This window comes from Elaeis guineensis, chromosome 1 (genome assembly GCF_000442705.2).
Source record: "Elaeis guineensis isolate ETL-2024a chromosome 1, EG11, whole genome shotgun sequence".
NCBI lineage: Eukaryota > Viridiplantae > Streptophyta > Magnoliopsida > Arecales > Arecaceae > Elaeis > Elaeis guineensis.
In genome coordinates this window covers 109,933,994-110,063,559 of record NC_025993.2, presented here as the reverse complement: position 1 = coordinate 110,063,559, position 129,566 = coordinate 109,933,994, and the positions used below count along the sequence as shown (strand labels likewise).

At 40.2% G+C, this 129,566-nt stretch overlaps 6 protein-coding genes and 1 pseudogene across 7 annotated transcripts in view; 3 read left to right on the top strand and 4 right to left on the bottom strand.

Moving 5' to 3' along the window:
* Nucleotides 1-12,949: 12,949 nt before the first annotated feature.
* LOC105038489 (uncharacterized) lies at nt 12,950-14,496 on the top strand. The gene is made up of 2 exons (XM_010914301.4): nt 12,950-13,223; nt 13,480-14,496. The coding sequence occupies exons 1-2, from the start codon at nt 13,067-13,069 to the stop codon at nt 14,289-14,291; spliced, it is 969 nt and encodes a 322-aa protein (XP_010912603.1). The 5' UTR covers nt 12,950-13,066; the 3' UTR covers nt 14,292-14,496.
* Nucleotides 14,497-19,627: 5,131 nt separating this feature from the next.
* LOC105038488 (carboxyvinyl-carboxyphosphonate phosphorylmutase, chloroplastic) lies at nt 19,628-24,993 on the top strand. Its single transcript, XM_010914300.2, has 7 exons — nt 19,628-19,993; nt 20,139-20,212; nt 22,279-22,361; nt 22,448-22,472; nt 22,629-22,648; nt 22,970-23,125; nt 24,425-24,993. The coding sequence occupies exons 1-7, from the start codon at nt 19,695-19,697 to the stop codon at nt 24,782-24,784; spliced, it is 1,017 nt and encodes a 338-aa protein (XP_010912602.1). The 5' UTR covers nt 19,628-19,694; the 3' UTR covers nt 24,785-24,993.
* Nucleotides 24,994-29,658: 4,665 nt separating this feature from the next.
* Nucleotides 29,659-33,548, bottom strand: LOC105038684 (probable polygalacturonase). Its single transcript, XM_010914564.3, has 5 exons — nt 33,108-33,548; nt 32,558-32,678; nt 31,050-31,224; nt 30,887-30,957; nt 29,659-30,467 (listed from the first exon to the last, which is right to left on the bottom strand). Exons 1-5 carry the CDS (start codon nt 33,540-33,542, stop codon nt 29,833-29,835), a joined length of 1,437 nt encoding a protein of 478 aa, XP_010912866.1. The 5' UTR covers nt 33,543-33,548; the 3' UTR covers nt 29,659-29,832.
* A 1,013-nt stretch (nt 33,549-34,561) lies between these two features.
* Nucleotides 34,562-70,272, bottom strand: LOC105038487 (probable indole-3-pyruvate monooxygenase YUCCA10). The gene is made up of 4 exons (XM_010914298.3): nt 69,612-70,272; nt 35,232-35,465; nt 34,951-35,073; nt 34,562-34,851 (listed from the first exon to the last, which is right to left on the bottom strand). Exons 1-4 carry the CDS (start codon nt 70,218-70,220, stop codon nt 34,675-34,677), a joined length of 1,143 nt encoding a protein of 380 aa, XP_010912600.1. The 5' UTR covers nt 70,221-70,272; the 3' UTR covers nt 34,562-34,674.
* Nucleotides 70,273-104,074: 33,802 nt separating this feature from the next.
* LOC105038683 (probable indole-3-pyruvate monooxygenase YUCCA10) lies at nt 104,075-105,758 on the bottom strand (annotated as a pseudogene).
* An 8,029-nt stretch (nt 105,759-113,787) lies between these two features.
* LOC105038682 (U-box domain-containing protein 26-like) lies at nt 113,788-115,002 on the bottom strand. The gene has a single exon (XM_010914562.4). The coding sequence runs from the start codon at nt 115,000-115,002 to the stop codon at nt 113,797-113,799; it is 1,206 nt and encodes a 401-aa protein (XP_010912864.1). The 3' UTR covers nt 113,788-113,796.
* Nucleotides 115,003-117,195: 2,193 nt separating this feature from the next.
* Nucleotides 117,196-129,566, top strand: part of LOC105038485 (chaperone protein dnaJ 10) — a 14,813-nt gene continuing 2,442 nt past the window's right edge. Inside the window, exons 1-8 of one of the 2 annotated variants that reach the window (XM_010914291.4) lie at nt 117,198-117,679; nt 118,032-118,091; nt 118,297-118,379; nt 119,945-120,098; nt 122,711-122,840; nt 123,347-123,505; nt 123,600-123,778; nt 124,819-124,899. In XM_010914291.4, the coding sequence (XP_010912593.1) occupies nt 117,590-117,679; nt 118,032-118,091; nt 118,297-118,379; nt 119,945-120,098; nt 122,711-122,840; nt 123,347-123,505; nt 123,600-123,778; nt 124,819-124,899 (936 nt within the window). In that variant the 5' untranslated portion in view covers nt 117,198-117,589. Of the gene's footprint in view, nt 117,680-118,031; nt 118,092-118,296; nt 118,380-119,944; nt 120,099-122,710; nt 122,841-123,346; nt 123,506-123,599; nt 123,779-124,818; nt 124,900-129,566 lie in introns of both variants that reach the window. The other variant, XM_010914297.4, reaches the window with a different exon arrangement.

Here is a 129,566-nt window from a genome sequence, read left to right as displayed (position 1 = left end):
ACAGAATGTAAGATACTCTGTGGAAATATATGCTTCCGCAATTGATCCTTTTGAACATGCCCTATTTCGCATGTATTGTTTCAACTTATACAAGAATCTGTATATATAAAATGATAAAAATAAATATAAAACACACGTGATTAGAATTGTAATATTATAAATTAAGTAAAAAAATTAATTTTTTATAATATTATTACTGCTCAATAGGATACATCCATCGGTACTGGACTGGTTTAGCAAGCAAGCCTCCCTTGGAAGGTAAACCACCAAGTATATCATAATGTCGAAAAATGATGGTGAAAATTTTTTTCGAGCTTACATAGAATTAGGGTGATGTTAGATTGAAGCTTCTCAAGTACATCAACTTGGAGTTTTCGACTACATAATTCTCGAAAAAAAATATCCAATTCAATAAGTGTATTCTGTACCTTTAGGATGGAGAAGCCATGTATTACAACGGATATAAGATGTTGCATCATAACATGAGAGTCATGACTCTTCATACCCGAGATACTGCCGTCTTTCAAGTTCACATGGCTTGAAATATTGGAGGCAAAACCATCAAAAAATTTTACGATTTTAAACCACTCACAAAAATTTCTTTTCTCATCTCCATGTAATGTATAACTTGTAGTTGGCATTAAGTATTTCCCACCATCATGGGGCACTAAGTGCAACTCATGTCGTAATCCCATTCTTTCTAGGTCTAGTCGAGAATTCAGATTATCATTTATTTTTCTCTTGATGTTAAGAAGTGTCCCAATAACATTATCACAAATATTTTTTTCAATATGCGTGATATCCAAATTATGACGATGTAGGAGATGTAACTAATAAGGTAATTCAAAAAATATGCACTGTTTCATTCAGTTCAACTCTGATTCATTATGCTTTTGCTTGCGACTCCCAGAAAATTTGCTAAATTTGACACTGCCAATAGTCTTTAGTTGTGCCAATATGTCATCTCCGCTCATCACGCATAGGTGGCCCATGCATCTTTGACTTTCCATTGAAGCATGGATTCTGACGAATTCTCCAAGAATGATTAGATGGTAAAAATCGATGATGACACATATAGATAATTTTTCTTCCATGCTTCAGTCTAACAAAGCAGCTATCATCATTGCAAATTGGATATGCCAAATATCCTTTTATGCTCCATCCAGATAGGTTGCCATATGTTGAAAAATCATTAATTATCCACATTATCATCGCATACAATCAAATTTTTTTTTTACCGACTGAATCATATGTTACAATACCAATCTCTCAAAGTTCTCTCAATTCATCGATTAAGGGTCGCAGATAAATATCTATCTCATTACCAGGAACTGTCGGTCTAGGAATAAGCAATGATAAAAGTATAAATGGCTCTTTTATGTATTTTTATGGTACAATATTATATGGCATTAGCATAACCAACCACATACTATAAGCATTACTTATGGTCCTAAATGGATTGAAACCATCAGATGCTAGACCAAGACGAATGTTGTGTGGGTGACTAGTATTGAGGATATTGTTTGTCAAATTTTTTCCAAACTATAGATTCAGTTGGATGACTAATAATGTTATCCTTAAAAATTCTCATCTCATGATGCCATCTCATTACCTTGGCGGTTCTCGATGACTAATAAAGTCTTGATGTTAATGAAAAGTATCTCAAAATCTTGTGAGGCCGCTTCTTATCTCTTTCGGAATCTTCAGCATACCTTGACTCACCATATTCCGGACAACAATCCATGTGTTGATATTCTTTATAAAACAATGCACAATCATTCTTGCATGCATGTATCCATGTATAACCCAGTTTAAGTTCACGTATATATATTTTTTGCCTCTGAATATAATTTTGGAATGTTTTCACCATCCGAAAATGCCTACTTGATTAAGTTCAATATAAAGTCAAAGAACTTTTGACTCCAACCAAATATGGTTGTACCGTGGAGAAGCTTTATCAAGTACTCAAGTTTTGAGAACTTCTTACAATTTGGATACAATGGCTCCTTGGCATCTCTCATGAGTTTTTCAAAATATCCATCATTTGTATTATCCATACTGTCAGGAGAGTTGTTATAATGTGCCCCTTTATATTAATTATTTAACATCTTATTGATGCTAATTGATTCAGACTGTTGACCTATATGTTAGTCTCTTATGTTAGTAGCTCTACATTCCTCATGCAAATCCCAAATAGTATACTTTGAATCCATGCCCTAATTCAATAAGTGCTCCAATGTTGTATCTATAGGCTGGAAGTAATTATTGTGACATTTTTGATAAGGATATTGAGATCATCAACTTTTTCTCATACAAATATTATAAAATTCCTAATACCTTGTCGGTATTCAGGTAAGATGATAAAGCGAGCATTCATCTAACTCTTGTCGATATTTTCCATCTATCCATGAGAAATGTTTATCATTAAAGTATGTATTATAAAAAAAAATTTAAAAATATATGATCCTATCCATTTCAAAAATGCAATACTAACTCCACCAACTCCTTCCTAATAGGTGTGGTCCTATCCCTTTTAAAAATGCATCACTTTTATTGTTGCCATAGCTTTGTTCTTTGTTCCATATCCGGAAAAAAATATCTTCCTATAGTTCTCCAAGTATACAATATAGATGGATCATATTTTAACCACATCTAATATGTATCCGGAGAACAAATAAGATAACTGCGATGAAATTTTTCACAATAGAACATAGAATGCCATGACAATAATAAAAAATTGATATATTTCTGAACTGCTCAAGTCGGGACATTCAAGAGCCATCAGAGTCCATTTTGGAGACTCTGGACCGACTCTTGAATGAAAATTTAAGGTTACATCAATACATACATTAAATCACAATCGGATCCCAGACTGGATCTCGATCCGGATCCCAAACCTATGGTTCTATGCAATACAAATTTTATAAAAGTAAATACTTAATTAATCAGTTAAATTAATAAGTAATTATAAAATATAAAATCATCAATAACAATAGCTCATATGCATTAAAAATTTACTAGAGAATTTGGCTAATCACCATAAAATACAGGGACTAAATAAGCAAAAGTATTAAATTATAACAAATAAAAATAATGTGCATTAAACAATAGGGACTAAACATAACCTAATGAAGCAAATCGGATTCAGTTTTTGGGTTTGAAACCCAAAACCCATTAATACTTCTCCTTCCACCTCCTACGGCGCCCATTTGGGTCTAAAAATGGGCCAGGCCTCATGGGCCAGCCCATTTGGCCCATGGGTCATGCCAGACCAGCCCATTCACCCCGTGGGCCGACCCCTCCTATTAGTGCCCCACTCACATTTTCAAAATTATTTTTTAAAAATAATATTTTATCATTATTTTAAAAATCTAACTATTTTATTACAAAAAATAATTTATTTTTAAATAATTTATTTTATTTTATTTATTATTATTTTTAATACTTATTATTATTTTTAATATTTTTATTAATAAATAATTAAATTTTAAAAAATAATTTTTAAAAATTAATTATTTTATTTTTTTCCTCCTCACTCCCTCGTATGTCACAACCCCCCCAACCCCAGTTGTCTGCCCTCAGCCCCGACGGCCGTCCCCTCCCCCTGGGCCCTGGTGGTCTGCCCCCGGCCTTCGCGTGACTAGCCCCCCCTCTCCTCCCCCCAGGCCCTGGTGGTCGTATGCAGGAACACAAAACCCCTCCCCCCTCGATCCTCCGCCCTCGACCCCGGTGACCATCCCCTTCCCCTTGAGCCCCGACGGTCTGCCCCTAGCCTCCATGCGACTAGCCCCCTCCCCTCCCTCCCGGGCTTCGACGGTCGTCTGCGGGAACACAAAACCACCCTCCCCGATCCTCTGCCCCCGACCTCGACAGCCGTCCCCTCCCCCTCGGGGCCCCGACGGTCGGCTCCCCTCCCACCGAGACCCGGTGGCCGTCTGTGGGAGCACAAAATCACCCCTCGATCCTCCACCCTCGGCCCCGATGGTCGTCCCCTCCCCTTGCCAACACCCGACCTCCGCTCCTCCCCTGCGGAGCCAAAAAAAAATCTTTAACAGTCGGCGACAGTGGTGTCGACTAATGCCGGTGATGATCGACGGCAGAGAGTGAGGGAGAGAGAGAGGGAAATGGGGACGGGAGTGGTGGTTTGATGGAGAAATAGGGTTTGGGAGAGGGCGGGGGTGGGAGATGAAAACGCATGGAGGGAATGAGTTCGGCAGGATTTTTTTTTATTTGGAACTATTTATCGATGCAAAATTTACATCGAAAATCATACCTAATTACTTATGTAAATTTTAATGTCGGCAAATAGGATATTTGCCTATGCTAAATTTGCATCGACAAATATTTTACTAAAATTAAAAAATTAATAAAAAATAAAATCTTTTGTCGATGCTAATTTAGCGTAGAAAATTATCCTAATTATCTACATAAGATATAAGCGTAGGCAATTATATTATTGCTTATGCAAATTTTACATTGAAATTTTTTTTTATTTAATTTTTTATTTTTTATAAATAATTTACCGTTATCTAAATAGTCGGTATAATTTTAGAATTTAAAGTCTATCTTCACTATTTATTATTTAAATAATTATTGTTAGAGTATCATCACAAAAGATTGCCTCGATCCGATAGCCCTAGCTATCTCGATCAATAAAATTCAATTTCGATGGTCCCGAATGATTGTATGATGATTTGATAGATAGAGATTGCCGATGGATTTGAAAATTTGAAATGATGGTTTTGACGATATTTGTAGCATACTATCAAAATTTTATTTCAATCGGACATCATATTCATGGTCAATTTAGTATGAAATGATTTCGATCGTTACATGAAAAATAAGTGATCAAAAAGTCGAACGGCGTCTGATTAAGGTGAGTTTTTAGATAAATGATCTTTGCTACTACTTTCATCATTTATACAGTGGTGATCATAAAATTCAAAGCATGCATATATGAACCATCCACATTAACCAGTTCTTACAAAAACATAAGTATAATTACTTAAGGACCCTAAGAATGAATATCAAGAGGTATATAGTTTTGGATTGTTCATATACGTGCAGTTTGAATTTTACGGTCACCATCATATAAATGATCAAAGTAGTAGCAAAGATCATTTATTTAAAAAATTATCTTATAGTCGGATGTCATTTGGTCTTTTGATAACTTATTTTTTATTTAACAATCGAAATTATTTCGTGTTAAATTGATCATGATAATGATGTTCGATTGAAGTAAAATTTTGATAGCATGTTACAAATATTATTGAGATCATCGTTGCTAGTCTTTGGATCCATTGGTGGTTTGTATCTATTAGATCATCGTATGATCATTTGTGACCATCGAAATTAAATTTTATTGATTGACATAGCTAGGACTATCGGATCAAGGTAGACTTTTGTGATGATACTCTAACGATAATTATTTAGATAATGAATGGTGAAGATGGACTTTAAATTTTAAAATTATACTGATAAAATATTTATGAAAAAATTAATTAAAAAAATATTTATCGTTGTAAGATTGAAGCATGGGAAATTAGCGTTATTGCCAACGCAACTTTTGCGTTGGCAAATTATTTTTAATTTTAATTATTTTTTTTATTTTTGTAAAATATTTTTTGATGTAAAATTTGCATAGGCAATAAGGCCTAATTTCTTACGCTTCTGTCTTGCGTAAGTAATTAGATTAATTGCCGATGCTAACTTTGCATTGGTAAATAATTTTATTTTTATTAATTTTTTTATTTTTATAAAATATTTATTGATGTAAAATTAACATCAAAAATTAGTTTAATTACCTACATAGGAGTGAAGCGTAGGTAATTAGGCCTTATTGCTTCCGTAAATTTTGTATCGGAAAATATCTTACTTTTTAATTAATTTTTTATTTTAAAAGAAATATTTATCAATGCAACATTTGCATAGGCAATAAGGTCTAATTGCCTACACTACCCTCCTGCGTAGGTATTAGAAAAATTGACGATGCTAATTTAATGTTGACAAATAATTTTACTTTTTATTAATTCTTTTATTTTTGTAAATCATTTTTCGATGCTAATTTTGTGTCAGTAATTAATCTAATTATCTATACAAGTGTAAAACATAGGCAATTAGGACTTATTGTCTACGTAACATTTGCGTGGGCAAATATTTTTCTTTTTAATTAATTTTTTTTATTTTGAAAAAAAAATCTGACATAAAATTTGCCTAGGCAATAAGTCCTAATTGCTTACATTTTCCTCTTGTGCAGGTAATTAGAGTAATTGCCGACATAAAATTTTACATCGGTAAATGATTTTATTTTTTATTAATTTTTTTTATAAAATATTTATCGATGCTAATTTTACATCGGTAATTATTTAATTACCTATGCAAGAGGAAAGCGTAGGCAATTAGGACTTATTACCTATGTAAAATTTGCATAGGCAAATATTTTTTTAAATTAACTTTTTTATTTTGAAAAAATATTTGCTGACGTAAAATTTGCGTAGGCAATAAGTCATAATTGCCTACACTTTCATCTTGTATAGGTAATTAAGAATAATTGCCGATGCAAAATTGTTCGTCGGTAAACGATTTTATTTTGTTAAATTTTTTAGTTTCATCAAATATTTGCCGATGCTAATTGTGCGTCGATAATTATTCTAATTACTAACACACGAGGAAAGCATAGGCAATTTGGACTTATTGCCTACATAAAATTTGCATAGGTAATTTTTTTAATTAATTTTTTATTTTAAAAAAATATTTACCGAAGCAAAATTTGCGTAGGCAATAAGGTCTTATTGCCTACGCTTTCTTTTTGTATGGATAATTAGATTAATTTTTGATGCTAATTTTGCATCGGTAAAATATTTTTTCAAAATAAAAAATTAATACCACCTATTATTGATGCTTTGGTTTCAATGCCGACATTATATTTTCATCGATATTTTTTTTTTGCAACATAGTTTAATAAACATAACTAATTAGTTCATTTTTTTCTATGTCTATTATTTTACATAGCTAATTGTGCTCTTTATCTATGTGAAAATTTGCATAGGTAAATCATGCGTCGGCAAAAGCCCTATTTTTTATAGTGAAGGTTCTAGTTGTAAAATAAAGGAAAACTAAAAAAATGACAGGAGGATCTAGAGATATGGTCAAATAGAATTTTTTGGAAATATGGTTTAAATAAGCGGTATTAACATAAAATTTGTAGAAAATTGCAAAAAATGTTATGAGATTTTATGTAGTGAAAAGGGATGATATTGCTGAAAATATGGTTAAATAGGATGTTTTTAAAATTTTGGTTTAATACATTTTTTGGAAATATGGCCAAATAAGGTTTTAGTGTAAAATAATTTAATATCTAAACTAATAGAAAGTTGGGGAAGAAAGGGAGGATTTTTTGGGAGGTATTTTTCCATGGAGGGTTTAAAATATAAAAATAGCGGAAACTGAAAAAGGAGGAGAGGATTTTTTTATTTTTTTATTTAAATGGCGGGGAGGATGTTTTATGGAGATTTGGTTATATGGTACTTTTTGGAAATATTGGTCAATAGGGGATTTAAAATGTAAACAAATTAAAATGTAAATTGAAAGTTGGGGAAAAGTGGAGGATTTTTTCAAAGAGATGTTTAAATAGAGGGTTATTCATGTACAAATAGTAGAGAATTGAAATATGAGCTTCATATACTCTCTTCCAACTGAGCTATCCGCTAAACTACTTTAATACGCACACCCACACACGTTATATCTCATGTACGTTGCAGCACAAATGGCTTAGACTCATGCAAGTATTTATGCTGAAGACTTGAAACAAATAAAAGGATCTCACCCATGGAGTGCAACTTATTCCCTATATATATATATATATATATATATATATATATATATTTGCTGATAGCTGACTGTGAAGCACCTGAGGATAAGCTACCGAGCTTTGCATTGCAACCCAATTAGTTCAGATATTCATAGCAAAAAATGAGTATTTGCTCCTGTGACAAAGTGATTATCCAACTGATCTCACTTAATTTCAGCGAACGTAACGTAGCAGGAATGGCACATGGATTTTTTTTTTTTGAAGAGAAACGGGGAGGAAGTAAGATACTTCCCCCTCGTATGAATTAGATTGAAATATATAGAGGTTTACATGGATTTTAATAGTCCTATTGCTATCATTAATTCTTATGCAACATTTATTATTCATTCATATATATTGTTGCTTTGTGTATGCCTATATCAAGAACATGTAAGCTTTGAAATGGACGTTTGAAACTTTAGCATGGACCTCCTTGGTTTCTTGTCCTCCCCAAAAACTAAGGGTAGCTAAAACGTCACCATCTCAGGGTCACAAGCTAAGGTTTTGAAGCAAAATTTCAACAAGGACATCTTGATCTTTAGCATATAAGATCAGCATTGTTGTTGTGATTATATTGAATTACTCTAAAGAGATATAACTCTCTCTTGTCCTCCATATTTTCTGACCTATTTTTTTATGGTTAGCTTGTGATCATAAACATGAAGTTGAAGAAGGAAAAGGAAATGGTCTCCATAGAGCCTTATGAAGTAGCAAAACACGCCATGGCAACCGAAGCCGCCACCCAGAGAGAGCTCTTTTACCATATTTTAGATATATATTGGTTGTTACTTGAGGACCCATTACCTATCATGCACCAATTCCCTCTAATATTTATTCCATTTAAGTTTGTTTTAAGTCAGGTGGATGGTTTAATTCAAAGAAAGAATTAAAAAAAAAAAAAATCCTGCGATGCACAAACCTCTAGTTGGATTGGTTCTACTAGTCAAGCTTCCATTAGATACAATCATCACAGAGAGAGAGAGAGAGAGAGAGAGAGAGAGAGAGAGAGAGAGAGAGATGTTCCATTAGGTACTGGTCAAGATCTTAACACCATTGAAGTGATGGTTAGCATCCAAATATTTAATACAGGCCGGTTTATAACCACCCAAAGGTACCATCTAATAAATGAAAGGTTGCAAGCAATTTGATACGCTAGGGGTTCTAAACACATATATCAGCAGCAACAGATAGAAATACTACAAGGTGCAAATATGAAGTATGGTTTCATGTGGGGGTGATTCATCTTTGGATGGCTGTTGAGGGTCTTGCCTAAAATTTTCTTTTGGTCATATGGCTTGGAAATCAGAAGGGAAAGAAGGGTTACTTAAAATGGTTTCTTGTTGTTTTCAATGTGTTTTTGATGTCAAAAACAAGTCCAGTTGGGAAAAGATGGTTTAGCTTGAAATAGTGATAGAAGGAGATGATGGGTTGTTGCATTGTGTGCTTAGGTGTTAACTTCATGTTGGCCTTCGGTTGAAGTATTCACAACGGAAATACCCTTATAGTAGGAGGCCATGGATGCCTCCCCAAGAAACCAAAAGCCACCATGCATTTACTTCTTGATAGCTACTTCAAACCTCTTGTAATTCATGTCCCAATATCAGAGAGAGAGAGAGAGAGATGAATGAGTTCAAACTGGTGTTTTTAGGGAAAGTATGACGTACAGAGTGGTCTCCTGTCCTTATGGCATTGGTTTCCAGGAGTAATTAAGTTGATGTGATGGTACTCTTCAACCATTCTGCTTATAGCTGAATCCTTGGATGAATCAATGTTTATCTCTTATGATTTATACATGGGCTATCCTGATGGAGGAGTCCCTCTAGGCACATAATTGTTTTTCAGATATTAGAACTGAGTCCTAGGTTCCCCTATGGTGCGTGTTTTGCAATGCAAAGAGCGATACAATTAACCTTGGATTGCTGCCACATCATTCGATCATGGAGATAAACAGTTATCAAGCAGCATGCAGTGGATGGCACCCAAAATATACCGTGTATGGCACATAATACCCATCTTGTTTGATAGCTGTCCATCTCCATAATCGAATGATGTAGCAGACCAGTCATGCATGGAGGGCTATACCATTCTCTATGATGGGAATTGTCCACCGCAGATGATCCAAACTTGTAGAACTAAAGCCCTTACAGAGGATCAGCAAAAGGTTCACCAAAAAAAAAGAAAAGAAGGTCTACTTAAGGATATGAAACCTACACCCTGTGGTATTTGATACGTGCCCAACTATCCAATGCAAGTAGGTGACCCTACTCTCTCTCCAGTTGTTAACCAATGCCTCTATGTAACATAAGACTTACGAAAACATGCATACACCACCAAAATAATAACAAATTGATGAGGAGAAGTAACACACTTCATCGCTTCTTTTTTTTCTCCAGCAGTCATTTTCAAGCCAAAGCAAGCACACGTATTTAGCGAACACAAGAACCTGCATGCAAGGATATGTATACATAGTTAATTAACCATCCATGAGGCATGTCTTATGAAATTAAGCGTACATTTCATGCATGCTTTAAATTTGTTCTGATGCATAATTTAATAGCCTCTAGCTGCAATTCCCTGTGGCTGGTAAACTTTGATGGTAGACATGGTGCATCTCTCCCTTCAGTAGGAGAGAGAAAAAGTTTTTCAAGAAATACCATCTTTATCATGCCTGATCATTTCTATTCAACTTTTGTATATATCAAGAATGGTCAGTCTCACATGTGCTGCACGTGCCAGACACTATTACATAGAAGTTGGTAAACACCCATTTCTTGGTTTTCCATGAAGCTAAGTTGTTGTATACTAACTATATCTGAAGCTGTCGCTTTTGATGAAGAGAGGGAATGTGGTTGAGTATGGTGTACTTTAATGGGGCTGACAATTTTCTTGTTATTCCTTCCTCTTGTGGTCATTGGTTGATGTCCCTTTTAATTCTAGCAAAATCTTGGATCACTTGGGGGACTAAAGAGGGCCCACTTGTCTTATTTCCACATCATTCACACATGCTGGGACCATCCTGCCCTGCTCCATCTTGGCAAATTTTGAAGGAATTTGTTTGGTACATCCCACCAGGGGTTTGTCCAACTGCTCCAGTTTTTTTTGTTAACCAAAATATTTTACCAAGTACAACCTTGCAACATACTTTATTCATGTTTTTTAAGGTTTTATGAGCCTTTATTGAAACACATAACATTTGCTTTGACTATGTTATCATTTCGTGATTCTTATTTCTATAAGAAAAGCTTACAAATTTATAATATATATCCATCGGTAATTATAAAGATGATTATGAACAAGATTAGGTATCACAGTCTCATTTAATTAATACTGGCCGTTGCCATGGAATATCATATTGCATAGGTGATGACCATATTAATCGTAGTAGATAACCGATGTTGTTGGATAGCGTAGATTTCGCACAGAGCCCGCATGCTGACTGGTGAAACTACTTTGACTAAAAATAATTCAAATGGATTATTCTAAGTTGGTGGCAATCACATTCATCAAGAAACCATCTGCAGTAATTGAATTGGCATCAACATCAAAAGATCAATTATTGGGCTCTATGGTTTTTATCAGACAGTGAAGTTGGGTTAATTCCATTGCTTGTGTGGAGGCACATAAATGTGAAAGAGATGTGAAGGAGAACAGTCCAATTTTGTACAGTGAGAATCCTCCATCAACAGAAAAATATGACCTCCTAAAAGTCGTCTATCAATAACATTGGACTGGCCATCTACATGAAGGTGAAGAAAAGGAGATAGGCCACCCATTTCTCTGTTGATGCCATACTTACACGCCATAAGTTTCATCAATTTCACAAAAGGTTAGAAAAAGAGATGAAGTAGAAGGCTGATGTCATTGATAAATTACATTTGTATACTTTCAGACATTTTTGGAACATTAGATGATGATTTGTGCATAAAATTATAGCCATTTAAAATATGAAATGCAGTAGCGAGTTAAGGGCACAAACTCTTATTGCTTGTTATTAATTTGGAAGTTTAAGCAATTATCATTTTGCACTCTCCAAGAATGATGTTGTGAGCAAGATGATGATAATTAAATCAATAAATTAGACCCTGCAACACTAATTATTATGACATAACTGAGTCCAAATGATATGTACATAAGATATCCATAATCCCAATCATTCCTTCACCCAACTATTTCTTTAGCTCCTCTTAGTCCTCTTCAAGTGCCAACCCTCCTAAACATTTCCCTGCAGTCACATTCATGCATGTTCTCTGTGCTTTCCAACTTGTACTTGGGATTAACAATGGCATGGTAATGTATTCAAGTCCAATTGTTTCATAAGATAAAATCATCTAGCTATTCAAATTTGTCTTCAGCATATAGTCTTTCTAAAATGAGATTTGCACTGCAATTTTTCAGTTCCCAGAGGTTGTGAACCATGTGGATGCATTAAAAACATCCCTCTACACAACAGTTCATGCACCAAGCTTGGGGTTTTAAGGTTTTAATGTACCTACCTCCTTCTAAATTTAGCAATTCTAATGGGGGCAGTCCAGCTGTCTGCTAAACCATTTGCCACTATGAGGAAAAGTAGTTTAGTAGGTTTAGAAAATAGAAAGAGCACTACAAACTGAACATGTGGCTTGTAATATTTTTTTTTAATGGTCAAGTTTTTATAACCTTGCTAATTACTAGATCCACCAAATACATACTTTATCAGAACACCACAAGCTATCCATTTTTCAATTTATATCAAGCAATCTAACCACAATTCCGCACTCATGGATGATCAAGATCGCTCACTAGCTCGTACCTTAGACATTGCTAATGCATGCACTCTAAACTCCAAATTAAGTTCAAACAATCATAGATTTTTTATGTGTCTCCATATAGAGAGAGAGAGAGAGTCCTGTAAGGAATATTGTTAAGGAAGTTGAGAACATTATTAAGTTACAAGGATAGGTGCAATTGATAGGGATGGTTATATGTGCCAATGGCCAAACACGCCAAGTTGTAAGGGCGCTACATGGGCACATATAATAATGTTATCCCTCGCTGTCGTGTTAAACTAACAAAAACGACTTCCCATCCAAACCCTAAACCAACCCAACTCTCTCATTTCTTCTATTTATCCTCCCCATTCCTTCTTTTCCACCCCTTATCCTCTTCGCATCCTACTGCCTCTGATCATCTCCAATTGAGGAAACTTGAACAGCAGCAAATTAAGGACCTTCGATAGTGATGGGATCATCCTCAGCAGCCACCGGATCCGATGACACAAAGGTTTGCCCTCGCGGCCACTGGAGACCTGGTGAAGATGAAAAGTTGAGGCAGCTTGTCGAGCAGTACGGTCCTCAGAACTGGAACTCCATTGCTGAGAAGCTGCAAGGAAGATCAGGTGTGTATCAGCTCCTCACCCTTAATAGTCTTCTTTGATATCAATATATTCATCTTCACAAGAGAAGAGGATATGCTACCACATCTCTGTTACTTTTCTTCTCAAAATAATAATCTCTGTTATCTTATAAACTGGTCTCCAAATTCAAGTTTGTGAAGCCATGCATCACAAGTTCTTGATCATTCTCTCTCTTATTTTCTTTTTCTTATTTTCTTTTCTAAGATATGAGTTCTTATATATAGCTCACTCTTTGCAGGAAAGAGCTGTAGGTTGAGGTGGTTTAACCAACTAGACCCAAGAATTAACAAGAGACCATTCACAGAGGAAGAAGAAGAGAGGCTCCTCGCAGCTCATCACATTCATGGAAACAAGTGGGCGTTGATAGCCCGACTTTTCCCCGGTAGGACTGATAATGCTGTGAAGAACCATTGGCATGTGGTCATGGCTCGACGGCACAGAGAGCGATCGAGGCTCTTCGGCAAGAGAAGTAGTCATGATCGAATCCTCCATAGCTCCGACAGCACTGCGAATGGCATTTTTACTTCATGCTCAGCGCCTCAAGAGGGAAGTAATTACTCAAAACACATCCAATTTGATGCTTGTAGACTCTTCGAGTTTGGAAGCTCCACCACCGATAAGTTCCCTGCGTCACCTTCATCATTTTCTTGGGCCTTCTCTGGATCAACCATCTCATCATCACCTCAAATATTTGGTGCTAAGAGACGGGGCTTCTATAGGTCTAAATATAATTATAATGTTCTTGGGAGATCCCATTTCCATGACCTGTCCCTTCGCTCTTCTTATCATCCTTACAGGAGTTTCAATGCATTGTGTGGCGTCGCAGACCACACCCGGGTGGTTCCTCAATCTATCAGGTTCTCCGCCACAAGCGATGGTTGTGGAAGTGAGGTAATGAGTGCAACTGAAATAATTAGACTTGGGGATTCTTCAGCTAGAGCAATGAATCATAGAGCCGATCATAACCAGCAAGATGATGGTGACAGGTCCTTGAAGAAAGGCAAGGATGTTCCCTTTATCGATTTCTTGGGTGTTGGGATCTCCTCTTGAATTCGTAAATTATCGCATGCAGATCTGTACACTTGGAGTTAGGTTAGATATCTAAATTAAGAGAGATAACCATGCATGCTGGCAATGGTTTTTGTTTGCACTGTTGGTATCATGAAAGTTTCATGGTTCTATCACGAGCTTGTATTTATTCTGAACTGTCAAAACTTCCAGTTCATTAATTTATCGACGCTTTTGATCTCATTAATTTGATTTTGTCCTTATTTCGGTGGCTTAAAATATATATGTTATTGAAGTATTCGGTCTATGATTTTGTCCTTATTTCGGTGGCTTAAAATATATATGTTATTGAAGTATTCGGTCGACAATAGAGTTAAATCCCCTTATTGAAGTAATTGGACATATTCCATCATATAACATGGACCTAGTTCACAAAATTTGATACATATTTGGGAAACATAATTGCAGCATTTGAGTCTTAATTTGTCAAAACAAGCATGGGTAATACTTTTAGTTTTAGTTATAAAGATACCTTTGAAAGCATGCAAAGGTACGTACCTACTTTTATTACTTTTTCTTTTTGTTTCACCTGTCTGAAGGTAGCAGAGAACATTAGTTCTTGATAAAATGAAGTTCTCACAAGATGACATTTCCCTTAGATATATCATTAGCGTAGCTGATGAAGAAAGTGCGTGTGTAAGTTGATCCAGACCCACTCCTCAAAAAAAGTTGATCCAGACTTCTTCCAGCCTCCTTTCTTGAATGTTGATGTTGTAACTTTGTTCAAAATCAATGAAAGAATAGGTCAAGATAGGGTTCTATACAAGTAAACGTGTGGAGGGTGAAATTAAGGTATGCCTTCTTTTGGTTTCTTGTCCCGGATGTTCTTCATTCAAATTAACCATCACACCTATATCTTTTTATTGTTAAGTTGACCATATCTTTTTTTCTTTAGAAAACCATCCAGAAGGGATTCGAGTTTGGCTAGACTCCTACTTGTTCATTGATCAAAGGAAAATGTTACAAAAAATGCCACTACTACCTGTTCACAGATTCCAAGGAAAACTTTTTCTCCGATGCTTTGTCCACAGAATAACTGAAGGTCTTCCTCTCATACCCAAGAAGTCTTTACAGAAATAAATGAAGGAACAAATGGCTTGCAGTTTCTTGGGCAAAAGATTTGTCTAATGATGTTGCCAAGCCCAACTAGCTAGAATTATTCGGCAATTATTGGTTACAGTAATGGTTGTGATCATAAAAAATGTCATGTCATTAAATTAATTAATTTTAAAAGGTTTATACAATAAAAAAAGCTTTATATAGAAGAATCCTCGCATAAGATGATGGTTCACGTACTTTTCATTGTTGTGTTAAGCAAATACGTCTTACGCAATGATTATTATTGTGCTTATATACTACATCAAATCAAGAATATTGTCTAAACTTGTGCCATAAAAGAAAAAAAAGGTCCCACCAAGAAAAGAAAAAATACTGACTGCATATTTCTGAAGGAGAAGAACAAGAAATCCTTGCCGCTTCAGGTCACAGCACGAGATTCTGCTTCCAAACTGAACATCAGCGGGAACTTTTGTGCAGCAAAAGGAAAAAAAAATGAAGTTATATCAGCATATCACTACGTATTGGAGTAAAGCAATCATGTTTTGATTCTTTGTAGCTAACTTCTCTCTTCATCTTAATCTAATCCTCTTAAAATCTTGCTCGGATGCAATTCAGTCTAATGGTTAGGTTTATTTGTTTTTTTTTTTGGTACATGGTTATGTTTCTTTGTTGATAAAATCTTTATAATATAGAAGTTGGATGCACAATGAAGGACATATAGAGAAAGAAAGTCAGATTTCACTTAGAAATGGTTTAGGCTAATTGTAGGTGTAACTTGACAACATCTGCCAAGAAGGTGTGCTTCTTACACCAGAACTAACGACCTTTGTAACCTCACTGATGGCGCTAGATGTTACATTGGACCTTGTGCAAATTTATATTCGAAAACTCCTCGGTTAGGGACTAATCAAGAGTAGAGTGAAGAATTAGTCATGATTGATGAGGTAGAAAACTCCACATCCACGTGAACAACACGTCTATTGTAAGAAAATCATTTAGGGTTGTTTGGTTAGACGGAGTTGGGATCTGAAATGAAGTAAGTGGCTCTCATTCCAACCGTTTGGTTGGAGGGAGTCCTATTCTGATTTTGATTTTAAGGTAGAATAGAAATAGTCCAATCCCCATAAAATCCATTCTCGACTCTTCCATTGAAATTCAAATCTCCATACCAATTCCGATTACACCCACGAACCAAACACTTTAGAGAATATGACCATTTTGATTTTGATTTCGATTCCGATTCTGGTTGCAAACCAAATGCCTCTTTATTAATGACTTCTTCATGATAAATGGTATATTATAGTAGATGAAGAACATGTCACTTTTCTTACCAAAAAAAAAAAAAAGAACAAGTCAAATGATGTTTGGATGCATGAGATTATAATATGGAATTTTAATATCTACATGTCTTCCTCACCCCCACACCGCAGCCGCACCCCCCATAAAAAAAAAAAAAAAAAAAACATTTCTAAGTAAAATGCCTACTTATCTAGGGATGTATCCATGCATGCAATTGTTATTTGATAGACGATTAGTTATCCCCAGCACACCAGTAATTCGACAAACTCGACTATTTAATTCAAGAATAGCGATGTAAAGGATCTGCCTGCTGGATGAGTTTTAAAATGTCAATCTGTTACAATTGAAATCTGTCATGGATCAGATTGGTCAGAATTGGATGACGACTGCAGATCGACAGTGGCAAGACCTGCAAGATAAGTCTTCGATCGGAGTAGGCTCCTGTGGAAACCCTCCAACACTCAAATCAGATTTCTGCAATAGAAGAAAAAGAGTGAGCACTTTTTTTAGAGAGAGAGGACGTACCCTTGAGATCTCTAGATTATCTCTTTTTATAGGCGAGGTTGGAGCCGTGAGAAGGGGAAAGGCCATCCAAGACCTTTTTCCCCCTATTATGTTCTTGAAAGTCACGCCAGATCCTCTGACTTTCTGAAATTTAGTAGGTCATGTTGTCATCCCATTTGGTAGATGGCCAGCCATCTTTATCAAAAGCTTAGGATTACAACTAAGGTCATTCTACTCATGGCCACTCACATATCTTAATGAGATGACATGATTGGGCTACAAAAAGATCTTGCGGTCATCATGATAAGCTACTAATTTTAATGATTTGATTTGACGATCGTACGAAAGCTTCGGATGAATAACACCGGATGTAATGACTGAACTAAAGAGTAGGAGGAATGGGCCTTGAGGGCCGATTATACGTCACCGAGCAACAAAGCTAACACGAGTATCCAAATCGGAGCTAACGGCTGAAGTAGGAGGTCAACAGCATGAACAAGGTTCAACGACCTGAGGGCGATAATGTTGGCGAAGAGTCGGTGGATCCATAAGTAGATCAACAGCCAACGAAAGGACCAGGGTCGATAGAAAGCTCATAGACTGAAGTGGATAGTCAGCTTATTCAGGATTCACTCGTATCTTCGAAACTGGCACTAAAGTTATATCCATAACAATTAGCTATCAAAGCATTGTTTGCATTACACAATTCTTTCATTTCCACATTGGACAAATTTAGTGTTTAGCTTTCACCATCCAAGAACTCACATAAAGTGACGTTTCACCGTATCCAAGTGAATCAACAAATGGAGTGGTTTGATTCATAAGGATCATTTGTTATTTATGTTGATATTATCTGTAGGATGAGCAAATTAAATTCAACAATTAGTTAAGCATAACAAGATGACTATTAGACATCACCAAGATACATAGCAAAATAAATAAAATTATATGAGATACATGTTTGCACATATGTGAACATTATTTTTTTTTTCCTCATCTTGATATAAAATAGATGGTTTATGCTGCCTATCCAATCATCATATAGTCTTATGAGAATTAGACCCACCTTATTTCTTATTTAGAAAAAGAAAATAAAAAAAATTATTCAGATCAAAGAAGACATTTTTACATTGCAAACATGTAGCCTACCTCCAAATAGTCTATAATTTTTTTATCCATCTTTCGCCAAACTCCCATCTAATGGCCAGGATATGATCTCACAAGTCTATGTTCCTCTGTAGATGAGCAGAACTAAAACTATCTTTTTTTTTTCTTTCTTTTTATTGATAAAAATCAAAATTATTAAATCCAACCTGGGTCTCGATCCGATCAAGGCATCGGATCAATGGGTCAGCGGTCTAACCATTGGATCAATGGTTGAACCGACGGGCCAATGCACAAATAAAGGAGGAGGAGGTAGAGGGGGTGGAGTGGAGGTGGAGGCGGAGATCCCATACAGAAAAGGAGGCGGAGAGAGGAGGGAGCCGAGTGGAGGAGGAGGCGGATGTGTTGGCCTGATCTCCAGCTACCTCCAGTCCTGCAACCTGTGCAGCCTCACCCACTACTGTCGTAGCCTCTGCACTGCTGTCGCCGCCTCTGAGAAGGCCTGGCTCTCCCAGTGTCGCCGCCTCAGCCCACCACTTGACCTCCTCCCCCAGTGGCACTCCAGCCGTCTGACGCCCACTCCTACAACGCCCTCTGTCGCTTCCTCTCTGGTGTCTCCCCCCTACTCGGTATCTAGGTCCACCAGAACCTCAAGCTCGGCAACATTGTCTACATCCTCTAGGGCTTCCTCTCCATCACCGCCTGCCGCGTTATCCCCCAAGAGCTTGGCCCTCTCAGCCTCAATGCTGGCCCCTTCCTCTAGATCCCTGTTTTCGAGATCCTTATCGATTTCGATGGTGCCCCCTCACTCCTATTCCTCTATGATCGCGATCTTGCCAACGACTCTCTCTTCTCCGACACCGTTTGCTCCCTTGATCCCACTGCCAACATCTTCCTCCTCGAGATAGACACTTGCCCATCCACTAACCCATCTCCACCTTCCAAATCCCATCTTTTGTTCTACTCATGAAGTTTCTCTGCCACTTTCGAGTCCAAAAATCCCATCTCAACGAAGATCTTATGTCGGTCAGACATCACCATCGCCTTGCATTTCTCATCGTCTCTGGCGCCGTCACCAATCGGGTTATACCCAGAGCTCAATCGGATTACACCGGGTCAAATGGTTTGCAGTCCAATCGATCGATTCACATGGATTTATCTCGGATTTTAAAGATCCAATTAAATAACCAGCCGGATCTCATGGCGGGGTCATCGAATTTTCGTTCCAACTGGCCGGATCAGGTCTGGTTAATAACATTGGTAAAAACAAAAATTATCTTTTTTTTTAATAATAAGCGAATTCTTTAAATCTTAATTAACCCAATAGCTATAAAGAAAATCTTAATTAACCCCAGAAAACTAAAGCCCCCATCACTTCCCCACTCCTCTGTCCGCTCACTGCGCAGTCCACACTCGGAAATGTCGGCGACGGCGTTGGCGATCGCGATGAGGCTGCCCTACTCTGCTGCCACCGCCGCTCCCGCCGGCAAGGCGCATTGCCCGCCGGTGTCGCTCCGGCGGAGGACTGCCGTCGTGAAGGCGGCGGGGAGGACGCGCATCCACCGGCTGATCGAGGAGGAAGGGACGGTGCTCATGCCGGGCTGCTACGACGCCCTCTCGGCGGCCATCATCCAGAAATCGGGCTTCAGCGCCGGCTTCATCTCCGGTTACGCCGTCTCCGCTTCCCTCCTCGGCAAGCCGGACTTCGGCCTCCTCACGTCTCTCCCTCTTTCTCTCCTCCGTTCTCTCTTTCCTTATTGTTTTTTCTTTTTTGAAAAAAGTGAATTCTTGATCATTTTTCTTGATTATTTTATTGTTTTTTCAAGAGAAAAAGGTTTCTTTTTTTGCTTTCTGGTGATTCAGGGCGCCGGAGATGGCGGAGACGGCACGATTCGTGTGCGCGGCGGCGCCGCTCATCCCCATTATCGTCGATGCCGGTTCGATAACTTCGATCACTTCCACTAGGGTTTTTGCTCTCTAAATGGCATTTTCGTAATTTAGTAGGAAAAAAAAAATTGGCTATGTCTTATTTTTGAGTGGGAGCACGGATGGTAGAAGATTTTAGTGAATATGCAAAATATCAAGAAAGAGTTCTTTGTCTGATTACTCCAATTGATAAAAAATATGGAAAGGACCTTTATTTCCAAACCCCTCCCTTTCTTACTGTTTTCTTTTTTTTACCTTACTTTAAATTTAAAGGTAGAACCAGTTCAAGATATTGTTTCATTAAGAAAATATCGAATATAAACTTAAATATATTCTTAATAGTTCTTGTTCAGGCTGGAGCTGGATGAAACCTTTGTTCAGTTAAAGCATTTTACTAGGAAATCAATTAACCTGTCAAATTAACAATTCGATAATTCATGTCAGATGACCTTATGTAATTGTGACATTACCCTTTTTGGTCAAAGTTATGTCACAACTTCAGTAAAAATTATGTCAAAAAATGACTTCAAAAATGCTATATCATGTAAGAAATTGTATAAAAGAATCCTCCAATACAGGTGTGCCTTAAGTTTTGTTCATTGCCTAAGAAGGAAAAGAAAAATCATGGACTAATGACTGCATCTTGTGGGTTGAGCCTGTCAGTTGTATCTTGTTGCTTAGGAAATTGTTTTTTGGATTTTTGTCCAAAGCAAAAAAGAAAATTTATTGAAACGACATATCTATTGATTAAAATATGAGCTATGATGAAAATCATAGTTTTTGGTGATCACATCTTACACCTTAATATTTTTCACTCATTTTAGCCATTTTAAGTTCTATTTTAACTGTCAGATGTTCCTGTATGATCAAGTGTGTGCTCTTAAGTGTTTTAATTTGACGAACCACTGGTTAAGTGCAAAAGAAAGACATTTATACAAAAATAGCTATGCCATAAGAGGATCTGCTGAAATGCCATGCTTCCTACTGTTTATTAATGACATTGAATAATGATAATGAGATAGTCTGCAACCTTTAGCAAAGTTACCTCTCAGATAATGTTTGTTAAAAAAAATTAAGATTGGAAAATAACTTGTTTGTTGGTTCTCAACTTTTTAAGGACTAAGAAACTCATCATTAATAACATCTGGTTTCCATGAAGGAATTAGACAAAAGAAACTCAAATATTTTTACAGAAGTTTTGCTTCTTGCTTGTGACAATCAGAATCATGGTTCAAATGTTAGTTCATTTGAAAATATGAAAAGGTTTGTGTTTTAGAGGAAGTGCGGATGGTTCTATTTGTTCTTTGGTTATGAAGGTCCTTTAAGAAGAATGGCATTCTATTATCATTTGCAGGATCCAGTTTGTTCCTGACCTAAATTCATTTCCACAAATAGCCCAAATTTTTTTTTTAGTGATCCTCATCAAATGAATTGTTAGTCTCATAGCTCAGATTTATTGGAACCACGATTCCAACCTCCAATAAGAACAAATATATAATTAATATACAAAATCAATTTAATTTTGGAAGGACTACCAATTAGGGAGTTGTCAAACTTTCTACCTGTTACTTGTTGTAAGGTTGTAGCTTATCATGCATTATGATTCCAACTTTCAAAACATTTTATATTTTTAACCTACAAAGTTTTTGTATAGATCGCACATGAGACCCAGGCTGGTTATTCATTCTTTTGGTTTCAATGTGCAAGTTAATAATAGACCAGGGTTCAATGTAACTTAAAATCAATATGAACCAAATGGAGCTACTGAATTTGGTTCAAGTCAACCTTTATCAGAAGCCAGAATTTTATAGTCCAAAATATTTGGTATAATTATGAACTTATGGGGTAGCTTTTGATTGTTTGCATCTGTAACTATAGTTTCCTTAGACATATTTCTGCAGAAATTTTTCACTGTTTCCAATCTTTTCTATCTTGAATTTTTATTTCTAGAACAAGCATTGCCACTCTCTAGCTACTAAACATTGTCTCCTTTAAATCAATTTCACTGCTTATTTGACTGCGTTGTTACATCTTGTAAGGTGCATCTTAGATATTTTCATTGTTAAAAATATTCTAGATACGGGAGGTGGCAATGCTCTCAATGTTCAAAGGACCGTTAAAGATTTAATTGCCGCTGGTGCTGCTGGTTGCTTTCTTGAGGTATGAACAACCATTATACTGAAAATCATAGGCTTACTATGTCGCACCTTTTTGTATTGGTTCTCAAATTTTCACATTTGTTCCAGGATCAACGATGGCCAAAGAAATGTGGTGAGAGAACTATCCTCTCTTCCTCTTCTCCTTTTGTTTTGTTCTACATTATTGTCTAATATCTGCAGCATATTGTCTTTGTTCAGTTCTATTTTGCCATTATTCTTGCGATGATTCTAACAATTGTTATTGTTCATCTGGTATGTGGGTGACAAGGGCACATGCGTGGCAAACAGGTAATTTATGGTGGATGATATTAAATTCTTGTATCCCTTCAACTTCTCTTAGATGTACAAACAAAATCCTATTTGTATATCAAAGACTAGTTCTGAAATCTGTACAAAAAAGAAAAAAAAAGAAAAAAAAAGAAAGAGTCACTGAGGTTTATCTATGCATGCATGCAAAGTTTTACTTGGTAGAAATTACATGCATTCCATTTCCTCTACGCAGGCAAATTTTATGTGTGCTTGTGCATTAAGTGAATATTATATCTAAAAATGTTTTCTGCTTTCACAATTGACCCTTAAATATAGTTATTTGTCAATTCTTAATTGTAGGTGATATCAGCAGAGGACCATGCAGCAAAAATAGCATCCGCAAGAGATGTTATTGGTGATAGTGACTTTTTTCTTGTTGCTCGAACTGATGCTCGTGCAACCTCTGCTAAGTCGGGTTTGTCTGATTCTATTTCACGGGCTAACCTCTATATGGAGGTATTCTATTAAAAATACTAACTATCTGCATCTTTATTAGCAGTTTATTTGGAATTTTTGTCAATACCCAAATTGCTACCTAAATTTGTACTCTTGTATTGGCATATGCTTTTACCAATCTATATAATATTTATTTTTTCCTTTAAAGAATGCATGCCTGTCTGCATAATGAGCTAGGAAAAATATCATGATATGAGAGATAAAGCTGGAAGAGTTGGAACGAGTGTTGACAACTGTACACTAAAAAAGTATCTCTAACATTCTTATTCCTGTCGATATATTTTTTTAACAATTGTGTGATAATGTTTTGGACATTGACAGAGAGTACAAATTCAATATTCTTTGACAAACCAAACTTCTCTAATGATTCAGCTATTCTCAAGCAATGTCTATCTATATAAACATCTCCATGAAGTAATTTCTTAAATTCAACTTAATGTTTCCAAGTACAATCTGCAGTTTTCTGTTCCAACCATTTTTCTGTTGTGCATGTTTCTGCTCCTACTTGCTATGCTTTGATATTCTTATTATTTATCCAATTAAAAATGGACTTATACTGAGATAACTTATGCTTAATATGCCCTCTTTAATATTACCTTGGGAAATGCAAATGAAGGACTATTCTGAGTTCTATTAGATTTATAGTTTGTGTCACTTTGTTCCCTGCTAACAGAATCTGTGTTCTCCTCAAGAAATGAAGTTTATGATTGTGTATCTTTTAATCTTTTATGATTGCTTTCATTTGTGTACGAAAGGGACTATTCTTTAACCTTTAATATTCCAGTTATCGTATTTCCAACTGATTTTCCTTATAATACTTTAATGAGATTGTCAAAAGGGTTTTTATATAGCCTTACATTCATTTTACAACTTTTAAATTCGTAGTATTTCTGCAGCACTCAGATGATAGAAATACCTTCCCATGGTGTTATTGTAACTCACGGGGTAGTTTAACAATCTCCAACCTTCTTTGAGTTACAAAATATTTTAATGAACTTTGTAAGGAACTGAAGCTGGTAAGCCCTCAAATAAGGCGCTGTATAAATTCTGCTAGTGTCAACCTTGTGACACAAAGTATGAGCCATCAAGATTTGATGACTTACTACCACTGTTTCTTATAATTATATTAAGATGCGGTTGCGTTGATCTCTTATTTTTTTTAATGCAACATGTATATAATTAAGTTTATTTCATTTAGGTTAAGCTCAAGAGCCTGAGTGCTCCCAGATGTGGATGGACTGATTCTATACTGCAGAGAAACTTTTGATGACTTAGAAGTGGTATTTTTACCTTATGCAGGCAGGAGCAGATGCCTGCTTTGTGGAGGCACCGAGGGATGATGATGAACTCAGGGAAATTGGCAGGAGGACAAAAGGTTACAGGGTCTGCAACATGCTTGAAGGTGGAGTTACACCCTTGCACACGCCACAGGAGCTCAAAGCAATTGGTTTCCATCTCATTGTGCATCCTCTTACAGCTCTTTATGCATCTGCACGCTCATTGATTGACATTCTCAAGGTTTTGAAGGAGGCAGGAACCACCAGAGATCAGCTCCACAAGCTTTCTACATTTGAGGAGTTCAACAAGTTGATTGGATTGGAATCCTGGTTTGAACTTGAATCTCGATATTCTAAAGTCAAAAGTTCTGTTGAAGTCTGAAGAACTGTAAAAATGTCCGGAATTTTTGTGGAACATCAACGCTTCATGTTCCGTTCATTAGATTTTCATCTAAAAGTTTTAGTGGTTACCATCTCCAATCCACTGATCAAATTTTTGAAAAGAAGTTTGTTCTTAGTTTTGCTATTACTAAAGCACATGCGGAGTTTATTCATATCCTTGAAGCTAAATTTATATGGAACTCTTTGCTATCTCTTAGAATTCTGGTATTATTTTAGATGATGCTATAGAACTTTTTTGGGGAATATATCAGCCAGCCATGGAGGTCATCCTAATACAAGGGTTCAGAAATAAATCCGAGATTTGTGCAGTAGTGCATTAGTTCTGTTTTATTTATTTATTTATTTATCATTAGTTGTGACGAGCTTTCTGTGGTTTCTCTATCACAAGCTGATGAATTTGAGTAATGGCACATAGAAACCCCTGTACAATTGACTTGGGAACCAGAAATATGATGATGAGTTCCAGATCAAGTATCATCAAGCATGGTTGCATGACAAAAATCCTGTGGATGGGTGTGATTTATTCAGGTTGTTTGCTTTTTCTCTTTACATTTACTAAAAGATTTGGTGATTTTTAAAATTACGTGGCCATGGATGTGGGCTTGGGAACTGTTTGGCAGATTCTTATTAAGCTAAGAAATATTTAAAGTTGGTGTTTTGAGATTTAAAAAAAAAAAAAAAATTGTGCTGTGAAGATGGCCCTTGCGCAAGGATAAGGTTGCTCCATTATTGTCATCCAGATGTCATGAGTTCAAAACATTGTAAGAGTCTCTCTGTTCATGAGGTTAAGGCTGTGTACGTCTGACCTTTCTTATATTCTGCTGTTGTAGGGTCTTGTGCACTAGGATCTTTTTTAAAAAGAAAAATTATGTTGTAATAACTGTGAACTAGGATTATACTTTAGCCCGCTCTGTTTCGAAGGATATGCCACCTTTTTATTCTTCTTTGTGAGTCAGATGAGAGATTCAAAGCTGTGAATCAGTCTGACAAGTTCTGGGTACCCCACCACCCTTCCAACCACCACTCCACTCGCTTGAGATTGTGGGACCAAAGGGTGAGAGGAGCTGCCAACAAGCTTGAGGCAATCTCACCATATCCATGCTCCAACCATGATCCCTTCATTCATGCCCTCCATCAAATCCTCCCTCACACCTGATCACTCCCACAAACAAAAAGTCCCCCAGCACCCCTGCCTTCTCTCACCACCATTGTTTCTCAGCCCCTTCAAAGCCAAGAATACCCGCATCTCCTCTTCAGCTGGTGCAATAAGGGGGTTTTCTTGTCCTTCTAATTAGAAGAAGTGGTAGCCACGAACTCCAGTGTCTTGGCATGTAACCATAAGCTCTCAGGAGCACCAGAATCCAGCTTGAAGCTCATACCCATATCATCGACCACGTCCACTTCGTCTTCTAGACCAAAACTGCCAATGATCAGAGCCCAGCAAGTTTGGGCAGCAGAACCAAAGGAAGAGGAACTGGGGGAAGAAGGGCTGCGCTTCTTGGCCTGGATGCCGCTCTCTTAACAACAGCAGCCACCACCTCGTCAGCCAATGCCGGTATCATCAAGGAGTATCTGCAGAAAAGCAAAGCCAACAAGGTACATTTTGCTGCTGCTGCTGCTTACATATTGTTTTTCTTTCAATTTTAAGATTAGAGAGAGGATAAAATACATGCAGATAATGATTAGTTATATTGGTTCTATATCTTTTCAGAAATCCATAATGGATCGTTAAAGTTTAATAGATGATTTAATATAGTATTAGTAAGAAATAACCAAACAAGTTTGTCAATTAATTCTTCTTTGATCTTATTAGGTAAAGATAAGGTTATACGTTTAGATGAAATGGAATATAGATGATCAATACATGGGTAGCCAATTTCTGATCAAGGTTATTGGTTCAAAACAAAATGCTAATCCACTAAATGGATCTTAGGCATAGCAAAGCGATCGGATCAGTAGTACAAATTTATAAATATAATATTTAATCTTAAGTATCTAATAAACTTTCAGCAGAACAAAATTGACTTTACAATTTTTTTTAAGGAGAAATATTGGTTTTAGAGATATTACATTAAATATTCATTAGTAAGATTTTCTTTTCTTGAAACTTTTCATTTCAACATATACAATGCATGCCTTGTATGTTTATGCATGTGTGTGTGTGTGTGCATGTGAAGAAATTTTTGCATGAGGCAATGCAAAACAACTGAGAAAATTTATGAAGCACTTACATGATCATAGGATTTTTTATGAAGACAATGCTAGTATGCTGACAGAATTTGCCAGAGTATTCTACTGTTACTGCTAAAAATTTTTACTTGGTACTACAACATTTGGATATTCTATGTTGTTATGAAGGCTTTGATCATGCTGAAGTGAACCTATAATGAACTTGACTGAAATTTTTTTTCCTTTCAAGATTATAAGCAATTAGAGAGTCTCCTGTACTGTTGCTTCCAAATAAGTAGAGTTAACCTCACACAATGAAGCCAACCAAAACCATGAGCTGGTTTAACTTGGACAATCCAATCTGAAAATTGCCAACTCTAGAGATGAAAGCTTCTTGATTCAAGATGTTTTTTCCTTAATTTCCTAAACTTTACATCTTTATGATACATGTTGTTTTATAAGGTTAGGTAGTATTCTTACTGATATTGCAATATCAATTCACCTGCATATCACTAAGATTCTAATGGAAATTTGTGCAGGCACTTAATGACAAAAAGAGGTGGCTACAAGTGGTGCAAACTTTGCTCGAGCATACACGTGCCAGTTCCCTGAGAACTTCATTGGGTGCCAAGATTTGGCTAAAGACAAGTTTTGCAATACTGCCAAAATTATCAACTGTTTACTATAATTAAATCATAATGTGTGCCAGCAAATGCATGTGGCATATTTTGGTAGTATGTGTTTTGAATACCATAACCATAATTATTAACCTTTGTTGCCTCATCACTCATTTATGTAAAGCACCAAATGTCACGAACATATGATTTCTCGCATTTGATCTCTTAAATTTGATATCTCATTTCCATATTCTCCAATTAAATGAAAGTTTTTAGTAATTGTTGCCTGAGTCTTGAATTGGTGTGTCTCTTAGGTTTGTTCCAAATACACTCATTTCTAATTCTTGCTTATTTTGGGGATTGCAGTCTTCTGTTCTCCATAAGCTAGATTTAATTCGTGTAAACATTTTTTATTTCCTCAAACAATGACCAATTCTAGTTCCGGTCAAAGTTGTAATTCCTCTTGAGTCTCTTAGGCATATGTAGTGATTAAAGACAATGTAGTGAAAATGCTAAAATTATTGGAGTATCTCTTATTCACCAATGTTGACTATAGAGAAATAGCTGCTACATCTACTGAGAAATTCTTGTATTTAGCACATGGTGTTTGATTGCATTATCAGGTTTACATTTGAAATTTTCTGCTCTTTTCCCAGTTTACCAATCGATTATGTCCTATTTAGCATGCCTGGAGCTATTTGAGATTGCTGTTCATGTATTTTCTTGTGCTTGGATCCTGTTCCGTGCACTCATATTATTAGTCTTGTTGTGGGAATGCAGAAAGTGCCATTCGTCACTGATGACTTGGAGATAGAGTGTGAAGGCAAGGACAAGTACAAGTGTGGATCCAATGTCTTCTGGAAATGGAGAAGATAGAAATGACACTCGTCTTCCTTCGTTCAACTATTCTGAACAAAACTTTTATTTCCATCAAACTTTATGCACCCCCACTTTTTTGTATTATAGTGCTTTTTTTTTTTTTTTTTTTTTTGAGAATCAAATTTGAAGTACATGGCCAGAGTTGCATAAGCTGTCCTTGTAATTAGCAAGCTAATTGAAACATCTCGATGTCTTGCATCTGTCATTACATAGACAATCACCAAAATGAGAAACAAAGTTTTCGAAACATGAACCAAGAAATCATGTCTGATAGTATACTTAATAGCAATATATCTTTTAGTATGCGTCATAGAGTTATTCCAAGCCAAATACAGGTCCAAGTCATCAGATCTTTGGATGTTCCAAGCTCCAATATCCTTTTTAAGATTGCAGCTTTGGACAACAGACACCTGACCAATTTTCAGTATCTAAGAGAAAGCATGTAATATGTTCAGGGTGACCATTCCTGTCCCTTGGCTAAGAAAGGAGTATATAAAACAATAAGAGAAGCAAAAACTTTCTCAAAAGAAAAAGGGAAATTAAAAGAAAAAAAAAAAAGCAAAAACATGACGCAAACGGTGGGAAAGGTATGTTGCCTGATATATACATTTGACCTTGTTTTGATTGGGGACTAATACTATACATATTCAGAGAGAGTAGAATCCAGTCGACCACATTTCAAGTCGGATGTATGTATGTATGTATGTTATCAAAAATGTATCTGGGTCAAATGGACAAAATAAAAAGTATACTATTTCAGAAAAAACAGCAGAGCATATAGGGAATTGAATGTATACTTAAAATGAAAAAATAATGAAATTGAGAAGAGGCTGCTCGGTAGTAGAGCAAGCAGACAAGATACCTAGAAAAAAGTCTCTTTTTTACCTTATATTGCCATAATGTCCACGGTAACAAAGTTTCATTGAATGAAAAAACTGCATAGATCAAGGTTTGCTATCCCGATTCCGGATCCCGTACTAGTGAAATCTCACTGTAGTGTCGGTATGCAGTATGATACAGTATGGTTGTATCGGTATGGGGTGGTTCGACATATTGGTACAGTACTGATATGATATGGTACATCCCATACCATTAGGTATGGGGCGGTATTATGGTGAACACTGGCATAGACTTTATGAGCTTCTTTGCTATTGAAAATTGACAAGCATTCTTTTCCTCCCAGAAAATATATAAAAAATAACCTCTTTGTTTTGCTCTGAAAATTTTCTTTGTACATTAGAATTTCTGTGTGTCCGACTTGACCTATCAAAGAAAAAGAAAAGTACAAAAAATGATAAAATTCACGCTATTACTCTTCTAAAAGCTGATGAGAGGATCGTCACATTCATAGGCAATTTGAAACCTAGGTATGCTTGCACCAAGATGTAGATCCGTTGCTCCTAAGCTGGAAGCATGGGATTGGGGACACATTGTAGGCTTCTCCAGCAACAAATTCACAGCGCCATTTAGCCCCAGGCCTTAAACCAACCAAACTAACATTTCTCAAGCAGACACCTTCAAACTTTGCACCCCCAATGCCCTCTAAAACTGGTGCTTTCTCAATGTTGAGACCAAAGACATTGCTAATGTAAACACCAGTGATACTAGGAAGTGCCTTTCTGTCCCAGCCCTCATCGGGGTGGTCATTAGAACCTCTGCTGAATCTTATAGGTATTTTAACCCTCTCCATTTTCACATTAGTTATTGTAATGTTGCTAACATATCCTCCTCTGCCTACATCCGTCTTCACTCGAACTGCAGCAGCAGAATCCCAGACATGCAGATCTTCCACCACCACATTGGATATCCCACCAGACATTTCACTTCCAATTCCGACACCTGAGCAGGTTGGAGTGGTGCCTGAAACCCTTCGAATGATGATGTTTGAGCTAGGACGAGCCATGGAAATACCATACTGATCCCATCCACTCTTTACAGCAACTAGATCATCCCCACTCTCGATGTAACAGTCTTCGATACACACATTTGTACTCGAGTCTGAAATATGTGCTAGAAGAATTAGCAATTGGATTCGGTAGAAACTTTGAACTAAATGTCAAGATTATTTTTATGTTTAAATGCTTTTAACTGATAAAGCATATAGCCAGAGAAAGGAAAATATCATGGACATTGAAAATTCTGCTAAAAGCATCACTTTCTATTTCAACATTTTGATGGATTTGAGCTCATAACTTGCCTTCTTATATATCCAAAGACAATTCCGAAGTTATTATGTTTCTATAATTATGGAAAGAGTAAAATGTTGTATGCAAAACGTTGAGGAAATATAGTTGCAAAACAATAATTTCAGACTGAAACAACAATTCCAGACTATGTGGTGAAAGATCATTCTTAGAAATTGTTGAAATTTTGTTTAAATGGACTGAGTAAGATTAATACAGAATAAATTAACATACCTGGATCGATCCCATCAGTGTTTGGAGAATGAAGAGGTGCCAAAACTGTTAAATTTTTTATGACCACATCACTGAGGGGAGATAAAAGCTGTCTGTTGGTTTACAGGATAATGGAGAAGTAATCTGAAGGAATCATGAAAGTTCAAGCTTAGGAAGATTTTACCTGCAGTAAACTGGATGAATTGTCCAAAAAGGAGAATTGAGGAAGGTGAGGTTGGAGATTAAAATGTTGTTTGAATTAACCAATTCAAGGAGATGGCCCCTAGTGCGTTCCAGAGTTCTACTCCACCACATATCCCACCACATCCTCCCTTGCCCATCGATGCTCCCATTCTGTCCTGTAACCCAAGGGTAGCTTTCAGTATTTATAAGAATAAAGAACATCCACAAGGAACTAAAAGACAAAAAAAAAAAAAAAAAAAAAAAAAGGAAAAAGAAAAAATACAAGGAGGACCCTGTGAAAGAAAGATTTTACATACTACATCAATATATTTCAAATAGAAAAAGGAGAAACAAATGGATATAAATGAATGTACTCATCTAGGATTCCTTATATGAAGATCAGATTTTTTGGTGATGATATATGATGAAATCATCCAAAGAAGGATAGGCTAATTAGTATCCTCAAAACCTTCGAATTATTTTTGAAGTAATCAAGTGTTCAACATTGTGTCAAGCTCCTAATTTTAGCAAAAGTACTGGACATGAAGATATCAGAGGTTTTTGTTCAGCAAAGTGTATAGGAATGATGGTGGCAATTTGTCAGAATTCATGACACCAGGTAATTGGCTTATGGGTTAAAGTTCGGGACACATATGAGGGAGAAAAGGAACCATAATTGTTTGTCTGTCTCGAAGAAAGCTCTTTTATCTTGAAAAATATAAGTTCTGTAGATCACTAGTAAAGTTAGCTGGGAATATTGACTGTTGAGTCTCTTCTATGTTATTATCTTCAGCTTGTACTGGCTATTAGATGTGCACTATTAATGTCTTTGCAAAAGTAGTAGTAATTCACTGTTATGACGTACCAATGCATCCCGTTTGTTTAGCACATTTGAAGGCTGTGATTAACTAGACAAGGTGAGAGAAGCCAAGTTGAGAATGGGGACCATTGAAATGAATCATGTGGAAGGGGGAATGGGCTATATATACCAATTCAGAGCATGCACGTCCACTAACTATTTTGAGACCCTTATCTTATTCGACAAAGCACTATGCCCTTGGGAGCTCCAACATGGCCTTCACATATCCTCCATCAGCACAAACTTTTTATTTTATTCTCACATATTCTGTATTAGTTTTCAAATTTTCCTTCTTTGGTATCCAAACTAAACTCATCTACAAGTAGAATCATTTCATGTGCCTTGTACTATGTGATTCAATCCTCAGTAGATTTATGTCATCATGCAAGAAGAGGCCAGCCATCTTACTACATCTCTGATGTAAATAAGCTTAACTGCGACGCTCCAATTTGATCCAATTATCTGAAGTTGGTATTGTTGATGGTGCCTCAATACTTTGCTGAGTGAGTGTTCAGTCCAACCAATCTATTTTGCCTTGGAAAGGAGATAATCACTCATGGTAAACCATGGTGAAGTATTGGAAGTGGGTCAAATCAAATCACAGCTTCATACCAGAAAGGAAAATTCGTACAAGGCAGAAGAAGGTGTACCGGTAATAACAACATCGGTGAGTCCATCCCCATGAATCAGGCTGATATGGCGCCCTCCAAATCTCTCTCTCCCACGTCCATATGATGGCAAGGCCTCTATAACAGGCCACTCCTTGGGATCCTACACAGATCAACAGTCCAAGTTCCATTTCCTTATATCAAGGATATAGATAAAAGAAAAAGGAAAAGTATAGATGAGAATTGCTTCATAAAATGATATAGATTATTACGAATTTAGAAAAGCAAGGCTCCCAGATTATCTCAATCTTTTGCAATAAATTTTCTTAAAATTAGTATATTTTGTGCTGTATCATCTTTTATTGTTTCTAATCCAAAGATATAATTCAGAAAACTGACAGTTTCTCATTAGCAATAACATCAAAGCGTTTGAGAGAGAGAGAGATCCTCCACTAACATAGAATTACAAGTAATAATCAAAAAACCTTTCATTGCCTACAACTGTAACCCCCTGTTCTCCTAATCAAGACCTCTAGCATTATACCACTAGTCCAACTATAAAAAAATCAAGAGCTACTTTATCATTGAATACCTGTGACCCCAAGATAACTGCCCCCTTCTCCAAAAACAAAGTGAAGTTGCTGGTGAGATTAAAGCTTCCAGTAACCCATCTCCCCTTTGGAACATTGAGTTGAGACCCACCCTTGTCTCCAAACTTCTCAAGATGATCAATAGCCCTCCGAAACGCCTCGGTGTTCGAAGTCTTGCCATCTCCCACCCCACCAAATCTTTCTATAGAAAACACCACCCTTCTTGGCCGGCCGGGCTGATAGAAGCTGGAGCAGCTTCTCACCGGCCCGGCGCCGGCATCATCAAGGGCCGGCGGGGGTATCGCCGATACCACCGCCACCCTGGAAGATGTGGTCTGGAGCCATGAAAGGCCCAAAAGGGCCACGGCTCCGAGGAGGATAGCCAATGAAGGCCTCCTCCTCAGACAAACAAGCCATGGTTTCTGTGGGAGTTCCATGTCTCATTATTTCCACGTTAGTCACCCGGCCTTTGCGATAACAATAGCAACACCAAACGGGGTTATGGTAGTCCGGCGGGGTACGTTTAGTGCTCTATGGTTGGCAATAAGTTTGAGTGTTTTCGAGCCCAATCCAAAGGAGCGGTGGGAGGTAATAGCATGTGACTAACGTGTTCCGAGTGGTATGATAGTGTGGCCGGGCGAGCAACGCGTGATCCGTTAAGTTCGATGGCACTTTGCAAGCATGGAAACTTTCGCCGCTACTCACGGGTTCTACTAGCAGCAAAAATAATTGCCGCTCAGTACCTGCTGGCCTAGGAGCCATCCTACGATGGAAGCTCCTCAAGATTCGTGTCCACATGCCACATCATACAGTTCCCATCATGCAACAACATGTGCTCATGAAAGAAGGAGCATCTCTCCCTGTCAAATCTTACCTATATCAATTTCATATTTTAGACTTTGAATTTAATTCCATTAGAATCTCAATTATAAAAGCTTGAATTGTACCAACCTTTAGTCTACACCTTTCACAAATGCAAAATCATGAAACAATTTAATCAACTTGGACATTTGATGACCATATGGAGACCTATTTTTAGGGTAAAAGGAACACATTTTGAAGAGCAATGCAAACTAAACCACCCATACTTTGCCCATATCATTATGTTTGAAAAATGGCCTATCCCAAGGCATGATGCATCCCAAACTTGCAAAATATGCTCTCTTTGTTCTTAGCATCATATGGTATTCAATCTTTACCTTTAAAAGCCTGATCTTTCCCTCCCCTAAGTACCCACAATTCCACACATCCTATCCCCACTCCCCATTCCCCTAATTCCACACAATTCCAGTCAGTTTTCAGTGGATCAGGTCTGGCTGACTGCTGCCAAGCCCGACCCTCCCCATTTGCATCCCTGTCCTACGATACCAACTTTTGATCTACACCAGGCGGTCATATAATTTAATCAACATCCAACATACCATCACCATCTCAAAAATATTGAAGCAGACATCTCTGATAAGCAATACAAACAAAACCATCCATATTTTGCAATATTACATAATGTTTGATAAGTCTCTGATCTTCCAATATTTATTACAATCAAATTAACAAAACAGTATGATCAGCTTACATAGCTCGCTTCGCTTTTAGGATCATATGGATGTCGTTTGCTATACATTGAGCATCACTTGAAATGCCTGCAAGTCCCATTCTTGATAGCCCGACACAATAAACACCGTTCTTCCCTTTCCAGTGGTGGGGAAATTTTTGTTTCGGGAATCCTTGCTCGTTTAAAAGGTCATCCTCATCCAATAAAAATAAAAAAGAGAGTCAAACATCAAAAGGGAGACTGGTATGATATTTTTTTTTTCTTCAACCAAAATAAATAAATAAATTTACTACCTGGAGCCAACAGTTTGCTGAACTTCTATATCCAGTAGCAAAAACAATAGCATCAAAATATTGTGATTTTCCATCCGCGAATACAATTTCATTACCCTTGATACTTGTAAGTGCTGGTAGGACCTGTTACCACCCACACATAATACTAATAGTATAAGAAAGTATATAATACAAAACATATACATCAGACTTACTCCATAATATCTCGTTGTTTCGAAAATTGTTTTCAGAATATAATATGATATGAAAATTGTTTGGAAATTTCAGATGGTCACAAATACCTGAATCTCTCCAGCTTTGATTTTGCCAACTGTTCCAACATCTATGACAGGAGACCTACCTTCTGTAGCCTTAAGGAAAAATGGGCCCTTCTTGGGCCTAACAATGCCGTACTTGGACAGATCGCCAAATCTAAATTTAACAAGTAGGAGAACAAGGGCATCGACCAGGAACAGCGGAAGATACTTCAGCAGTATCATTCCCAAATATATCATTTCTTTTGTAACAACATGGAACTGCAAAATTTTGATCACATAATCACCATCCCATTCCTGATCTACAATTTGATGAGTATATTAATATATAGAAATGTAAAGAAGCAGAAATAACATTGCTGCTTAATAAGAAATCAAATGCTAATTTTTAATATAAGTTTGCTTCTTTTGCATTATATCTTGATGCGTAGTTTACATGGCATAACACCAAAAGTTTAATTCTTTTCTGTTTTATAGCTTTTATAGCTAAAGATATACAAGACCAACACAAACCCATATTAATGATCATGATTGTCTTTTGTATGCTCCAACTTACATGCCAGAGAATAAGAGGTAAAAATTCTGGAAATGTTCCAATACCTGTGGGGCTAGAGACTCAAAAAATAGAACCGGCTTATCGTGAGGACAAACCTTCACTCTTCCAATGAAAATTTTACCTATTGGGGATTACCACCCATGCTCCATTCCAAATATTAGTTCCTTAATAATTATCACACTAGAATCCCAAATTGGAAGGCATCTAATTCTACAAGACAAAAAGATCCATATTTATGTTTTAACCTAAACTATGAAATTCAAATCAAGGCATCTAATTCTACAAGACAAAAAGATCCATATTTATGTTTTAACCTAAACTATGAAATTCAAATCAAGCTCAGCTTACGGTGAGCCATCTACGAATAAGCTAAGGTAGCTCTAATTATTAGTATCAAAGTTCGTCATCTCGGTATCCCGTATCGATGAAATCCCACTATAGTGTTGGTATGGGGTACGGTATGATACGGTATATTTGTATCGGTATGGGATGGTTCAATGTATCAGTATGGTATGGTACGTCCCATACCATCCGATAGAAGATGGTACGGCGAACCTTGATTAGTATATTATGCATGAGATTGAAAGTTGTCAAGAATGGATGGTTGTTTATAAGATAGGGAATTTTGTTTACAACCACCACAGAATCCCAGCTACAGCATCAGTATTTATTTGGCCCTGGTATCAAAATGCTAGATTCTTACCCACTGCCATTGCTTCGTATGAAACACTAGCAAAAGAAAAGTACAAAGTCATGATCAATGCAGAATATTACCTGCAGCATGCTGCTATTAAAAGGTACACATAGGTTCTCAACACCAGCAGTTAGTATAAAATGAAAGTCTTTATTGTTGTGGCAATGGCTCTGTAAGGCAATTCAAGTCCAATATTAGACTTCAATCCGTAAATTTCTGAGAATCAATTTGGATATGCTAGAAACATGGTAATCTATAATTTTTTATTCAAAAAAAAAAGCTTCAAATAGTTGATGTGCCACGACAGTTGTGAATCATTGGTAGGACTAATGTAAATGACACGAATTACTATAACCAGGAGGTGTTTGGTTGGGAAGAGTGGGGGTCTGAAATCGGAATCGAAATGGATGATTTTCATTCCAACCATTTGGTTGGAAAGAGTCACATTCTGATTCCGATTCTAGGATGGAATGGGAATGGCTCAATCTATATAGAACTTAATCCCTACTCTCTTCTATGAATTCAAATTTCTATTCCAATTCCGATTCTGATTCCGATTCCGATCACGAACCAAATATTTTGGAGGAGTTGGCCATTCCGATTCCGATTCCAAGCCATTTCGATTCTCATTCCCATTCCGATTTCGATTACAAACCAAACACCTCCCCAATGCTTGATTGTGAATGTTCCACATAGCATTCGTTAGAATAGCCAAAACTTTCAAGCAGATCGATGGTTCACCATTATGACTAAGTTTTCTGACACTTTCTTTAAAGGTTAGAAAAGGAAAACACCTATAATATTTGGCAAGCTTTCAATTAAAAACCTTCATTGTCTCCCGCAAAATGCTTTTGAAAGCAAAATGAAGATTACTTGGAAAATCATACTTTCTACTAATAGTATGCTAAATGATGCCATCAAAGACCAATATTTTGCCCAGTCAAGCACTGGTGTCTGTCTCAGTTGTTGATGGTAATGAGCTCTTCCCGTTTCCATCTCCTTCCCCCTAATCTTCTGATTTCCATCTCCAATTAAGAGAAAGCTACAACTAGGTACACATGCCCTACCCTCCATTGCCAATGACCATGGGGTAAGACATTGTCAAAATGCCCATTGAGAAACCACCCACTGCCTGTTCTCATGGTTCACATCTCCATCCCATTCATCTCCACCACCATTAAAGAACCCATGCCCTCATCCTGATGCAGCTCATGTTCAAATCATTCATTATTTATTGCTAGTGTTGTTGTGCACAAACCACTACCTCAATTTTCCGCACTAGTCCCCTCTCAATGAATCCAAATCCTTTCTGGGCAACCACATGTTGAAGAGGATGTAAGGAGTACATGGTTTTATTATAGGAATGAAGGATTTTTAAACAAGACGCAACTGAGATTAACTGCCTTGCGCTTAGTTCTAAATATAATTGCTCTCTCTCGTAGGAACAAGATGGACACTAGGAATATAGGAGGAAGGAGGTGGAGATCAAGAGCTGTCAATTCCCATCATCAGCTATGAGAGTTGTGCAGTCAAGATCGTCTTCAGAATTTGTTTACTTAGTGCTGAACACCAGAGCCAAACTCGATTTTGCCAGCACAACATTCACAGCAAATGTCACTCTAAGGAAATTTCATAATTGTACAATTTTTAGCAATTTTGTACAAGCAAAATAGTAAGGTAGTTTAAATAGTTCTTTTCCCTTACAAATAGTTTAAACAGTAAGGTGGTTTAAAAAGTTCTTTTCCCTTGCAAATTGGGACAACAGGAAAAGAAAATGCCCATAATGTTGATATCTACAATCCTCAGAACATCTTTAGATCAGTAGCAACAAGTTCCGATTAATGGGATTTAAGTTTTCTAACAATTTGTATCTCCTACTCATAGAGCTAATTTAGTATAAGTGACTCAACAAGCTGATTTTCTTTTCTTTTTTTGGGTAAAAGAGGCTAATAGATAATGGGCATGATGCCAAGTGGTAATGAAGATAAGTCCCAAGGGATTAAAGGTAGGTTTCTATTCACCTATATTAATAGCAATTGAATCACTCTTGAGGCAGACGCTACTTGCATTAAGGCTATGGATGCTCACCATTGTTGCGGCCAATCCCCCCATCGTTCGATCGTCGGTGTCGCGCATCTGCAAGAAAAGTCCTCACAGACCGGAGATACCTCCGACGGAGACCCTCCGACAGTCAAGTTAGAGAGGAGACTAGGCAACAGTCAGGGGCTCAGCGGGGGGAGAGAGAGAGAGCTCAAGAGCCTAGAGATGCTTCAGAGAGCTTGAGAAAGCTTGTTCAAAACTTACCAAGACTGTTGCCTTACCCCGTTTTATAGTAGAATGCGGTATGGTCCCGTCATTAATGGTGCAGATAACTGGAGAGTTGTCAAATCGCTGGAGGCTGTCAAATCACCGTGGGTTGTCAAGTCATTGGGATTAATTCATGTTCTTGACAGGACAATGCCCCAAGATGGTCATACCGCATGTCCTTGACAGGACAACTGCCCATAGCGGTTGTACGGTGTTTGGGTGGGCTGGCCGACTATATGTCGATATTCGACTACCGGGACATCGGGTGATGATTCGGAGACACCGTCAGCTGATCTGGTGCCTTGCGGAAGTCGGACGTTGGCTGCCACCCCCGATAGTGAGTCGATGATTTGGACTCGGCCGCTCGGTCGGTCGGAAACAGTATGAGTCTGTTCGGCCGACATACTTTCGGTCGGATATTGTCGGCAGCCATTGTCGGCAGTCATTGTCGGAGTCGTTGTCGGAGTCATCTGTCGGTCCGATCGGTAGAGTCGGACGTCGGTCGGACCAGTCCGAGGGTAAGTCGGCATATAGGGGTCGGTCGGTATATCCCAACAGTTGCCCCCCCACTCCTGAGTCGGATGTCGTGTTGGCTAGTGTTTCCACGTGGGCGACGGCTTCGGGCGAAAGGAGTGGTTTTCCATCACGTCATGCTCCGACTCTGACGACCGTACCAACGAACGATCCGATGTCGGATGTCCCATTGGGAACACGAACCATTGTTTCCTTGAGAATGCAAACTGCCGTCTCCTTGGGAACATGAACCGCCGTCGGTTAATGAATTCCAAGATGCGATTTTTTCGCCACATGTCAGGGGGTATTGGGCCGGAACCATTCACGTGGATGGAGGTGACGTGGCTCGATCTGGGGGCAGGTACGTCGAACCATCGGACCGAGGAAGGGCCCAGGCGCTGCCACATGTCGGCATCCGAAAAACCTTCGTTCGGCGCACTTTCATCTCGACCGTTGAAGGGCCTTATATATATGCGGTCACTTACATCCAAAACTTCACTTTTTACTGCAAATCTGATCCTAGCGCTGAGGCCCTGTCGAGTTGTCCTCCAATTTCAGGTAGTTGTTTCCGTCCTCTTCCTTTGAAAGCTCTTCTCGAAGTTTTTTCCGTTCCCGTCTCCTTGCATCTTTTCTCCTTTGCCATTTTTTTTTTGTTCTCCTTTCTGGGGCTAGCGTTATGGCTAGAACCTTTCCTCGAGAAAGTCAGTCGGGGAACCCGACTGACGATTCTCGGTCGACCCCAGAGGTGGAGGCTTCTTCACTTTTGGGGCAGAACGTCGAACGGCTCAAGGAGCAGTACGGTATCCCGGAGCAGTTCGAACTTTTTACCCTTGGGGCTGAGGGTCGGGTTAACAACCTACCTCTGGGCCAGGTGGCCTTTTATGTCGAGGACCTTCGGGCAGGTCTTTGCTTTCCAATTTCAGAGTTTGTTCAGAACGTCTTGGATTATTACGGGCTTTGTCCGGTGCAACTGGCATCGAACTCAGTCTGGTTGATAATTAGTTTTGCTTTGTTGTGTCGGTATTTGCCGATCTTTCTCCGTATTTCTCTCTTCCATGCATTCTTCATCCTCCGACCCCACCCGAAAGCCTGAGGGTGGTGGTTCTTCAATCTTTGGAAGGGTCTTTCGTTCATTACCGATCTTCCATCATCGATCCACAGGTGGAAGAACCAATTTTTCTTTGCTTCTTCTTCGCTACCTTGGGGGTTCCCTTCCCGCTGGGGCGACCCTCGGACTCAGCCGAACGAAAATAGTCGGGTGGAGGCTGGAGATCGAGAGGACTTTCACCGACTGAAGGATGTGTCGGTGCTGAAGCAGAGGGAGCTCGTCACCGAGCAAGCTCTGTACGACGCCGGCCTGAGTTCGGTTCTCCATTTAGGTACAGTTCGGTCTGTCGGTCATTTTTTTTGTCTTTTTCATCCATCTTTGGACTTATGCTAATCTTTCGCTGAAATTGCAGGCATGCCGTCGAGAGTGAGACTGACAGATGCCGACATTCGGCAACATACGGTGAGGAAGAGACCGGTGCCCGGGGCCGAACCTTCACGGCCTCCCAAGAGGCCTCATATCATCATCGACCGATATTGCAACGGTGGCAGCACAGCCCGACACCGAACGTGCATCAGGCTATGAGCCGATCATCGTCTTGTCGGCGCCAGCGGTGCCACTCGAGGTGCCGTACAAGGGAGGGGCGGTTGAGGGGGCTGCCGAATGAGTGTCGGCTCCCCGACCCACGGAAGAGGTTCGGGCCAAAGCACGTGAGCCTGAACGACCTGCGGCGGTCCCCGTCGCACCCTCGGGAGGGACCCAGTCAAGCTCGAGCTTCCTATCTCTCTCCGACCTCTGGGCCTGGGCGACCGACCGAGGGAAGGCACTGATGGCGCCGGCAGATGACACAAGGTCGGGGGGCTGCGTCGCATCGTCAGACATTCAAGTTCTCGAAGGAGCGTCGGCCCTGGCCAACCACAATTTGGCTAGGAGGTTGTGTCAGGCAACCATTCTCCCGGCTGACCGAGAGCTTTTGAGGAGTCGGTCGGTGTCCGACATGCTTTCTTTCTTTTATCCGACCATGATTTAGGTGAGCTCTTCTTCTTCTTCTTTATTATTATTTTCGTCATTTCATTTTTTTGATGACCGACCTTCTTCTTGCAGCTGATCTACAATATGTCCGAGCTAGAGGTCGGGTACCGGAGGTTCGACGACGTCCGGGCGGCCTGGAAGAATCGAGCCGAAACCATCGAAGCGGAGAAGACAATGCTGGTGGACCAGCTGAAGTTGTCGGTCGACCGTGAGGCTAGGCTCGAGGAGAAGATCTTCCGACTCACCAACGGCCTAACCGTCTCGGAGGTCGAATTTCAGTCGGCTCACGAGCAGATCCAGTGCAAGACCCACTCCATTCATCGACTGCAGTGTGAGTGGGATGACTGTGTCAGGGAGCTCGAGGTCGAGCGCGAACAGCTTCGGATTAGCCTGGAGAACTTGGCTAAGGCCGAGGAGAACTTGTCCTCCACCTAAGCTGACGCCGACATAGCGAAGGCGGAGGCGGAGTCGGCCAAGGAGGTGCTGAGCTGGGCGGTGGAGGACTTTCATGGCTTGGACGAGTACCGAGAGGAGCTTCTCGAGAGCGGCTTCGTCTCCTATCGAGTGGGGTATGAGGACGTCTGGGATGCGATTCAGAGTCTACACCCGGAGCTCGACCTGAGCAGCGTCATCCCTCCAGGGTCGGAAGACCAAGCCGCAGAGGAGGAGGTTGACCCACTACGGATGAAACGAGTTGCCGAAGGTGAGGCGGCTCCAACCTCCGATCCCTCTCCGACCCGAACGGGCATGCCGGTTGCTCCCGAACTCTCTTCGGTGCAAAAAGTCGACTCCGACGAATAGTCAGAGTATCTGCTCTGTTATCTCTGTATTCTTTTATTTCTGTTTCGTCTTTGATATTTGTAATCGGACTTCGTCCCAATTTTGTAATCGAATTTCGACCCAATTTTGTAAGCCACTTCGACTCAACAAAATCAAAGACTTTTCACACTTTTTTCCGTGTGCAGTTCAATGTGTTTGATTTGTCGAGCCATCTTTGAGAGTATAGGTCGTAGCTTCGACATATCTCGTTAGGACGTTCGGTAGGATTTAGCGTAGCCGATCAAAGTAGTCGGTAGCATGCGTCGTGCTAAGGGCAGCGCAAGCCCTGATCACAGGCCGGCATCCCGACCGTCATACAGATAGCGTAGGATCCGATGGTCGAGAGCCGTACCGATTGTAGGTTGAGTGTCCGCTGCCTGGACCTTGGTCGGGCGCGTACGTTAGGCCGAGTGTCGGCCAATCACCAAACGTAGCTCGTTGACATGATCATTCCGTAGAGTCTGATAGTCGAGTAGTGTCCGACGTATTCGGATAGGATAACGATGACAAGTCGAGTATCCGTTGTCTGGCCCTTGATCGAGTGTGCATGTTGGGATGTATGATAAATGGTGGCAAGCCGAATATCCTTCAACTGGTCGTGACCAAGTCGATGTATCACAAGTCGAATACCCGTTATCCAGACCTTGGTCGGGTGGGTACGTCACGGTGCATGATAGACGGTGGCAAGCCGAATATCCTTCGACCGGTCGTGACCAAGTCGGCATATCGCAAGTCGAATACCCGTTGCCCAAACCTTGGTCGGGCGGGTATATCGCGGTGCATGATAAACGGTGGCAAGCCGAATATCCTTCGACCGATCGTGACCAAGTCGGCATGTCGCAAATGCGACTGCAGTCGTCTTGGCATTTTACCCTTCTTAGTCGAAGCTAAGTCGGTAAGTTAGCCAGCCACGTTGCTCAAGAGTCGACTGTAGAAGGAGTGCAGTTTCAAGTTAGAGAGATTTCATTGCCAGCACTAGCCTTCCGTTAGTGTAGACAGAATGGTTCTCGTAAGTGTCATGTGTTGTTGGCGATCGAGACATAGATTCGACGATCGAGACGTAGATTTGACGATCGAGTCGTAGACTCGGTGTAGAGTCGGCGATCAAGTCATAGATTCGACGATCGAGTCGTAGACTTGGCGTAGAGTCGGCAATCGAGTTGTAGATTCGGCGATCGAGTCATAGATTCGACGATCGAGTCATAGATTTGACGATCGAGATGTAGATTTGGCGATCGAGACGTAGATTTGATGATCAAGATGTAGATTCGATGTAGAGTCGGCGTAGATTCCCAACGAGATATTGGGCCCAAGTCGGGACGTCGAGGCTCGTACTTCTGGCGAGGGCCGACCCTCGGTGGAGAGCCAAACTTTGTAGACTCTGGAGTTTTGAAATTGAGTTGTATTCCGAGCAAGGGCATACAGAATTCATTGATAATACAATTTCAGGTTGTCAGCATTCCAAGTCCGGAGAATGGCCATCCCTTCCAGGGTTTCAAGTCGGTAGGCGCCCGGCCTGCAGGTGTCTGCTATCTTGTAGGGTCCTTCCTAGTTTGGGGATAGTTTTTCTTGATCCTGAGGCTTCGAGACTTTCGTCTTCCTTAAAACCAGGTCTCCGGGTCTGAAAGACTTTGGCCTAACTTTAGCGTTGTAGTATCGGGCCACTCTTTGTCAGTAGGAAGCCATGCAGAGTTGAGCCTCGCGTCGGAGCTCGGGTAGGAGGTTCAAGTCAGCTCTTCGACACTCAGAGTTGTCTGGTTCACAGTATTGCTCAACTCTAATCGATGGTAGCCCGATCTCCAGTGGGATCATTGCCTTCGTCCCAAAGGCTAAATTGAAAGGAGATTCTCCGGTCGGGACTCGGGGTGTCGTTCGGTATGCCCACAGGATCGAGTGCAACTCTTCAACCCAGAGACCTCTGGCTTCATTCAGTCGAGTCTTCAACCCATGCAGAATGATCCGGTTGGTTACTTCGACTTTTCCATTGGATTGTGGATGCCCGATCGAGGTCAGCTTGTGCGTGATATGAAATCTCGCATAGAACTCTCTGAAATCATTATTGTCGAACTGTCGTCCATTGTCGGTGATGATGGTGTGCAGTAGTCCGAACCTAGAGATGATGGACTTCTAGACAAAGTCTTCCATCTTACGCTTGATGATTTGCGCCAGAGGTTCGGCCTCCACCCACTTGGTGAAGTAGTCGATTGCGACAACTATAAACTTTCTTTGGCCAGACGTCGGAGGGAAAGGGCCAAGTATGTCGATCCCCCATTGGGTGAAGGACCATGGGGCGACAATGGAAGTCAGTTGGTTGGTGGGTCGGTATTGTAAGTTGGCGTACTTCTAACACGGCTCACACCTCCGAACCAAGTCAGCCGCATCTTTCTTCATAATGGGCCAGTAGTAATCTTGCCATAGGACTTTGTAGGCCAAAGATTTGCCCCCCAGGTGACTCCCATAGATCCCTTCATGTACCTCTCTGAGTACGTAGTCCACATCCGTCGGTCCCAGGCACCGTAACAAGGGAAGAGAGAACGATCTTTTGTAGAGTCGCCCGTCCATCATTACATACTGGGAGGCTGTCCACCGGAGTCGCTTGGCTTCTGCGGGATTTTTGGGGCTGGTTCCGTCAGTCAGATACTGAACGATCGAGTCCATCCAGCTTGGCTCAGTCGTCAGTTGTAGTACCTCCTCAGCCCTGTCGATGCTCGATTGCTTGAGACTCTCCACGAGTGTCCGATCCAGAGTGCCGTAGGCAGATGTCGCAAGCCTGGAGAGTGCATCGGTCCGAGCATTCTTCGATCTGAGAATGTGAGAGATCTTGAAATACTTGAGGTGTGTCACGAGATCTCTCACCTTTTAAAAATATTTTCCCATGGTCGGATCCCGCACTTCGAATTCGCTTTTGACTTGCCCCACAATCAGCTGGGAGTCAGAGAAGACTCTGAGGCTGTCGATCCTGAGCTCCTTCACCACTCTCAAGCTGGCGAGAAGCGCTCCATACTCGGCTTGATTATTGAAAGCTTTGAAGTTGAATCGGAGAGCGTACTCGGTAACCACTCCCTCCGAGTTGGTGAGCAGGAACCCGGTCTCGCTTCCTTAGGCATTGGAAGCTCCATCTATGTGTAACACCCAGGTTGACCCGGGGTCATACTCAGAGGTCGCAGCTTCTTTGGAGCTCCCGTCTTCCGATATTTGGTCGGCTATCGGGCATTCTGCAATAAAGTCGGCCAGGACTTGGGCTTTCAAAGTAGGTCACGGTCGGTACTGGATGTCGAACTCGCTCAGCTTCACCGCCCACTTCGCCAGTCATCCTGATGTGTCGGGGCGATGGAGGATCGCCCTCAGGGGCTGGTCGGTGAGGACCATGATGGCATGTGCTTGAAAATACGAACGGAGTCATTGCGCTGATATGACCAAGGCAAATATCATCTTCTCCGCCCTTGAATACCAAGTTTCGGCCTCATGGAGTACTTTGCTGGTATAATATATGGGTTGGTGGGTTCGGCTCTTGTTCTCCCGGATGAGTACCGAACTAACCACCTCTGGGGCGGTAGCCAAATAAAGGTATAATATTTCTCCGACCTCTGGCTTTACAAGTAGGGGTGGAAAAGTCAGGTACTTCTTCAAATCTTCGAAGGCTTGCCGGCACTCATTCGGCCAAGAGAAGTCCTTCGTCTGCCTCAGGGTTTTGAAGAACGGGAGGCACCTCTCAGCCGATCGAGAGATGAATCGACTGAGCATGATGATCTTTCCATTGAGCTGCTGCACCTCTTTTTTGGTGTTCGGGTGCCGCATGTCAATGATCGCCTTTATCTTCTCAGGGTTGGCCTCGATTCTGCGTTGAGAAATGAAGAACCCGAGGAACTTCTCCGAAGCTACCTCGAAGGTGCACTTAGTTGGATTTAGCTTCATCCGATGTCGTCGAAGAGTGTGAAAGATTTCTTCCAAGTCTTGGATATGATCTGAAGCCTGTGCGCTCTTCACCAGCATGTCGTCCACGTACACCTCCATATTGCACCCGATTTGATCTTTGAAGATCTTATTGACGAGGCATTGGTAGGTGGCTCCGGCATTCTTCAGACCGAAGGGCATCACTCTGTAGCAGTAAAGGCCCTTGGCGGTCATGAAGGCCGTATGCTCTTCGTCCTCGGGCGCCATCCGGATTTGGTTATATCCGGTGAAGGCATCCATGAAGCTGAGCAGTCGATGATCGGACGTCGCATCCATCAGTTGGTTGATCTTCGGCAGTGGAAAGCTGTCCTTCGGGCAGGCCCGATTCAAGTCGGTGTAGTCAATACAGATCCTCTACTTTCCATTAGCTTTCTTCACCATGACGACATTTGTGAGCCAGTCGGGATATGTGGTTTCTCTAATGAAGCCCGCCTCGAGTAGCTTGTCTACTTCCTCGTCGATGGCCTTTTGTCTTTCAGGGGTGAAAGACCGTTTCTTCTATCTCACCGACTTCGCGCCAAGGGCGATGTTGAGTCGGTGAGTCATTGTTTTCAGAGGTATGCCGGATATATCCGCTGTCGATCAAGCGAATATGTCGGCATTAGCTTTCAACAGCTCTATCAGCTGTCGTCGCTCTGGGTCGGACAACTGTGACCCGACCCAGACGACCGGTTCAGGATTCTTTGTCATCGGGATGGAAATCAGTTGTTCGGCCGGTTCACCCCGCTCCTTCTCTTCCCATTGGTCCAGCTTGTCGATCGTCAGGGAGTCCTTCGATTCATTGCTTTGAGTAGGGATTTGGAAGCATCGCCAGGCGAGCTGTTGATCCCCGTGTATTTTTTCAGCTCCATTTTTAGTCGGGAACCAGACCAGCAAGTGGTATGTCGAGACTATCGCTCTGAGGACATTTAGTTCGGGTCTTCCAAGTATGGCGTTGTAGGCCGAAGGTACTTGGACGACCGTGAATGTCATGTGGACAGTGCTTTGTCGTGGTTCGACCCCAGCTGTCATGAAAAGAGTACTTTCTCCTTCCACCGCGATGGCTTCTCTGGTGAAACCCACTAGGGGCGTAGAGACTCTCCTGAGTCGGTCGGTCGGCAGTCACATTCGGAAGAAGGCCGAGTAAAATAAAATATTAGTCGAGCTTCCATTATCAATAAAAATCTTTTTTACATCATAGTTTGCTATTATCGTCGAGACAACAACAGCGTCATCATAGGAAGTTTGGATTCCCCGAGCATCCTAATCTGTAAAGATGATTACATCGTCCTGGCGCGGTCTCTTCGTTGACTCTCCTTCAGCAGTCGTTCCTCGATCCAGTCATCTGGAGATCATGTTGATGACTCCAATGATAGGCTGATTATTCGCTGCCTCTTCAGTCGGTTGGGGTCGTCGGTCGGAAAGGGGCCGAGCCGATGGGTCCCTTCGGTACTTTTCGAGATAGCCTCATCGTATGAGGGTCTCTATTTCATCCTTGAGTTGGATGCATTGCTCGATGTTGTGACTGTGGCCCCGATGGAATTGACAGTATTTTCTCTGATCGAGGTCCTTTGCCTTCAGAGGCGGGGGCCATCGCAGGTATTCTGCTCCTTCAATCTCCATCAGGATCTGCACACGAGGAGCGGAGAGAGGGGTGTAGGAGTCATACCTGTGATGCGTCAGTCTCGGACTCCGACGTCGGGGCGATCTCGAACTCCGACGTCGGGGCGATCTCGAACTCCGTCGTCGGGGCGAGACCCATTTATCAATCGGGGGCCCACTGGGTTCGGCAGGAGCTCGATTTTTCTTTCACTTCTCCTTCTGGCCCGCACCCTCAGTCAGGCACCGATCGGAAGCTCCTCCGTCCGTGCGCATGTATTTGTACGCACGCTCCAGCAATTCGGCATACGTCCGGGGGAGGATCTTGTCCAAGAAATATGTGAACCGGGACCCCCTTAGCCCCCTCTTCATGGCCGAGATAGCCATGTCTTCATTGAGGTCCCGGATCTCAAGCGTGGCCGCATTGAATCGGGCCACAAAGTGTCGAAGCATCTCATTTTCTCCCTATTTGAGGGAGAAAAGACTGTCCGAGGTTCGTGACGGTTTTCGGCTGGTGCTGAAATGCGCCACAAAAGAATGCTCGAGCTGTCCGAAGAAGTGGATACTCCCTGAGCGGAGGTCAGAGTATCAGGCTCTGACACTTTACGAAGCATGACGGGGAAGCTGATGCAAAGAAGGATATCGGTTGCCCCTTGAATTGTCATGAGAGCCTTGTAGCTCTCCATATGGTCAACTGGGTTGGTGGAGCCATCGTATGGCTCCACATGAGGCATCTTGAACCGACTAGGGATCGATTTTTCGAGGATAAATCGGGAGAGAGATTGGGTGGTCCAGAAGTCGACGTCGTTCGAAGACTTCTGACCATCCGTCTGGAGTTGGGCAAGCTGATGGTCGATTTGTTCGAACTTATGTTCGTAGTCATCCAACCGTCGGTGTTGTGAAACCTCAGGGGTCGAACCTCCCGACGAATTTGAGAGTGAGGCAGACGGTGTCTGCGGCCGCTTCTCCTTCCTCGCCTGCTCCAGCTGGGAAGGAGAAGGATGCCGAGATCGATGGGTGTCGCACCATGGCCGCCTCACTCTTTCTTGGTGGGAGTGCTGAGATGGCTGCTCTTGAGGAGGAGACGGAAGTTGACGCGGGCGCCGGCGGCTGCTTCTGGACGGCATAGGGTGCGCCGTCGGTTGTTCTGCCGGTGGTTGCAGCAACTGAGTCGGTTGCTGTTGGAGGTTTTTGACCGTGTCCGTCAGAACGGTCATTTGCCGCACGATCGTCGCGATCTGTGCCTCCGTAGTCACCACCGGATGCAGAGAGCTGGGTTCCACCATGGAAGGCAAAGGAGGGGCCTCTTCCCGACGGGAAGAGTGCCTTGCCGATCCGGTAGCTCTTGATCGCTGAGCCCTGATTTTCATCATCTCAAGAAGTTTTTCAAGCTCTATGGAGCTTGCTGGCTTACCTCTATCGAATATCCCTACTTGACGCGCCAAATCTGTTGCGGCCAATCCCCCCGTCGTCCAATCGTCGGTGTCGCGCACCTGCAAGAAAAGTCCTCACAGATCGAAGATGTCTCCGATGGAGATCCTCCGACGGTCAAGTCAGAGAGGAGACTAGGCAACAGTGAAAAATCAGAGGCTCAGTGGGGAGAGAGAGAGAGAGAGAGAGCTCAAGAGCCTAGAGGCGCTTCAGAGAGCTAGAGAAAGCTTGTTCAAAACTTACCAAGACTGTTGCCTTACCCCGTTTTATAGTAGAATGCGGTATGGTCCCATCATTAATGGCGCAGACAACTAGGGAGTTGTCAAATCGTCGGGGGCTGTCAAATCACCATAGGTTGTCAAGTCACTGGGATTAATCCATGTCCTTGGCAGGACAATACCCCAGGACGGCCATACCGCATGTCCTTGACAGGACAATTGCCCATAGCGGTTGTACGGCGTTTGGGTGGGCTGGCCGACTATATGTCGGTATTCGACTGTCGAGACGTCGGATGATGACCCGGAGATACCGTCGGCTGATCTGGTGCCTTGCGAAAGTCGGACGTCAGCTGCCACCCCCGACAGTGAGTCAGTGATTTGGACTCGGCCGATCGAAAATAGTATGGGTCTGTTCGGCCGACATACCTTCGGTCGGATATTGTCGGCAGCCATTGTCGGCAGTCATTATCGGAGTCGTCGTTGGAGTCGTCCGTCGGTCCGGTCGGTAGAGTCGGGTGTCGGTCGGACCGGTCCGAGGGTAAGTCGGCGTACAGGGGTCGGTCGGTATATCCCAACAACCATAATTTATTCCCAAGCATCGTGACTTCATTAAGGTTGGTGGTTTAGGGCTTGGGGGAGGACCAGCCTTTTCTTTATAGGGTCGAAAATTGGCCTAGGCCAGCTTGAGGCCCACTAAGCCACACCGACTTTGGGTTGGGCTCTGGCCCGGCCAAAGGAAACTTTAAGTCAAGCTTGGTTTGGAACACTAGGCCTGATTCAATTTAGGGCCGGGTTTGGGTATAGTATTAGCCTGGCCGGACTCATGGCCTAGCTAGACTCATGGTGTAACTCCAAGCACAGTCTTCACCTCAAAAATCTCTATGCAACCCCCCTTCTCCATTCGATCTCAATGCCCACCTCTCATCTACTCTCTTCTTAGTTCCACCTTTTTCTCATTTCCTTCATCCAAAATGATTGGGAGGTCTACATGTCTCTATACATCCATTGCCTCCTCAAATTTGACCTCCAATTTTGTAAGCCTCCATCTCTCTCCCTCCATCTGAACCCCTCCCATCACTCTTTCCACAAGAAACTCCTCTCTCTCTCTCTCTCTCTCTCTCTCTCTCACACACACACACACACACACACACACACATTCTCAACCCCCCCCCCCCCCCCCAACAATCTCTTTTCTCCTCTCGTCAATGGGGAATGGAGCCTCACCAGTCATGTCGGTACCCCATGCCAAGCTGCATACCTCTCTTCCCCTCTTCCTCCTAAATTGAGTTGGACTTGTTTAGGCATCAAGTTGGGCAAGGGGTTTGGCCTTAAGCTTGATCCTGAAAAAAAGTCAAGCCTAGGTTTGGCTCGAAGCCCAATTTTCTTTTTCAAGCCCAGGCCCAAGTAGCCCAAAAGCCTGACCCAGCATGGCCTAGTTCCAACCGTCGTTAGATGGAACTAGCTACAATGCCAACATTTCGGAAAATATCGCCCATCCCAACACAATTAACTATAATGTCAGCAGCACCATACAATTTAATCTAGAGAGATTTATTGGGGGCATATAATGGGAGTATAAAATGTAACACAAGTAGGCAATAAGCTCTATAATGATGCTAGAACATGGATATTTTTATGGATGACATTAAACTCCTTATGATGCGCCTTTGAAGCAGGATGTGCAAAAGACAAGCTCCAAGCATCAGACTAGTCAAGTTTCCTCCCAACTCATGTGCATTGCCATAGTCCTTGTGTTTTCCCCTCATAGCCATGCATGCGGAAGATAGGTGTCAAGTGCCCTCCTAACTTGCATGCATCGTCATGACACAATTGACAACTCTGAGTTGGATATTATCTTTTGCCTGCACAAGATCCCAAGGGAAAAGTATAGCTAAATTTATCCTATCAGTAAATTCATATGTGACTATAAACCAAACTAAAACAAAATACCCTTTTCTTGATAGGTGTCTTTTGTTACACATAGATCCAACTATCATTATAGAAAATTTGATATGTCTACATCAGATCTTTTACTTTTGTTATAATGTCTTACTATATTTGATTCATTATTTGTTGCTCCACTTTGTCCTCATATCATATCATATCGCTTTCATCCAAAGTTTGCTGTTCGATACCTAATTGGATGGTGCAGGGTATACAGTATCATACCGATTAGGCAATGGTACATGCTACAAGAAGCATATCTGATACTCAGTTGGCACCTGTATAGGATTTGTTACCGAGACGGTGAACTTTGCATTTCATCATAAAGGTCAAATAGTTGCAATGAGTCAATCCAACAAACCATCCCATGCTTGAGTGATCTTTTATATCAAGTGGCCCATCTGGAGCTCCATCGTCTCCTTGTTTTCGCATTTGGGGATGCATCCACATTATCAATGTTAACTTTGGCCCATATCTTCTAAACTCAAAATCCATGATTCAGGTCACAATATTTCAACCTTAGACCTCCCCTATGAGGAGAGACTTGCCAATTGATTAGAGCATCACCTTTTTCATGTGATATTGTAATCTTAACCATGTCATTACTAAGCATATCTATATCTAGATACAAGAGTGAAATCCATAAAAGTGGTTGTTGTACATTTGGCTTAAATCCTGGATGCATCCTATTTTTGAATTTGATAAGCATATATAAGATGGGAATATAAATATAATAAATAATGTGTTCAATGATGAAACAAATAAAAATACAAAGTTGAATTTGCATAAAAATTATAATCTAGAATCTTACCATTCTTGACTTTTAGCTAAAGCAATGATTGGGGCTGCATGTGTCCAACTAGGATAATAGACTCGAAATCCAATTTGATCTAACTAACAAACATGACATTCTGGATTTGATTAGGTTGCACTTTATGAATATGAAGTGTTTATAGACCAAGCTCAGGTCAATCCTATCTTGACCCAATAATGAACCAACTCATCTTAATTAATCTAAAGTATTAAATTTCTATGTTTGAACTGCTTCATTTCATGTGCTTCCTAATTGCCTTCAATGTCATGCTTTGCCTTGTATAATAGATCAACAAACATTGTAGTCATGAGCTTAGATTGGGTGAAACTTTATACTTCTAGTCAGTTACACAAGAATCAATGCATGTAAGGTCATGCTTTAGGGTGAATTATAACATAAGTCAAGCCAAACCAACCCTCATTTAACCCAACCGCTTTTCTAGTTTCATTCACCGCATATTCTTAAGTACCAAGGTATGCACAATCAAACTCGAATTTTGTGCCGGCCAACCAGCAGTATGATTCGAAATGCCACCGTATTGGACCATACTGAATCTGAACCAATGCAGCAAAGAAAGCTAGGGAGAGGAAGAACTAGAGTGGAAAAGAGAGAGAGAGATAGGGTGGGGAGGGAGGGAGAGAAGGGCTGACGGAGATGCTCGTAATGGCCACTAGAGGATTGTGGAGGCCTTTGGATGATCGAACTATGAAAAGAGAGAGGACAAGAGAGAGACATGGGGGGAGGGAGGGAGACAAATAGGAGGGGGAGGCCGCAAGGAGGCCAGTGGTGGCCGCTGGAGGGCCATGGAGGCTCCTAGAAGGCCGAAACCGATGCCCCCCCCATCACCCCTATTTTAAACCAGCGGAAATCCTAAGGGGTGGGGGGATTGTGGCCTTCCAGAGGCCTCTACAGCCCTCTGGCGACCACCACCACCTTCTTTGTCATCTCCACCTCCCTCCCCCCTCTCTCTCTAGTTATTTTCATCTATTTAGACTTGGGCAGAGCTCTGGAGGTCTCGATAGTCCTCTGACAACCTCGATAGATTACTAGCAAATGGCGATCTTTTTGTCTCCTTTCCTCTCCTTTATCTCTCTCTCTTCCTCTCTCTCCTTCTCCCTTCCTCTGTTTTTATCGGTGTTCCGAATTGAATACTTGAACTACATCAATAGACCGTTTGTATAGTTTGGCATGTCCTAAATCATTCAATTTGGGATGGCTCAATGAACCTTGCTAAGGACCTTCTCTTTTGGCTAAGGTCAAAGGTAATAAATTTTGCTTAGTAGTGGTGCTCCTTGTACATTTTGCAAAGGTTGTGAATAGTCTAAGTTAGGCTTGAAGATCTATCCAAAAAAAGAAAAATTCGAGATGCGGCATCGTTTTTAGGCCCTGAAGCCCAACTAGGTCGAAACTCATGAAAAACCAAAAATGTTCATGCAAGGCCTGGGCTTGAACATGCATCTAAAAATGAATTGGCATTGATTTAGGCTCAATTAGCCTAAAAGTTTATCCAGTCTGCTGGGGCTCAAGCCTGGGATCTTTGGGCTTCATTTCATTTAAACCAGGATCAAGCCTAGGCCCAGTAAACCCTACCTAGACCACCAGCACCCCACCTTTTCCTTTATCAGTAGACTGGGAGAATATACTGGCAAAATATACCAAATCGCACATCCTTCCTTCCTCTCTAGATTGATTATTTGGATTGTACAATATAATAAGATACTACACATATGATATTGTATTTGGATCCTCATAAAAGATATCATAATTGGATTCAGCGATAGCAAATCTAACCAAATCAGATGTTGGGTTAATTACATTCAATCCAATTAAGCTCATGATAGACCCAAGGCTGAAAACCTTGACCATTATAAACATAGGGATCTAATTGACTAACCACCAAGAACATGTCTAATGGAGAAACAGACAAACTGGTGGCAGAGGATGATTTTCTACAAATCCGACCTTAATACCTACAAATCCTTAAGAACCCTAAAATCAAATACATTGTTCTCCAAGCAAAGAATCATCATGCCACAAATATATAACTAAACAAAACCTAATCTTTTAACATAATAAATCCAAAAATTCGAAATTATCCGAATCAATCCATCATAGATTTTCTTTAAGGGAATGTTTGGTTGGAGGAAGTGGGGGTCTGGAATCGAAGTCGGAATGGGTGACTCCCATTCCAACTGTTTGGTTAGGAGGAGTCCCATTCTGATTTCGATTCCAGGATGGAATGGGAATGGCTCAATCTATATAGAACTCAATCTCTACTCTCCTCTATTGATTCAAATTTTCATTCCAATTTCGTTTCTGATTTCGATTCTGATTCTGATCATGAACCAAAATACTTCGGGTGATTTGGCTATTTCGATTCCGATTCCAAGCCATTTCGATTTTCATTCCCATTCTGATTTCGGTTGCAAACCAAACATCCCTTAAAAGAATTAACACAAATTGATGACCCAAATAACAATAAAAATTGAATCCAAGAAATGAAATCCACGTACCTATTGAAACCAAGATCTAGCGTCCCATCGGAAGATAGAAGAGATGGCATGGGATTCCAACGACAACGTAGATGCCATGCCCACCCCATTGTCATAAAAATGGAAATGAAGGCATCCAACACAGGGATCGAGTGGGAGATCGAGAGAAAGCATTTAGATCAGACTCAGAGATGACGAGACCGAGCTCGTTGGGGGAGGAGAAGGAGAGAATGGGAGGGAAAGGAGAGACGTGGAGATGACGGAGGTCAGGAGAACGAAGGGTCAAATTTATGGTGCATAAGGTTTGGTTTCTTTTATTTTTTTTCCAGTAAGTCTTTGATTTTTTTTCTTTTTTTAATAAAATGGGCCATTCATCTCCTTCTAACATGAATACATGCAAAATAATCAAAAAATAAAATATCTTTAAGGATGTTAGAGATCTCATATAAGTCAGTCCAAGGATACGATCTAGAGTGCTTTATAACAAATGTAGCTATTGAGTTAGTTGCAGTATTCGTCTCTCAAAAAATATGTCTTATGATAAGATCTGCACATTTTGACAATATAGCTGCTATATCATACAATAAGGGATGATTAGCATCCCCTCGCATATACCTCTGAAGCCAAGACATTATAATGGCTAAGTTATCCTTAATGGATAGATGATCGGCATGAAGAATCCAATACGCATAAGTGATCCCAGCCCACATGGCCTGAAGCTCCATAGAAGGAATGGACCAGTGGTGCAATTAAGATTTTCACCTTCGGAGTTCAATATATAAATTAAAATAAATAAATAAATAAATAAAAATAAACTTAATAACATTACATTAATTGAAAGTGAGAGAGAAAGAAAACAAGAAAAAAAGAGGAAAAAAGTGAGAGAAAGAATTCAAATCTAGGATATGGGGATGGAAGGTGGGGGTTCAAACCACTAAGCTAACTAAGATTTTATATTTTATGGAGGTTCAATATATATATATATATATATATATATATATATATATATAATTTTTTAAATAATATTTACATACTCCTAAGGGTATAATGGGTATTGCACCAAAATTTGGGGGTTCAATTAAACCCCCAATACAAAAGATGGCTCCACTCCTGGAATGGACGGATCAAAGAGATGACTACCTCCAACCGCTACAAGTCTGGAGGCATAGTTACGGATAATGAAGCCAGCTCCACCACTCCTATCTCTGATATTGCCATTGAAGTTGACTTTAAAAAACCTCAAAGAAGGAGACTCCCAGATGATGAACACTCCGTGGGCCGCTATATGAGTAGGTTGGGAGTTCCAGATCTCTAAGGGTCTCGAGGTTATATCAATCACTTCAACTGCCAAAACTAAGGTTCTCTTTAGAATAAATCTTACCAGACATCTCCTAGCCTCAAACACCAGGGTATTCTTGATAAGCCAAATTTGCTGAGCAATATAGGCTACCTGAATGCCAATCAGCCTCAACGCTTTAGTGCCAGCATTTTGCCTCAACTACTTCAGGAACTTCTGGACTAAAATCCTCTCTTGAGAAAAGAATCTGTGCAACTCGGCCAAGTGCAACACCTACACTGCCCTCGGACAATAGAAAAGAATGTGCTCAATGGTTTCTTCCTCTTTACAATAGATTAGGCAGACAATTTGAATATCCATGCCTCTCACCCTCAAGATAGATTTGATCAGAAGCCTCCTCCATGCAACCTTCCAAAGGAAGAGGCTCATACATGGCTGCACTCTGATCCTCTAGATTCACCCAATATCTAGCTGCCTCGATGGCTCCCTCCAGAACTGGTGATAAAGTCCATCGTTATCGCTCTCGGCAAATATGAAGACCTCCAAACTCTGACATTCGCATTGACATGGGCCAGAATCACTATGGACTGCACATGCTCGTCAAGGTCTTCCCAAACAGCTAGGTCATAGTCTCAGAGTCTCAGCCCCTACCATCCTAGGCAAGCAAATCACACACTCTCATAGAGTCTCCAACCTCCATATTGATGAAGGTCGACCAGCCGCACAATAGCATCTCAGCCACCCGTGGTGTTAGATTAGTATGATTTCATGTATGTATTTTAGAAATTTTTAGATTTAATTATAGTGAAATAAAAAAAATTAGATGAAAACTATCTTAATCTAAACATGCATCAGATCTAATCTGTAAATCACCTATCATAGATCTATGAACATGAAATATTTAGTCTGAAAAATCTGATTATTAGAAACATAAACATAAACAGGAGATCCGATCTCCATACTTTTACGTAGATCGATGATCTTCGTAGCTGATGATCGTGGTATACTTCGAGATTTTTGATTAACCACACACGCATCCAACCTCTACGGATATCTACATGAGGCCCTCGAATCCGATCAGAGGTCTGCATCTTCATTGGGGTGCTAGCTCTCTTGCAGAAGATGTTTCTTGACGGTTGAAGATTTTTTTCTTTTCTCTAAGACTCTCTTGGAGAAGAAAAAGAATAGAAAGATGAAGAATAAGAAGATTCTCTTCTTTTCTTCCTAAAATTCAAACGTAAGATCTTTCCACTAGAGATCTAGAAGACCAAGAAAGAACTCTTCTTTCTTTCATACCTAAGAAGAACATTTCTTTTTTTTCTTCCACATGCAAGAGAAATTTTTTCTCTTCTTTTCATGCCTCCAAAGAGGAACTCTTCCTCTCTTAAACCCATGCCTAAAATCTGATCTCTTATCAGATTTTTCATGTTGAAAACTCCTCCTTAACCCACACCCAAAAGGACCCTCTTTTATAGGCACTGGATTAGGGTATGAAGGAGGTGTTTGGGGGGTGTCCAAATCTTAGGTGCCTCCCTATTTTCTCAGCATGTAAAAGGATTTTTCTCATGCCCGAGATCTCAGATTTTTCATGCTAAAAATCTGAACTATCCCATGCCCAAAACTTTCTCAAAAGTGGCATCCATAAGGGACATGGAGAGGGTTTGAAGATGAATTCAAACTCTTTTGAACTCATCCTTATCCAATAGATGGAGGGCGCAACTAGGGGGCATGGAGAGTGTTTCTTGTATGAGATTTCTCATGCAAACATCAAGGGGGGCACGCGTGAGGAGAGGTGGCATGGAGGTGTTTAGGCGCTAAGGGAGAGAGAGAGTCCCAATCCATTTGGGCTCTCTCTTGGTGCTCCATTAAATCCTAATCTAATTAGGAGTTGGTTGCATCAAATTAGAGGAGGATTCTTAATCCAAATAGGAATTCAAATCCTAATGGTTAAATCTTAATTCAATTAAGAATTAGGCCAAATCCAAATCTTAGTTAAATAAGGAATTGATCTTCCTTGAGATTGGATTATCTCATAATCCAATTAGGTTAGACTAATCAAATCCAAATCATATCAAATTGAATCAAATTTAATTAGACTTGATCCTAGCCCTATTGCTCAATCAAATTGAGCCAATTAGCAATCCAATTGCTAATTAATTCTCCTATGATTTACTAACACTTAGTAAGTTTGACAATTACAATAATTGTATTGAATCAATCATCAATCATATTAATAATTAGATTCCTCTGTAATTCATAATTATAGATCAATCATTTGATCGGACAAAGATCTCTTTTGTGTGAGACTCCATAGGTTCTATTCTGTTTGATAGTGAGATATACGTATTTCTATCATAATATCATCGAAACTTCTTTCGATGGATTGGAACGATTCCAACTCTACCCATCAAAGATCATCGATCATCAAGATGATGCTTGACGAGTCTCACGATCCACCAATGACACCTAGCAGTATGTAGTAGCAATCTAGTAAAATAAAATATTGAACCTCTAAGTGTAGTTATCGTATGATTTAGTCCTTCTTTTGTGAGTCCTGACAAGGTGAAGATTATAAATAATTCATCAAACCTCATCGCTTGTCATATGTAATATTTCATCAATTTGAGTTCATAAATAAAATCCTATGAAAAATTTTTTCCATCATTCACTCTGTCATAGCCATAGTCTTCTAAACTCAGTCTCATGAATAACATAAGACTACTCCTTATCGTTCAAGGTCAATAAATTTCATCTAAGTATACACCCTACTCTTACAACAAACTTACTATAGCTAACACATACCTCAAGGCTCCATATGGCTAGAAGATCGAGTTATGGTATAGTCAAACTACAATAGTCTCATTATGAGCGATCGAGGTACCATAAGTCTAAGGACTACTCACACCACTACAACATCGAGTATGTCATTGACGAGTGGATAGACATCCATATGACTACTCATATTGGTCAAACTTGGTATCATTATTCTCTAATAATCACTTGAACTTTTGCTTCAGTATTCCTACACTGTAGACTTGAGATTCGTCTATCTAAAAAAAAATAATCCGCACATCAATTTTATCGAATCAATCAGCATCATCATGATGATCCATTGATCGGAAGTATTTAAGAATTAATCACAAATGACACATGCCTCAAATTCTCAACTCTTGAGAATATACATCATCATCCTATTAATTCTTTGAATGATTCATGAACACATGACTCTAAATGAATGAAAAATTAACTTTATTTATTTTATTCAATTATAAAATTATGCCACTAGAAAGGCTACATGTATCGGCCAACTTGACTTTTAGGACATACATCTAACAATCTTTCATTTGTACAAAAGTCAATTGGCCATCATCCTAAGCCTCATCTTCTCAAGATAAGCTTTAGTCTCCTACTGGCTCAACAACTTAGTCAGCGGGTCTACCATGTTCTCTATAGAGTCTTTTTTCTGCATCTTGATGAACTTTTTTCGAGATATTTATGAATCTGATAGAATTGTCGCTCTATATGCTTAGACTTCTGGTGAGATCTTGGTTCCTTAGTCGGAACTATGGTACCGATGACATTACAGTAGGATTATGTGATATCTCATGTCATCTCTCTGAACTGCACAACTAACTGCATAAATCAGATAGCTACCTTAGCACCCTTAGAAATGGTGATAAACTCTACCTCTATGATAGAATTTGTAATAATTGGAACTCTTCTAACATACCGCACCACTATAACATAGAAATACACATATTGATGTAGACCTTCTATCATCAATCTGTATTTTCTTAAATCCTAAAATCTTCTCTTTCAAAGATCAAGAACATATCATTAGTCCTTCTCAAGCACTTAAGAATATATTTCACAGCTATTCAGAGCTCTTTGTCTGGATTCGATTGATATTTTGCTCATAACACTCACAGCAAGAAATATATCGATCGAGTACCTAGCATAACATACATGAGGCTTTCTATAGCAGAAGTATAAGAAATCTAAGCTCATGCGCTCAATCTCCTCAAATGTGTAAGGGCACATCATCTTGGAGAGATGACTTCATGCCTAAAGGATATAATTTCTCTTTTAGAGTTCTTCATGCTGAACTCCTTCAGTACTTCTCTATGTATATTTTCTGTGAGCGACGAAGTACCTTCTTAAATTTATCTCTATAGATCTTTATTCTCAGAATATGGAATACTTCTTCTAGATCTTTTATGAAAAATTTCTTTGACAACCAAATTTTAACTGAGGTCATCATGGGAACAACATTCTCAATTAGAAGGATGATATCTACGTACAATACGAAGAATATCAAGTACTCCTACTGAGCTACTTAAAGACTCATGGTTCTTCTTCGTTCTTGATGAAATCAAACATTTTGATCACATCGTGGTAACGATGATACCACCTCATAATAGTTTTTAGGAATCATCTCCATGTTTCGTATCTCTCATAAGGAATATTTTTTTTACATCTTTTGTAAGCATACTCTTATATCTTTCAAAAAGATAGGAGATTCAACTAGATCTATGAGGTGGATGAGGTACACCATCTGCTGGCTCAATAGATTCTATAGGCTCTATGACTCGTTGTTGCTTTTAAGAGACTTTCTCTTCGAGCTATAATTGCTTCTTACTGTTTTCATCATGGATAAATTATTTTTCAGAAAGATAATATGTCAAATCATAATCACATTATGATCTTTTGGAAGGCAAAATTAGTAACCCAAAACTCTTTTGGATATCCTACAAGCTCTCGTAGACCTAACCTCTATCTTATCCACCTATTGTCGCTTGACATGGGCTGAACATCTTCAAATTTTGAGATGATCAAGACTTAATTTCTTACCATATCATATCTTATATAGTGTGGTAAGAATAAATTTAGAGGAAACCTAATTCACTATCTAATTAGTGGTAAGCTAAGCATGTCCCCTAAATGAATAATGAAAAGATCAGTGAAGCTCATTATGAATCGAACCATATCCAATAGGATTCAACTTCTCCATTTTGAAAATCTCATTAAGTTAAGGCATTTTAGGTAGAGTCCATTATGAGACTATGTCATTTTTTTTGAGATAATTAAAAATTTTTTTAGGTATTATTCTCTTTGATCTGATTGAAATACTTTTGAAATTTTTTTGGTTTGCTTCTCTACTTCATATCTGAATTCTTTGAATATTTCAAATGCTTCAGATATGTGTATCTCATACATATATCTATACCGTGGATGATCAACGATAAGAATAATTAAGTAGAGATAACCTCTTATGGCTACCACATCAAATGAGCCACACACATCAGTATGTATCAGGATAAATATCTCAGTGGTCCTTTCTCTATGTCCTACAAAGGATAGCTTGATCATATTTTTTTGAAGATAAGACTTACAGACTGGATATGACTCAATAGTCATCGAGCCCAAAGACCCATCTGTCTCCAGTCTATTAATCCTTTCTTTTTCTTCATGACCTAGCCCAAGGTTTCACATGTACTTGAGGATTATCTCATCAATGGATCTCTCAGATTCAACGGCACTCACTACTGCTCGAATATATTCACATCAGCATGTAAATGAGAGAGACTATTAATCATAAAGCTACATCCAACCATTTTATTTTCAAAATAAATGGTATTGTAGTCTTTATGAAATCAAATTTGTACTAGCAATAAGAACATTATAACAGTCCCTAAACCTACACGATAATCGCAGAGGATAGGTGTCCATGATGATAGCAGCAACTCTTGCTCTGTTGTCTACCTGAAGGATCATATCATCTTTTCTAAGCCTTCTACTTTCCTCAAGACTCTATATAGAAGTGTACAAATATGTATTAGAATAAGAGTCTCTGACTCAACTTGAAGTAAAAGAAATCGTAAGGTTAGTTTCTTTCAAGAGCAGATCTGATATACCTTCTAAAAGTGTGTCACTTTCATTTTTCTTTTAGGATTTTCATGTATTCAGGACAGTTTCTTCACTCCACAGTGAGAACCGTGCCTCTTGAACTCTTCAAAGTTCTTAAGTGGTCACCAACATATCTAATAACTTGGTCAGTGTGCAATCAATTTTGTTTATATGGTAATTTACTATAAACTACTCACATGAACCAGTAAGAGATTGTCGAATCAAATCCGTATGGTCATATCGAGCTTCTCAAGCTCCTCCAGATTTTTGATCATCGTCAAACGATGATCGTAGACCGACTGCCCTTGATTCATCTTAGCATTGAAGAGTCTCTCAAACACTTCATAGTGCACGTATCAGCTCATCTCACCGTACAACTCTTATAGGTAAGTTAACATGGCCTTAGCAGTCTACATGTACTCATTCTGGTATTGCAACTCATTTGACTTAGACGCTAATATGTTGCACCTGATCTTGTTATAATCATCCATCCAACTTTCCAACACTTCTCATTGGTCAGCGGTTGGATGGTTTGGTAACACTAGAGTTTTTTAATTTTTGACATAGCTCAGCTTCTGGAACTCAAAATGACTTTCAAGTTCTTGAGCCAGTCCTTATAATTGGATTTGATTATTTGATTATTTTTTAAAATAAAATAGGATTCGAAGAAGAGAAATCCTAATAGAGAAAAGAAGATTCTAGTTAGATTTTTATAATTAATTAATTTAATTTATTTTAGGAGTTTTATTTTAAAAACAAACTGCCTCACATTATTTTTACGAATCCCTACACTCCTCCGACAGGAAAACAAGAACCTCTTCGTGAGTTAGAGTTTCTAGCAGGTACTACGGTTCCACCTATTAGCATGCTACCTCACCTGATAGTTATTGATAAATGTATCAACCAATAGGTGGACAACTCTTATCCAATTTTCTCAAGCAAATTATAGTTGACCTGGTCTTTAGATCCTGAAACCTCATTTGACAGTTATTGATCTCATTCCTTAATTAAGTCAGACCTACTATTGAGCGTGAGTGAAGCCGTCATTGGAACCCTTACCTGATAGTTATTGGGTCCAACTCCATCTCCACCCCACAGCATCTCATGCCATTAGAATTGTTGCTTCTCCCCTGATGCAACTGAACCATTGTATCCAGTCAAGAACAGTCAACATTGGAGAGGGCACGACAGTCTACAATGGTGGAAGATCCTATGATTTAATATTAACAAAGAGATTTATTTAGATCTCTTTTAATTTACATCTCATGCAAATCTTTAAGTTGATTAGGGCATGGGTTCAGCTCAAATCATCAGGCACCCAAGTTCAAAACTGATCACAGTTGGTCAGATAAGAAAGAGATTGATGGGAGGCTTCCTGTTGCTAGTGGCAACAATCCTAATTAAATAACCATCACTCAAATTACTTGTCTGAGATACCAATTGATCCTAACCAATTTTTAATTGGGCTAGCCTAAATGATCGAAGCTCGAGCCACTGAGCCAAGATCAGATTATGGGTCAATGATTTATGACACAAGCAGCTTAATCGATTCGATCCTATAACTATTATTTTGATCTTGAGCTGACTTGACCTAATTGCAATCAACTTCTTGATTCAATTTGATCAATTGCCCTTCCCGATTGAGCCCATCATGTGCCAATTAAAAACCATAGGACTGTAATCAGATTACAAATCCAATCTAGTCTACCCATGAATCCAAATCATAGAATTTTCATATCTTGAAATAAAATTTTAGATCTGAATGAAACATCACAAATCATCTTTAGATTTGAAACTAATTTCAGATCTGAAGCAAACACGATTTATTTCAGATCTGAAATAATTTTGAATTTAAAATAACAATATAATCATATCATATATGATACAGAAATTTCAGATCTTTCAAGTTTTAATTATTAACATTATTTTAAGATAATCATGCAGTATAATTGATTTATGTCAGAATAACTTTATGTCAGAATAATGACTTAAAAATTAATCTACTTCAGATCTGATTTCTGCAAATCAGATTTTAGATCTAAATCATTTATATGTTCATATAAGAATTTGGCACTCTAATATCACTATTAGATTAGCATGGTTCATGTATGTATTTTAAAAATTTTTAGATTTAATTATAGTAAAATAAAATAAATTTAGATTAAAACTATTTTAATCTAGGCATGCATCAAATCTAATTTGTAAACCACCTATCTTGGATCTATGAACATGAAACATTCAGTTTCAAACATCTGATTATTAGAAACATAAACATAAATAGGAGATCCGATCTCCATACTTTTGCGTGGATCGATGATCTTTATAGCTGATGATTGTGGTATACTCTGAGATTCTCGATTAGCCGCACACGTATCCGACCTTTTGAGTATCCACACGAGGTCTTTGAATCCGATTGAAGGTCTGCATCTTCAGCGAGATGCTAGCTCTCTTGCAAAAGATGCCTCTTAACGGTTAAGGATCTTTCTTCTTTTCTTTAAGACTCTCTTGGAAAAGAAAAAGAATAGGAGGATAAAGAACAAGAAGACTCTCTTCTTTTCTTCTTAGAATCTAAGTGTAAGATCTCTATGCTAGAGATTTAGAAGATCAAGAAAAAACTCTTCTTTCTTTCATGCCTAAGAAGAACCTTTCTTCTGTTTCTTCCATGCATAAGAAAAAAAAAATTTTCTTTTTTTTCATGCCTCCAAAGAGGAACTCTTCCTCTCTTAAACCCATGCCTAAAATCCAATCTCTTATTAGATTTTTCACGTTGAAAACTCCTCCTTAACCCATGCCCAAAAAGATCCTCTTTTATAGGCATTGGATTAGGATTTGAAGGAGGTGTTTGGGGGGCATCCCACTCTTGGATGCCTCCCTATTTTCTTGGCATGTAAGAGGATTTTTTTCATGCCCCAGATCTCAGATTTTTCATGCTAGAAATCTGAACTATCCCACGTCCAAAACTTTCTCAAAGGTGGCATCCATAAGGGATAAGGTTAAATCTTATCTCATAAGGTTTGAAGATGAATTCAAACTCTTGTGAACTCATCCTTATCCAATAGATGGAGGGCACAACTAGGGGGTGTGGAGAGGGTTTCTTGCATGAGATTTCTCATGCAAACATCAAGGGGGGCACGCATGGGGAGAGGTGGCATGGAGGTGTTTAGGCACCAAATGAGAGAGAGTCTCAATCCATTTGGACTCTCTCTTAGTGCTCCATTAAATCCTAATCTAATTAGGAGTTGGTTGCACCCGATTAAAAGAGGATTTTTAGTCCAAATAAGAATCTAAATCCTCTTGGTTAAATCTTAATTCAATTAAAAATTAGGTCAAATCCAAAATCTTAATTAAATAAAAAATTGATCTCCCTTACGATTGGGTTATCTCATAATCTAATTGGACTTAATCTAATCAAATCCAAATCATGTCAAATTGAATCTAATTTAATTAGACTTGATTCTAATTCCATTGTTCAATCAAATTGAGCCAATTAATAATTTAATTGATAATTAATCCTCTTATAACTTACTAACACTTAGTAAGTTTGATAATTGCTGTAATTGTATTAGATCAATCATCCATCATATTGACAATTAAATTATTTTGTGATTCATAATCATGGATCAATTATCTGATTGGATAAAGATCTCTTTTGTGTGTGATCCCATAGATTCTATTCTATCTGATAGTGAGATATATGTGATCCTTATCACAATATCATCGAAACTTCTTTCGATAGATTGGAACGATTCTAACTCTATCCATCATAGATAACATAGAACTACTCCTTATCTATCAAGATCGATAGATCCCATCTAGATGCGCACACTCTTATAACGAATCTATTGCAGTCAATATACACTTCAAGACTTCGTATGGCTAGGAGATCGAGTTATGATGTAGTCAAACTACAGCATCTCCATTGTGAGTGGTGAGACACCGCAGGTCTAAGAACTTCTCACACCACTGCAATACTGAGTATATCCCTGACGAGTGGATAGACATCTATATGACTACTCGTATTGATCACGTTCGGTACTATTATTTTCTAACAATCACCTACACTCTCATTTCAGTATCCCTATACTATACACTCGAGACTCATCTATCTGGAGAAAAATGATCCATGCATCAATCTTATCGGATCAATCACTATCCTCGTGATGATCCATTGATCGGAAGTATTTAGGAATTAATCATCAATGACATATGCTTCAAATTTTCAACTCTTGAGAATATGCATCATCATCCTATTAATTTCTTGAATGATTCATGGACACATGACTCTACATGAGTAAAAAATTAATCCTATTTATTTTATTCAATTACAAAACTATGTCATTAAAAAGATTACATGTATTGACCAACTTAATTTTTAGGTTATACATCTAACACATGGATCCAGCAGGATATTCATAAATTGCCCATCACCCACAAGCCATCTAGTCTATGAGTTAACTACAGAGGCCCGTGCATAAATCTCTTTCTATAAGAAGAAACTTCTCCCATTCGTTTAGATCTCCACTCCAGCCTCCCACGAGCCATACTTGGGCCTCATCACATGCTCCACCAACTATCAAGGTCAAGCAGGAAACATACTACATGTCGAGCAATAAGGACCTCCCTTCTAGTGGCTAGGGGTTAGATCCCTAATCTACTATCTGCTAACGACTGGCATATAATGTCTCAAGCCAACAAATACACACTGCCACCTCCAAGCCTAGGGCTCCACAAAAATCTTCGAAAATGCTACTCGATCCTTCCCACCAGAAACTTTAGGAGGATAGTATTGGACAAAACATAAACAGGAATAGCACTCAGGATTATCTCACCAGGATAATCCCACCCATCATAGAGAGAGCTCAAGCCTATTATCCCTCCAGCTGTTCCTGAATCGACTGCTCCATTCCATCGCACTCAGTCCTCCTGAGCTGATGACTTGCCATGGGAAAACCCAAGATAGTGCCAAATCTTGTTGTGCTCTGCCACTTCAAGGACACCCTTGATCATATACCGAAGCTAGATTAGTGTCTTTGGATTGAAATTGACTGCCAATTTGTAGAGGTCCACCTTTTGGCCTGAAGAAAGATAGTACTCCTCCAGGACTCTCCCGAGGCTAATAATATTTCGGACCCAAGCCCGACCCAACAACAAACAATCATCTATAAAAAGTAAGTGCAAGATCAGTTGGGCCCCAAGAGCCGATAGATAAGAATCTAAGTCCGAACTCTGGGACATAGCATGAAGGGCTTGCAAAAGAGCATCAGCATAAATAATAAAAGGATATGCAGATAAAAGACAATCTTGCTGCAACCCCATCATCGAAAAGTAGTCCGATGGTGTCCCGTTGATCAAGATGGCAAAAGATAGGATTGCAGATACATGCCATGATCCAGCCCAATAGGGATGGAAACCAAACTCCTCTAGTGCCCGCTCCAGGAACCGCCAACTCATGCGATCGTAAGCTCACTCCATATCTAGCTTGATTGTCATGAGGCTATGGTGAAAGGAGGCCCGATGAAGATTATGCATAAACTTTTGGATAATAAGGATATTGTCAAAAATGCTTTGACCTCCAACAAAAGCCCTCTGCTTAGGCAAATCAACTGAGGGAGAATCGGCTTCATCTTGCCAATCATCAACTTGGCACAAATCTTGTATAAGATAGTGCACAGGCTGATAAGTCTGAAATATCTTGGCTCCTACGCATCCTACCTTTTTGGTAAGAGAGTGATAAAAGTCTACTTCCAGTCAACTGACATATGATCTATAGAAAAAACTCCTACATAGTAGCCACCACCTCTGACTGGATGATAGGCCAATATTTCCTAAAGAATAGCTGGGAAAAGCCATTAGGCCTGAGGGCTTTGTCCTCCACCATCGATCACAGCACCCCACGCACCTCATCTGCTATCACTACACTAGTCAGTGCCCTGCTCTCCTACTCCAAAACAACCTTACTAGGGGAGAACTGAAAGGCGCCATCAGTGCATAGGCTCCTGTCTAACCTCCTCCTCCTTGATCTTTCACTAGCCATTAGCCCCTCTGATTGCTTGGGGATCGGGTTCCTATATCTCCAAATGATGGTGGCTTGATGAAAAAATCTAATATTCTGATCCCCTTCTCTAATCTACTGTACCTTAGATTTTTGCCTCCACAGCATCTCCTGTTGCCTCAGGAGTGAGAGGTGCTCCGAGAGTCTGCACTGGAGATCGGCCAACTCATGATCAGCAAGCCCACCATCCCGATCCTCACGCTCCTAGAGCTCTGAGATAGCGGCCTCCACAGTCTCAAGTCTCCAAAATATGTCACCCACCTCGATCTTGTTCCACTACAACAGTCGCCACCTTATCCACTCAAGCCTCCTCGATATGTTATATCTAGCATCCCCCCTCACCGGCAATCTCCAACCTCCCTCACAATATCTCACGAACGGGGGTAAAAAAGTTAGAACTTCTCAAACTAGAACAAGCTCCAGAAAAAGGAGTCAAAAATAAACAAAGATCAGGCAGTGGTGCAAAGCAATCCTAGATAAGTGGCAAACCAGATGGTTCAGATATCTCTAGATCCAAAAGACCATCGTTAGAAATTTGTTAAGCCTCTCCGAGGCCCTTACTCTCCCCAGTTGGTTGTTGCACCAGTTGAAAGTATGTCCGACAAAGTCCAAATCGCTGGATTGAATGAAATCTCTAAATTCTCGAGACCCAGTATCATCCACAAAAGGCCTACCATCCTGCTTTTCATGTGGCCCCATGATACAATTGAAGTTCCCTTGTATTATTGTAGAGATGTCCTAATCAATCATGCATGATATCTCCTGCCAAACAGCCCTCCTCTCTCTGTAGTCAATGCTAGCATACACATCGAACATAAGCCAAATAGCTCCATTCATTTCAAAAATAACAATTGCAACTTACTTGGTACATCTATAAAAAATATCCACCATAGCAACATCCGTTCTTCATACAACAATGATCCCCTTGGATAAATCTTAAGATTCCATAGCATAGAACTGCTAGTTTGTCCGGAAGCGGTGGTGAGAATAGACTAAGCTTGGGCCATAGAGTCTAGTTTCAATAAGAATACACAGGAGGAGCCAGATAAGAACCTTCGCTCAACCACATAGGAGGCCATCTAGTTAGCGGCACATAGGATTCATGTTTCAATTACAACTTCTAGCCATGTAAATAGACATAAAATTGAAGGACTAGGGCATCAAACTTTATATGTGCCTATCTTTCCTTTGGAATTAGGTATAAGTTTAGTAAAGATATAAATTAGTCAAAAGTGACCTAGATCAGCCATGCCAAACCAAATTTATGTTAAAATTTTTACCCTAGGTCATGATCCTCAGGTCCAGTCTAACATTGAACTTGACCTACTCAGTTTTGATTTAGGTTTTCAATACTTCAAAAAGAAGTATTCCACAAGTGTGCAACTTCATTCTAAGATGTCTTATAATGATGTTTGTGGTGTACGATAATTAGACCGATTAACACTCCAAAGCACAATGATCCAATAATATCGTTTGCATGCATATGCGCTCGAAGAGCAAAGGCAAACAATGTTAAAAGGAGAATCTATCCATTCTTGGACAACTTTCTCAAATGAACAAGAGAAGAAAGCAATGACAGACATAATAAGAATTTAACGATGAGCAATGATCTATGTTGCATTATTTATTGAGAAAATTTAGAAGTAATTGAACATCATAGATAACAAAAAATCCTAAACATGCAAACATTGACTAGATTAAAATTGCATTATGAATCATAAATAAGACATTGTAATGCAAAATTTACATACTGCACTTCGAACACAAAGAGAAGTTTGGGCACCGAAATTGGCGAGATCATAAGCGATCTCCATCCCCGAGTTGCCGCTACCAACCACCAAGACATTTTGTCCTGCATATGGGGCCCCCGATTTATAGTTTGATGAATGGATAATCGTACCAGTGAAGCTATCTTGGCCAAAAAAGTTTGGAATAAAGCTCTTATTGTTCTCCCCGGTTGCCACAATAAGAAACTTTCCTGTATATCTTTTGACCTCCCCAGACCTAGTGTTGCAAGCTGTGACATTCCAGTTTTCGATGTCCCGATTATATGTGGTTGACTCCACATTCATATTGAAAATAGGGTTTATGATAAAATGCTCAACATATTCATCCAAGTATTGGATAAATTGATCTTTAGGAATGAATGTTGGGGTTGTTGAAGAGAAAGGCATGTGAGGCAAAACACAAAATTGTTTAGCTAAATGTAGCTTCAAACAATCATAAGTTTTCTTCTTCCATAATGAAGCAATACAATCCTCCTTCTCTAATATAATGAAGGGAATGGAGAGGACTGCAAGGCAAGCAGCCACAGCAAGGCCTGAGGGGCCAGCACCAACAATCAAAACAAGATCTTCCATGACTTTTAAGGGATGGATGGGGGCTATTTCACTCTCTTCCTTTCTATGATATCCAAAGTTTTGCTTGTGTGATTTTTCAACTCTCTAAACCCTCTAAAAGGGTTGGTGCCAAAGAAGAGGTTCTGGACATAATTAATGAATGGATCCAAAATTTGTTTGAGACTTATCCATTTGTTTGCTGTACTTGAAAAAAGGATGATTGGAGAGTTCTTGATATGTAATGATTTCTCGGTTAACAACAATCAAGCAAAAAATTTTATCATTATTATCGGCATCCACATGGTGAACAAAAAAGCTCTACATAAGAGCCTCCATGTAGTAACTCTGATCATTAATACTGACGTTACTAATATTAATTTTATGTGATGTGTGGGGTATGATTTTTTCTTCTTTTATTGGGTATTCTTAAAATGTAATGATCATATTAAAAATCATAATAAATATAAGGCTTCAATAGCCGAGCACATTAATACCAACATCATTAGTAATTGTTGTATATTAAGCAATAAATTTTAATGAAGACCTAGCACATTAATATCGACATCATTAATATAGACATCTACAAAGTAATTTAAAAATTCTACATAAAATGAACCTCTATTTCATATATATATATATATATATGTGTGTGTGTGTGTGTGTGTGTGTGTGTGTGTGTGTGTGTGTTTTTGTATATGTATATATAACAGAATAAATGCATCAATAACCATCAGTATCCTTTCGATAACTATTTACTAGCTTATAATATCGATTAGATGGTATGTTAATGTTTACAAGTAGAAACCTAATGCTATATGGTTGTCAACAAATTAAGATATTTCTTTAAGAAGATATTGTAACAATCTAGGATCTCACCCCAAGAGGTGTTGAAACATATTTTTTAGGTTTCTTCACCTTGTATAGGTACTCACGATCTCCCTAACACAATACTAATATTGGACTAAACACACAATAGTACTTCTACCAACAAAAAAAGAATAAATTATATTTCTGATCTTTGAATTAAGTCAAATTTTCTTAAAAGATCTTCTAAACTATAAAAAACTAAATTTAGTCTCTGAACTATCTGAACCATTTTAATATTATTCTCAGACATGATTCTTGTTGGGTGGATGTCTGGCCAGGACACCACCTCCCAAGACCCTTTCAGTACCACGCGATGCAGCAGGAAGAAAGAAGAAACAAAACAAAAGGAAAAACAATCAAAATACGTGGATCAGCCACAAAAGGGCTCGCCTCCACGGGGCATGCAAACTTCACTATGAAAAGAAAATTTTACAAGAAGAGACCTCACCCTCAACCCTTGTACACTCAATTTTCTCTCACATGAAGTTTCCCTCACAAAAGCTCTCTCTCTTTTGAAGACCCCCCTGAACCCCTGAAGAGCCTGGCGACCGCTGTCCAGGAGCCTCCTGCTCCTTCTCTCACAGCGCCTCACGCCTCTCTCTCTCTCCTCGATTCGTACGGCGGCGAGAAACCAAACCGCTCCCTCTTCTCTGCTGTGTCTCAGGCCTTTTAAAGGCTTAAACAGACTTTAAACCATGATTAGAGAGGGATTAGGACTCCTTAACAAAGCCAAGAAACCCTCCTGACCGTCGGATCAAGATCGGGAGCATCCTCGGCCCTTAGATCGCGCTTCGGTCCACGAAATAGGACCGTGGATCGCGAGAAACGCGTGGGAAACGCCCATGCGGTCCACGGTGGACCGGGGCAAGGGCCAGCAGGCCCGCTGGCCTGGGCCGGCCCGCGTGCGCGGGCCTGCGCGCCCCTGGGCCGCGCGCCCGCGTGCGCCTGGGCCGCGCGCCCGCGTGCGCCTGGGCCGCACGCCCGGCTGGGCCGCGCGCCCGGCTGGGCCGCGCGCCTCGCTGGGCCGCGCGCCCGCCTGGGCCGCAGGCCCGCACCGCGCGGGCCTGGGTCGCGCGTCCCGCGCGCCATCGCCTGCGGCCGCTCCGCTGCCGTCCGCCGCCGGTCGCCGGCGGTCCTCCGCCGCCTCAGTTTTCGTGCCATCTTCGAAAGCTCGTATCTTCTCCATCCGAGCTCCGTTTCAGGTGATCTTGGTCTCGTTGGACTCCATTTTTCGCCGCGAACCTCACTGTGGGCTCAATGTGGGCTGAATCTCGAGGAGTCAAATCCTAACAATCTCTACCTCTACTCGATATTCAGCCTCATCCAAACTCCGAGAGCTTCTGGATCTCCTCGCCCCCATGCCCTGGGGCAATCGCCTGCTGATCATGGATGGGCAAATATGGGAGTCGAGCCAGGCTGCTCGATCCCATCTCCGTCGTATGCTGTGCTCCTCCTGACCTGAGACCTGCTCGGGGCATCATCCTGCGGCAATAGGAATCTTACCTTGCGACGTCGCCTCTCATCCTCCCGAGTCTCCTGTCTCGTGCCCGATCCGCCTCCTGGAGCTCCACCTCGCTCTGGGCTCCACCTGGCTCCCGATGCTCCACCTCGCACTGGGCTCCCTGCCAGGTAATAATGTCCTCTGCTCCCCTTCTTCCCCTCCAGCACAATCCTATCGCCGCGTAGCACCTTCAGGATTCCTCCACCAGCTACCGTCCTGTAGCCTCTCGAATCCAGTCTGCTAAGTGAGATAAGATTCCGCCTGAAATCGGGTATGTATCAGACCTCCCCCAATCTCCTCACTGCACCGTCATGTGTCCTCCAGCTGACCGTCCCAATGCCTCTGATCGCACAGCTCGATCCATCCGGCAGATATACAATGCCCTCACTGTTCTCCAGGGAGTCAAGCTGCTCCTCTCTGCAACATACATGATAGGGGCATGCAGAATCTAATATCCACTGCTGGGAAGAAGTAGATACCTCGTCAGATATCTCGAAGACATCTCCATCTAAATCACTGCCGGCCGTCGCTACAGCAGCCACCGTCTGATTTTTCAGTTGAGGGCAATCTCTGGCAAGATGCCCCAACTCTTCACACCGGTAACACCTGGTTTTGCTCAAGTCCCTCCTGGACTTAGACCGCCCTCGTTGCGATCTCCTGTCGCTCCGTCTACCGCCTCCTGCACCTCCAGAAGCCACCAAAGCTGAGCTATCGATACCTGAGCTCGAAGCTGGGTTCTCCCTCCTGAGAACCTCGTTCTGGAGTATCGCCGCGGTGACCTCGTCCATCTTGATAGTGCTCTTCCCCACTAGAAGAGCAGTCACCAAGGACTCGTACGAAGAAGGAAGCGACGCCAGCAAAACCAGCGCCCTGATCTTCTCCTCAACGTTCTCGCCAACGCTGAGAAGGTCGGTGAGGATCTTCTGGAAGTGGCTCAGATGCTCCTGCACGCTCTGTCCCTCAGTCATCCGCAGTTGGTAAAACTGCCTCCAGAGGAAAAGAGTGTTGGTGAGAGACTTCGCCATGTACAACTCCTCGAGCTTCGACCACAGCACCGTCGGGGAAGTCTCGTCAGCACATGGATCACCACCTCATCCGCCAGGTACATGCGGATGGTACTCACCGCCTGCATCTGTAGCCGTTTCCAATCCCGCACCTCCATGGTGGTCGGCTTCTCATCGCACAAGAGAGCTTCGATCAAGCCCTGTTGGATGAGCACGTCCTTCACCCTTGCCTGCCACAAGGAGAAATTGCTCTTACCATCAAACTTGTTGATCTCCATCCTGATTGTTCCTGTTTTCTCCATCTTCAGTCTTGCTCACTACCACTGCAATCTGCATCCTTGTACCGCCTTGCTCTGATACCACTTGTTGGGTGGATGTCTGGCCAGGACACCACCTCCCAAGACCCTTTCAGTACCACGCGATGCAGCAGGAAGAAAGAAGAAACAAAATAAAAGGAAAAACAATCAAAATACGTGGATCAGCCACAAAAGGGCTCGCCTCCACGGGGCATGCAAACTTCACTATGAAAAGAAAATTTTACAAGAAGAGACCTCACCCTCAACCCTTGTACACTCAATTTTCTCTCACATGAAGTTTCCCTCACAAAAGCTCTCTCTCTTTTGAAGACCCCCCTGAACCCCTGAAGAGCCTGGCGACCGCTGTCCAGGAGCCTCCTGCTCCTTCTCTCACAGCGCCTCACGCCTCTCTCTCTCCTCGGTTCGTACGGCGGCGAGAAACCAAACCGCTCCCTCTTCTCTGCTGTGTCTCAGGCCTTTTAAAGGCTTAAACAGATTTTAAACCATGATTAGAGAGGGATTAGGACTCCTTAACAAAGCCAAGAAACCCTCCTGACCGTCGGATCAAGACCGGGAGCGTCCTCGGCCCTTAGATCGCGCTTCGGTCCACGAAATAGGGCCGTGGACCGCGAGAAACGCGTGGGAAACGCCCACGCAGTCCACAGGCTGGGCCGTGGACCACCCGGTCCACGGTGGACCGGGGCAAGGGCCAGCAGGCCCGCTGGCCTGGGCCGGCCCGCGTGCGCGGGCCTGCGCGCGCCTGGGCCGCGCGCCCGGCTGGGCCGCGCGCCCCGCTGGGCCGCGCGCCTCGCTGGGCCGCGCGCCCGCCTGGGCCGCAGGCCCGCACCGCGCGGGCCTGGGTCGCGCGTCCCGCGCGCCACCGCCTGCAGCCGCGCCGCTGCCGTCCGCCACCGGTCCTCCGCCGCCTCGATTTTCGTGCCATCTTCGAAAGCTCGTATCTTCTCCATCCGAGCTCCGTTTCAGGTGATCTTGGTCTCGTTGGACTCCGTTTTTCGCCGCAAACCTCGCTGTGGGCTCAATGTGGGCTGAATCTCGAGGAGTCAAATCCTAACAATTCTGATGGATTTCTATCATCAGAAGTCCAATATGGCAATTATCAATGGTTATGTGGCATTTATGTGGTATTAAAATTTTAAAAAATTATTGATATGACAAAAATGATGATCATGTCTTCTTCTCCAATCCTATTTCCCTTTATTCTTCTCTGATTATCTTTCGATTTGTCTTCTTTCTTCTTTCTTTCTTAGAAGAATCATTATTTGAAGATATATATGAGGGTTGGAATAGGAGCGGAAGATGGTGAACTGATGCCAGTTTGGTGGGAGGCATTGGAAGGAGCTGACGGGAGGTGAGTAGAGGAGAAGAACTGAGGAAAGGAGGAGGATAGGGCTATGGAGAGAAGGAGGCTTTCTTTCTTTCTCTTCATTTTTTATTAGAATTTTAGGGATGAGAAAAAGAGACATAAGAGATAAGATATCTCAGGAGAGGATGGGTGGGGAGAGTTCAGTTAGATGAAGTAATGAGAAATAAAGAAGAAATGGTTGAGAGGGAGGAGGAGGATGTGGCACGGAGGCAAGGGGGCTTCCCTTCTCTCTCTTCCTTTTCCATTGGAATTTTGGGGATGAAAAGAAAAGAGATGGAAGATGAGACATTTGGAGGATGAGAAAAGAGAGATGGAAGATGAGAGATTTAGAAAAAAAGATAAAATTAAATATTTTGATCACATCGGTAGCATTTTTCAAAATATTTTAAGCCACATTAGAGCTAGTTTGAGCCATGCGATTAAAGCTTATTTTATGTAAGCACCAGTGTTTGCCACATTGGATTTTTGATGAGAAAAAAATGTCAAAATCATATTTGAGGATAATATTAAATCGATTCAGATAGTTTGAGAACTAAACTTTAGCTTTTTATAGTTTATGGATCATTTAAGAAAATCCGACTTAGTTCAGGGATCAAGAATATAATTTATTCAAAAAAAATACATACACACACATATTAGCACAAGATCTTATATACTCCCACTATCTAAATCTTAGTGACTTTACTAGGCTTAGGATCAAAATCCAATAAAACTCAATCATAAATACCAATATCAGCTCATGATAAATCCAAAATAGGTGCTACATTATCTTCTAATCCACATAGGTTAGGCTTATGACCATCTTTAGGCTTTAGTGGGCCTTAGGCTTCAGTGAGTCTTAGTTATTTAGAGCCTCATGGTTTTGTCCTTTAAAAGATATCTCATGTAGGAGAGAAGGTTCCAATCTATATAAGCTATACTCCCTCTTGACTCATAACTGATGTGAAACTAAAGATGCCCTCTCTACACCACAACACAGCCCTCCGATCAAGAGAAAATATATGCCCTCTCTACATCACAACACAACCCCCCAGTCAAGAGGGAGTATGTGTAGGTAGGAGGCATTCTTATAGATAGTGCCAATATTGCAGTCATAGGTCAAGGGGTCGAATAGCTCGGATGGTTGGGTTGACTCTGTGCTCACATACGTGAAGTATTGTCCGCGTTGGCTCATGACCATCTTTAGGCTTCAGTGAGTCTTGGTCATTTAGAGCCTCACGGTTTTATCCTTTAAAAAGTGCCTAACATGGGAGAGAAGATTCCAGTCCATATAAGCCATACTCCCTCTTGACTCATAACTGATGTGGGACTAAAGATGCTCTCTCTACACCATAACACATGCCAATACATGTTTATGTGTAATTTAAAATAAGCAACTTGTTATTCTTTCTTAACAACTTTCTATAGGAAAATTATGAATAAAATCTTTATTCGAGATTCATAATTTATAAGAAAGGCACTTTAATCAAATTTTTAAAGGGACAGCATTTTTGAACAAGTTTTTTGAAAATCAATATATTGGAAATATTGACCAACATTTAAGTATTAGATATCACCATATATTTAAAGAAGATAAATAATAAGTTTGTCATATGCCTATATTTTGATTGTATAAAATTTCACATAATTAGGGAGAGGATAAGATATGTTCATACTCATAATGAATGAAGAGATAAGAAGGAGATGAAAAGTTTGTTAAAGAGTGAAAATTTATTTTTTGCCTTTCACTTATTTGCTATATTTGGCAAAACAAGAGTAAGGTAATAGCTTTCTTCTTTTATCTCTTTTGCTAATTTAGACTTTCTTTTATTTTATTTCTAATGCACTTATAACCACTAGTATCCTTTCTATAACTACTCACCTGTATATTTCTATTTGCAAGCAAAAAATTCATATGGTTATTAGATTTGTGGTGGTTCAAGAGCCTTCCTCTACGAAAAATCATGAGTAAGAACCCTATTCTAGTTTTATAAATTATAGGAAGGGCAAAGAGATAGATATTTTATTAATTTTTAAATGGATATACCATTTTTAAGTAGGGTTTGCTAGAAAAAATACCCACACACACACATATGTAGGAAATCTTGGTGCATGACTAACATTTAGATATTACATTATCCTCATATTTTTAAAAACAAGAACAATGACTATTTTATAATATGCCTATATAAAAAAACTATACAATTAAGGAGCAAGTGATAAGGATTGATTCATATACATAATTGATAAAGTGATAAGAAATAAATAATTTTTTTATGGAGCAAGAGATAAGGATAGATTCATATACATAAATGATAAAGAGACAAGAAATAAATAATTTTTGTATGGAGAGAAAAAATCTATAGACACCGATCCATCTATTTGCCATACTTGGCAAAAGAAGAGGAGAGTCTTGGCATATAATACTTAATTTATTACAGCTTTCTTTTTTTTTTCTTTTCTTTTTTTGTTATGTTAGCTAATTTGAAGCCAGCATTTATTTTAACTATTTATCCGTTGATGTACCAAATAATCAGTATATGAATATTTATAAACAAAGAACCAATGATTCATTATGGTTCAGGTTTGGCCTTCTCTTCCCAAAATAATTATGAGTAAAAACCCTGTTCCAATTTGATTATTTCTAGGAAAGGCAATAGAATAAATGTTTAATTAAATTTTCAAAATTTTCAAACGGTTGTTTCCGAATAAGGTTTATGAAAACCGATATACTAAAAATCATGGTGCAGGACTACCATTTAGATATTCCCATATATTCAAGAATAATAATAACCAGTTTATAATATACATTTTTGTAGCAATATAGAATTTCATGTAATTAAGGAGAACAGGATAAGGGATAAGGATAGGTTCATATATAAAATTATTGAAGAGATAAGCAAGAGACAAAAAATTTATTGGAAAGTAAAAATCTATAGACCACGTATCTACCTATTTGCTATACTTGGCAGAAAGATAGGAGGATCCTTGGCATGTAATGCTTGCTTGACTATAACTTCTTTTTCTTTTATCTTGATTACTAAATTGAAGCCAATTTTCATTTAATTTGAGTCACCTAAATTATGAGCTTGAAACAACCTTTTGTTTTTTTTTTCTTTATATGGATCACATGGAGAATGCATTTGGTGTTTAGATATTATCCATATCAATGACTTGATGAAGTATGTATATCAATATTTGCAAGCAAAGAAATAATTTCTTGTGGTTGTTAGATTATGGTGGTTTAGGTTTTAGCCTTCCTTTAGGAAGAAATTGTGAAGAAAAACCCTACTTTAGTTCTTAATTTATAGGAAAGGCAAGGAGATAGAAGATTATTTAAATATTTGAATGAAAATACCACTTTTGAACATTCTTTTTAAAAATTAATATATTAGAAATCTTGATGCAAGACCAACATTTCGATGTTAGATCATCTCCACATATTTAAAAAAAAAAAAATCAACAACCATTTTATAATATGCTTATATTTTAGCGATATCAAATACTTATGGTTAAGAAGAAAGGGTAATTAGGATAGGTTAATGTGCATAATTACTGACGAGATGAGAAAAGAGCTAAAATGTTTGTTCGAGAGTGAAAATCTAAATATCAACTTCTTACCTATTTGCCATACCTTGCAAAATGAGAGGTTGGTTCTCAGTATATAACCTTGGTTATAACTTTTTTCTTTTATTCTGTTTGACATTTTGAAGCCTAGCTAGCTAGCTTTCACTTTAGCTCAAATGCACCTATAACCACTGGTGTTCTTTCAAAAATGCTTGCATAATATGCACCAAATAACCAATATGTCCATATTTACAAATAACAAATTAATGCCATGTAGTTGTTAGACGTGCTATGCTTTAGCTTTTGGCCTTCATTTAGGAAGAAATCGGGTGTAGAAGTCCCATCCAATTTCATAGGTTGTAAGTAGACCCGTTCGAAAACCAAGCAACCCTCTTGACTCATTCAAATCACAAACTGGTTTTTCAAGTTTTGAACTCCAAGTATTGGGTCATACATGTGGAAAGACATTTTCATCAATGTTTGAGATTTTGCAAACCCTGATGCACTTAGGAGGTGCTTGATTGGGAGGAGTGGAGGTCTGAAATCGAAATCGGAATGGATGGATGATTCTCATTTTAACCATTTGATTGAAAGGAATTTCATTGTGATTTCGATTCTAGAGTGGAATGGGAATGGCTCAATCTATATAGAGCTCAATCCTTTCTCTTCTCTATGGATTCAAATCTTATTCTAATTCTGATTTCAATTTCGATTCCGGTCACGAACCAAATACTTCGAAAAATTTGAATATTTCGATTTTTATTCTAAGCCATTATGATTTTCATTCCGATTTTGATTTCGATCGTAAATCAAGCACTCCCTTAGTTGTTTATATATTTATCAAATATAGAGCGGCTTCATTTCCCAAGTGTTCAAAAAAAAAAGATTTTGGATTAAGATGTAGACACAATCTACATCAAATAAAAGGAATCAGATATAATGACTATAAGCAATGCTAATAAACCTAAAAAAGGTTAAATTTAGTTGACACCTCATACGGCTTACAATTTTCGTCAATATGATATTGACTCATCAGCCTAGCTGATTGATGTCTTCTTGACATATATATATATATATATATATATATATATATATAAAGCTAATAACATATCTTGTTATGTATCATCCAGCTGATTTAGATTTAGGTACACAAGAGATGACAATACTGCAATTTCTAATTTTTTTATAAGTATAACTACACAAGCGACTATTGGATTGGATCTTGTCTGTGGCCCATCATGGCTTTCAAGTATTCCTAGAGCCTTAAAGCAAATGCAAATGAAGTATCACCAAATTCCTCTTTTATAATACATATTTTAGACGATAAAAGGCATATATACCTATAGGAGGACCAAGTTCAACTTTGATGCATCTTGGGTTTATGAGTGGGCGGACTTGGCTAATGGGCCGGGAAAAGAATATGGGCCGAATAACTATGTTCCTGGGAGTCGGTGTAGGATGGACGATTAAAAAGCTAACAAAGGCATATATAATTGCAAAGTGACTAAAGGATTCCTTGGAAAAAATTGAGAAAGGATTGGAGGAGAGGCTGAAGAAAAGAAAGGGGGGGAGAGGGAGAGAGAAAGGTGATGAAGATTAGTAGGTTTCTTTTCTTTTGATGTAAATAGGGTAGGGATCTTCAGGCAGCTTAATTGTTAGACTTGTTTATGAGCTGAGAGGCTTGCCTGGCCTATTCAAATCTCATGACTTTTGGATAAGCCTAGACTGAGATTTCGACTCGATCAACCAAACCAGGCTTGGAAAACAGGCACGTTTAGTAAATAAGCCGGGCTTGGGCTAGGGATTAAAGTTTGATCCAAGTTTCTTTATTTTTTATGTGTTGTCTATTTATGTTTGATATATTTGTATACTTAATTGATAATTGTAGTTGATACGTAAACTTAATGAGACAAGAAGAATGTTTATTATTATTAATAGATTATTGATCATATTTAATCATTCATATTTAGTATTATTAAAATATTTTAAATATTTTAAAAATTAAAAGATGGTCAGAAGTCTGAGACCGCATCTAAAGTCTAAAATCCAAATAAGAACCGGTCGGAGTTAAGGCGAAAGGTAGGCTTGAAAGTTTGGGCAAAACAAGAGTGCAAGTTTAAGTGAATTGTGCTGATCTTCGGACAAAACCTAGCATGGCCCATGAATAAGGTTGTTGGCTATTATCTTTGTCAAACATCCTCACATATCTCTGCTCTTATCTTTCTACGGTCATCAGAATTCATTTTCATATTTGTATTTTCTATAATTATGAATTCTTTTTTCTATATCTTTATTAAGCAACTTAGTCAAATATGTACACTACATCTCTCCATAAGTAAGATCGATTACCATAATGATGCACTCTACAGTTATGGACAATAATTGAGCTTTATTTCTATATTTGCACACACAATTATTAAGATCTATTTTCATATTATACTCTATACAAGCATGAGATCCTTTATTATTGACTTCCATTATTATACATACTAATATAGATATTCCTATATAGGCTCTATACAATATGGAATTTGTATGATATTAGATTATTTATATTATGTATATGTGATAAATACAGTAAAACAGATCAAATCATTCTTTCTAACTATTTTTTATCTCTGTTGGGATATACCGACCGACCTCTTTCACGTCGACTCATCCTTGGGCCTGCCTGACCGGCATCCGACTTTACCGACCGCACCAATCGACGACTGTCGATACTGACCGACCGAGGATATGTCGGTCGGGCGGATCCATTCTGTTCTCGACTAGCCGAACGGTGGAGCCCGACTCTACTGACTCACTGTCGGCGGGGATGGTGGCTGATGTCCGATCCCCGCGATACGCCGATCCAGCCGACGGTATCCCTGGGTCTTCATCCGACATCCCACGACCAAATACCGATGTATGGTCGATCGGCTCCCCCAAGCACCGTACGACTGCTGAGGGCCGCCATCCTGACAAAAGCATGCGGCATAGCCGCCCTGGGACATCGTCCCACCCTGGACATGGGTCAACCCTAGTGATTTGACAGCTCCATGGTGATTTGACAGCTCCACGGTGATCCTGACAGCCTTCGACGATTTGACAACTCTCCAATTGTTTGTGCCATTAATGACAAGACCACGCCGTCCCCTACTATAAAATGGAGAAGGCAACAGTGCTGGGAGGAGGTTCTTTCGAAACCCCTGGACTCTCTCTCTCTCTCGCTGAGTTCTCCTGATTCCTTTTCTACTGTTGCCTAGTCTCCTCTCTGACTTGACCGTCGGAGGGTCCCCGTCGGAGGCATCTCCGGACAGTGTGGACTTCTTTTGCAGGCGCTCGTTTTTCGACGACCAGGCGACGAGGGAATTGGCCACAATAGGTTTGGCGCGCCAGGAAGGGGGGACGATCACAACCTCTACAGAGTTTGAAAATCCTTTCGAAATGACAAGAACCAGGGCTCAGCGATTGAGGGCCACTGGATCGGCGAGGCACTCTTCCCGTCGGGAAAAGGCCTCTCCTCCGCCTTCCATGGTGGAACCTAGCTCTCCGCATCCCGTGGTGACCACGGAGGTGCAGATCGCGGCAATCATGTGGCAGATGACCGTGCTAACGGATGCAGTCAAGAGTTTTCAACAATAACCGACCCGGTTGCCGCAACCACCGGTGGGACAACCGGCGGCACACCTGATGCCCTCCAGGAGCAGCCGCCGACGCCCGCGTTGGTCTCCGTCTCCTCCCCAGGAGCAGTTGTCACGGCACTCTCACTGAGAGGAGGAGAGGCGGTCACGGCATGGTACCCATCTGTCCCGACGACCCTCTCCTTCCCAACTGGAACGAGTGAGGAGGGAGAAGCGACCGCGGACGCCGTCTGCCTCCCCCTCAGATTCGTCGGGAGACTCGACCCCCGGGATCTCTCAGCACCGACGGGCCGACGAATACGAGCGCAGGTTCGAAGAAATCGACCATCGGCTTGCCCAGCTTCAGGTGGACGGACAGAAGTCCTCGAACGACGTCGGCTTCCAGACCGCCCAACCTCTCTCCCGACTCATCCTCGACGAACCGATCCCTAATCGGATCAAGATACCCCATGTGGAGCCCTACGATGGCTCCACCGACCCAGTTGATCATTTGGAGAGCTACAAGGCTCTCATGACGATCCAAGGGGTGACTGATGCTCTCCTCTGCATCGACTTCCCGCCATACTTCGCAAAGCTGCCAGGGCCTGGTACTCCAGCCTCCGCTCAGGAAGTATTCACTCCTTCAGGTAGCTCGAGCACTCTTTCGTGGCCTATTTCAGCATCAGCCAGAAGCCGTCACGAACCTCGGACAGCTCAAGCAAGGAGAAAATGAGACGCTCTGACACTTCGTGATGCGATTCAATGCGGCCATGCTTGAGATTCGAGACCTCAACGAAGACATGGCTCTCTCAGCCATGAAGAGGGGGCTGAAGGGGTCCTGATTTACGTACTCTTTGGATAAGACCCTCCCTCGGACGTACGTCGAACTGCTGGAGCATGCGTATAAATACATATGCGCAGATGAAGGAGCCTCCGATCGGTGCCTGACCGAGACAGGGACCCGAAGGAGAAACGAAGGAAAGGTCGGGCTCTTGCCGAGCTTAGCGGGCCCCCGATCGATAAACAAGCCTCGCCCCGACGACGAAACCCGAGATCGCCCCGACGATGGAGCCCGAGATCCCCCCGACGATGGAGTTCGAGGTCGATGCATCGCAGGTATGACTCCTATACTCCTCTCACTGCTCCTCATGCGCAGATTTTGATAGAGATCGAAGGAAAAGAATATCTGCGACGGCCTCCGCCTTTGAAGGCAAAGGGGCTCGACCGGTGAAAATACTGCCGATTTCATCGGGGCCATGGCCACAACACCGAACAGTGCATCCAGCTCAAGGATAAAATCGAGGCCCTTATACGTCGAGGGTATCTCGAGAAATTTCGAAGGAACCCGCCGACTCAACCCATCCCCGACCGACGACCCCAGCTGACTGAAGAGGCAACAACTAACCAGCCCACGGTCGGGGTCATCAACATGATCTCCAAACGACTGGACCCGGGGACGACTGCTGGAGGGGAGTCGACGAAGAGGCTACGCCAAAATGATGTAATTACTTTTACAGATGAAGATGCTCGGGGTATCCAAACTCCCCATGACGACGCTGTTGTTGTCTCGACAACAATAGCAAATTATGATGTAAGAAGGATCTTTGTTGATAATGAAAGTTCGACTAATATTTTGTTTTACTTGACCTTCTCTAGAATGCGACTGTCGGCTGATCGGCTCAAGAGAGTCTCTACACCCATGGTAGGTTTTGCTGGAGATGCTGTCACGGTGGAAGGAGAAGTTACTCTTCCCATGATAGCTGGAACCGAACCACGATAAAGCACAGTCCACTTGACCTTTGCGGTCATTCAAGTACCTTCGACCTACAATGCCGTACTTGGAAGGTCCGGACTAAACACCCTCAGAGCAATAGTCTCGACGTACCACTTGCTGGTTCGATTTTCGACCAAAAATGGAGTCGGAGAGATGCGCGGGGATCAACAGCTCGCTCGACGATGCTTCCAAATCTCTGCTCAAGATAACGAATCGAAGGGCTCCCTAACGGTCGATAAGTTGGACCAACTGGAAGAGAAAGAACGGGGTGAACCGACCGAACAGCTGGTTTACGTCCCGATAGCGGAGAATTCCGAACGAGTGGTCTGGGTCGGATCTCGATTATCCGACCCTGAGCAGCGGCAGCTAGTAGAGCTGCTGAAGGCCAATACCGACGTGTTCGCTTGGTCGGCAGCGGATATGTCCGGCATCCTCCCGGAGACGATGACTCACCGACTCAACATCGACCCAGCAATGAGGCCGGTGAGGCAGAAGAAACGATCTTTTGCTCTCGAAAGACAGAAGGCCATCGACGAGGAAGTGGACAAGCTACTCGATGCGGGCTTCATCAGAGAAACCACGTACCCCGATTGGCTCGCCAATGTTGTCATGGTGAAAAAAGCCAACTGGAGGTAGAGGATCTGCATCGACTATACCGACCTAAACCGTGCCTGCTCGAAGGACAGCTTTTTACTTTCGAAAATCAATCAGCTGGTAGATGCGACGTCCGGCCATCGACTGCTCAGCTTTATGGATGCCTTTGTCGGATACAATCAGATCCGGATGGCACCCGAAGATGAGGAGCACACAGCCTTCGTGACTGCCAAGGGCCTTTACTGTTACAGGGTAATGCCCTTCGGACTGAAGAATGCCGGGGCCACCTACTAGCGACTTGTCAATAAGGTCTTCAAAGATCAAATCGGGCGCAACATGGAGGTGTACGTGGACGACATGCTGGTGAAGAGTGTGTAGGCCTCAGATCATGTACAAGATCTTGAAGAAATTTTTCGCACTCTGCGACAACACCAGATGAGGCTGAATCTGACTAAGTGCACCTTCGGAGTGACTTCGGAGAAGTTCCTCGGGTTCCTCATTTCTCAATGAGGAATTGAGGCTAACCCTAAAAAAATAAAGGCAATCATCAACATGTGGCATCCGAGCATCAAAAAGGAGGTACAACAGCTTAACGGAAGGATCATCGCGCTCAGCCGATTCATCTCTCGGTCGGCTGAGAGATGCCTCCCGTTCTTCAAAATCCTGAGGTAGACGAAGGACTTCTCTTGGCCGGACGAGTGCCGGCAGGCCTTCAAAGATCTGAAAAGGTACCTGGCCTCATCGTCGCTACTTGTAAAGCCAGAAGTCGGAGAAATACTGTACTTCTACTTGGCCACCTCCCCTGAGGTGGTTAGCTCGGTGCTCGTCCGAGAGAACGAGAGCCGAATCCATCAACCCATATACTACACCAGCAAAGTGCTCCATGGTGCTGAAGCTCGGTACTCAAAGACAGAGAAAATAATATTCGTCTTGATCGTATCCACACAACGACTCCGTCCGTATTTTCAAGCACACGCTATCGTGGTCCTCACTAACCAGCCCCTGAGGGCGATCTTGCGCCGCCCCGACACGTCAGGACGACTGACGAAATGGGCAATGAAGCTGAGTGAGTTTGACATTTAGTACTGACCATGACCAGCCTTGAAAGCTCAGGTTTTGGCCGACTTTATTGCGGAATGCCCGACAACCGACCAAGGATCGGAAGCCGGGAGCTCCAAGGAGGCTGCGATTTTCGAACCCGACCCCGGGTGTACCTGGGTACTACACATCGACGGAGCTTCCAACGCTCGAGAGAGCAGGGCCGAATTCTTGCTCACCAACTCAAAGGGAGTGGTCACCGAGTACGCCCTCTAGTTTGACTTTAAAGCCTCCAATAATCAAGCCGAGTATGAAGCGCTCCTCGCTGGCTTGAGGATGGCAAAGGAGCTTGGGATCGACAATCTCAGAGTCTTCTCCGACTCTCAGCTGATCGTGGGATAAGTCAAAGGTGAATTCGAGGTGCGAGACCCGACCATGGCAAAATATCTCCAAAAGGTGAGAGATCTCATGGCACGTCTCAAGTATTTCAAGATCTCCCACATTCCCAGGTCGGAGAACGCTCGGGCCGATGCACTTTCTAGGCTTGCGACTTCAGCCTACGATGCCTTAGGTCAGACGTTTGTGGAGAGTCTCGAGCAGCCGAGCATCGACGGGGCCGAGGAGGTGCTGCAAGTGGCGACCGAACCAAGCTGGATGGATCCAATCGTACGGTATCTGACCGACGGAACCAGCCCTGAAGACCCCACGGAAGCTAAATGACTCCGATGGGTAGCCTCCCAATACGTGATAATGGATGGCCGACTCTACAAGAGGTCGTTCTCCCTTCCCTTGCTCAGGTGCTTGGGACCGACTGACGCGGACTACGCACTCAGAGAGGTACATGAAGGGATCTGCAAAAATCACTTGGGGGGCAAATCCTTGGCCTACAAAGTCTTACGGCAGGGTTACTACTGGCCCACCATGAGAAAGGACGCGGCTGAGTTGGTTCAGAGGTGTGAGCCATGCCAGAGGTACGCCAACATACAACACCGACCAGCCAGCCAAATCACTCCCATTGTCGCCCCATGGCCCTTCGCCCAGTGGGGAATCGACATACTCGATCCTTTCCCTCTGGCATCTGGTCAAAGAAAATTCATAGTCGTCGCAATCGACTACTTCACTAAATGGGTAAAAGTCGAACCTCTAGCACAAATCACTGAGCGAAAGATGGAAGACTTCGTCCAGAAGTCTATCATCTTTAGGTTCGGGCTACCGCACACCATTATCACCGATAATGGATGATAATTCAACAACCGAGACTTCTGAGAGTTCTGTGCGAGATTTCATATCACGCACCGACTGACCTCGATCGGGCACCTTCAGTCCAACGGCGAGGTTGAGGTGACCAACCAGACTATTCTGCATGGACTCAAGACCCGACTGAATGAAGCCAAAGACCTCTGGGTCGAGGAGTTGAGTTCCGTCCTAAGGGCGTACCGAACGACACCCCGTGTCCCGATCGGAGAATCTCCTTTCAGCTTGGCCTATGGGATGGAGGCGATGATCCCGCTCAAGATCGGGCTACCATCGATTAGAGTCGAGCAGTACCAAGAGCCGGGCAACTCCAAGTGTTGGAGAGCCGACCTGGACCTTCTACCCGAACTCCGGCACGAGGCTCAACTCCGCATGGCTTCCTACTGACAGAGAGTGGCCCGATACTACAACGCTAAGGTTAAGTCGAAGCTTTTCAGACCCAGAGATCTGGTCCTAAGAAAGACAGAAGTTTCGAAGCCTCTAGACCAGGAAAAATTGGCTCCGAATTAGGAAGGGCCCTACAAGATAGCGGACATCTACGGGCCGAGAGCCTACCGACTGGAGACTCTAGAAGGAATTGCCATTCTCCGAACTTGGAATGCTGACAATCTGAGGTTGTACTACCAGTAAACTCTGTGTATGCCCTTGTTCAGAATACAAACTCAGCTTCAAAACTTCAGAGTCTAGAATCTCAGCTCTCCAACTGTGCGTCGGCACTCGCTAGTAGTACGAAGCCCGACGTCACGACTTGGGCCCAGCATTCCATTGGAAATCCGCAACCCAATCGTCGATGGCGCGTCGGACTCTTGCGACGACCGACATATCTACGTTGGTGGAAGGCCGGCGATGGTGATGAAACCCTCCTAAGTTGAAGCCACGCCCCTTCCGCAGACAGTTCCTGAGCAAGGCGACTGGCTAACTTACCAACTTGGCTTCGGCCAAGAAAAGCAAAACGCCAACGTGACCAACGTCGCGTTCGTGATATACCGACCAGGTCACGATCGGTCGAAGGGTATTTGGCTTACCACCATTTATCACATACGTCCGATAAAGAATCGGGCAATAGATGACCGACCTGTCATCAACTAAATGTGTCAGATACTATTCAACTATCGGACTCTACAAGATGATCGGGTCAAAGAGCTACGCCCGAAGGACGGACGACGCCCGACTCGATGAATATGCCCGACTTAGGTCTGAGCAACGAGCGCTCGACTTAAGCTCTCGACTGTCGGGTCATACGACACTCGAGAGGCCGATCTAAAATCGAAGCTCGCTCTGCCTTTACCATGGCGCACGCTGCCGACTATCCCTGCTAGCTATCTGGGATCTTACCGAACATCCTAGCTAGTACGTCGGGCCTACGACTTATATGTTCGAAAGCATTTCGGCGAGACATACAAGACACATTCCAGGATACATAAAGACAGAGAAAAAGTTGAAAAGATTTCGATTTCATTCAAACTTGAACTGAGTTTACAAAATTGAACCGAAGCCCGATTACAAGTTGTACACTAAACAAAAATAAAAATAAAGGATGCTTCGATTACTCGCCGGAGTCGGCTTCCTCTATCGAGAGAAGTCCGGGGGTGATCGGTGTATCCACTCGGGCCGAGGTATCATCGAGGGTCGGAGCCACCTCGCCTTCAGCGGCCTGGTCTGCATCAGCCTCCTCCACAGCAGTGCGATCTCCCGATGACGGGTCGGCCATCTCTCCCGCAGCTTGGCCCTCCGACTCTGGGGGGACGATGCTGCTGAGATCGAGCTCCGGATACAGGCTCTGGACCGCTTTTCGGGCATCCTCGTACCCCACTCGATACGAGAGGAAGCCGCTCTCCAAAAGTTCCTCCCGGTATTCGTCGGAGCCGCGGAAGTCCTCCACGGCCCGACCTATGGCCTCTCTCACCGACTCCGCCTCCGCCCTCGCTATGTCTGCATCGGCTTGAGCGGAGGACAAATTTTTTTCGGCCTTGGCGAGGTTCCCCAAACTTATCCGAAGCTGCTCGCGTTCGGCTTTAAGTTCCCTGACGGAGTTGTCCCGCTCGCGATGCAGCCGGCGAACAGTGCGGGACTTTCGCTTGGCTTCCTCGCGAGTCGACTGCAGCTCGATCCCCGAGGCGGTTAGGGCATCGGAAAGGCAGGAGACCTCCTCGGTAAGGTGGGAGATCTCCTCTTCCAGTCGGGCTTCACGATCGACCGACTGCTTCAGCTGGTCGACCATTACCACCTTATCGGCCTCGACGGCCATGGCCTTATCTTTCCAGGCCGTCCGGAGATCGTCGAACCTCCGATATCTGGCCTCCAACTCGGACATATTGTAAATCAGCTGCGAACAACAAGACCGACCGTCAGAAGATCGAACTTATAGAAAACGACGACGAAAATGAAAAGTAAAGGAGAAAGGCTTACCTGGATCATGGTCGGATAGAATGAAGAAAGCATGTTGGATACCCGCTGATTCTTCATGGCTTCATGATCGGCCGAAAGGATAATCGCCTGGCACAACCTCTTGGCCAGGTCGTGGTTGGCTAGGGCCAACGCTCCTTCGGGAAGGGGGGTGTCGGACGACGTGCCACGACCGACCTGTAGCAAAAATTTAGTGCAGGGGCAAAATGGTAATTTTAAAACTTTTTCAAAATTACTATTTTACAGTGAAATTATTAATTAATCTCATTAGTTAATACTAATTAACCTTACACTAGGATCTAAATATGATACAACAGCATGCATTTAAATTTGAAATTCAAATTTGAATCAGTAAACCTTTTACAGTACTGTGTTCAGAACACATCACCTTTTGCGGATAGTCGATCACCGCAATCTGATCACCGTCGGGGAGGCTCTGATCATCACGTCACAGCCACATAAATATCTGGCCTCTGCGAATCATCCACACGAAGCTCCCGTCTGATCAGCTCCTCACGAATGCTAGTTCGTGATTTCACCCTTTTGATGACAGATATTGATCGAATTCCTTCGATCAATGTGTGCCGACTCCTCGGATGCTTCGGATTGTTTGCACGGTTGCTTGAGAGGCTGATGGATCTCTCTCTAAAATTTGGTGGACTCACGACACTCGTGGCACACCAATCTCACTTCCCAAACCCTAGGTAGAAACCCTAGGGTACACACTAGAAACCCTGCGCTCAATTTTCTTTCTTTTCTTTCTTTTTCTCTCGGAAGGTTTTGGACCTTCACCTTGTGCACAAACTTTCCTCATGCCCCAAAGTTTCTCTCCTAAAATTTCTACGCACGTCCCACCTTTCTCCTCTTTTTAAAATAACATCGAACGTGTCTTATCCACGTGAGAGGATAAAGATAAGTGGTTGCACATTTGAATTCAATTCAAATTTGAATTCAAATGCAAAACCAACTCATCCCTATCCACTTGTGCGTGAGAAGAGAATGGGTGTGAGTTGATTTGTGCGTGGAGAGTTTACACGAGAAACATTTTCTCATGTAAAATATGGGGCGCACAAGATAAGACCATGGCGCATGGATTAGTTGGTTGCTCAATCAAATTTAAACTTTCTTTTGAATTTGAATGGCCAACCAACTTATTCTTATCCAGATATTTGGTGCACAAGGGTGGGCGTGGGATGGCTTCTATGTGAAGAAAATTCACGAGAAGTTGATTCTCGTGAATTTAAATATGCACAGAAGAAGTAAGGTGGCGCAGGGAGAAAAGTCAAGGTGGTTTGAACCTAATTGAGCCAACCTAATCTAAATAGGTTAAACACAATTAGAATAAATTAAATCTAACTTAATTAGGTTTAATTAGGCTCAATAAAATCCTAATCAAATCAAGAATTAACTAAATCTAACCCCTGATCAAATCAGGGACTAAACCACCTTAGCGATTAGGTCAACATTTAACCTAATCGGGTCAATCCAAACTGAATCCAATTCAATTGGACTTGATCCAAAAAATAATTACTCAATCAAATTGAGTTAATTAGCGATCAAATCACTAATTAAACCTCTCATAAATATTGAGTCCAAATCCGATGGGCAATCAGGCATCAGAGACCATCGATATGAAACCATGATCAAAGAGTTCAAATTTCAAATTCAAAATTCAAAATTTTGACCCCGGTACCCAAAATATGTGAAACTCATGATCAGAGAATCCTAATTCTCAATCATAGAGTCTCAGACACATAAGACTCATAATCAACCATCTGATCAGAAAGGAACCACTAATGTGTGTGACCCTGCAGGTTCGAACCTAAGCTGGTAGCACAGGAACCAATTCCTATACTAATCGAAGTGACCATCTAGCAATGGTACCCGATGATCGGATAGGTCGAATAATTACAATCGCAACATTCAGAACCTACGTGAATATGGTTACCATATAATTCATCCCTTTTGACCCCTGTGTTTAGGACGACTCAGGGTTAAACTGTCAACCCTGATGATATCATCCGAATCATGCTCAACTCAATTAGTCCTGTGACTCCTCACTAGGACTACCCTGACCAAGGTTTTGCTAAATTGAAACATGACTGTACACAGCTCCTAAACTGAAGTGGTCAATCCCATCTTGACACACGCACCGACATGTCAAGTACTTGACTACACCCAGCAGCCTTCCGTCATTGAATTAGAAATTCAGGTAGTCCAGTGCCTAAGTGCAGTGAATTTTTTGCAAGTCACCGTGACGGTCTCAGATCGGAGGGACATTTATACCCATATCCCATCGGAGCATATCTTGACAGCAGAAATAGCTCCGGAGTTGGTCACGTTCAGTACAGATGTACCATTACATCTCACCTGTATGCCATACCAGTGTCTCCACACTCTTTGGTTATGAGGACAACCAACCCATATAGCACACAACGATCTATGCTCGATAAACGTTGTCGTCCTTGGTAACAACGTATCATTTGGTCGCGAACATGTTTAAGGACTAAGTGACAAATCCTCCTTTGTCGAGTTTAAATAGTCCTAAGGACTTCACCACAACACAGGAGTTCATTAGAAGATGAAACATTTGTGATGAAAAAATACCAAAATAACTTTTATTTATTTATAATTCATGTACTAATACAAAAGGAGCACAACCGTCAACAGGCTGACGATTGGCTTTGGGACACTATTTCCAATAATCTCCCACTTGGCCTAAAGCCTATCGGTGCAGTATCTAATACCCATCTTCGACTTGTTGTCGTTGAACTCCTTCACCGCAATGGCTTTAGTGAATGGGTCGGCCAGGTTCTCCTTCCCGTCGATCTTCTGAAGGTCGACGTCACCTCGATCCACGATCTCCCGGATGAGATGGTAGCGGCGCAGAATATGCTTCGTCCGCTGGTGTGCCTTTGGTTCCTTCGCCTGAGCAATGGCTCTAGAGCTGTCGCAGTAGAGCAGAATTGGACCAACAAGGGAGGGTGCTACTCCGAGCTCGGTGATGAATTTCTTCAGCCACACTGCTTCTTTGGCAGCATCTGATGCAGCAATATACTCCGTCTCGTATACTGAATCAGCCACAGTGTGCTGCTTGAAACTCTTCCAGCAGACAGCCCCACCATTAAGGGTAAAAATAAATCCTGACACACTCTTGCTATCATCGCGATCAGACTGGAAACTAGAGTCTGTAAACCCTATAAGTCTCAAGTCCGATTCACCATATATAAGCCACTGGTCCTTAGTATTTCTTAAATACTTCAGGATGGTTTTAACAACCTTCCAGTGATTCTCTCCTGGATCAGATTGGTATCTACTCACTACCCCTAGTGAGTATGCCACATCTGGTTGTGTACATGTCATGGCGTACATGATAGATCCCACTGTCGAAGCATATGGAATCCTACCCATACGCTCTCTCTCTTGAGGTGTTGTCGGACAATCCCTCTTCGAGAGAGAAATTCCATGGCCTATCGGTAGATAGCCTTTCTTGAAATTTTTCATGCTGAATATTTTCAGCATAGTATCAATATGCGTGGACTGGGATAAGCCAAGCAACTTTTTGGATCTATTCCTATAGATCCTCATCCCTAAGATGTAGGAAGCTTCTCCCAGATCCTTCATGGAGAACTGTGACGATAGCCAAATCTTTATTCCCTGTAATGCAGAGACATCATTCCCGATTAAGAGAATGTCATCCACATACAATACAAGAAATACTACTACTGGACCATTAGCCCACTTATAAATGCAGGGCTCTTCTCCGTTCTTAACGAAGCCATACGTTTTGATCGTCCTATCAAAACATATGTTCCAACTCCGAGATGCCTGCTTAAGTCCATAAATGGACCTCTGTAGCTTGCACACCTTAGACTCATCTGTGGATGTGAACCCTTCAGGTTGTATCATATACACCTCTTCGTCCAGCTCTCCATTTAGGAAAGCTGTCTTCACATCCATCTGTCAGATTTTATAGTCCAGATGGGCAGCTATCGCAAGCATAATCTGAATGGATTTGAGCATTGCCACAGGAGAAAACGTCTCGTCATAGTCTATACCATAACGTTGACGATATCCCTTGGCAACCAGACGGGCTTTATAGGTCTCCACCTTTCCGTCTGCGCCCCTCTTCCTTTTGAAGACCCACTTACACCCTATGAGTTTTACTCCTTCGGGTGGGTCAACCAATGTCCACACATCGTTGACCTTCATGGACTCCATTTCGGATTTCATGGCCTCTAGCCATTTCTCAGAGTCAGGTCTCTGCATTGCATCCATGTAGGTGATCGGATTCTCATCGTTTGCATCAAGTTCGACAGGATCACCATCCCAGACCAAGAAACCATAGTATCTGTCCGGTTGATGTGGTACTCTACCAGACTGCCTTAAGGGTGCATAATCAATGGGCTCTGGATCTGATCTGATCAAATCCGGTTCAGATTCAGTAACATGTGTCGGTTTTTTCACCTGTCGAACTTTGTCAAGTTCGACCTTAGAGGCAACAGTTTTTTCACTAAGAAACTCTTTTTCTAAAAAAAATTGCCTTAAGGCTGACAAACACCTTTTGCTCATCAGCAGGGTAGAAATAATACCCTTTGATCTCTTTTGGGTACCCTATAAAATTACACTTGTCAGACCTAGGTCCAAGCTTGTCTGTAATTAAACGTTTAACATAAGCCGGACACCCCCAAACCCTAAGGTGCGAGAGTACTGGCTTACGTCCTATCTATATCTCATATGGCATTTTGGCTACAGACATACTCGAAACTCTATTTAGAAGGTAACAAGTTGATTCGAGCGCATATCCCCAGAGGGAGATCGGCAGACCAGCAAACCCCATCATGGATCGAACCATGTCTAACAGGGTCCGATTCCTCCTTTCAGACACACCATTATGTTGTGGTGTTCCAGGAGGAGTCCACTGAGAGAGAATCCCATTCTCCCTTAGATACGTCAGAAACTCATTGGAAAGGTATTCACCTCCTCGATCAGATCGAAGAGTTTTAATACACTTCCCAGTTTATTTTTCTACCTCATTTCGAAATAGTTTGAATATTTCAAATGATTCCGACTTATGCTTCATTAAATAGACATACCCATACCTAGATAGGTCGTCTGTGAAGGTTATGAAGTAGAAAAATCCACCTCTTGCACTTGAGCACATGGGTCCACATACATCAGAATGTACCAGACCTAAGAGTTCACTGGCTCGCTCACCTTTTTCAGTAAAAGGTGACTTGGTCATCTTCCCAAGAAGACAGGACTCACAGGTTGGAAGTGATTCACAATCACTAACTTCAAGAATTCCTTCTTGAGCCAACCTGTTTATCCTATTCTTATTGATATGACCTAGCCTACAGTGCCAAAGGTAGACTTCTGACACATTATCTATTCTAGAGCGTTTACCGAAGTTTTGAACCACATTAACAGGCGGTGATAGTAAGTAAATTTCATTATTTAATTATCCAACAAATATTGTAACACCATTCAAAATGATATTGTAAATATTTCTTTTTATTAAAAAATCATAACTGTACATGGTCAAAAGGCCTACAGAAATAATATTTAATAAAAAATTTGGACAATAGTGACATTCACTCAGAATTACATTACAAGAATTGATTACAAGACTCATGATTCCTAAAGCTAGAACTGAAACTTTGCTTCCATCTCCAACGTTCAGGAACCTCTCGCCTTCATCAAATCTCCTACTGACCTGCAGACCCCGCATCGAATTACAAATATGATAAGGGCTTCCGGTATCCAATACCCAGGCAGTAGTATCACAAATCGAAAAGTTGCAAGGAGTTATCATATAATTACCTTGCTTCTTCTTTGGCCTGTTCGGGTCCAGGGAGGCAATGTATTGAGGACAGTTCCTCTTCCAATGCCCGTGCTTCTTGCAAAAGAAGCACTCCGCCTGGCTCTGGTCGTGCTTGCACTTCTTGATCTAACCCTGTGCTACTGTCCCAGCATGAGATTGCACCTTCTTATTTTTCTTCTTCTTGTTCTTCTTCTCCTTTCCAAAGGGTTGACGACGAGAAGAAGACCCTCCACTACATTCACCGACTCCTTATGGGGTTGGTGATCCTTCTCAAAGTTCTACAGTAACCCCAACAATCCGTGGTAGTTTACTGCAGGCTTTGTCATTCGAAAATGAGTAAGGAATGGGAGGAAGGACTTGGGCAAGGAATTAAGGATCGCATCCTTACCGAGCTGCTCGTGCAGAGGAAAGCCCAATTTGCTTAGGCGCTCAATCATCTCGATCATGTACAGTACATGATCAGTGACTGAGGCCCCATCCCTCATCCGAGCATTAAAAATGGCACAACTAGTTTTGTGCCTTTCAACATCGTCAGGCGTGCCAAAGGAGTCGTTCAACATTTGAAGCATCTCCTGTGGCTGAACGTTCTCAAACCTTCGGCTAAACTCGTCATTCATTGCTGCCAGCATAATACATCGAATGGTGGTGCGGTCATTGAGCCACTTCAAGTAAGTGTCTCGGATCGCCTTACTAGCATTCGGAGCTGGCTCCTCAGGTGCTGGATCCGTTACTACATAAAGGATCCGCTCATGCTCAAGAACGATTTTCAATTTTCGATACCAGCTATCGAAATTGGGTCCCATGAGCTTGTCATTATCTAATAATGACCGGAGCGACAGGGTAGTGGCCATAGCTGCATAAAGGAAAACGAGACCTCTATTAGTACATAAATTAATACTAAAGACTTGGACTTTAGTCTAACGTTTTTCCCAATATTTTTACGAACTGGTAGCCTCATCCTCCAATTCGAAGAATTACTTTAATTCCTTAATGGGTACTAGAATCCACATAGACTACATATGAGCCCAACTTTGGTTGGTCAACCCATGTGCATCTATGGGTAGGTTCTTAACCAGTTGTTTCTCTAAACAACTTCTAGTAATTGATTTTGCCCCAGAACCTAATCAGTAGGCTTTGGCCTCCACTGAAAAGATCTGGTTAGGTTCAACCATTAACATGACTTAATTTAGTGAATCGGACCAATAAATGATCAGGCCCGACTTTGGTCAAAGTCGGGCCAACCTAACCACCATCAGAAAGACTCAATCAAATTATCATATTATGAATAATAATTCCATTAGCCAATGAGCACCAGGCCTTTGGGCCTCCAATGATCATTGAACTAATGGACTCATTATCACTCACTTAATGGGAGGCTATGACTTAGTTATCATTATAACTTAATCATTTTAGGGACCTAATAATTTTGAAGATTTTATTAAAGAATAGTAGAGAAGAAATCATCCAGCCAATTTCAATCCTCCCACTGACTTCACCAAGTCAGATTAAAAAAAGATTTAATTAAAGCTGGCATTAGGAGCACCTAAATCAGTCACACTGATTTACCTAATGACATGGGTGAGCTCTAATCACCAAGTGATCTAATCAAAATCTAACTTACCAGATTGGCCAGGTAAGTGAGATCAGTGGTGGGGATTTGCCATTAACTCGTCAATGATCGAATCAATGCGAGTAGCTCCCGCTTAAGAACCACTGGTCAAAACTGCCGAACTTACCTTAGACACCAACCGGTTCATTAGTTTTAATTTTGATCAACTTAGTAAATAGGGCTCCACCGCGTAGCCATGAATTAAGTCCATCTTGGTCTAGTTAAAGACATGGATCCATTCAACTACAACTATTGAAGTTGAGTCTAGAGTATCCTTGACCTAATCTAATTCAACTTTTGATTAGATTTGACCAATTACTCTATTTAGTCCATTTTTTAAGCTAACCTTAGGTCTAACCCAATTATGGACCTAATTCATCTAACCCATTGACCCACAAGTTTATGCAATTGTCTTAGGTCTTAATTCACAATTCTAGACCTACTAGACAACACTTAATTCTTTTAATTAAGTACTTAGGCTGATGGGTCAGGGTTTGGCATTTCAAAAATAATTTTCAAATTTTGAAAGATTTTATTTTTTGTTCACCAAATGTGTTGACTCATTTCACAAACGGATCAGCACAATTCATAAACAGCAATCCTATTGCTCATTTCATAATAGAAAATAACTCAAAATAAATCATAAATTTTCTTTTAGATCTAATCTAACACATTCATGATAAATTTTATAATTAAGTCATTTCGCTGCTTCATCGGTATGGGATATAATTGCATCGGCACCCCTACCGCCATAGGAGACCCCATCGAATGGGAAGAGAGGGCCTTTAAACCCTACTTTTCTCCTATGACCGGACGGCCATGGCAACCAACCCAATTAGATTACTTGCTACTTGGATCAAGTATATCTAAATATACCAATTTTAAAATTTAAATTTTGAATTTCAAATTTCAAATTTCAAATTTTAAATTTCAAATTTGAGATTTCAACCAAATTTTAAATTTTAAATTTTTAATCTTTGAATTTTAAATTTTAAATTTTGAATTTCAAATTTTAAATTTTAAATTTTAAATTTTAAATTTGAGATTTCAACCAAATTTCAAATTTGAAACTTCTAACAAATTTCAAATTTTAAATTTCAAATTTTAAATTTTTTTTTTTGAATTTTGAATTTTGAATTTTGAATTTCAAATTTAAACTTATAGATTACACCTTAATCTACGCATGCATATGTATATCATATTCTAGAACCATGCTCTGATACCATTTGTAGCGAAAATTTAGTGCAGGGGCAAAATGATAATTTTAAAACTTTTTCAAAATTACTATTTTACAGCAGAATTATTAATTAATCTCATTAATTAATACTAATTAACCCTACACTAGGATCTAAATATGATACAACAGCATGCATTTAAATTTAAAATTCAAATTTGAATCAGTAAATCTTTTACAGTACTGTGTTCAGAACACATCACCTTTTGCGGGTAGTCGATCATCGCAATCTGATCACCGTCGGGGGGGCTCTGATCGTCACGTCACAGCCACATAAATATCTGACCTCTGCGGATCGTCCACACGAAGCTCCCGTCTGATCAGCTCCTCACGAATGCTAGTTCGTGATTTCATCCTTTTGATGGCAGATGTTGATCGAACTCCTTCGATCAATGTATGCCAACTCTTTGGATGCTCCAGATCATTTGCACGGTTGCTTGAGAGGCTGATGGATCTCTCCCTGAAATTTGGTGGACTCACGACACTCGTGGCACACCAATCTCACTTCCCAAACCCTAGGTAGAAACCCTAGGGTACACACTAGAAACCCTGCGCTCAATTTTCTTTCTTTTCTTTCTTTTTCTCTCGAAAGATTTTGGACCTTCACCTTACGCACAGACTTTCCTCACGCCCCAAAGTTTCTCTCCTAAAATTTCTACGCACGTCCCACCTTTCTCCTCTTTTTAAAACAACGTCGAACGTGTCTTATCCACGTGAGAGGATAAAGATAAGTGGTTGCACATTTGAATTCAAATCAAATTTGAATTTAAATGCAAAACCAACTCATCCCTATCCACTTGTGCGTGAGAAGAGAATGGGCATGAGTTGATTTGTGCATGGAGAGTTTACACGAGAAATATTTTCTCATGTAAAATATGGGGTGCACAAGATAAGACCATGGCGCATGGATTAGTTGGTTGCTCATTCAAATTCAAACTTTCTTTTGAATTTGAATGGCCAACCAAGTTATTCTTATCCAGATATTTGGCGCACAAGGGTGGGCGTGGGATGGCTTCTGCGTGGAGAAAATTCACGTGAAGTTGCTTCTCGTGAATTTAAATATGCACAGAAGAAGTGAGGTGGCGCAGGGAGAAAAGTCAAGGTGGTTTGAACCTAATTGAGCCAACCTAATCTAAATAGGTTAAGCACAATTAGAATAAATTAAATCCAACTTAATTAGGCTTAATTAAGCTCAATAAAATCTTAATCAAATCAGAAATTAACTAAACCTAACCCCTGATCAAATCAGGGACTAAACTACCTTAGCGATTAAGTCAACATTTAACCTAATTGGGTCAATCCAAACTGAATCCAATTCAATTGAACTTGATCCAAAAAATAATTATTCAATCAAATTGAGTTAATTAGCGATCAAATCACTAATTAAACCTCTCATAAATATTGAGTCCAAATCCGATGGGCAATCAGGCATCAGAGACCATCGATATGAAACCCTGATCAAAGAGTTCAAATTTCAAATTCAAAATTCAAAATTTTGACCCCGGTACCCAAAATGTGTGGAACTCATGATCAGAAAATTCTAATTCTCAATCATAGAGTTCCAGACACATAAGACTCATAATCAGCCATCTGATCAGAAAGGAACCACTAATGTGTGTGACCCCGCAGGTTCAAACCTAAGCCGGTAGCACAGGAACCAATTCCTATACTAATCGAAGTGACCATATAGCAATGGTACCCGACGATCGGATAGGTCGAATAATCGCAATCGCAACATTCAGAACCTACGTGAATATGGTTACCGTATAATTCATCCCTTTTGACCCCTGTGTTTAGAATGACTCAGGGTTAAACTGTCAACCCTGATGATATCATCCGAATCGTGCTCAACTCAATTAGTTCTGTGACTCCTCACTAGGACTACCCTGGTCAAGATTTTGCTAAATTGAAACACGACTGTACACAGCTCCTAAACTGGAGTGGTCAATCCCATCTTGACACACGCACCGACAAGTCAAGTACTTGACTACACCCAGCAGCCTTCCGTTATTGAATTAGAAATTCAGATAGTCCAGTGCCTAAGTGCAGTGAGTTGCTTGCAAGTCACCGTGGCGGTCTCAGGTCGGAGGGACATTTATACCCATATCCCATCGGAGCAAATCTTGACAGCAGAAATAGCTCCGGAGTTGGTCACGTTCAGTGCAGATGTACCATTACATCTCACCTGTATGCCATACCAGTGTCTCCATACTCTTTGGTTATGAGGACAACCAACCCATATGGCACACAATGACCTATGCTCGATAAACGTTGTCGTCCTTGGTAACAACGTATCATTTGGTCGCGAACATGTTTACGGACTAAGCGACAAATCCTCCTTTGTCGAGTTTAAATAGTCCTAAGGACTTCACCACAACACAGGAGTTCATTAGAAGATGAAACATTTGTGATGAAAAAATATCAAAATAACTTTTATTTATTTATAATTCATGTACTAATACAAAAGGAGCACAACCGTCAATAGGCTGACGATTGACTTTGGGACACTATTCCCAACACGGCCGACCTCCTATCGTCGCCTGGTGCCATCGGGACCTTCCCTCGTTCGGACACCCAGGCCCTGACATCAGAGATGGAGGGGAGGCTCGAGGCCGATTGGGTCCCCCCCGAGGCTGCGACAGCAGTTGAAGCAGATTGTTCGGGCTCACGTGTCTTTGCTTGAACCTCGCCAGCCGGCTGTGCGGCCGGCACATCTTCGACCGCTTCCTCGGCCGCCTGTCTCTCGGATGGGGCCGCTCCCTCGGCCGCCCGTTCCTTGGATGGGGCTTCAGTGGGCACTGTCAGCACCGACAGTGCGATGATCAGCTCCTGGCCCGACACCCGTTCAAAGCCGGGCTCTGCTCCCACCGCTGCCGGCTCGCTCGACGGTGCTACCTAAGGCCTCTTGGGAGGCTGCGATGGTTCGGCTTCGTACACCGGCCTCTTCCGCACCGCATGTTGCCTAACGTCGGCTGCCGTCAATCTCACCCTCGGCGGCATGTCTGCAGTTTCAATAGAGGATCAGCACCAAAAAAAAAAAAGAAAAGAGAAACAGACCTAGGCGAGGAATTGAGCTCAGACCGGCATCATACAGGGCTTGCTCGGTGATGAGCTCCCTCTGCTTCGACACCGAGATGTCCTTCAAATGATGAAAGTCCTCTCGGTCCCCATCCTCCACCCGATTGTTCTCATTTGGTTGTGTTCGGGGGTCCCCCCAGCGGGAAGGGAACCCCCAAGGAACTGGAGAAGAGACAAAGAAGAACTGGTTCTTCCATCCATGGATTGACGTCGGAAGACCAGTGATGAAGGAAAGATCCTTTCGAGGATTGAAAAACCATCACCCTCGGGTTTTAGGGTGGGGTCGGAGAACGAAGAAGGCTCGAAAGAGGGAAATACGAGGATTGGTCAGCAAAAGTTGACACAACAAGGCAAAGCTGACTACCAGTCGGACCGAGTTCGGTGCCAGCTGCGCCGGACAAAGTCCGTAGTAGTCCAGCACGTTCCGGACAAACTCCGAAATCGAAAAGTGAAGACCAGCCCGGAGGTCCTCGACGTAGAAAGCCACCTGGTCCGCGGGCGGGTTGTTAACCTGACCATCGGCTCTAGGAGCGAACAGCCGAAACTGCTCTGGGATACAGTACTGCTTCCGGAGCCGATCGACGTTCGGCCTCGAAAGTGAAGAGACCTCCACCTCTGGGATCGATCGAGAATCGTCAGTCGGATTCCCCGACCGACTTCCTCGTAGAGAGGTTCTGGCCATGACGCTGGAATCGAAGTCAAAGAATGAGAAGGAGAAGGAGGAACTTTTCAAGGAAGCAAGGAGAAAATTAAAGACAACGACAAAGGCTCCTAGAAAACTTTTTAAGGAAGGAGGCATGGACAACTACCTGGGGCAAGGGACTGCTCGGCCAGGGTCTCGGCAACAGGTTTGAAAAGTAGAATTTTGGATTCAGGTGACCCTGTATATATAGTGCCCCTCGACGGTCGGGATGAGAGCACGCCCAACGAGGATCTCCCAGATCGTGACACGTGGCATCATCTGGGCCTTCCCTCGGTCCGACTATTCGATGCACCTGTCCCAGATCAGGCCACGTCGCCTCCATCCACCCGAACAGATTTGGCCCAATGGCCCCTTGCCACGTGGCAGAAAAAGCTATGGTGGATTGCGTTCCCGAAGAGATGGCGGAAATGGCGATTTCTGTTTCTGATAGGACCTCCGACACCGATGGGACGTCCGACGCCGGTGGGATGCCTGACACCCCATAAGACGTCTGGCGTCGGACCGATCATTGGTACGATCGCCAGGGTCGGAGCATAATGCGATGGATATCCACTCCTTTCGCCCAAAGCCATCGCCCACGCGAAGACGCTGGCCAGCACGATGTCCGACTCAGGAGTAGGGGGGCAACTGTTGGGATATACCGACCGACTCCTTTCACGCTAACTCACCCTCGGGCCTGCCTGACCGGCGCCCGACTTTACTGACCACACCAATCGACGACTGTCGACACTGACCGACTGAGGATATGTCGGTCGGGCGGATCTATTCTGTTCTCGACTAGCCGAACGACGGAGCCCGACTCTACCGACTCACTGTCGGGCAGGGATGGTGGCCGATGTCCGATCCCCGCGATACGCCGATCCAGCCAATGGTATCCCTGGGTCTTCACCCGACATCCCACGATCAAATATCAATGTATGGTCGGTCGGCTCCCCCAAGCACCGTACGACTGCTGAGGGCCGCCATCCTGACAAAGGCATGCAGCATAGCCTCCCTGGGACATCGTCCCACCCTGGACATGGATCAATCCTAGTGATTTGACAGCTCCACGGTGATTTGACAGTCTCACGGTGATCCTGACAGCCTCCGGTGATTTGACAACTCTCCAATTGTTTGTGCCATTAATGACAGGACCACGCCGTCCCCTACTATAAAATGGGGAAGGCAACAGTACTGGGAGGAGGTTCTTTCGAAATCCCTGGACTCTTTCTCTCTCTCGCTGAGTTCTCCTAATTCCTTTTCTACTGTTGTCTAGTCTCTTCTCTGACTTGACCGTCGGAGGATCCCTGCTAGAGGCATCTCTGGACAGTGTGGACTTTTTTTGCAGACGCTCATTTTCCGGCGACCAGGCGATGAGGGGATTGGCCGCAATAGTCTCTATAGATCATTATATGTGTATGATTCAAATTCTAAATCTTATGTAATATAGTTATTTGAATTCTATGTTTCCTGTAAGTGCTGATTAGAACTCCTCATAGCACCTTAGCATGCCTCTACTTGATTCACCTCCTCTCTTCTATGTGTGCAATCTCTCCATCTCTCTCTCTCTCTTATACACAAAAATGCTCTCTCCCTCCCATTTTTCTCTGATTATCTAAGGAGTTTTTGGATTTAAAATTTCTTAAAATTGGAAACCTACTAAACTGGTTAATATAGATTCTCTTCTTTATCTCTCTTTAAATAAATGATGGAAATTGAAAATAAAAAAAATACTAAAGCAAATTTCAATATATATTTATAAATATCTTTTAAGCAATATATAACAACAGTAGCAACTAAAACAACAATGATAGTAATAGTGATCCATCAACAATGATGGTGATAGTGATCCATCATCATCATCATCCCATAGCATACAAATAATGGGTAGATCATTGAAGAATTTTCTAGATTTTAAAAGTCTTAATTGGCAATCTATATAACCAATTAATATTCGAATAGAGGGATTTGGAATAAAAAATACTTTGAAGCAAATTTCAATTTATATTTATATATGCCATTTAAGCCTTACGCAATTCCAACAATAGCAACAGTAATTGCCAATAATAGCACCAATGGTGATGGTAATAATGATGATGATGATATTAATTATCATTATCACAATATAATATATAAGTTGAAAGTACATCAATTGAGTTTTGTGCTAAAGGGACTAAGGTGATTAATAGCAATCATAAGCCATTTTTATATGATTAGCAATATTTTTGCATCCATGGAGACTCCGGCCAATGCTCTTCTCGCAAATCCTACAAAGTATAGCCCATTTTCTCCCTTCCATTGGTTTGAAAAATTTGCTATAGGAAATCCATCTTTGCTAAGAAAACCATAATCATCCTACGTCCATATATTAGTTTTGTGAATTATAGCCCAAGTAAGTTGAATGAAAAGAATAATCTCTATGGATTAAAAATAAGTTGATCATTTTCTTATACCTTTAACCATTTTTTTATAGTGCTTCGATAGTCGGTTGCAAAAATTATTGCATCGAATTGATATAACTTGCCATCAATAAAAACTACATTGTTGCCTTGTATGTTTGATGGCGCTTTGAAGACCTTTTCAACAAACACATGCAAAACAAACATTATCAAAATTAGAAATATGTAGATTATTTGGCCTATCCCCTGCATGATGTTACGAAGAAATTAGTTGCAAATAAAATAGCATATATAATTTGGCATTTTAGCTTGTCAGCGAATATGCAAATAAAATGGTTACCTGAATCTCTCCGCTCTTGATCTTTGCTATAGTTCCAACATCGATAATTGCAGATATGCCGGTCTTAATCTTAAGAGAGAGAGGATCTAGTTGTGGCTTTGTAATTCCATATTTGGATAAATCTCCATACTTGAGATTGCTAAGCATACGAAGTAAGTTATCCACCAAACCAACATGGAGGTATTTTGTTAAAACCATCCCCATGTATATCAACTCCTTGGTCATCACATTGAACTGTTACAAGAGTTCAGAAGCAAAATTACACCTACTAGACAAATATGTTCTAGATAATAAAATACCAAACACCTAAGGACTATTCTTATTGGCACTATAATTTTTTAAAGGACATATGTATTTAAAATATAGCAAATCCGACCTGTTATGTTATTCTAGCATGATATTGATTATGTTTGCAAATAAAAAATATTAGATAGAACTACGTTAAATAAAACATATAAACTTCTATAAAGAAAACTATAATACTAATGTAGACCATGTTATAAGGTCAATCAAGTTACCGGATTTCGGATTGTAATTGAGGTCTTTGCTCTAAAGTTTGAGAGATCATAAGCAATCTCCATGCCAGAGTTACCACTCCCAACAATTAGAATATTCTTGCCAGTGTACGCTGCCCCTGACTTGTAAGAAGAAGAGTGAATGACCTTCCCAAAGAAGGTATTCAAACCCAGAATACCTGGTATCACCCCTTCGCTGTTCTCTCCAGTAGCCACAACCAAGAACTTTGCCATGTACTCTTTGACCTCCCCTGTGACCTTGTCATAAGCCACTATGCTCCAACTTCTATTATATTTATCATAATTAGCAGAATCAACAATGGTACAATAAAGAATAGTCAACTTGAAATGTGCTTGATAGTTATCCAAGTATTGAACAAATTCATCCTTGGGGATGAAGGTTGGAGCGGTGCTAGGGTAAGGCATGTGTGGTAGTTCACAAAAATGCTGGGCAAGGTGAAGCTTTAAACGATCATATGCCCTCGTCCTCCAAAGAGAAGCGCCACAATTCTCTTTCTCTAATATGATGTTTGGGATTGAGAACATGTTTAGGCGTGCAGCAGTGGCAAGACCTGATGGACCAGCTCCCACGATCACCACCTCCTTCTTCATTATGACCTTGATGAGATCAAAGCCTTCAATTTTGCTATAAGGATGGTATTGTGAATGTCACTCTAAGGGACCCTTGTTTGCATTATCTCACTTGCTAACCCCATTGTATCCTCTTGCTTATATACATGCTATTATCCATTTTTTTTGGAAATGGATCAATATTTGCTATTATTTCACAAAATGTAGTAATGGTTGTCCAAGAATAACTCTTATGGATCCTTATTCGGAGTGATTCACTCGCTGTCCCCATCATTGCCTTCCGTTTGTATTTATATACATGCACTAGGTATGACCATGGACAATGTCCTTTTCTTTTTTCTATATGAATAAGATTTGTAATAATTTCATAAATTAATGAAATTAGAACTTTCTATTTTGTATTTTTTTTTTTTGGTGGGTAAAGGAGAAAGTGAAGTGCTTTCCCCTTTTTATTGGATGAAAGAAATCAACTGTACAAAGTAGACATTACAAAAATAGAGTTCAGTCATGGAACTCATGCAATAACAACAGCATCAATGATTTTTAGGATTAGCTCATAGACATACAACAACATAAATGAAGGCTCAAAATTCTCAACAACCCACTCAGCAATCAGCACGAGATAGCCTATACAGAGCTCAGCTGCACAAGAAGCCAGTGATATATCTAGATTGCTACATCCTAACCAAATAATAGAGAATTTGAAGAAAGAAGAGATCAGCACAAATCACAGGAGACCTCAGCTACCAGTAGAAGAAGTAAGAGATGCAATCCTTATCCACAAGCTTTGATGGTCAAGAAGGTTCTTGGCAATACATAAAATCTTCCGATCTTGAAAAGACTATAGGGATGATTGCAAAATAGTGTAAATAATTCAATTCTTATACAAGAATAATAATGTATTTCATTCTTTCCAAATCTCCTAGCATAGAGTTGCCAACAGATGATCACCACCCTTTGTAGTTAGTAGTCGTTTGTTTTTTTTTTTTTTTTTTTTTGCCTCCATTTGGTCCAGAGATCTAGAAAAGAAGAGGGGTGCCCAGTTACCTTTAGTTGAATCTTGAATGTAGCCCATGAACTCCTCACAGATACACATCTAAAGAAGAGATGGCTGGTGGACTCCAAGTTAGCACCACATAAAACACACCTCGAACTCACATTCTATCCCTTACTAAGGATCTCATCGGTGTGTAACTTGTTCCTACTAGCAATCCAAAGGAATACCTTCACTTTCTCAAGTGCTAGTATATTCCACAGAGTTTTCAAAAAAGGACAAGTACTCAATCACCAAAGTTGTAGGAGTTAACTATGAACGCAATAGATTGAGTTGGCTTCCACACCAGCACATTCACAGCACAAGAGGGAGTGAAAGGAGTAATCAAAGCCAGCAAGGCATTAAGTTGGTTCACTTGGATCCAAGTCAGTGGTTCTCTAACATGCCAGCACCAATTCAAAATTCTCAAGCTCCTATAAGACAAAATAGGGAGGTTAGGAGACAAAACCCACCCAAAAAGTTGCACAAAATGAGATGAGAGAGGAATAATATTGATCCAAACATCTTTTCAAAAATAAATAGACTCACCATTTCCTACCTTAAAGGCAATTTAGCTCCAGAAAGTAGAAATTTTAGAGGACACATTCCTTCACACAGGCAATAAACCCATAGTGCTCCTCCGCGACTGCATACTCAATCTCCTCCTGGAGTAGTTAACATGAGCCGCTTGTCGCCACCAAGGATTGCAAGATCATTTGGCCAACCAAGATTGGTTCATCAAAAGTATGTTCTTCACATCCAACCCATCCTGCTTTTTAGATTTACAAACAATGTCCCAATTCACCAAATAGTGGAACCACTAATCTTGTCCAAATGTTTCCATAAGAAAGTCTTTTGCATCTTGTCCAATCTATAAATGATCTATCTCGATAACTTATACACAGACATATAATAAGAAGGAAGAGCGAAGAGGACCGCATTCAATAAAGTTAATCTCCACTCCCCCCCCACCAACACACACAATTATATAAGTCTTCCTTTCCTTGAAGCTAGTCTTGAACCGATCTTTTCGATCAACGACAACCAACACTATTTAGGCAGCCTTTTATGGTGCAAGAGAAGATCAAGATAAGAAAACCCTAGATAAAATTCAACAAGGAAGAAAACCTTGCCGACATAACATCTTCCATATTCCGGCACAAGATGGAATTCTTATGAAAATTGATTTTCAGACTAGAGGCTGCTTCAAAAGTTAAGAGAATAGCCTTCACCATCAGGATACTGACATTCTTTGCAGTGCAGAGCAAAAGGGTATCATCAGCAAATTGCAAGCTGAGTAGCTCAGTAAATTTCGTCTGCCTACCAATCCCCTCAATTAGACCAAGGTTTCTAGCATATTTGAGAATGTGAGAAAGAATGTCCGCTACCAGAATGAAAAGAGAAGGTGGTAATGGGTCTCCCTGTTTTAAACTTCTTTCTATACTTTATCTATCTATTTGGCACACCATTCAGCAGGACCATAAAAGAGACTAACGACAAAAGACACCGGATCCAACCAACCTATCCGTTTGAAAATCCTCTGATGCTAAGCACCTCAAATAAGAACTCTTAGTCTAAGCTATAAAACTTTCTCAAATTCTAGCTTACAAAGAATGCCTTTGTTCTGGATCTCTTGTAGTAAGCCAACGTCTCGTGGGCACTCAGAAAGCTTTTCATAATACTTCTTTCTTTGATGAAGGCTAATTGAAAAACTTCAATAAGCGCGAGGAGAAGAGTGGAAAGCCTTTGAGTAAGAATCTTTGAAACGATTTTGCAGAGGTTGTTAAGTGGGTTGATGGGTCTAAAATCCCTTGTAGATAACTCCCCACACCCCCCCAACCCCCACAAAAAAAATAAAAATAAAAATAAAAATAAAAATAAAAAAAACCTCCGTGGTGATCTTTTTGGGGTAAAAATGACTCCTTTATCAAAGTCTTCCAGGAGGATCATCAATTTTGAAGGACCCCCAATTTGTAATTTTTGAAATGACCAAATCTATTTTAAAAAAATGGTAGGAAGACACACCTGCACTAAAATTATTCATATTTAATCAAACTCGAATCTCTGATTGCTAAGTAGATGGATGATTGATTGAAATAAACTATAGTTGCAAAAACTTGAAATATGCTTGATAGCTATTCAAAATCCATTCTATTTGTCACAATTAGCAGAATTAGCAATGGTCTAGTAGAAAGGGCTCAATTTGAACTGTGCTCAATAGTTATCCAACTATCGGATGAATTCATCCTTGGATGTGAAAGTTGGGGTGGATCTAGCATAAGGGCATATGTGGCAGCTCACAGCATTTCTTGGCAAGATGAAGCTTCAAATGATCATATGCTCTCATTCTCTAGTATGATGTAGGGGATCACATAGTAGCAGCAAGGCCTGATGGACTAGCTCCTAGGATCACCATCCCCTTTCTCCTTGTAACTTTGATGAGATCAAAGCCTTTAAACTGGCTATATGGATGGTCTTATGAATGTCGCCCTGATGCACCCTTACCTAGACTTATCTCACTTGCTATCCCATAGTTGTCTCCTACTTGTATTCACACCACATGTTTAATGATTTTATGATATAGTTATCAATTTGAAATATGTAGTGGAGTCTTCACTTTATTAATTCCAAGGATTATTAAACAAAGAAGATATCCAATGAACTTCCATAGTTGATAATTAGATAATGTACCTCAAGAAGATTTGTGCTTGCTATAAAATGGCCGTGGTGATTAGTACCCAATCCCTACATGAAGCTATATACCGACATACTTAATGTATGGTTTCTTTTAGTGTCCTCCTTCTGCTTAAGAAAACATTGCCTAACACATGGCAGGGTCTGTGACTCAAAAATATAGCTAGTTGACAGTACTGCAAAATGGGAGGTGGTAGCCAATAGCTAGGTTGTATCCTAATGCTGATCCTCTTATTTGAATTTTATGAGGTAGCATTTGGTGATCCAAATGAGATCACTATGGTGATCTAAGACCACTAATGATTCAAATCCTGTGATGATCTGATCATCAATGATCTAAGATTATGATGTTTGGTAGATCGTGGTTTAGTAATTAAAGATCATCAAGTATCCATGAATAAGTTTGGTATTCTATGAGAATCCAAAATCGTGATTATATAATACCAAAACTATCCATAATATATTTCATAAAAATATATTTATTAATCATATATAATATATTATAAATAAAATATTATTATATTTATTAATATATTAATAATTAATAGATTTTATAAAAATATATTAATTATTATTATTATTATTTAATTAATATTTTATTTATACTTATAATATATTATTTATTAATATATATATTTATCTTGATTAGAAAAATAATTCAAGTTGAAGTAATTTAATTTTATTACATAAATATAAAGTACAATAGGATATTTTTAATCTAATTTAAAATTATCATTGAATCATAATATGACAATAATATGATTAATAATATATTATCATATACTATATATATATATCATAAATATAATATACAATATCAAATATAGTATAATATTATATATATAATATTGATCTAATATATTAATGGAATATTGATATATCAATTTTTTTATTAGTCTGAGGGGTATTTTTATCTTTATATTTCAGTCCAAGATCACTATCTTAAATGTCATTTGATAAAATTGAGAACGACATCTGATTGATAAGATAAACTGCAGTGAGGAAAACATTAATAAAAAGGGTTAATGGCAAATTTACATGAAATAGCATAGTTAAACTAGTTTCAACAATGTGACGATGCTTCCTTTCTGCAACACCATTCTATTCTGGAGTTTCTGGACAAGAGATTTATGTCTCAATACTATTAGTTTTCAAATAGATAAGAAATTCACGAGAGTTGAATTCACCTTCTCCATCATATTGAAAAATCTTAATGCGATGATCAAACTTATTTTCAACAAGCCCGTGGAATTCCTTAAAAAATCAAAGAAATCAGATTTTCTCTGTAATGGATATAACCAAATGAACTTGAAAAAATCATCCACAAAGACAATATAGAATCAAAACTTCTAATTTGAAACCAAAGGAGCAGGCCTCCAAAGATCACAACGAATTTTCTCAAGATGAGGTTTTAAAATTTTATTTGATGAATGAAAAGGCAGTTTATAACTCTTTCTCATTTAATAACTTGCACAGATAGTAGGTTTAGAGATCCAATAAAAAATATCAGTAACTTTCTTTTCTTTTAATAAAGATAAGATCTTTGTATTTGGGTATCCAAATCGTTGATACCAAAGGGTTGCAGATGATCCACCTTTTCTTATTGCACTAAGAGCCTCCTGAGAAGTGTCATTTAAAGCATAAAGTTGTCCTTTTTTATACCCCTTTGCTATCATCCTCTGATTTTGATCTTTAACAACAAAGTCAGTTGAAATGAATTCAACAGTACATAAGTTGTTTGTAGTAAGTTTTTCAACAGATAAAAAGTTCTTTTTCAAATCTGGAACCACAAGCACATCCTTTAAATTTAATTGTCCATCTTCTGTATTTACGTTCACTTCTTTGGTGTGAGATATAGGTAAACTATTTTCATCCTTCACATAGATAACATCATTGCCATTGTATGATTTAATGTAAGAAAGTTTACCTGCATTATTTGTCATATGTGTTGTAGCTTTAGAATCCACATAGAAAGATGGATCATTATGATCATCAATAGCGAGGGCAGTCAGTGCTTGTGAAAATTTCTTAGATTAATAAGAGTAATCATACCTATACCAACAATCAATAGCGGCATGATTTGGTTTGTTACAAATTTGACAAAAAATTTTATCCTTATTCGCAGGTTTTGACTGCTGTCCATGGATAGTGATGCCTTTTGGTAGATGGCTATTGTTATCTTGATTTCTGTTACTATTCTATTGTACAGAGAGGCCTTGATTTGCTGATAAGGAACCTTCTTGAGTTGTAGCATCCCGCAGGAGTAAAATCTCTGCCTCGTGAGGTGAAATTTTCACGTCTTTCTCTATTGTTTTGACCACGACCCTGTTGCCCAAAGAAAGCTTGAGCATGTTCCAAGAAAGCCTTTTCTTCTTTTTTCTTAGTAAGTTGATCCTGCTTAAAGCCTTGAAGAGCCTGCACAAATTGTGTGAAGGATGGATAAGGTGGTTTTATGAGCATGGCATTTTTGAAGCTCTCATAGTTTGGGCTAGGGCCACGAGCAAATTGAAAAACTTTGTCAAGATCTGGAACGGATTATTTTATAGCGGCAAGAGTGTCACAAATAGATTTGAAATCTTTTAGGTAATCTTCTAAGGATCTCGATCCCTTCTTGATGGTGATGAGCATGTTCTTCAAATGGCCTTCTTTCTCAATAGTCATTGGAAGACATTGTTATTCTAGTGATGTCCATACCTCATATGCTGTCTCTAGGCCAAAGATGGAATTGATGATGTCTTCATTCGTGGTCCCAAGTAACCAAGAAATAAGAAAATCATCATTGGTCATCCAAGACTCGTACAGTGGGTTAGAAATTTTGCTACCTTTCTCATCTTCTGTCTCTATTGAGGGTTTTGTATCACCAGCGAGATGATGATAAATACCCAAGTTTTTGACTAGGGGTATGATTTGGGAGTGCCATAGTAGAAAGTTGGTTGAGTTCAATTTTATAGAAATAAGACCGGAACATTAATGAAAAGATTGGATAGTGAGTTGAGATTCATTGGTAGATATAGATTTTGACATGATGAGGCTTGCAGGTGTGGGCTCTAATACCATGAAAAAAAAAATTATACAGAAAGTTTGAAATAAACCCTTTCATTTCCATTGATTTGCATGAATGTATATATATAAGAAGATCAACTAATTACAAACGATTACATGAATAATTGAGGATTTTGTGGAGAAATCTTAGCACATTCTATGGAAAATATCAGTCATTGATTTTCATTTAAAGTGAGGAGGATCTTCAGGAGAATTTTTCTTAAGTGAGGAGGATCTTCAGAAATTTTTCTTAATATCATTAATGAGAAATCTTAGTACATTATGTGGGAAATATCAATCATTGATTTTCATTTAATGTGAGGGGGATCTTCAGGGTTATTTTCCTCAAGTGAGGAGGATCTTTAGGATTATTTTTCTTAATATCATTGATGAGAAATCTTAGCACATTCTGTGGGGAATATCAGCCATTGATTTTTATTTAATACGAGGAGGATCTTTAGGATTATTTTTCTTAATAGTGGTGATTTAAAATCATTGCCACCTAGAATCATCATGGTGCAATCAAATGCAGATGATTTGAATTCTACCCATATCACCTTTGATTTTGGATGGATCACCCTACACCAAACACTCCCCTGAAAGGCCATCCATCCTTAATTGTTGATACAAGTTATCCTGCTACATGACATGAGCTTTGGTCCAAAGAAATTAAGAGGTGTTGCATTAGAAGGGCTAAAAATGATAGAGAAAGAAAGAGAGGGGTAAAAAAAGATATTTTTCCTTGTTTTACATAAGATTTATCTTCTCAATGTCCATTATAAATCACTGACAACCCAACAACCCCATTCGATCGCAAATCATTTCACAACTTATTCCATGCAGAAGTAAAAGCTTGAAAAGCTCTGTGCTTTCGAGGTCTACATGATCGTCGTGGATGAACGTAAAATATGTAGTCATTAATTCCATACTTGTTCAGGATCCATGCTTATCTTCCTAGTATCATTGCATAATTATCAGATGTTCTGAAGAGACAAATACTAGTTTGGTAAAGATTAGTAATAATTAAAACACCTATATACTTAAAAGCTCCTCATAAATGTATTCTGATAGAAGGATAATCCTTGTAGCAGTCCTATTAATAGAATACCAAACCTTGTAAGTTCTCAGATTCTAGCTTGGTTCCTCTATTGGATAAGCTTACAATCTCTTAACCTGTTTCCATGTCTGCAGCGAAGTTCAGACCATGGAATTAGAATTCAAAGACTCTATACACATTTCTGATTTCTTGATCAGCAAAAGGGACTGCACCTGACATGACATATATTTGAACTACATTCCATTGTGAAAATTACCACCTTCTGGGTCCTCAGCCCACATAGACCTCAGCAGCTTCAGCAGTGCCCTGGCCTTAGTCTTGGCCCTGGAGCTGCATTGGCTCTGAAGCAGCAGCAATAACTGTGTCAATAACCCAGCATTCACTGCCTCCATCCGCACCCGTGCCGAGCTATGGCACATGATCAGCAGTGACCCGATGGCGTTCTCACTCCCCTCCTGATTGCAGGACACCCTGAAGACGAGCTTCGCAAGGACTTGAACAGCATTCAGGTTCTTAATCACAGCCAGCTTGCCAGCCTCTAGTCCTAGTAGAAGTTCCAATGTTGCCAATGCCAGGCAAGCACTTTTTTGAGCAGAATTCCATGATAAGTATGTGATAAGGCCATCTATCACACCTTCTTTAATCACATTGCCTTGATTGGCTTCTAACAAGCAGATGCTGGAAATGGCTCTAGCTGCTGCTTCCGCTGCTTGGGACTCGGATTTGTTGTGTAGAAGGGAGACCAAAACTTGCAATATGCGTCGAGATTGTCCTATGATTAGGCAAAGCTCTCGTGTTACCAGAGTTTGAGCAATTGCTTCTAAGAGATGACATAAGCTGGTTTTGATCTTCATGTTGCCTTGGTCTAACAGAACCAGCAATGAAGCCAAGAAGATGTCTTTCTCAAGCATATTGAGAGAATCCAGTTGTGTTGATGGTGATAAACTTAGGACACAGTCCATTGCCACTTCGACAAACTCCGAATCACCTATTTGTGGAGTTTGGAATAGCAGCCGCAGCAGCAGAGGAAAGAAGCCTAAGTGGATCAAGGAGGCCTGTCCTATGTCAGACTCTATGGATAGAATTCGGACCTTCTTGAGTGCTTCGAGCTTCATAGCATGGGTGGCACTTGGAGATTGAAGATTTTGTTTCACCATGGACAAGGAGAGCTCATGGTCATCGATCGGTCTGGCGGGCTTCTGTGGAGAATTGAGATCGGCACCAGCGAGGAGCCACTGGTCAATGAGGTGGTGGAGAGTATGGTTGGGGACCAAAGTTGTGTCATGAAGCCTTTGCATTGTGACTGGGCATGTGAGGTTCCCTTCGGCAAGCCACCTCTCGATGCTTGGCCGGTCATAAGTTTGGCCAGTGCTAAGAGTGACTGGATCAGTCAACAGATCCAGGCTTATTGGACATCTGAACAAATGAGGGATGCTCATCTTTGCTCTCTTTGATTAATGCACATTCAAATATCACAATAAAGAGAAGCCAGTGATAATGCCCTGTATGCAAGTCACAATGAGAGTGAGTGAGTGAGAGAGAGAGAGAGAGAGAGAGTTGGAGAGATAGAGAGAATGTAGAGCCTTTAAAGGCTTCAAGCACAAAGAAAATATGGAAAGACAGAGGAGAAGTTGTTCAGTAGGACATGGTGTGAAAGATTATGAGATAAAAAGGCAGAACATGAAGTGGATTTTCAAGTCTAGCACACCATTTTGGCTGGTTAGCAGTCAAAAAGGAAAGGCCTCTGACAGAAGCAGAAGTGACTAGAAATTGGAGGTGAGAAAAATACCACTAAAGAGAAAGTAGAGATGGAGTTTCAGTCAAAGATTTCTAGACATTGAAGACAAACAAAAAGAAATTAAGCATGCTTGGAAGCATGAAACAATAGCCAGCAGAAGAGGAAAACAAGAATCACATTTGTATGCCCTTGAAATCCATAAATTATTCCTGGCAACATTTGGACTGCCATTCCATCAAAGATGCAAAGTGAAGAGAACAAAGTTAGGGGAAAAGAGAAGTAAGTAGTGGGATCTTAGTTGGGAGGAATCATATAGGAGAACCAGCATCCAAACACAACAGATGGCAACTGGGTGTCCCCATCTTTAGCAGAGAGCATGAGGCTATAACACATTGCCAAATGATGTAATAAATGGACCTTAAAACCCCCACTCTGCATCCATATTTTGGCCAGTCAAACTTACTTTCAGATCTGCCCATTTGGAAAGAGAGAGAGAGAGAGAGAGAGAGAGAGAGAGAGAGAGAGGCCATTGAGACTTTTTTATTCTTCTTCTTTTGATGAGCAAAGAAAGAAGTGCTTTGAGCTTGTTAGATACATGTTTATTTTATCACTTAATATATGATACGAAATTTTGAGTCTAAATCACTCATTTTCTTTTGCTTTCTTTTACTTTGAATAATTCGCTTTTGAAACAAGCTGGCGTAGGTTACTAGTTACCAATTCCATCTTTATGGCTAAGTATTTTGGAAATTGATGGTGGCCCTTTTTGACAAAGGTAGTGAACCATAAAATTGGATGTTGAAGTGTACACTGACTGCAATGTCTTATTCCAAGTTTTCATGAAAGCCTTCAATTATTCGTTCAAAAAGAAAATCAAAGATTTTGATTCTTTTATAAAAGAATAAACCAATTCTCTATTTACTTTTTGACATTTTGCTTCATTGGAAAAACCTTTTTTCTCTGTTATTGACTATGATCAATTAAATTTCTTTCTTGACGCGTGAATTTTTGAATGATGACTTCAAAGCTTGAGCTTAATAGATCAACAAACCTATGCAAATCTAATAGTGGGATATAACTCAATTTTACTCTAGTGTCTTTATGAAAGGTCATTCACAAGAAAAGTCCTATCGATTAGTCTTTGCAGCCAAATAATGATAATATACCTGTTAGAGATTACCAGAAGCTTAAGTGAAGATATCTTTCAACCACAATGCATTTCAACAGTATTCTATAATTACATTTGTAATTAATTTGAATTGTTCTTGTCATAGTTGTATGCACGATGTCATGAGAATTCATTTAAATACAAAGATATGTTCTTTTCAATAATCACATAGAAGGCATATCCGTCAACAAATTTAGGGTACAAATATTTGGCATGAATTCAGATTGTATCTTTCATGCGAAAGAATGATGGATCTTCTTTTCGAAAAATTATCTATGGGATCATGTTTTGCATATATATATATATATATATGTAAAAGTACTTCAGATCTTTGCTCTCATCTACTTGCACAGATTTTACAGTGGTTATAGTGCAATCCAACAATGCATCTTGGTAAACAAACAGTAGATCATTCTTTGATGCGAAAAATACAACCCACATCTATTTGGCATCTATATATAATATTGAAGCGGATAAGTTCTCCTTTTATCACATGACATCAGATTAGTGATCATAATAATGTGGAAACCCAATTAATATTCGATTCTATAATTTAAAGTAAATCATTAATGGTAAAAAGCATATTCTTCTCATAATTTTTTGTTACTAATTATGTGCAAGGATACGGAGCAATCTTGACACAGGACAGAATAATATTACATCCTTCCACATCATGATATATATAAAGAAAGTTTGGTGAGAAATGATCAATATGCAAGACACAGCACCTTTTGTTCCAAACTCCATCAACCCCTAATTGTTCACGTACGTGCGTGCCAAAATCCCATTCGCCAAGTAGCAAATGTAATCATAACATCGTCCCCCACCTGAGTTCCAAAATCCTCAACAAGATCACCAACCATAAAGCAATAATCTAAACTAAGCCATCCTCCAAGAAGCCAAACAAAGAACATTCCCCTCCGCTCTCTCTTCTCTTCTCCCCTCTCTCCACCTCCATCCCCTTCCCCCAATTCTTTAATCTCTTTTGGAACCAGAAGGACGGACATGTGGGGCTCCAAAGCTGCCTCCTCTTTTTCTGCCCCCATCTCTCTCTTTAGGAGAGGGAAGAGTGAAAGATTTGTGACGGGGAGGAAGAAGGGCAGGTAGGGAGGGGAGGGAGATGGCGGCGAAGGAGACGGAGTACTACGACGTGCTCGGCGTCAGCCCCTCCGCCACGGAGGAGGAGATCCGCAAGGCGTATTTTTTCAAGGTGGGTTCCTTTCTTCAAGAAAGAAAGCCTTTTTGGTGCGAAAGACTCGCGTTTATTCATTTTTATTTCTGTTTTTATCTCGAGATCTGCTTTGTGGGAACAATTCTGGGAAAAAAGAAATGAAAACCTAGTTTTTTTGATCTTGAGATTGGAGTGGTGCATTGGATTAGGTTTTATCATATCAGCAACGAGTTACCTTTCATGATTGATATTTTTATTTTTGCTTACTCAGATTGGAGGAGTGCTTCTCCAACGATCTTTTCTTGAGTTGTTGTAGTTCTATTTGTGTTTGATGTGATCCTATTGCTATCATTTCTTTAATGTTGAGGAGTTCTTGACTGCATTAATACAGGCGAGGCAAGTTCATCCTGATAAAAACCCGAACGACCCTCAGGCTGCTGAGAGATTTCAGGTGGGTTTTACAAACTCTGCTGAAGCTAAAAAGTGTTAATTTTTCTGAGATGCTTGTGTTGAGATAATTCGTTGTCACTGAATTATGATGAAGGAAATGATTTTTTTTTTGAAAAAAAGACAGTTTTTTTTCCATTAATTTGTTTTGGTTACTTGTTGGATTCCTTAGAAGCTTCTTGAGTGATTGGAACTTCGACTGCTTGCAGGAACTTGGGGAAGCTTATCAGGTATTAAGTGACCCAGTACAAAGAAGGGCTTATGATGGGTTTGGTAAAAATAGCGTATCGAGGTAAGGAGCATTATTGCTAGCTGCATAGATTGATGGCCTCATGCTTGTTAAATACACTGATAAATGATGATGTAACAATGATTTTAATAACCCATGCAATTTAAGGATTGTCTGCAGTGTAACAGCTGCTACCTCATAAGAGATCATGATTCCAATTCTTGGAATAGTTAATAGACTCAAATCTGTACTTAGAGGAACATGGCATAATGATTCCTCTCCTCTTCTTCCAACTTTCAATACCTTACAATCTTCTCTCACAATTCTTCATTTTTAGCACTGTGTCTGTCATGGTCTTTGTGAAGTTTGATCTGTCCTATCATGCTATTGTCAGTTAATCTCTAGGTGGTTGGTTCATGCCCGTAATGCTGAGATTGTGCCTAGATCAAGGAGCTTTCCTGGATACTCCTATTTTTGATGATGATTTGGTCATTTCAAGAATTGGTCTTTTTCGTAATTTTGACAACAAACTTTTCTGCAGCACTTCATACAAAAGACCTAGGAAACTTTCACTGATCTCCAACCAGTGAGGTTGATCTGAAATTTCGAAGTTATGTTATCACTTTTGTCAGAGATGCTTCTCTTATTGTACCTGAGCAGATGCAATATATTTAGCATGCTAGAACTTAAGTAGATATCAGATTTCACACGACCAATGGAAAACAATGGTTCTATCATGAGCTGACAAGAGGTCATGCTCTTCAACTAGGAAACTAGTTTGTCCCAACGATGTTGCTGTTTTGCTTTGTTGGTTTAAATACGTGAAGTACTGCACATTAGCAGTTTCTTTTGTAATCTACCTTTCCACTTTCTTCACTTTGCCTGATTCAATGCCCATTTAATATGTTTATGATTTTCGTATTATCTTTAAAAGTGCATTGTATCCTTGCAAGCACCACCTCGACATATCCAACATTTATTATGTCTTCTTGTGAAATATGTCTCTTTCCAGAAACAACTTTGTAGAAAGGAGTGCCACTAAATTTTCCTGCAGTGGTACACTTTGCTGGCACATTGGAGTCAACTGCTCTTTTGTTACACCATATTGTACAAATTTCCAAGCACATTGGAATCAACTGCTCTTTTGCTGCACCATATCGTACAAATTTCCATTATAATACCTTTAATCATGCTAAGTCTCTAGATTGTTAATCCTGCATAAACTCATCATTTTAAGGACATACTATACAAACTCTAGATCCTTTCCAGAAGACATTAGGAGCTTGATGTGCCTTGTGTTTGTGACCTTGTGAGTATTACAAAATTAATGGCTACAAGGCTGCAAACTTTATTGTTTAAAAACATTAGAGTTCACTAAGTAAGGACAAAGTAGAAGGAAGGGGCAACAACAGGAAATAAAATAATAGGAACCAGCAGAAGTAGTTAAACGATACATTTCTCTATGTGAATCTTCTCATTTCATTAGTTAGTATAACTTAGAAATCTGTTAATATCTTTTGATATCATTTCATTAGTTATTATAACTTAGAAATATATTATTACCTTTTGATCAAAGTTTTCTGGTTATTTTAAAATTCCTATCATAACAAGTTTTCACATCACTTCAGGGAAAACATGTTAGATGCCACTGCAGTCTTCACCCTTCTTTTTGGAAGTGAAATATTTGAGGATTATGTAGGACACCTTGCTGTGGCATCAATGACTTCGAGTGAATTAACTAGTGAAGATGACAATCCTGAGAAACTTCAAGATAGGTTGAAGGTAAGTACAGAAACGAGGCTTTGTTTTTTGAACTCAGTCTGCATGGCAATATTTTCCAAGTGAAGTCTTCCGGTCTTAAATTATCACATGCCACTTTTTGTTTATGTTTGTTACACAGACTGCACATGTTCATGCTTGTTGGTTTAACAAATTAGAAACTCTCAGTCCATATTATGTTATGCTTTATTTTTTGTATGGTTACTAAACTACCATTTTATTGATACATCTAAAAAGTGTTCTATTATTAAAATGTAACCTTTTGACACTGAAAACTGATTTTTTTTACCGGATTGTCAGTTCTCATTTATTAAAAATAATGCGGTTTGGCATATGATTTGACTCACATTCATATCATTAGGTTGAATGAAGTAGAGCCTTGTAAATCGAAATTTAATTGGAAACAAAGTCTTACATGCAAAAAAAGGACACTAGTTTGGTTCTTTTGTTCCTTATGATGTGTAATGGCATCTTTTTTCCCTCTAATAATTTTCACAAAATGGCATGCTCTGCTTGCTCAATTCTGGCCATGCTTCATTCCACAATTAAATGTTCAATCATTTGTGACAGCTTGCTATTTTCTGAACATGCATACTCCCCACTTCTTCTAATGATATCAGCAGTATGCCATGTTTCTACTTCTTCAGTATTCTCAAAATGTGAATCATATCAGCAGTACCTGTTTCTATCTCTTCGGTGTTCTCCATGTGTTTCTAGCTCTTTGATACTCTCTATGTGGTCTACTAAGTTGCTATGCACTTCAATATATTTCACTTTGACCTTTTGTGTCTTCTACTCCTTTGAGAATCGTAGTTTATCATTCACCTCAACTTTCCTGCAACTATTTCTTGTCTCTGAATTCCATTTGTATTGAATGTTGGTAATGATAGATATAAACAAACCCATTTTGCACAATTTAATGTCTTATATGAGATGCACAAAATTGTTCAATTTGCTGTGTGATTCACTCAGTCAAAGATGTAAATCAAGTTTCAATGTGATGAATCATCACATTATGTTAATATTAATCAAATCACGATTATCCATATGGTGTCCCATTTAGTGTCTGTCGTCCTTGTCCATTTATCTGGACACACACCACCCACCAAGCCTTATCTTCATGAACTATAGTTGGCTGTAGGAAGGGAACAATGCAGATTTATGGCCATTAGCTCGTGGCAAAATATGTCATATGACAACCATAGCATCAACCTTTCTTTGGTTGGCTTGGGGCTTAATTTGGAACTGAGGAATTAGAACAAAGCCATGCTATAGGCTTGAGTGGGTTTGATTCTATGATTTTGTGTATGAACCCATGATTTTGAGCTTTTGGCAATGAACTGTGTTGTATTTGGTCAAAAAGACATCCTAGAACACTAGGCTCCTGCCATTGCAAGGTCTAGGAGGGTTAGATGTATACAACTTTACTGCCGTGTGCAGAGAGATTGTTTTTATGTCTCAAATATATGACATCTTTACCATTGCACCAAGGTCCACTCTCGTTGTCTTTGGTAGAGTTTTCTATTTATAACTAGCTGGAGCATCAGATTTGATGCTGGACAAAATCTTATAGATCCTAGATCGGCATAAATTTTACAGAGCATGTCCATTCCATGTCTACATGGCCCACTACCACCTCTACTTTTCTTTAAAAAAATAAAAAGGAAAACTCATAGGTGAACCAATTCTTTGTTGTTTTAAAAATCCATTTGAAAATTTTGATTATGGGTGCATCCATTATTGATATGATAATTGATTATGCGAAAATCATCTATAATTCAATGTAAACAAAGATTTAGAAAATGAATTGAGTGGTCATATAATGGATGTTACTTGTTTTCTTATTTAGAAATTTTATATTGGATATTCAAATAAAAAATCCACATTGTTGATCATGATCTTTACATCTTAAATGCACATGAAGCAAAATTTAGTAGCCATTGATTTTTCTTTACAAATCACATGCAATTACTAGAACTTTGCTTAAAAGTTTGGTTATTACCCGTTGATGGATGGATAAAGTAACTTCTTTTTTTTTCCTTTTTTGACAGTCTAGTATGATGTATGTTGTGATCAATGGTGTGAACTCTCAATTTTGAATGGCCCTTTAATGTTATGCACATTGATAGATTTGAAGCACATAATAGGTTTTAACTCATCCATTTGCCAAAATTATTGAGTTATAGACAATGGATATAAAAATTTATATGTTGATGAGATTCATTATCTCTTATTAAATTGAACACTTTGGCTGTTTCTTTCAAAAACCTTGATGAATATTTCTCTTTCTTCTATGATAAATGGAGAATGGCAGGTTTTTATAGTCATTCTCCATGACATCCTTGAGTGATTCCTTTCCCTGTATGTCTAACTTCCCATTTTTCATCCAGAAACAGATTTAATAACAGCAGTGTTTATGCTATACTTTATGTCATTGACAACATATGCAGTTTGTATTCTTTTCATGCCATGTTGTTATCCAGTATGCGAAATTGGTTTAAACTTAAAATCTCCCCCATCCCAGCATCTCTTTGAAGTTTATTATTTAGCTTTTTAAAAGGTATTGTACTTGGCATTTTAATTTGTTTTGATTCCCTGTTTGTTTCAAAATTAAGGCTGTACAGAGAGAAAGAGAAGAAAAACTTGCCAAGTTTTTGAGAGATTTCCTTAACCAATATGTTCATGGTGACAAGGAGGGATTCTTTCATCATGCAGAAGCTGAAGCAAAGCGACTTTCTAACACAGGTTGTTGTCCCAACCTTTATAACAGACATAAAATGGTAAAGATTTTCTGTGTGATTGGATTTTTGTTCTTGTTATCTTGCTTTATATACTACTATTTGGAGCTCTTTACCAAATCAAGACCATAGATTCTGCCTTTTCTTTTTTAAACCAACAACCTTTCATCAACTCTTAACCATTTTCGTCTAGGCTCAGTAGCGCTACTATTATTAGGTGGATTTGCTCAGAACAAAGTTGATGTCACCACATCTAATTGTATATGTTGGTCTTGGTTTCAATTTTGGGCTTATTTGAGTAGAATTTTAGAAGGCCGGGCCTTTTTCTCCAACACTATTAACCATGACCCTATTTATATGTAAGCCCAAGTTCTAAGTTCTATTTTGCTAGTTCATATTATAAATAATTCATACCTCATGTCACCCATATTTCATGGGGACAAGTGATATGTATATAGTCTGAAATGATGGACATGTGCTTCAATTTTTTTCTTCCCTGTTTTGCAAATACAGCTTTTGGAGTAAATATTCTACACACCATTGGCTATGTGTATGCAAGACAAGCTGCAAAAGAGCTTGGGAAGAAGGTCATATATCTAGGGGTGCCATTTTTGACTGAATGGGTGCGAACCAAAGGCCATTTCTGGAAGTCACAAATTACAGCAGCAAAAGGTTTAACTTTGAACTGTTTTGTCTTGCAAAGCTGTTATAACATTCGAACCTATTCCTAATTATTTGACTGGTTTGCTGGAAAAAAATGGCCCAGGTGCTTTGGAATTGTTGCAGCTGCAAGAAGACATCTGCCGCCAAATCAACAAAGATGGCTCTGGTACTGAAAAAGATGTTGACTTACATATCCGGATGAACAAGGACTTGATGATGGACTCACTGTGGAAACTGAATGTAGTAGATATTGAAGTAACCCTTTTACATGTATGCCAAATGGTATGTTGTAAGGATTTGTTGACTTATGCATGTCTTATAAGTTAATCATGAAATAGAATGATACAGCTGGCATATGAATTTAAAATGTCCTACTTTTATGCGAGGTTAGTGTATGGCCAGAAATTCATCAACTTAACGGCTTGGCCTGTAAACTGAGTGATAGGGAGCATGAAATCACTAATCTCAAAATATTCTTAGTGGAGCATGCTCTTAGATGCCATCTAACATCAAATGACTGTAGGACTGGATGTACTAAATATGTTGCCCTTTTTTCATTTGCAAATCTCTTGTGCTGAAAATTGTTAGTTGGCTCAATCGTCTGTCTTGTTTGTAAACCTAAGCAAAAACAATTTTCTTGAAAGTATTTGTTTATATCAAGGTTTGCCGTCTCGGTAGTAGATCTCATACTGGTATCATCTTATTACAATGTCAGTATGTTCCGTGTGGTATCCAAGTTACCTTACCGAGTGTTGTTATGCCCTGTGCACTGTGTAACGGTTTGGACTAGCATGGTACATTACAGTTGTATGCACGGATACCAACTGGTACGGCAATCTTAGTTTGTATTGTATTGTAATATGAATGGAGGTTGTTAGGAAAGACATGAAGAAGCTTGGAATAGCATAGAGGTGGCCGTAGGTAGCAACACTTGGCAAATGAAGATCTACGAAGCCGACCCCAAGGCTGGGTGCTTATGGTTATGGATGTTTGTTTGTACTATCTTTCATATAGACATTCTTTTAATTGTATGGGTGCCATATTATCAACTTTTATTATTTTTGAAAAAAAAAAGAAATCAATCAAAAACCTAGAAATCCTAATGATCTTTGCAAAGGACTGAAATATAATTTCAACTTGAATTTTATCCATCAGTCATACTCTTGAATGAATCTATTTATCTCTTTGTTATCATACACAAATCTGTCTAGACCTTGATTAAGAGCAATGTAGCCCGATCTCTAATTTGTGTTTTTCACTTCTTTGTTGCCTTAGACGGCCGATGGACTTCTTATCTTAGCATTGTCAGAATTGTTTTATAGGTATTGCATGAAAGCAATGTCAAGAGGGAGGAACTTAAGGCCCGGGCACTAGCTTTGAAAATTCTTGGAAAAATTTTTCAGGTATAATGATAATATCTGTGATTTTGTTGTTGCCATTTGATATATCTACAGATATTTGTCTTAATAAACTTTGCTAATTTTTCTTGGATAAGATTTTTTAGTTTATCTTACTGCAAGTCATTGATGTGTGGAATGGGGATGAGGGTTAGATCTTTGCTAATTTGTTGCCTTCCGTGTACCATTTCAAAGTGTACTGAAACAGGGAGAGGGAGGGGGAGAAGAAGGAGAGGAAGGGAGAGAGGGGGAAAGAGATAGGTTGAAGCTTGTCAATGGGGAGCTCCGAGAGTCTTGGATTCGGCGATGGATCAAGAGAGAGGAGGAGAGAGAGGGAGAGAGGTCGAAGGCCCCATTGATAGGGAGCTTCGAGAGTGCGGGATCCAACGACGAACCAAGAGAGGAGGGGGTAGAGAGATTTACCTGGGAACCTTGTCGTTGTCATACAGCAGTGGCGTCGACTCATGGGGATAGAGGTGGCTAGGGTTAGGGTTTTGAAATCATCCAAGCTTTGAATGAAGGGCATCGTTTATATCTCAAACCAAATCAATGAACCATGTTGGTAACTGATCGGTCTGATTTGGTACACCCCGAGCTAGGCGATTTGGTATGCCTCGAACTAGTTGGTTTGATATGGCCCGAATTGGTTGATTTGGCACCGTTTGGCTAATGATGATCTAACTTGTGAAGATCAAAAGAATGCAAAAATTAAACTATTAAATATTAAGAAAATGGATAATTTCCATGGCTTCTCATGTTTTTAGCATGTTTTGGATGTTCAGATTTGTTAATTCTATGCTTTTCTGCTAGTTTAGATGTATACAACTTTTTGTGTCTTGAATTTCCAAAAGTACGACGTGATGATGTGTCACAACATGGGTATATATATTGGCTCCTCTTTTTAGGATGGTTGCAAGAGTTCATGACACTGCTTCAAGCAAATGGTGAAGAACATTTCAGTGCTTCAATTAATCATTTCCTTTATTAAGAGAGTAAACCCAAACATATTAGCAATTCTCATTGCAATTCAAGTGGATACTGAAGAAATCATAACCACAATGAAAGCAAGCAAAGCTTATTCCAACAACATGCATTGTGTTTCACCAAAGTTTTTTTTATTGATGCTAATGGGCGTGCTAATTACCTGCCATCATGGTACATGCTGTTCCATGTTGTCACATCTCTTGCATCATGCATGAAAAAGAAAATAAAAAAATTTGTTTTTAAATCAAAAGTTTTTGAAAAAAGAGTTAAATTATTGTCATGTCGACTAGTATTGGTTACTGGCACTAGCCTGACATAGTATGTGCCGGCTGACCTGGAACCATGTTGCTGGCACTTGAAACCATAGTTTCACCATCTAGTACTCTCTTGATTATGTCCCTTCGAACCATTTTAATGAATCTTATTCCACTACCTCGATTTCACTCACATTTTATAGTCTCGCAAAACCCCGTCCCCTCTCCTGATGCAATGCAAAGAGTAGAGTTTGTTTCTTTCCTTTCTTGCAAAAGAAAAAAATCATAATAGCAAATTCCTGGTACCATTTCAACTCCATGAATCTGCTGGACTTCCTTATCTCCACTAGGTGCATGCAACCTAATTGCTGTATAGCATTTTGCTTAACAAAGCACAACATGATCTCATTTGTCAATATGTTATCTTCCTTTATGCCTTTGCTCCAAATTTGCATTTGCACATTATTAACCTGCTCAATTTTTCAGAAACATATGTTTTAATTTTATCCTATCATTATGTGACTGAGGTGTTGTTTGCACATTGTTAAATTTCCTCTCATGGTTGACCATGACTTTGATTGATTAGAGGATTACCTGACTCTTTTTGACGTCTCACTGAAGAGGACTTAACAAATATGCTGAGTGATTATAAGGAAAAGAATGATAGCTGAAGCAAATCAAAGACAAAAATAAGGAAAGAAAGCAAATACACTAACTTCATTCGATCATAACTGATACGTCCTTGATAGCATAATTGATTGAGAACACCAACATATAGTGTGATTAAAAGGGCCAAGATAAGCTCTAGATTAGGTCACGCCTTCCCCTTCTCTGGAGAGCAAAATCTCAATCTAAGATAAGGGCCTAAGAGAGCCCATTTGGTGTAGAGACATTTGTAGGTCTGTTGTAGTCTTGTGAGATGTTTCCAGGGAGCCTGAATGAAGGCTTCTTCCTCTTTGTATGACAGAGAAAGGTAGTTTTTCCAGCAGTAACTACTGTCTCTTGGGTTTCTTGTCCTTTTAAGCTCTTTCTTGGTGATTGCTAGCAGTTCCTTGTATGAATAACTCCCTCTTGTCTAAATAACTTATCTTAGACAGTTAATTCTAATAATAAATTATCCAAATGTGGCCTCTTGTATGAGTGATGGGTAGCGAACCATATTGCCTCTATGTGTCATGGATGACTAATATTGAACTTTGCTCAATAAAATGCTATTGGTTATTGATTATAATTGGTCCATCTTTATTTTTGTTTTTTAATATAAACAAGTTTCGATGTTTTTTCCCCGTTATAGCTAGGAGGGCTAGAAGTTCGGCCATTTATTAAGATGAGTGTAGGATCAAAAGTAGGTCTCTTGTATCAATACAAGAGACACTGCCAACTCTACCAGTTGGCAACCTCAATTGCTTAACTAGAATTTCGTATTTTCTCTTTACAACAACTCCTGCTGAAATTGCCCACTATTGAATTTCATCCAGGAATGCTAACAAAAATGTACACCAAGGTGCTACATTTTTGAATTTTAGCCTCTAGTTCATTTATTTGATTTTTAACAACTAACGTATAGCAGGGGGCTTTGTCTTGAACATCAGCGGCTAAATTATTTATGCAAAGTCCATAATTGTGGTATATATGTAATACAACTGAAAATATAATTGTTAAGGTATTCATATAGTTTGCAGCCTTAGAAATTGTCCTGTTCAGCTCCATCAATTCTTTCTAAAGAAAATGCATATTTTCTCTAAAATTTTTTTATTAATTTTTGTGCAAGACATTCTGCTGGATTTTTCTATAATAAAGGCAAATTGTATCTTCGAGACCCATGTTATTTGTACTTATCCATACCTCTATATACATCATTTTACGATCTCCAATTATATAACTCATCAGGTGCTTATAATTCTCCAGATGGTTAACTAGTGTTCCTTGTACAAATACATAATACAGTATAACTAATATATGCTGATCTGATTTGGACCTCTAATTTGGGATTTGGGCGTTAAAGAGCTCTGGAGTTCATATAACTTAACTACATATATGATCTCTCTTTGGTGAGTGGCTTTTCTATATGGGCCAGTTGGTTTGAATACCTAGAGGACATTTTGCTTGCTCGTTTACTAATTTATAAAAGTATATGACCGATGGAGCAGATATGCATCCTTTTATAGGTCTCATCTTTCCTTATTCTCTTATCTATCTTATATCTTTGCTCTTCCTGTAAAGTGTTGGCATATATTTGTTATATTTCCTCTTCTTGTTTGTGATCCCTAAAGCGGATACCTTGACCTTTGCAAGATTATGAGTGTATTTATGTAACTGTGTTTGATTTTAGCCTTTAAGGCTTCCCCATGAGTTATACATGATTTATAGTTAAACAGCTGTGACCATCAAAGCATTCTTAAGGTTATTCTCATACTTTATCCTACCTTGGTTTCCGCTTCTTTGATTCTTTGGAGGCCAGCCTGATCTTGAATCTTTTCCATTTTTTCACTTCAATTGTGTCTTAGCCTCTTAGGTGTACATGTTAGGTGAAACAGTATTAAAACCCTTTATGCATACAAAATGCAAAAGTAGCTTTGGAGAAAACTGGGTTTTGATGGTAAGCCAAATATTTTTGGATATGACTGTGTGCCATGATAAGTATGAAGAATAATAGTTCTATTCCAGTTTTACTTGAAGCATCCTTAAAAAGCTCGGTTATTTTTCAAGAAGAATTCCAAATAGGATTCTTAGGCACTTGAATATCAGATATTTTGGCTAAAGCTTCATACATGAACTCTTGCATGCCTGATGGAGACTCATAACTATGCACATCTTGAATCGAGATATTTCATTTAGTTTTAAGAGTACATGTAAAGCCATCCCTGACACATCTAATAGATCTATTGATTTTGTGACACATATTAGAAATGTCATGATCATAAGAAATTGGGTTTTGGATTAATTAAGGTACTTGACTGTAAAACCATTAACTCCTGAAGAATTGCTATGTACTGGAAATTGTGAGTGTTGAAGTTTTTGGAAATATTGTGCAATCAATATATATTAACAATTACTGTCAGTCCTTAATGATTTTTCCCCCTACTTTATCCCTTAAATGATGGCAGTTTTGAAGTATTAACTAGTAGGGCAAAAGCAGTGGTTTTGTGTCTGTGTTCTTTCAATCAAAAAATAAACTAACCCAACCACTCTGACAAGTAATGATGATCTCTTATAGTATGGCTGCTGTTCAGTCTGACATTGAAAGACAGAGAGGAGATATGAGGTTGATACCTATTGATGCATGGCCCTCTCATTGATGGATGCATGCCATATTGTTGTGTATTAAACAGCCGAGACTTCGCCAGAACAATTCTGAAAATCTGTTAGATTCCTAGAATTTGTGTTATAGTTCTTTTCCGCAGCTGCAACCTGCGGCAGAATGACTTTGATCTC

Excerpts from the sequence above, each read along its gene's own strand:
- LOC105038489 (XM_010914301.4), top strand. The coding sequence starts at position 13,067 with ATGGGATCATCCTCAGCAGCCACCGGATCCGATGACACAAAGGTTTGC. Across the intron at positions 13,224-13,479 it reads GAAGCTGCAAGGAAGATCAG|GAAAGAGCTGTAGGTTGAGG; the intron begins GTGTGTATCAGC and ends CACTCTTTGCAG.
- LOC105038488 (XM_010914300.2), top strand. The coding sequence starts at position 19,695 with ATGTCGGCGACGGCGTTGGCGATCGCGATGAGGCTGCCCTACTCTGCT. Across the intron at positions 19,994-20,138 it reads CCGGACTTCGGCCTCCTCAC|GGCGCCGGAGATGGCGGAGA; the intron begins GTCTCTCCCTCT and ends CTGGTGATTCAG. Across the intron at positions 22,473-22,628 it reads ACGATGGCCAAAGAAATGTG|GGCACATGCGTGGCAAACAG; the intron begins GTGAGAGAACTA and ends GTGGGTGACAAG.
- LOC105038682 (XM_010914562.4), bottom strand. The coding sequence starts at position 115,002 with ATGAGCATCCCTCATTTGTTCAGATGTCCAATAAGCCTGGATCTGTTG.
- LOC105038684 (XM_010914564.3), bottom strand. The coding sequence starts at position 33,542 with ATGGAACTCCCACAGAAACCATGGCTTGTTTGTCTGAGGAGGAGGCCT. Across the intron at positions 31,225-32,557 it reads CACCGATGTTGTTATTACCG|GACAGAATGGGAGCATCGAT; the intron begins GTACACCTTCTT and ends CTTGGGTTACAG. Across the intron at positions 30,468-30,886 it reads CACTGATGGGATCGATCCAG|ACTCGAGTACAAATGTGTGT; the intron begins GTATGTTAATTT and ends CACATATTTCAG.
- LOC105038487 (XM_010914298.3), bottom strand. The coding sequence starts at position 70,220 with ATGGAAGATCTTGTTTTGATTGTTGGTGCTGGCCCCTCAGGCCTTGCT. Across the intron at positions 35,466-69,611 it reads CTCTTTGTGTTCGAAGTGCA|TTCCATGTTGTTACAAAAGA; the intron begins GTATGTAAATTT and ends AAAATTTTGCAG. Across the intron at positions 35,074-35,231 it reads TCAAAGCTGGAGAGATTCAG|GTCCTACCAGCACTTACAAG; the intron begins GTATTTGTGACC and ends GGGTGGTAACAG.